General features: G+C 45.7%; 4 protein-coding genes and 4 non-coding genes across 33 annotated transcripts in view; 1 reads left to right on the top strand and 7 right to left on the bottom strand.

The window, feature by feature from the left end:
- Window positions 1–577: 577 nt before the first annotated feature.
- LOC110527400 (mitogen-activated protein kinase kinase kinase kinase 4) lies at window positions 578–50949 on the bottom strand. 20 transcript variants are annotated; one of them, XM_090240283.1, is made up of 32 exons: window positions 50088–50949; window positions 49702–49767; window positions 27343–27399; window positions 22804–22929; window positions 22529–22639; window positions 22255–22345; window positions 21965–22095; window positions 21680–21734; window positions 21459–21537; window positions 20794–20969; window positions 20054–20126; window positions 19636–19846; window positions 18959–19120; window positions 18765–18851; window positions 17370–17978; window positions 15954–16109; window positions 13453–13671; window positions 12506–12612; window positions 12282–12403; window positions 12070–12167; window positions 11131–11309; window positions 10659–10770; window positions 10185–10484; window positions 8250–8367; window positions 7833–8003; window positions 7432–7575; window positions 7178–7312; window positions 6954–7054; window positions 6686–6835; window positions 5633–5792; window positions 3217–3356; window positions 578–3080 (listed from the first exon to the last, which is right to left on the bottom strand). In XM_090240283.1, exons 1-32 carry the CDS (start codon window positions 50142–50144, stop codon window positions 2997–2999), a joined length of 4587 nt encoding a protein of 1528 aa, XP_090096409.1. In that variant the 5' UTR covers window positions 50145–50949; the 3' UTR covers window positions 578–2996. The 20 variants fall into 20 exon arrangements, with proteins under 20 accessions (XP_090096409.1, XP_090096412.1, XP_090096411.1 ...); XM_090240286.1 differs by having other exon boundaries at window positions 8250–8340; XM_090240285.1 differs by having other exon boundaries at window positions 17370–17960.
- Window positions 50950–51252: 303 nt separating this feature from the next.
- Window positions 51253–58754, bottom strand: LOC110527399 (LON peptidase N-terminal domain and RING finger protein 2). 3 transcript variants are annotated; one of them, XM_090240281.1, is made up of 10 exons: window positions 57831–58754; window positions 56351–56469; window positions 56110–56247; window positions 55655–55979; window positions 55358–55475; window positions 55152–55266; window positions 54895–55016; window positions 54588–54746; window positions 53710–54022; window positions 51257–53438 (listed from the first exon to the last, which is right to left on the bottom strand). In XM_090240281.1, the coding sequence occupies exons 1-10, from the start codon at window positions 58528–58530 to the stop codon at window positions 53241–53243; spliced, it is 2307 nt and encodes a 768-aa protein (XP_090096407.1). In that variant the 5' UTR covers window positions 58531–58754; the 3' UTR covers window positions 51257–53240. The 3 variants fall into 3 exon arrangements, with proteins under 3 accessions (XP_021464305.3, XP_090096407.1, XP_090096408.1); XM_090240282.1 differs by having other exon boundaries at window positions 55358–55463; XM_021608630.3 differs by lacking the exons at window positions 56351–56469; window positions 57831–58754 and having other exon boundaries at window positions 51253–53438; window positions 55655–56111.
- Window positions 58755–69042: 10288 nt separating this feature from the next.
- trnak-cuu (transfer RNA lysine (anticodon CUU)) lies at window positions 69043–69115 on the bottom strand. Its single transcript has one exon. It is a non-coding gene; the product is annotated as a tRNA-Lys (tRNA).
- Window positions 69116–69543: 428 nt separating this feature from the next.
- trnam-cau (transfer RNA methionine (anticodon CAU)) lies at window positions 69544–69616 on the bottom strand. Its single transcript has one exon. It is a non-coding gene; the product is annotated as a tRNA-Met (tRNA).
- A 2477-nt stretch (window positions 69617–72093) lies between these two features.
- Window positions 72094–72166, bottom strand: trnak-uuu (transfer RNA lysine (anticodon UUU)). The gene has a single exon. It is a non-coding gene; the product is annotated as a tRNA-Lys (tRNA).
- Window positions 72167–73634: 1468 nt separating this feature from the next.
- Window positions 73635–73707, bottom strand: trnak-uuu (transfer RNA lysine (anticodon UUU)). Its single transcript has one exon. It is a non-coding gene; the product is annotated as a tRNA-Lys (tRNA).
- Window positions 73708–79387: 5680 nt separating this feature from the next.
- LOC110528796 (autophagy-related protein 9A) lies at window positions 79388–93225 on the bottom strand. Of its 4 annotated transcripts, none has more exons than XM_036982811.2 (20): window positions 92993–93225; window positions 92548–92676; window positions 91598–91748; window positions 91452–91495; window positions 91152–91216; window positions 90750–90899; window positions 89606–89747; window positions 89197–89337; window positions 88964–89084; window positions 88310–88485; window positions 88099–88221; window positions 87701–87888; window positions 87469–87622; window positions 87064–87243; window positions 86723–86923; window positions 85999–86219; window positions 85799–85916; window positions 81769–82057; window positions 81509–81651; window positions 79388–81431 (listed from the first exon to the last, which is right to left on the bottom strand). In XM_036982811.2, the coding sequence occupies exons 3-20, from the start codon at window positions 91701–91703 to the stop codon at window positions 81423–81425; spliced, it is 2571 nt and encodes an 856-aa protein (XP_036838706.1). In that variant the 5' UTR covers window positions 91704–91748; window positions 92548–92676; window positions 92993–93225; the 3' UTR covers window positions 79388–81422. The 4 variants fall into 4 exon arrangements, with proteins under 4 accessions (XP_036838706.1, XP_036838704.1, XP_036838705.1 ...); XM_036982809.2 differs by having other exon boundaries at window positions 91598–91745; window positions 92603–92676; window positions 92993–93214; XM_036982810.2 differs by having other exon boundaries at window positions 91598–91745; window positions 92993–93164.
- Window positions 93226–106944: 13719 nt separating this feature from the next.
- Window positions 106945–116845, top strand: part of myo10l1 (myosin X, like 1) — an 81872-nt gene continuing 71971 nt past the window's right edge. For both annotated transcript variants that reach the window (XM_036982808.2, XM_036982807.2), the window contains exon 1: window positions 106945–107407. In XM_036982808.2, the coding sequence (XP_036838703.1) occupies window positions 107387–107407 (21 nt within the window). In that variant the 5' untranslated portion in view covers window positions 106945–107386. The remainder of the gene's footprint in view (window positions 107408–116845) is intronic.

Genomic DNA, 116845 nt, shown 5'->3' with positions numbered 1-116845 from the left:
GCCTGCAGCATTCCTGCTTCCTTTTGAAGTTCGACGTGTAATTCATACCGAAATATTGATAGTCAGAACCACCAGTAACATCGTCCAAGCTAGCTACATACAAACGGCTAGTCAAATTTATGGCACTTGTATATGTGGCCCAAACTTGAAAATGTCTGATCATGAAACGAACCTTTGTCATGATGCAGTTCACCTGCTGATGCTTGACATAAACATCCGGCTCGAGTTGTCTGGGAGGAGGCTAGAGCAGGCAGGCTAGAGCTAGGAGCAGTGCGTGGTACAGGGTCATCTTGTGGTGAGCTGACAGATGTACAAGGAGTCTTTAGTTTAAGATACATTTATTAAAATGGGTTAAATTATCGAAACGTCATGCAACATTTACTTGGGGTTCTTTTACATGGTTTGTATAAATGTTACCATATTTGGAACACTTAAAATACAATATCTCCAGAATGTTTCTTAGGCTCAGATTAATTCAACAGACATTCGATTTGTTTACAGACCCATTTATTTCACACAATAGAGAAGACTGAACGCGTTATGTTAAAGGTTTACAAAACTACCTCACACAATTTAGTAAATTACTTAGGATTTTATTCAATGGAAAAAAGACCTTGAGGAAAATACAACAATTCCCATAATACACAGAGGACATAAATTAGAGTAGCATGGTAGAAACACTTGAGGAAAACATGTCACCTGGGCAGCAGAACACCTTGTCACTGTGTTGCTGCAACGTTGCCACAGCCAAGGGCACACTGCTGTGTTATCCAGGAAAATCAGTGATTTAAACTCAGAATTTGTCATTTTTGAAAAGTGAATGAACAGAGGTCGAGGGTTATTCCTGTACATGAACCTCCAAATGATACAAAAGCTAAAAAAGGGATTATTGCCCTAAAATAAACCATAAATATTTATATTGATGCACATTGGTTTAACAAAACATTGCCTCTGTAAACATTTAACATAATGTGTGCATTAACCTTTATAAACCACTGCAGCCGCATCATTTTAAGGGTAATAAAAATGACAGAAACAAACTAAGGAGTTAAAATTGTAAATCGATACTTTCTGTAGTGGTTTGTAACACTTAAAATGTGTGACTTATGCCATCTTGGCATGGCACTGCGTTTCACAGATTTGCAGAGGAGAAAGCATCTCATTTCTATATTCTTACAGCGTTGCGTTCCTTAGAGGCCTGGAATCATCACACCCAAACAGGATGTGACTGTCCACTGTAAGAGGGTCAAGCTTTGGAGGGACATATGATAGACATTATGATTTCCATTCTTGAAAAAAAGTTTGTCCATACACACATACAAAGAATCTAACCAGGGTGCCAGTCTAGCTCCTTGCTGCTGCTTCAGACTGGCACCCAGGCTAACCAGGAAACATTAGGACAAACAAGTGCAGTCCCATTTTTCACTCGTTGTATCAAGGGGCAAAAGGAAAACAAAACAATTAAAACCAGGAGCTGCTGGGGTTTGGAAAGGCTTCTAGGTTGTTGTCGTGTTGCTTCAATCCATAGCATACTACTGCCTGGACTGGGACAGACTGTACAAAACAAAATGTCCCCTTCTGCCCTCAGAGTCAAGATACTAAAATAATGCAGACAAGCTGAGGGGGTGAAGCTGCCAGGCTATGGTGGTCTGTTGGTATTAAAGAGTCCAACATGGAAATACAACAATTTCACAAATGTATCAAAATGGGGACCATGCGGCTTCATAATAGTTTTTACATGTAATAATTCAATCTCACTCAAATGTCAGATTTTGATACATTTCCTGTAGGAGTTATGAGCAAAACCTAAAGCATTTGTCACAACAGATTGTACAAGTAGCAACAAACGTAAACCTGAATTCAGTGGAGGGGCCCATTAAAATGAAAACAATAAAAAACAAATCGAACCTGTGTTTGCTGATACATTTGGATATGTTGTGGATTTTAAATCTTCATCTACAAATCTTTAAGGTATATTTAATCTTGACACTTGTTCCATTGAATACCCTGGTCATCATGCTACCAAATGGTGGGTCAAAGTCATGACTCATGACCAAGACTGTTCTCTAGAGTCTACTGTACATATCAACCCATTCACAGTTTACCCAACACGACCAAGGAGAGGCAATGTGGCACGTTAAAGTTGAGGGAGGCTGGAAAAGACCCTCAGGAGTATATGGGACTGGAAAGGCCCCTATAAGGTTGCAGTGTCCTATTAAGGGTTAAGTCGACATCTTTGATGAAACTTCTCTCCACACTTTAACCCTGTTTGAACCCTTATCAAGAGGAAGGCCAGAGTGAAAGAGAGACAAAAGTTACATTTTCAATGTCAAGCACGACCCATTTGAAAACGTACCCATGTGGTGGCAACGGCATGTCAGTCAGAGGAACTGATCTAAGAAACGCTCAACACAGAGGTTGACTTGAACATGACCTGGACTAAACACAATAACAAACTACTGTATGACCTTTCACCTGTCTGGTGCTATAAGCTTACCTTCCTCTGCAACAGTCTCTTTCATCCTTTTCCATCCTCCTCTGTCACACATCACATCCCTCTCTTTTCTTCCAATAGACACACATTAACATCTACTAGTGTTTTGAATAAGTCGGGCTCAGATCCCTACTCCCACTGGTGCAGGAGGTAAGGGGAGGCTCTAGTAGGGTTTGGGGGCGAGAACCCAGAAAAGCTGATGACGTCTGTTGTCAGAGCAGAGTGGCCAATGGGCATGATGACAGCACTACCAACTGACAAACAAACACAGTCCCATCAGCCTATAGGGACCCCGTGGCCTCCCCTTCATGATTTCAGTCCGTTTATCGTGCAATTGTCTTTTCTTATTTGAAACCGGTGATATTTAGGTATCGCGCCGCCTCAGAGCTCAGTGAAGCTCGATACTCCAGTTGTACGTCAAGTTCAAGATCGTCATGAGTCATCATTATGGTGGTAATAAACCGAGGGGTGCTGTCTTCATGCTGCTGGGTGTGTGTGTACACTACCAGCTAAGCAGGGAGGTACGGCCCAGGGTCATGAAGTAGACCTGGCTGGAACCTCCAGAGCGCACCGACGCAAAGAACACCTGCAGGACATAGACGGTGTGAGAGCGAGAGTGTGAGAGTGTGAGAGCGAGAGTGTGAGAGAGAGGGATCTTTATCAACATTGATGAACATCTATGCAAGTAACCAAAGTGTGTGTGTGTTGTACGCATAACTCACCTTGTCATTCCTCTCACACAGGAACTTGAGTCTCTGGGCTCTCTTGTGCATGAAGACCCCATCCAGGTGTCCTGTCTCCACAGACCTGATCTCTATGGCCTTCTCCCCCCAGCCCATGATCTGGTTGGACCTAATGTAGGCTACACACACAGATGGACAATCAAGTTATTAAGAAAGTGTGTGTGTGTGTGAGTGTTTATTGAAAACTACTATGTACTTAAATTAAAAGGTATAAAACATAGTTTCACCACAAGCCACTCCTGTGTGTCTTAAACAGGTTTAACATGTGTGTACAGTGCATTCGGAAAGTATTCAGACCCCTTCACTTTTTCAAAATGTTACGTTACAGCCTTATTCAAAAATGTATTAAATAAAATGTTAAACTACACACAATACCCCATAATGAAAAAGCAAAAACAAGTTACACATATTTGCTAATTTATTAAAAAATCAATACGTTATTTACATAATTATTCAGACCCCTTACTATGAGACTCGAAATTGAGCTCAGGTGCATCCTGTTTCCATTTGATCAACCTTGAGATGTTTCTAAAACTTGGAGTCCACCTGTGATAAATTCAATTGTAGGGCATGATTTGGAAAGGCACACACACTAGAGGTCGATCGATTAGGATTTTTCAACACTGATACCGCTTATTGGAGGACCAAAAAAAGCTGATACCGATTAATTGGCTGATTTTATATATGAAATAATGACAATTACAACAATAGTGGGTGAACACTTATTTTAACTTAATATAATACATGAATAAAATCTATTTAGTCTCAAATAAATAATCAAACCTGTTCAATTTGGTTTAAATAATGCAAAAACACTGTTGAAGAAGTAAGTAAAAGTGCAATATGTGCCATGTAAGAAAGCTAACGTTTCAGTTCCTTACTCGGGAACATGAGAACATATGAAAGCTGGCGGTTCCTTTTAACATGAGTCTTCAATATTCCCAAAAAATAAGTTTAAGGTTGTAGTTATTATAGGAATATTTCTCTCTAGAACATTTGTATAATATAATAACACACAGAAATACGAGCTTAGGTCATTAATATGGTCATATCCGGAAACTATCATTTAGAAAACAAAACATTTATTATTTCAGTGAAATACGGAACCGTTCCGTGTGTTATCGAACGGGTGGCATCCATAAGTCTAAATATTGCTGTTACATTGCACAACATTCACTGTTATGTCAAAATTCTGGCAAATTAGGCAGCCCAAACTGTTGCATATACCCCGACTCTGCTTGCACAGAACGCAAGAGAAGTGACACAATTTTCCTAGTTAATATTATATGGATGTCCTTTAACTAAATATGCAGGACAAGCTAGTTAAACTAGTAATATCATCAACCATGTGTAGTTAACTAGTGATTATGTTAAGATTGATTGTTTTTTCTAAGATACGTTTAATGCTAGCTAGCAACTGACCTTGGCTCCTTGCTGCACTCGCTTAACAAGTGGTCAGCCTGCCACGCAGCTTCCTCATGGAGTGCAATGTAATCGGCGACCAAAAAGCACTCTTACCAATCAGGACTTTATGGTACTCCTCAGTAAAAGGCACATGACAGCCCGCTTGGAGTTAGCATAAAGGCACCTAAAGGAGTCATACCATGAGAAACAAGATTCTCTGGTCTGGCGAAACCAAGATTAAACTCTTTGGCCTGAATGCCAAGCGTCACGTCTGGAGGAAACCTGGCACCATCCCTACAGTGAAGCGTGGTGGTGGCAGCATCATGCTGTGGGGATGTTTTTCAGCAGCAGGCACTGGGAGACTAGTCAGGATCGAGGGAAAGATTAACAGAGCAATGTACAGGGAGATCCTTGTTTCAAACTGTTCCAGAGTGCTCGGGACCTCAAACTGGGACGAAGGACAACGACCCTAAGCACACAGCCAAGACAATGCAGGAGTGGCTTCAGGACAAGTCTCAATGTCCTTGAGTGGCCCAGCCAGAGCCCGGACTTGAATAGCTCTGGAGAGACCTGAAAATAGCGGTACAGCAACACTCCCCATCCAACCTGACAGAGCTTTGGAGGATCTGCAGAGAAGAATAGGAGAAACTCCCCAAATACAGGTGTGCCAAGCATGTAGCGTTATACCCAAGAAGACTCGAGGCTGTAATCACTGCCAAAAGGTGCTTCAACAAAGTACTGAGTCCAGGATCTGAATGCTTATGTAAATGTGATATCAGTTTAGTATTTTTAATAAATCTGCAAAAATATCTAAAAACCTGTTTTGCTTTTTCATTGTAGGGTATCGTGTGTAGATTGATGAGGGACTTGACAAATTGTTTTTAACCCATTTGAAAATAAATGCTGTAGCGTAACAAAATGTGGAAAGAGTGAAGGGTCTGAATACTTTCCGAATGCACCGTATGTGCGTCCCAGTGTGAGTGTTACGTACCCACTGAGGTGGGCATCTCGCCCCACTGCAGCACCACGTCTTTGGTGATGCGTCCGTAGGTGTTAACGTAGACACCCTCATCCTCGTAACACACCAGCAGCTCAATACCATCCGTGTTGGGCAGGATGATGATGGCATGGGACTGGATATTGGTCTGGATCTGAAGGGAGAGGAAGGGTAGAGTGGGAGGAAGAGTCGGAGGGAGGAGAGCAAACAGAGACAAAGACAAAAAAGGTTAGTCTCGAGTCGTATTCATAAAGAACTTGGCTGAAGAAAAAAGCGACTGAAACAAGGACTACCTGTACTTGCCCAATAAGAAAGACTTGTTTTCACTTTCCGATTAAAAATGTTTTTGATACAGTGTGACCTAATGAATATGCCCCCACATACATGGGCTGAATCTCAAACCAAAGACTTGGCCCTTACGCTCCTTTATCAAGAGGCCACTTGCGGTTGTGTTCGAGAGTGATCACTCGAGTCGGTCAGTGTTTTGGCCAAAATGAGCATTGAGACGATACACACGCGATGTCCCAACTGCAACTTATCTTAGTCCATTTGCGAGTATTGTCGCCCGCGACCTGTCTTGTAGCATGACTCATGAAACACGGGCACTGGGGATCTTGGGCAGACGGACGCATACTCCGATATACAGTGAGAAAGTAGTAGAAACAAAACGACATCTGCCTGTTCCTGCACAGCGCAGCAGTGACTGGCTCAAACTTCAGAAACACACAAAAAATCCTGTCACTAAGACCTCCTCGGAATTAAACTTCAAATGTGAGGGCGGGGAAGTAGTGACTGTTGTTGCTAGGTAACATGCTAAGATTCGTGGGAAGAAGTTGCTGCAGAGGGCGCTGAGTCATAGGATAAAAGAGGATAAAGAGGCTTCCGAAGGGCGCAGTGGAGCCCTTGACTCGACAATCAGCATTTGAGATTGGCTCGTGAACGCACATATCGAGTGGTGAAAGTGTTGGGTTTCAGATTCAGCCATGGATTGGTGGAACGGGGAAAAACAGGAAGCAGAGGAATGAGACAGATGGGTGGGTCTCTTACGTGTGTGGGCAGGTAGATGTCGTAAACCGCCCCAGAGTCCACGTCCACGGCGTGGAAGCCGTTGCTGGAGCCGTAGATGACCTTTAACCTTTGACCCTCCTCCACCGTCAGGTCAACCAGCAGGGGCTTGTGCACCAGGTCACCAAACGACTGCAGGAGGAAGACGTTAAAATTGACAAAATGCACCTTTAAGGTAATTTGTACTGGGAAAGTGAATGTAAACCAATGCCATGGTGGTCTGACTGCAGCCTGAGCCAGTTTACTGTACCTTGAAGGCCATGAACTTGTGGTACGGCTTGGGGGCCCATGCATACACCTCCACAGAGTTTTTCAAGGCAAGGACCAAGAACTTGATCCTCTCATATTTCACTTAAATCAAGAGAAAAAAAAAGGTTTTATTTTTGCCCGCTCGTCAAGATTGGACTTGGACCTGCTACAGCCTTGTAACAAGAGAAGTGTCATTCCTGATGGTAAATGGGGAGTGGAACGTACCGACTTTGTAGTGTACGCAGCCCTCCAGCTCTCCTACAGTGACCCAGCCCTGCTTCTTCTCCACCTCGGGGTCGTTGTGGAGTATCTTGTTCCTCAGCCAGGACAGGTAGTACACACGCAGCTTATTCTTCTTCCCTGTGTGTGTGTGTGTGTGTGTGTGTGTGGGGGATGGTGAAATAAAAGAACAAGAGAATGAGTTTGAGTATAATTCAGGAGAGTATATTCTTGTGTCCGTGCACCTCCGTGGTCCGTACCTGATATAGTGACCAGGACGTTGAGTCCCTCCAGGACGTCCATCTGCTGGATGCGCCGTCGGCTGATGAGGGGGTAGACCTTTCCCTGACCGCTACGGTCCAGCAGCATCAGACCACTCTCTGTCCCCACCAGCAGGTTGACACCTGGGAGAGGACAGGGACACACACACACGTCAAAACCCAGGGGGAGGATAGGGACACACACACACGCACACATACCAGTCAGAACCCAGGGGGAAGCAGGTCTGCCATGCTTGTCGCGAAACCTATGATGGATTTCCTATAAATTGTATATATCCATTCATCCATCCAATCAGTATATCACACATCCATCTCTCTATTCATCCATCCATCTATCAACTCTATCCTTCCACTCAGCCACCTCTTCCTCAGGTACGTACCCCATAGTGCAGCACACAGGATCTCAGAGTTGAACCTCTTCTTGTACTTGCGGATCTCAGGCGTGTCGCTCTGGGGGCGTGTGTTGACCGGGTTCACATTGACCACGGAGCCCTTACGTGACGGGTCAGCCCTCAGGGCGTCCACCAGCCGCCCGTCGTTCCCGAAGGCCGCTGTGGACGCCAAAGGTCAGAGGGAGAAGGGGCGGGGCTTTGCTTTGTCATTAATAGCCCTTGATGATCATGCTCTGTATTACACTTCCTGTGCCAAGCAGTGACTTTATGTTCTATGTATAGGTCAGGGTATACTAACTCCTAGTTACTGACCCAGAGATGATTCTATTGTTAATGGATAAGATGAGGGAGCTGATCCTAAAAATCAGCATTTTAAAGGGTAGAGGAAAAAAATAAGTGACTCACCCATGTTGTTGAGGGAGCTGCCGCTGGAGGGGGAGACCTGCAGGAGGCGCGGGTCGATGAAGGGGGTGAAGGAGGAGGAAGACTTGTGTTTCTGCATGGTGTTGCTGGCCGAGTGGGTCTGGCGACAAAGGCACGGGAGTGAGAGCAGAACACAGACAAACAGTGGACAGATATAATGTTGGGTGCTTATATTTGTCCTGTTTTAAGTGTGTATTATACGCAGGTGTGAAATGGAGATGTCTTTTCTGCATATCCCAACTCCCCCCGAGACACCTTCAGAGAGTGGGGTCACGGCCAGGGTCAGCCATTATCAGTTGTGACACTGGAGCAATGAGGGTTAAGTGCCTTGCTCAAGTGCACATCAACTGATTCTTTACCATGTAGCCTCTGGGATTCGAACTAGAGACCTTTCGGTTACAGGCTAAGCACCCTAAAAGATCCCCATCTACCTGTAACTCAACCTGGTCTGCTACACTATCAGTATTCCCGGAGCCTATTTCTCCTTGGCTTCATACTGTCAAATATTACAATATTATTTATTGTATAATCTGTTTGCATAGAATAATACTTTTTTCCCCAGCAGGGGGAGCTATGGCAGCTGCAGTGAGTCTGGTTTGAACTCAGCAATGGATCCATTTTACTGCGCTCATGACGTTCTATGGAAGACATGTTTATTGCTGGGCTACAATAACATAAGGCCGAATAGGATGTACAGTAGCCAATTAACAGTACAATAGGAAGGGCCTGCAGGCTTGGCCAATCTAAAACTGAGAATCAATCAGACCTGCTTGAGAAACCATAGGGCTTCATAAAACACTATGTACACACTGGGTTCTGTTACAACACACTGTACATCAGGACATTTCTCATCTAGTAATCAAACGTGACATCTACTCTACGGATGGCAAAAACAAAACACACACAAAACGCATGGGAAGATTTGACATGCATTTGTTGGAAGCAGATATGAAAAACAAGAACGAGAGTAGAACCAACATGGAAGACGAAATAAAGATGGCAGGTTCAGGACAGAAACAGAATTCAGAGAGAAACGGGATGAAATATGAAAAGTCAAATTGCCAGTGTAAAGCACACAGATTTTGATCAAACGCAACCATCAAAATGCAGCAGTTTATCATTAGGCTAAACGGTAGACGCGCTGTTCAGTGTCTTGGTGTCTTCCATGATAGTAGCGTTGTCATGCTAACACACACCTTTAGTTGGGTAGTAAAATCCATACAAGCTAGGTTTGTCCAAAAGCACCACACACCAAGCAAGCTAGCTACCACCCAGGCACAGCCTACTACTAAACTGCTTGACTGAAATGGCATCAAAGCACTAAGGCCATGGAGAGATGGGAGATGAAGTCCAATGAGGTGTTCCACAACCTCTTAACCCCTGACAAGATGGGACTACATAGACTTCACCTCCCAGCTTGCACCTGGGCAAAGTGTTTTACCAACGCTCTCTAGACTAGTAAAGCCGCTTGCTCATTGCTAAGGTCCCACACTAGGTGGCGCTAGTGTTAGAGGCAGTGCTATGAGTAATATTCAGAAGGTGAAGCAGCACAGAGATCATTCGTCAGTTCAGTCAGTCAGCCAACAGGGGACAGGGTAGACAATAACCAGAGTAGCCAGCTTAAGGGACAGGGTAGACTGAATAACCAGAGTAGCCAGCCAACAGGGGACAGAGTAGACTGAACAACCAGAGTAGCCAGCTTAAGGGACAGAGTAGACTGAACAACCAGAGTAGCCAGCTTAAGGGACAGAGTAGACTGAACAACCAGAGTAGCCAGCCAACAGGGGACAGAGTAGACTGAACAACCAGAGTAGCCAGCTTAAGGGACAGAGTAGACTGAACAACCAGAGTAGCCAGCGTAAGGGACAGAGTAGACTGAACAACCAGAGTAGCCAACTTAAGGGACAGGGGACATACCTCGATGGCAGTGAGCTTGTCCAGGGGGGTCTGGGGGGACATGGCTGGGCTGACATGGCTGGAGGAGGGGGAGATGGAGATGGAAGAAGAGGTGGAGGAGGCGGAGGTGGGGGAGTGGTGGCTCTGCTGAATAAGGTCTGGCAGCAGGTGAATGCGGCCGGCAAAGCCGTTTTTCTCCTGGTGACCGTTACCAGGACCAGGAGGAGTAGTATGTGCTTGAACGGCTTGACCGTGAGCCACACTGGGACCGGAGGAGGATGAAGAGACATTGACCGCCAGGCGCTTTTTGTCGCCCGCGCTCTGTAACCAAGAACAACCTCAACGTCTATCTCCTTGTTTTCCACTAGTAACTGTACATGACAGTGTGCTTTACCAGCAAACCAAGACTCAACATAGGAAATGAAACAAGATGATAACTGAAACCAGGGGTGGAAGAGGACATGATAACAACCAGAGGGTCTTCTGCAGTCCTACCTGTCTGATGACCAAGGTGCCATCCTTGGAGGGTGTGGTGAGGTCGTTCTCGGAGTCGTCGTGGGCCAGTAAGGTCTTCAGGGATGCAGTCTCTCCGTTACTCAGACCTCTCCTGGTGGAAACAGTACGTCTCATATTCAAACACCAATTATTAATAATACATGGGACTTATTTAGCAATGATTATTTGCTAATGATTATTTGCTTATTTCAATGAGCCAAATGACTCACCTCATTCAAGTCTTTCTATGCTATATAGTATATATTATCTGATCAACTTTTCATCTGAAAGCCTTTCTTTAGGGCAGTATCACTAAGGCCTTGAGTTCATAAAGGGCCCGTGTGCTGATCTAGGATCAGTTTTGCCTTTCAGATCATAATGAATGAGATTACAAGGACGTGGGGAAACCTGATTGCAGACTAAGACGCTTTGTGAATACGGGTCCAGGTCAGAGGTCAGGGTCGTTACGTACCCGGCCCTGGTATCCTCTGCTCCCGAGGTGGACTCGTCTGCTGCGTCCTGGTCCACTTCTTCATCATCGTCTTCGTCGGTGGTGCCTGACTCCTCGCTGGAGGAGGAGTAGTCCGTCACCTTGTTGGGAGGACGTACATCCTCCACCGCCCGCAGCTCTTTGGCCAGGGCCGTCAGGTCCTAGAGGTCAAATAAGGCTCGGAATATTTTCAATACTCCCTTTCCAAAAGGTTGTCACTGATTTAAACCATGTCAGATTACTGATTACTAGTTTTACAGGGGGAGGATGCATTGTCAAAGGATTGAACTGGGGCGAGGAGGGGAGCATCATGCCCCATACATTAAGGCCATAACATTAACCTCAGTTAAGAGCCAACACAGGCTGCTGAAAACAGTAACTTGTGATGTGCCAGGTGAAGAGCAACTGGATTGGGATGGCGCAGGCAGGAGGCAAGAAGAAGACAGCAGGAGAAAAGAAGACAGCAGGGAGAGGGGCGGGTCAGAGGTGCATCGTCAGCCAATCAAGTGTCAGCCAAGGAGAGGAGGACCAATGACTGGGAGGCAAATGGAATAGCGATGGAATTGGACCCTGAGCTTCTCACAGGACAGCCCTCTTCTGAAACGTTTTAGCATACATGGTGGCCCATGCAGTGGAAATAAGCATAGCATCAGAGCATGACATATTCTTATGCACGCTTGCTTACCACGTCCCCCTATACAATTCCCCCCGTAATCACATTGTTGGAGTAATGGGATGCCACAGGTTGTCGTGTCATGGCCCATAGGGAACACCAAAAGATAAGACAACGGGATAATCAGTCATAGAAACACCACCACACTGTTACTGTAGCAGGCTGCAGTGCTGGCCTGGTTTACAGCCAGATGCAGGGACCACTACTACAGCAGTATGTGGATACAGTCATAAGAGACAGGTTCTTACGGCTGGCCGGTTGGGTCGGGCAAAGTCCTTCTTGTCGTCAGGCTTCTTGGCAGCGTTGTCGGGGCGTTGCAATGGGGAGCCCTCAGACTTAGACGATGCTGGAGGAGAAGATGGTAAACCAACATCAGTGGAAGACCTACAAGATACTAAATGCAGTATTGTACATCCAGTATACTGTGTGTATTCTGTGTGTGTGTGTGTGTGTTACTCACAGCGTGCTCTGAACCTCTCCCCAGAGCCGGCCTGGGAGCTGGAGGAGCCAGAGGAGCTGCCACTGCCGGGCCTGGGAACCAGCTTCTCCACTCGGTCCCACAGCAGACGTGGCTCCGCATTACTGGAAGACAAGCAACACAGGGGATTGAAAACACACACCTCCCCATACCCACCCCGCGAACAATTCAACTCTTTCCAACAACACACAGAGTTGACCACATACCTGCCGGCGTTCCTCTGTACTGCCTGGTTGCTAGGCGGGGCAGAGGCCTGGAGAGGAGAGTCTCTGCGTGACAACACAGGGGACCTGGACGTTGTCCTCACTGGAACCTGTGGTAGACAAGACGGACGCCCTCACACGCCTGGCTACAGGAGCATAAACTACCACCACCACACAGCAGGGCCTGGCACCACTGCATAGCCCCAATCCCTCTTCCCAAATGTGCATTCTACCCTTCAACTACAAATAGATCGCTGGATCATTTTAGTCATCTACAGACAGGACATGGATATTTGTAATAAACTCAGTTTCCCAAACTACTAGGAGCACATTTTGGGTTTTGTCCAAGCACTACACAGCTGATTCAAATAACCAACTCGTCATCAAACTTTGACTATTTGATTCAACTGTGCAGTGCTGGGATAAAAAAATAAATGTGGTTTGGGTGTGGGCAGGACCGAGTTTTGGGAAACACTGGTCTAGGTAATGGTTTTGGTCGGCCCTCCGTTACATTAGTGAACAGAGTGAATATGATGGGCATGCAGGATGTACACGGTGAAGTACTAGAAGAGGAACAACTCATGAAGCCATGCAAGACCATATGGTGTGTAGTTAGCCAGTGGAAGCACAGCACTGAAGATAAGTTACTATAGGGACTCCAGTACTGTACACTGGGACAATTGCAGCTACAACCAGGAGATATTTGTCAAGATAGCTATCAGTCACTGATTATACTAGTGAACCAGACTAAGAGTCTAATCTACCTTATTGTAGCTCTACACTATGCTGTGGAACATAGCCTTATAATGGTGAAGGCAAAAGCCCACAGTGCAATCCCACTGCTGTCGGATGGGACACCCAGAGAAGCTGTAGACATTGCTATCTTGCCCCTCTGAGGGGACCACGGATGGGGGCTGGAAAAGGGGGTCCCTTGGGCTGTCCTTTCTTACCCTGGGGGGCACCTCGTCGCTGGGGCCCGAGGCGGGGGGCTGGGGGTCAGTGCGTGCAGCAGCAGAGGGGTGATGGTGGTGGTTGTGGGGCTCCTGGGAGCGCAGATGGAGATGTGCAAAACTAGGAACCGCGGGTTCACTGAAGGAATGGGAGCGAGACACGACGGGGGGCGGGGCGGCGCTGCTGCTCTTAAGAGCGGCCAGGTGGGACCACTGGACCTTCCAGACAGACACACAGAGGGGAGAGAACAGGGGGGAGGTAGGTGGGAGAAGGTCAAACCACAGAGTGAAGGCACAGAGATGAAGGACATGGCTGAAAACATATGCATATACATGTAACATATGCATATAATAGACATGCATTGCACATACGTCATGCAGTCCGAGACAACAGAAGCGACAACAGAAACAGTCAAACAGGTTCACACACAAACATTTACAGTGAAGACAAATAACAGGACAACAGATAGTTGAATGGCACAGTGAGAGTGGCAAGGAGATGAGTGAAGGGGAACCAAGCAGCCAATCACATGCAGCCTCCTCTGGCATCCTGGGTAAGGTTTATCACACCACTGAAGGGACAAGCTTTTACTCAGGTCAATTAGTGGAAGGTCCCAGAAATCCCACTATAACATCATAACAGATATGAGTAGATCTACTGACATGATGTAGCATGTCAATCTATTGGGACTAGAGGTCGACCGATTACGTTTTTTCAACTCCGATACCGATTATTGGAGGACCAAAAAGGGCCGATACCGATTAATCGGTATGACAATTACAACAATACTGAATGAACACTTATTTTAACTTCATATAATACATCAATAAAATCAATTTAGGCTCAAATAAATAATGAAACATGTTTAATTTGGTTTGCAAAAACAAAGTGTTGGAGAAGAAAGTAAAAGTGCAATATGTGCCATGTAAGAAAGCTAACGTTTCAGTTCCTTGCTCAGAACATGAGAACATATGAAAGCTGGTGGTTCCTTTTAACACGAGTCTTCAATATTCCAAGGTAAGAAGTTTTAGGTTGTGGTTATTATAGGAATATTTCTCTATATACCATTTGTATTCCATATACCTTTGACTATTGGATGTTCTTATAGGCACTTTAGTATTGCCAGTAACAGTATAGCTTCAGTCCCTCGCCTCGCTCCTACCTGGGCTCGAACCAGGAACACATCGACAACAGCCACCCTCGAAGCAGCGTTACCCATGCAGAGCAAGGGGAACAACTACTCCAAGTCTCAGAGCGAGTGACATTTCAAACGCTAATAGCGCGCACCCCGCTAACCATTTCACATCAGTTACACCAGCCTAACCTCGGGAGTTGATATGCTTGAAGTCATTAACAGCTGCTGGAAAACACACAAAAGTGCTACTTGAATGAATGCTTACCAGCCTGCTGCTGCCTAACATCGCTCAGTCAGACTGCTCCATCAAATCATAGACTTAATTATAACATAATAACTCACAGAAATACGAGCCTTTGGTCATTAATATGGTCAAATCCGGAAACGAGACGTTTATTCTTTCAGTGAAATACGGAACCGTTCCGTATTTTATCTAACGGGTGGCATCCATAAGCCTAAATATTCCGGTTACATTGCACAACCTTCACTGTTATGTCAAAATTCTGGCAAATTAGGCAGCCCAAACTGTTGCATATACACTGACTCTGCGTGCAATGAACGCAAGAGAAGTGACACAATTTCACCTGGTTAATATTGCCTGCTAACCTGGATTTCTTTTAGCTAAATATGCAGGTTTAAAAATATATACTTCTGTGTATTGATTTTAAGAAAGGCATTGATGTTTATGGTTAGGTACACATTGGAGCAACGACAGCACCGCATCGATTATATGCAACGCAGGACACCCTAGATAAACTAGTAATATCATCAACCATGTGTAGTTAACTAGTGATTATGATTGATTGATTGTTTTTTATAAGATAAGTTTAATGCTAGCTAGCAACTTACCTTGGCTTACTGCATTCGCGCAACAGGCAGTCTCCTCATGAAGTGCAATGTAATCAGGTGGTTAGAGCGTTGGACTAGTTAACTAAGGTTGCAAGATTGAATCCCCTGAGCTGACAAGGTGAAAATCTGTCGTTCTGCCCCTGAAGAAGGCAGTTAACCCACCGTTCCTAGGCCGTCATTGAAATTAAGAATGTGTTCTTAACTGACTTGCCTAGTTAAATAAAGGTGTAAAAAATAAAATACCTTTTCTTCTTCTTTTTTTTAAATTTAAAATTGGCCAAATCGGTTGCCAAAAAAACTGATTTCCGATTATTATGAAAACTTGAAATCGGCCATTCCGATTAATCAGTCGACCTCTAATTGGGACCTCTACTAGCTCATCCACAGAAATAGACATTGAATTATATGTGTGGGTGCTAGAATGGACAACTCGTGGCACCAATGCCTTGCTGTCAGATAACCTACTGTATGGAGAGCGGTAGATCGAGAGAAGGGAGGGAAGGATGAGGGGTTTACCTGTGGTTCCATGGGCCGGTGCATGGCAGGCGGGACAGACTCGGAGGATGAGCTGCCGTTAGAGAAGGGTTCAGAGCGGGGGGGCACGGGGGGCTGCTTGGTGGGTGGGGCGGTCTGGGGGGAGCCCTGAATGTTCTTTCGGAAGCGCTCGTCGGCCTGGGAGTGCAGGACAGACAGGGTCAGTGAGGATCAGTGGGGTCAAGGTTGAGGCATTAACTCAACGACAAAACACACAAGGAGAAAGACTAGGAGAACGAGGAAGAGTCAACACTGAAGCCGACGCCTTGTTATCGACAGGGAGGGAAAGTCCGCTGACATGCACATGAGCCCACCTCAGACAGTCTTGTTAATGATATCTTACACCTCCAGGGGACTCATCCCAGAGAACAGTCGCTCTCTGGGACCCAGCAGCACACAGTCGCTCTCTGGGACCCAGCAGCACACAGTCGCTCTCTGGGACCCAGCAGCACACATATGTTAGTGTGGGCCTGAGCTGACCACATGCATGACATCCTCTCCAGTCACTTACCTGAACAGTACAAGGCACAGCCGCATTACAAACCATCACGCTTATTTAGTAGGTATGTGAGAGGACGACAAGAGCAGGAACACCTGACTACTTCGTTTTCACCACTGCAGTAGACAGCAATACAACTGGTAATTCACAAGAATGTGTGAAGTACTGACGGCTTCAACTCATCACCGCCTCTGCTGGGTCCCTTTATCAATTCAAGCCCATTGATTTAAATATGTGTTACATTCAGGTATGGCAACTCAACTGTGAATGCATATGAAGGAAAAATAGATGCATTTTCATGAAATTAATTATAGCTGACTAATGGCAAGAGAAAATGTACCGTGTTCTGCGTAGGCACACCATTTGGTCCTGAATGCAAAATGATGTTGACAGAGATCCAGCTTGCAGCGCTTCAGTCTATACTTAGTATTTTTCTTGCTCAGTGTTCTCAAGACTCAGACACGTCCTCCTCAAGACGTTTTAGTAGAGAAGCATCAGATAGTCAAGCAAAGACTAGAGCCAGAAGTGAAGCAGTACAGTTTTAGAGAGGCGGTGGTTGTGAGCGACTGGCTTTCTTTTCTCTGACTGTCCTCGCTCCTCAAACAAAATGGTTGGCTGAGTAGTCTATTCACTAATCATTTAAAAACAGACAACAACGTTATCCTAGTACTGTAACGTTATAGGCTATTTTGTGTTGCATACATTAAACGCAGTGCTACATTGGACTGTGTGAGCTATTAAACACTATTTTAAGACGATAACTGAAAGAAAAAAGACAACCATAGCGCCAGCTCACACCACCAGGGCTAACATAACACGCTGTGTGGAGAGGGGGGCAGGCAGCTAGAATAGAAGTAGCAGCAGGCAGAAGGAGGAAGTGATGTCGTGTTGGGGTTCACCTCTCTGATTGGCTGAGGATCACCGAGAACGTCGCTAGCCTCCGAGCGGTCTGTCTGTGGGGACTTGGGGCCGTCTAGGCCCCCGGTCTGTGAGGGTTTAGTAACGTCTGTGGACTGGGTGGCTAGGGCATCGCTATTGTCAGAGGGGGTCTTTTCTGAGTCTTTATCAACACTGTTTGGGGACAGTTTCTGAGGGGCCTTGGTAGTGTTATCGCAGGACATGGTTTGTGGGGACTTTGTGGTATCCGAGGACATTCTCCGTGGGGCGTTAGCAGTAACATTGTCCAGGAAATGGGCATGTGGGGACCTAGTGTTATCGCAGGACGTTCTCCGTGAAGCAATAGCATTAGAATTATTGAGGACGTGGGGTTGCTGAGCTGGGGCTCTATCGCCCACGGGGCCTGGGGACATTGTCAGAGGGGCTTTGTTAGTACTGTCAGGGGACATTCTCTTGGGGTCGTCAGTCTTTTCGCAGGGCTGCGGTGGTTTATTGTCGTGCTGGAGGGACAGCAGATAGGCCTGCTCCTGCTGCAGACGCTTGTGGAGACGCTCTGCCTTCCGCTGCTCCTCCAGCTCCCGCCACTTGAACTCCTGATGCAGAGTGCGCGGCTGAGTTGAGGCACATTAGACATGGGGGAAAGTGGCTAATGGCATGTGTAGGCTAATGCTACCTTGGGGGGTGAATTGTATTAAATTAAGCACTTGAAGACCGATTCAGCTTAGTTCTATAAAGATGAAGTTTGATAAATTCAAGCCTACAAACATGTTAAATAAAGTCTTCCTTCAAATGCAGATTCTTCCATTTCATTACTCACAAATAAATGTTACAACCTTCTTTAGCGAGTAATAGAACCAAAGTTGAGGATTGGGTGAATAGTGTGGAATGGTTCAATTTATGAGAAGCAAGACAGAATGGTGAATGCTGAGCAATAAAGAAACAAAAAGGTGACTTCATATACACACACATAAATAAATACATCTCAACTCATTTCCTCAGGATGTAAATGTAACCAGAGACACCGGCAGAGAAACATAGGAACTCCATCTTCCTGTAGGGTATTTCCGAATGACTAATCTATACAACAGCTAACGTCAACCATAATTCATGCAATATAGCCATAACACCTTGCCTTGATTACTATCTATGTTCTAGAAAAGAGCTTGCTCCTAAATGTGCGATCCAGTCCTGAAAACAGGGGCTTTCTCAGTGGGGTACAACATTTACAACGTTGTCAATGCAAATGTAATAGAATACAGCTCCAGACACCATTCCCTGTTCAACTTGACAAAGACTCATGGGTGTTCTACATCACCAATTTCTCAACATTCTGTAACATTGCGCCCTCCTGAACGCGCCCCCTGGAGAGTAAGAATGGTAGGATGCAGGCTTCTTACCAGGAGCATGGCCTGTTCATGGAGCAGCTGCTGCTGCAGGATCTCCAGGTGCCTCTGCTCCTCCTCCAGCTGCCGACGAATGTACTCCTGTCAATCAAACACAACAGCCGCCATGATTGGATGAAATACAGGAAGTGACAAAACTGCCCAGCATGTAGGCCAATTAGAGTGCTTCTTGTCATTTAAAGACCTACCTGCTCACGGTCGCTCCTCCTCTTCTCCTCCTCCGCCCTCCGGCGCTCATCATCCTCTTTCCGCCGTCGTTCCATCTCCTCCATGCGCCTTTTCTCCTCCTGCTCGCGGCGGCGCTGCTCACGCTCCTGCTGCCTCCTCATCTCGCGCTCGCGTCGCTGTTGCTGTGAGGCACCAGGAGGGGGCAACAGAGAGAGAACCTCAGGGATACGACACACAGGGAGAGCTGAAATTCTAGTTGGGATTCCCTGTTCAAAGATATTATGAGATGTCACTGCTACTATGGCAATGATTGTCCATAGTAGCAGTGATCTGAATGATTTGAGGAAAACAAGAGAGGATGGGAAGTCAAATACAGGCTTTGGTGAATTGATCAAGCGAGGAGCAGCTGTCTATTGATCTAAAAATATAGGACACCTTTTATCCTTGTAATGGCAGTCTTCTGTGACAGCATGGGCTGCGTCATTGTGGGCTATCCAAGTTCGACCCTCTATGGGGTGATCACAGTTTCGCTCTGTCCAATCGTGGCTGCAGGATCAACCTACACCCCGCCCATTTCTTCACAGACAGCAGAACTAACCAATCGAGTTATTCAGAGCATGCAGCACTGTACTCGCACCCTAAATTCTACATACAAGTTTTACTTTAAAATCAATGAATCAATGTTTATTAACTCTACCTCCTCCAGCCGCCTCCTCTGCTCCTTCTGTTGCTCAATGCGTTTCTGCCTCTCGGCCAATAGTTGGCGCTTGTACTCCTCCTGCTCACGGAGCTGCTGTTCCTGCAGGAGCTGCTGTCGGCGCAGCGCCTCCGAGCGCTCCTTGTTCTCCTGCTGCAGCCGGATGAAGTCCTTACGCAGCGTCGACTCACCCGGCATGTTCACTATGGAGCTGCAGGGAGGACGAGCGGAAACGAGGGAACAGTGAGTTAGTTCAAGGGAACAGTGAGTTAGTTCAAGGGAACAGTGAGTTAGTTCAAGGGAACAGTGAGTTAGTTCACTGTTTGCTACACTGGTAACAGGTGAGCAGAGATATCCACGCTATATTGTGAATTGCAAAATTAACTGTGTACATCAATGTGTAACACTAAGACATTACCTAGGCTCTCCCTCTTGCTCTCCAGCATCCTCCTCTTCCTCCTCACTCCCGCTGTACTCATATTCAGTCTCATCTGAAAAACAATACGTGGACAGTGTGACAAGATGTAGAAACATGGGCTATTCAGTGTAAATGTAAAACACACAAAAGGCCCAATGCAGAGGTTTTTATTTTAATATCAAATCATTTATGGGTAACACTGAAGTACCTTACTGTGATTGTTTTCAATTAAAATTGTCAAAAATACACAAAAATAGCTTCTTATCAAAGACAAATTTCTCAAGCAATAAATTTGCTAGAAGTATCTGGGAGTGGTCTGAGTGGGGAAAATGTGCTGTTCTTAGCAGAGAGGTTTGGAACTCTCTCATTGGCCTATTAACTAATTCACCACCTGGTGATTCCACCACCAGGTGGTGATTCCACCACCAGGTGGTGATTCCACCACCAGGTGGTGATTCCACCACCAGGTGGTGATTCCACCACCAGGTGGTGATTCCACCACCAGGTGGTGATTCCACCACCAGGTGGTGATTCCACCACCTGGTGGTGATTCCACCACCTGGTGGTGATTCCACCACCTGGTGGTGATTCCACCAGGTAGGCAAAAGCTCCATCCCACCAAAACAGGCAGAAATTTCTGCCGGTCTTTTCAAACAGCTCTTACACTAATGGGGCACCGTCATCATGTTCACAGTGTTACTTTAAGACTCTGTCATTAACAGGTAGAGAGGCAGACTCACCTTTCTCCCCCCTCTTCTTCTTGGTGCGGTCGATGTGGTCTTTGAGCTGGATGCGGACCTGCCTCTCGTTGGGCTGGTCCCTGATGAAGGGGTGCTTGAGCAGCTGCTCGGTGGGGGGGCGCTGGTTGTAGTTCTTCACCAGGGAGCCCTCGATGAAGCTGCAAAACTTCTTAGACCTGAAAGAGGAAGGGTTCAAGACAGATGAGGCCGCTAATGAGAGTCATATTACCACCAGTAATCATGTAGCCTGGGGGACTTGTTGTCTGACATAAAATAAATCCATCTTCTACAACCCACTGACAAGACAACAAATGACAGACAAACTAAACTAACTGTCAAAAGAGCCTGAGAAGCTACAAGTCTGAAATAGGAAGATCCTGTTTTATCCATTTAGACAGAAATCCAGTGAACCTTTCATAACTTAAATACAATGAATATTCTGGGAAAAACCCGTCTCAGAAGAAAAGCGGTCATAATCGTAAATGCACCGGTGCCAGAGGAAAGTCTCAGAGGGTTGAGTTTCCCCCCGGAATGAGGGCTGAGGAGCCTCGCCGTGAGCCAACAGGCCTTCCTCCCATGTGCCACAGCTGTTCAGAGAGGAGGAGGAGGGAGGAGAGCGAGAGAGGAGACCTCTAAACCCAGCTGACAGAATCTTGGTAACTTACCACTTCTTGGACTTGAGTCGCGGGGGAGGGTTCCTTGGGATGAGGAAGAGTGCTCGCATCGGATGCATATCACACAGCGCTAAAAGTGAAAACACACACACCAGAGGGAATCAGTAAAAACATGACAGGGAGAAAAGCAAAGACAAAGGCAGAAGGAACCAATAGAGCTGCCATCTACAAGAAACGATAGAGGTGTGATCTGGGGATAGGCAGGTACTTACGAGGAGCTCCTTCGGCCATTTCGATGGCAGTGATTCCAGTTGACCACAAGTCACTCTGGAAGAGGAGAGACACAGCGAGAGATGCATCAGACATAGCAACACACACTCACTACATCAGACACTGAAGAGCAACATACTCTACCAAGCAGACTCGTGCATTCTTCCCCACAATGTAGCAGTAGCTAAAGTTACCAGTAGCTACAGATGTCAAGGAGGACATAAGTGGCAGGTTCAAATCAAGGCTAAAACGTCAGAGTACTGTGTGGAAGAGGGCGAGAGTCTTACTCTGTAGTCGTAGGTGGCCTCAGGGTTCTCGTCACAGGCGATGACCTCGGGCGCCATCCAATAGGGAGTCCCGATGAATGTATTCCTCCTCCCCACCGTCCGGTCCAACTGGGCGCTCACGCCAAAGTCCACTGTAAGACAACCAATCAGAAGTTAAAACTAGTTATATACAACTGCATTGTAGTAAACATCTAGACTAGGTGACTGGATAAAATGGCTGTGATTTTGGAGCTATAGGGTTCAGATTAATCAGGGTTGTTGTCCGTAACGTACAAAACATAGTCACTCACCAAGCTTGACCTCGGCGTTCTCTGTGAGGAGGACGTTCTGTCCCTTGATGTCACGGTGGATGACGTGGTGGGCGTGCAGGTGGGCCAGTCCCTGAAGAAGGAGGAGGAGGAGAGGGAGGTGTGTAGAGATGAGACCACATGTCTAAGACCAGAGCTTTGAAGTGGCGGAGAGTAAAAACTTGTCACCTTTATATTTACATATTATTACACAATGAACAAGGAGACTGAATATAGAAGGAAAGAGGGGATGGAGGGGGCCGGAGGACAGGCTCACCCGGAGGATTTCTCTGGAGATGTAGGCGATCCAGTCCTCCTTGAGCTGGTTTCCTTTAGTGTTCTTCACCAGGTCTGTGATGGAGCCCGCCCCACAGAACTCCATCACCAGCTACAGGACACACACACACAATACTCAGTCAGACACCTACATAAGCACTTCTAAGACTATATGAGAGTCAAAACAGTAGAAGACTTATGGTCTGATTCATGCTGCTGCAGATATACCAGTTCTGATTATTCAGCCATTGGGAAACACGCAGGCTAGATACTCACCCACAGTTGGTCATCATGCCCCGGGGGACTCTTCTTGATAAAAGCACCGTAGTATGTGGCAATGTTCCTGTGATGGGAGTACTTCTTGAGCATATTGATCTCCAGTTTGATTTCCTCCTCCTCGTCCTACAGACACACAGACACCATTAGTCATTAGATAAAGAGAGAAGGCCGGGGGAGGACGACGTTTTAGGAAAACAACTATCGTGTGTGTGTGGACGGTTACAGATGGATAATAGTCAATCATTTCCCACATTCCACAAAGGTCAAGTCTGGCGGGGGTTGATAAGTGCCTTTGTAGGGGGGAAATTAAACCCTCATTCATCGACGGCCCCTAAACAATGTGACATCTCGGCTACGCAGTACACACACTCCTCTAACGACTTCTTTGTTTGGGTATTAATGATGTGTGTATCTCATTGTGTGTGTGTGTGTGTGGGGGGGGGTCCATGGAAGACAGAATCCATTATACTATCTGTATTAGGGGTGTGAACATTTAAACATTAAAATGTTTAAACTAAATTGAGATCCTTAACATTAAGAAAAATCCCAAACAGAAACATTTGCCTTCCACAAAATAAAAATCACAGTGCAGTTATATTATTTTCCATGTTATAGCATAACTAGACGATAGGCTATAAAGGCCTGAGGAAAGGCCTGGGTAATTTAATTCAAATTGCCTGGTGTCCGGCCTACCTATAATGTGCCCCACTCATCTCTCTCCATCCCTCACTATGAAAGATGCGAGTGTTCGTCTTCTCAGAATTACGGCAACTAATCAGTCTCAATTCTAAAAAATACTGAATCTTCGGAGTCAATCTTGACATGGGAGTCGACGTGCAAGGTGTCAAGGAATCAATTATTTTGGAGTCGATTATCCAACATTACGTCATCGTCGTTAACGGTTGGGAAAATGGCAGAGAAAGGCAAGCGACAGCAGCTACGCCCTGTATGGCAATACTTTGAGAAGTTAAATGAGAAGGAAACGCACACTTTGCAAGGTGGAATTGAAGTACAGGTGCCATGCTTAACCATCTGGAAAGGGAGACCCAAACCATTGCTGGCAGTAGCAGGGCAGCATTGTTAATTGACTTGGAATTTTATTAATTTTCATATTGTTTTTACAGAAAACAGATTTTATTTAAAAAGCTAAAATGTATTTCATTTGTCACATCCCTTACACAACTGTACATGTATACATCAAATCCCTTCAGCTAAACAACGAATTCCGTTAGAGCCCACATTTATTTCCAATTACAGGAGAGATATGCATTTTAAAATTGGGCTTTTCAGCAGAAGAACATGATTTTAATGTGATACCCATATCCCCACACAACCCCTCAAATCACTGGGGTTTTACACATACAAAAACATCCTCCCTCCCCCAGCTCACATGAAAACAGTGAGGAAGAAAACAAAAAGGTCACCCCACCATTAGCTTAATCTCTTCCGTTGCAACAACTTGACAATGATTAACAGTGACAGTAACTGACACACAGCAAGTGTTAAACCCCTCGTCTTACAGAAAACCCTGGTGGAAAGGAGGAGTCTGAACAATGGGGACATTAGTGAAGAGCGATGCAGTTACTGTGACAGCGGTGGTGCGTTTAAAGATGCACGTAGGTACAAGCACAGTTTTCTTCCACCAGACCCTTCCAGTGCCAGCAAGTAGAGGCTGTCTGTTGGCTGTGCAGGCAGCCTTATTGCTGCTCTCATTTGCTCCTCCTCTAGCCCTCCCTCTTTCCCATGTTTCCTGCAGCTGTTTGTGAACAGGCGGCTGGCTGAGCATTCCTGACAATCACTGGGACAAAAACGAGGGGGGATTCACTTTTGGTTATGTCAATTTTCTATTTAGACAGAAACGATCATTCAATGATCATTGCCATTATCATTCAAGCGGTTAACGCAGCACCATGTAGGGCAAAGAGTAAAACAATACACAGCATGGCCAGGCACCACTAGGCTACCTGCCGCCCCAGCAGGTAGCCTAGTGGGAGAGCAGAGCAGGCTAATAGTACAGCCCAGGACTGCCATGCCCACCTCTCCCTCTCTCAGCAACAGTAACAGTTTGTAAGGACAACAGAGAGCTGCTGTTGAGATAACAGGTGCTTTTCTACCTGGCAGGGTGAAGCAACAGAGTCATTCATAGCCTATAGTGGTGAAATCTCTACATCTATCCCTCCTATCATAGACGAGAGGCTATATCAGGCCAGGTGTATGACCACGTAACGGGGGGTGGAGTGGGTCGTCACGAGTTACCACAGACAAAGTAATAAACCACCTATTTCTACAATTTCTCTTCTTAATTTTTAAGTATAACCTTAACCACAAAGCTAACCTTATGCCTAACCTTAAATTAAGACCAAAAAAAATCATTTTTGTTTTCATGAATTTTATAGATAGGCCTTTTTGGTTTTGTGGCTGGGGTATAACTAGTGGAAACCAGGTGAGACATGCCCTATGACACCCATGGCAGGAAACAGTTAGGCAACACATCAGAGCCTTACTCATGACAGTCAGCAGGGAGTGGCAGGCAGGGGGCAAGTCAGGGCATAAGAACAGAGAAACTGGTCTAGAACCAGAATGACCACATTGGTATGAAACGGAATTGAGAATTTGACTTAGGCAATGTTTAAGAGTAAATGTTATGTTAAACGACATGGACCACATGGTAGGCCTATACTGCAACAGCTATATCATAAAACTAACCACAAGTCCCTGGGGGGGCGTCATTCGGGTGTGTGTGGGTGGTCCAGCTAGTTCCATATTCACTTGGAGGTCCTATTTCAGTAGATAAAAGCAGAATGCCACAGAGAGAGCAAAGGGCTGCCCTCCTGCCTGCCTCAAAATGACGTAATTTAGCCATAAAACATCCCGCTGGCTTTAGCTGTAATGATCTCTGCTTATTATACTGAGATTTACGAGCGGCTGATTACGGAGAAGTCAAAGTTCTTCCTGAAATGTAGACAGGACCTCAAAGAATTTCCATGTAGACTAGTATATTCTAAATGAGGAGTTGGCTAACTACATTACATGCTTGGCGAACACCTCATTCCAAAATCATGGATGTTAATATGAAGTTGGTCCCCTCTTTTCTGCCCTAACAGCCTCCACTAGATGTTGGAACATTACTGCGGGGACTTGCTTCCATTCAGCCACAAGAGCATTAGTAAGGTGGGGCACTGATGTTGGGCGATTAGGCCTGGCTCGCAGTCGGCGTTCCAATTCCTCCCAAAGGTGTTCGATGGGGTTGAGGTCAAGGCTCTGTGCAGGCCAGTCAAGTTCTTCCACACCGATTGGCAAACCATTTCTGTATGGACCTCGCTTTGTGCACAGTGGCATTGTCATGCTGAAACAGGAAAGTGCCTCCCCCAAACTGGTGCCAAAGTTGGAAGCACAGAATCGTCAGGAATGTCATTGTATGCTGTAGTGTTAAGGTTTCCCTTCACGGGAACTAAAGGACCTAACCAAACCATGAAAAGCAGGCCCAGACCATTATTCCCCCTCCACCAAACTTTACAGTTAGCACTATGCATTGGGGCAGGTCGCATTCTCCTTGCATCTGGGTTTGGCGGATTCGTCCGTTGGAATGCAAGACGGTGAAGCGGGATTCATCACTCCAGAGAATGCATTTCCACTGCTCCAGAGTCCAATGGAGGCGAGCTTTACACCACTCCAGCCGACGATTGGCATTGCGCATGGTGATCTTAGGCTTGTGCGCGGCTGCTCGGCCATGGAAACACATTTCACGAAGCTCCCGACGAACAGTTCTTGTGCTGACGTTGCTTCCAGAGTCAGTTTGGAACTCTGTAGTGAGTGTTGCAACCGAGGACAGATGATTTTTATGCGCTTTAGCACTCCCGTTCTGTGAGCTTGTGTGCTCTACTGCTTCGCGGCTGAGCCGTTGTTGCTCCTAGACGCTTCCACTTCACAATAACAGCACTTACAGTTGACCGGGGCAGCTCTAGCAGGGCAGAAAGTTTGTTGGTGCCACATTGAAAGTCAGAAGTCTTCAGTATGGCCAATCTACTGCCAATTTTTGTCTATGGAGATTGCATGGCTGCATGCTCAATTTTATACACTAATAGCCGAATCCACTGTGTCCACATACTTTTGTATACATAGTGTGTATATATAGTGTGTATCGAAGGCTAAAATACATCAAGAGCTTGTACTTCTCCCAATTAAAGGTATTTTGTCCTCACAGAAATAAAAATGTATATTCATTCTGTTGTTGATTAGGCTAAGACACTTTCAACAACCATGGGTAAGGCCCTTTGCGTCAATCTCACTGTAATAACCCTGCAAAGACACCTGACATTAGGCCATTTATCCTTTAATCTGACGCCCAAATAAGACAATGGTCAGATGATCTGAAAGACCTGGTTGACAAATAAACAGGCATAGTGGGCAGTTTGAAATGTGAAAGGTCATCGCAGCTCAGCTTCAGACTACATCGTTTCACCAATAGACCTGGCCATGTAACATCCTCCTTGAACAACACACACGGGGTGTTCCAGTCAGTTTGAACTTCTTTACCTCTGTGACATCCATGACCTTGATGGCTGCCAGCTGTCCAGTTTTGACATGTCTCCCCTGTAGAGACAAAGAGAAAAGGAGAAGATAGCAGATCAGTCATCACGAGGTCAACCGAGGGTAACAGTAATACACTGATCAGCTGGGTTGAGGTTAATAAGTGTGTGTGTGTGTGTGTGCCACTTGAACTTGCTAAACATGCCTTCTTACAGTAAACCCCATCTTAGCCATGTACATAGTGACCTATAATCTACAGGTGACCAACCGTCAGAGTTCTTTCCATAGACAACCATCACTTCGATTCAGTCCACTGTGTACCGTCATGTGGCTGGTTAAGCCTAGCATAGATACAGAACAATCACTAGCATCCAAACAGACAGACATGGACTGGGGCTATGATCTCTGTGCTGAACAAACATTCCCACAGTCCTCCTCTCTCCCTCTCAGCACCATTCCCTCCTTACATAAACAGAGACAGAAATAGTCTCTTACCCTCCCTCAATCTCAAACCCCTCAAAACCGATAAAAGCTGCTAATAATTATCCGGATAGAAACCAAAATGGGGATTTCCACTGCTGTGGGGCTGCAGTGCGTATGATAACGGCTTAAGCAGTATTGTTTTTGATGATAGAAGCAGCTGTGTATCTGAACAAGACACACACACACACACCCGTCTCTGGACCATCTCCATCTAGATTATTTTGAATGAACATTCCACAATCAATTGAAAATATGCAGGGTTAATGACAAAAGCCAAGCAGCTTATTCTCTCCAGCTATGGATGAGACAAAAACCAAGCAGCTTATTCTCTCCAGCTATGGATGAGACAAAAACCAAGCAGCTTATTCTCTCCAGCTATGGATGAGACAAAAACCAAGCAGCTTATTCTCTCCAGCTATGGATGAGACAAAAACCAAGCAGCTTATTCTCTCCAGCTATGGATGAGACAAAAACCAAGCAGCTTATTCTCTCCAGCTATGGATGAGACAAAAACCAAGCAGCTTATTCTCTCCAGCTATGGATGAGACAAAAACCTTCATGTCTTTACTCTCTGGACTTATAATCCTCTCAACTTTGATCCCGGGGCCACTGTCCATAAAAACATCAGTGACATTACTTATTACTCGAGTCCCCGTCGAGACACACAAGCCTTTGTTCGAGGTGAAAGGTCACAGGTGCATTGGAGAGGTTCAGTTTTCACCCCCTGCGGCCCCCCACTCCTCTGTGAGCCCAGAGAACGCAGTCCTTAAGCATGACGCTTGGGTGACAATCTTTGGAAGAAATGACGGTTTCATCCAGTAAGACAGGAATCACCGTAACATTGTTGGATATGTAGGCCAATTCACTACTCGTGGCGTGAATGTATTTTTGTGCTCACTGATTTCTCATGTCTCAGATTCAGGTCATGGGGAGGGGTGGACTACAAAATAAAGCAGGAAAGAATATAGGCTAAAGACAGGAAGTGGAGGATGATCGCTCAACCAATCAGTGTGAGACAAGGCTTTAGGAGGGCCCCCCATTGCTCCAGCCAGTCCCCTCTCCCATATCAGTCCAAAACCCCTCTCCACTATCACACAACAAACAATCACCTCACCTCAAGCCCCATCCTCCAATCCCAACCTGCTGGAGCTGAGCTACATGGGCCCTGTCCGGAAACAGCAGCCAGGGCAGGAGCTGACTGACTGAGGGGCCCCGAGGCCCCTGGTCTGATACTGTGGCCCTGGAGAGGTTACCTGAAGCAAGGGGTTATCACTGAGCAGGCAGCTCCAGACACTCCATAAAGCCCCTAACCACGGCCAGATGTGCTGGCCTCTCTCCAACTCTCAGACTAGAGCGCAGTAGGCGCACAGACAACCTCCCCACTCCAGACTACAACCAGAGGAAGACAGATCACACTAATAGCTAGTAGGCCATTCAACACAGTCTCTCTAAACATCACTGAAACCCTCTCCGCTGTTCTTCAACATTCATCCAGTCAAACCAGAAGCAAATCGCACTCTTTCCCCAGTCATCCTTCTCAACGATTCCCTGGCAACATAACGCCCACAAGAGGTGGAGCTGCCCAGATGAATGACAGAATGGTGAAATTACATCATCATACATGGTAATAAGATAGCTCACAACAAACTGGCTTGTTCTAACGGATGGTCATCCATCCATCTATGTTGTTACTGCCGTCCATCCATGTAATTATGCTGCACACTGCTAAAGCATATAGCCTACCTAAAATAAAGGTTGGCCCAGCACATCAAAGGTGGTGTAAAGGGGGTTGAGCTGTCTGGTAATGGGGGGCTGATTGCCCCGGGGGGGGGAGGGGTCAGATGAAGATGACATTTGAGCAGGGAGAGAGGGTGGGTAGAGGGGGGGGTACAGGCGTTGGGTGATGAGCTAATCCACCTTAGGGCAGGCAATGTATAGGCTAGGCAGGCAATGTCTCTCTCTCTCTCTCTCACACACACACACACACACACACACACACACACAAAAGAGAAAGCAAAAACACATATCAGGAACGAATATTGATGCCCCTCTTCTCAACACAAACCAGATGAGCAGTGGTGAGAGAGAGATGGTCTAGTGAGCAGCAGCACGAGAAGGCCCAGAGTCTGTACTATACTGTATCTGCTACACATACCAGCCAATTGACCCACTGCTGACCCTACCTCACTAACAGACCGTGTCTGTACTGTACCTACTACGTGTCTGTACTGTACCTACTACACATACCAGCCAGTCACTTTAAGCCAGTGGAGAAGCCAGCCGAAGCTGAGCGGGCTGTGAGAGTAGAGACCAGTCAATAATGCAGCTGATATTGATCACAGTGCAGCTGCTAGAGTACCAGCCTCTGAAGAAACACTACTCAACACAAAACAAGTTGTTTTCCGTCAGCACTAAATGGTCTCAACGGAAGAGGCGACTAAATTCCTAATAGAGTATCAACCATAAAAACTGAGTTGGGTTCAATAGACCCAAAGTGTGGTGCATTTCACCTGCTTGTTTGCGGGTAGAACTGACGAGGTGCTAAGTGAGAAACCTGACACCAAAGGGAAAGTCTGTTGAAGCTCAGACTGAGCTGCAGCCCCGGATAGGAACGCTGCCTTGTTCGCAAGGGGCTTTTGTGTCTCGCCTCTGTATGATAATGAGGTAGCTCAACGGGTCGCTCCTCACGCACACACAAAGCAGAGTTGTGTTCAGGCAGTGGTGTGGACAGCCCAGGGGCTGTGTGGGTCTGCTGACAGCCATTAGAGTGAGGGCCAGTGCAGGGAGGGAGAACAGACGAAAGAGCTTCCCCGGACTGTGTGTGTGTAGGGAACACACACAGTCTGTCCCTACACTGTGGCCTGATGGTGACTACAAGGTACATCAGGTCATGTCTCCACTTACATGCGACTTCTGCTATCAGAACACAAAGATCACATTGAAAAGTCGCTTTGTGGTCTGATTGTGTTCACCTCAGTCTAGACACATTCAGTGTACCAAACGTGCATACAGTGGGCGACGTCATCAGCACTCCCGAAATCTTGAGTTTGGGACTGAGGCACCTTTTCATTATAACGGTGGAGGAAATACATTCCTAGCATGTGAGGACCAGGTTTCCTCATAAAAGCTAGCCACCTATCTAAAAAAAACATTTTGGGCTTGGCTAGAGTTATGCTAATCCATTTGCAATCACTTTAGTGTTGCTTGCTAGCTACAGAGGTTATCTACAGTAGTTAGCTTCTGCCATCAGTTGGGTTATCATATTTTGCCTCACCCACAACGCATTCTGACATTTGAATACAGCGCAGGAAAAGGGAATCCGGATATGGTAGACATATTTAAAATGTAGGTGTAGATGCATGACTCATTGGGAATTGATCAGAACACTAAAGCTGCATGAACTGTCAAGTCTGACACAGCCTCTGTGACACAGGGTAAGACCTTGGCCCTGCCACAGAGTGGGTGACACATTCAACACCAGACCAGCTGATCCCAGAGGGATTGGCTTCAATAGCTTTCCATCACTGGTCTGTGTGCTCAAACGGAATTGAAGGCAAGGTTTCCAGTACCAAATACCTATACGACCTTGCTAGATCAGAGACTAAAGTGGCGATCTGTGATTGGTACATACATTTTTGTACCCGAGAGGGTAATAGGAGCTAGAATATAATCTGTGCAAACACCATGGGGTTAACCCACTGAGACATGCCTACTGCCTATGGCCCTCCACTCCCATTCCCAGCATACTAACCTACAATTGTGCCTCCACCAACTGGGGAAGGCTAGGCTATAAATAGCGGTTAACCCACAGCTAGTACCATAACTGTAAGCAGGACTGTCAGCGTCCTGCTGCATAGCGCACATTAACAGGTCTGTGTACTGGAGCGCAATAGGGCTGCTTGGAGCACCTCACAGAGATGTTTCCAAAGCTACCCACACCTATAGGTGTCACCTAAATATAGATCTGTTTATAGGAGAAATTATGTTCAAGAGGATCTTTCACTTTTCTTCATACTGGTTCCATTTTGGTCCCTCGCCCATACCACTTTGGGGTTAAACAGATCTGACCGACAACTATTAGCAGACTGGGAGGATCTGGGAATACCAAAGGGCGTAGTAGATTAACAAGGAGCCAATATGGACCCCAGGCAAGCATCATCACTGCTGCTTCGCTCTGATACTCCCTCTAACTCCTCCTCCTGGGTTGGCCAGGCAGCCTTTAGTGTGCTAGGTCCTCCCGTATGGGACCAGCATTACACAATTTGTCCTGGGAGGTAGTGCTGTTAACCAAAATGACAATTATTTTTTGCTTTTTAAACAATTAATTGACCGACGTTGGTTCAATTATTTCAGTTTCATTTCAAATAAATTCTGAGCTCAATGCACAGTTTCTCTAGAGATAAATCAGATCAAGCCTGAACTGCGCGATATAGTGAGGGGGGAAATATTCTATATACAGTACCAGTCAAACGTTGACAACTACTCATTCAAGGGTTTCTTTATTTGTACTATTTTCTACACTGTAGAATAATAGAAGATATCAAAACTATGAAATAACACATGGAATCATGTAGTAACCAAAAATAGTGTTAAACAAATCAAAATATAATTTTCTATTTTAGATTCTTCGAAGTAGCCACCCTTTGCCTTGATGACAGTTTTGCACACTTGGCATTCTCTCAACCAGCTTCATGAGGTAGTCACCTGGAATGCATTTACATAAACAAGTGTGCCTTGTTAAAAGTTGGTCATTTGAGCCAATCAGTTGTGTTGTGACATGGTAGGGGTGGTATACAGAAGATAGCCCTATTTGGTAAAAGATCAAGTCCATATGTGAATGACCGCCTTGCTTTTATCCAATGTAAAAAAAAAAATAATAATACACAGACTACACAATTGTATATCATACACTGCATTTGAGGAACAATGGGAAAGTAATTCTGCTTTGAAAGTTGATAACCTTGTAACTTCACTTTCGAGAAAAAGGCCTTTGAATGTTTTGGTACCTACTGGAGAGCTCGTTGTCTACACCTATTCAGCACCGTTCACACCCTCAAGCTTTAGCCCCACCCATCTCTTCAAGTGTTGATCGAAGCGTTCTGTCCTAACAATCAAGCACTCAAGCTATCTGGCTAACGCGAGATAACCGTTCAATGACCATTTTACTCGCCCTAACAGAGCTAGTTAGGCTGTTTTTATGTTATCCAGAACATTGGTTCAGCTGGCAACAATTGAAAACATTTTTTGCCAACGTTTACTGACACTAGCCAAAAAAAAACGAGTGTTAGGCGTTAGTAAATTTCTCAATTATTCTGTGCTCTTGCACAGATGAGAGTGCTCTGAAATATGAGTAGATAGAACTAACGGGTAAATTCCCTCTGGCTATCAACAGTTGTTGCAGTGACATTCTATTGAAATTGTTAATTGTATAGTGGAGTCTTGTTGAGGCATGTAGCTAGCTAGCTAAACAATGAACCATAAACCCAACTCATGACTTTACTACCCTACAGGTAGCTAATCAACCATAATATAAATTGGCTTGCTAACATTAGGCTATAACGAGCAAAGCAAATGGCTCTGAGATACAAATAATAAGATCATACTTGTAACGTTAGTTAGCTCGCTAACAATACACTAACTTAAAATGAGAATTAATTTGTTAAAATCTGAAAAGTGTCATGTCTGAAAATGTAGCTAGCTAGAAAATCATGGATGGACGGCTCTCCCTGTCAAGGATGCCATGGTTGCCGAAGTTTGAAGACAGTTGAGGTTGACTCCAACCTACACTTAGGTTGCAGTCATTAAAACTCATATTCAACCACTCCACACAGCTTGTTAACAAACTATAGTTTTGGCAAGTCAGTTTGGACATCTACTTTGTGCATGACAAGTAATTTTTCCAACAATTGTTTATAAAAAAACAAGTGTGATTCAGAGACAGATCATTTCACATTAATTCTCTGTATCACAATTGCAGTGGGTCAGAAGTTCACATACACTAAGTTGACTGTGCCTTTAAACAGCTTGGAAAATTATGTAATGGCTTCAGAAGCTTCTGATAGGCTAATTGACATCATTTGAGTCAATTGAGGTGTATCTGTGGATGTATTTCAAGGACTACCTTCAAACTCAATGCCTCTTTGCTTGACATCATGGGAAAATCAAAAGAAATCAGCCAAGACCCCAGAAAAAAAATTGTAGACCTCCACAAGTCTGGTTCATCCTTGGGAGCAATTTCCAAACGCCTGAAGGTACCACTTCATCTGTACAAACAATAGTACGCAAGTATAAACACCATGGGACCACACAGCCGTCATACCGCTCAGGAAGGAGACACGTTCTGTCTCCTAGAGATGAATGTACTTTGGTTTTGAAAAGTTCAAATCAATCCCAGAACAGCAGCAAAGGACCTTGTAAAGATGCTGGAGGAAACAGGTACAAAATCATTTATATCCACAGTAAAACGAGTCCTATATCGACACAACCTGAAAGGCCGCTCAGCAAGGAAGAAGCCACTGCTCCAAAACCGCCATAAAAAAGCCAGACTACGGTTTGCAACTGCACATGGGGACAAAGATCATACTGTTTGTAGAAATGTCCTCTGGTCTGATGAAACAAAAATAGACCTGTTTTGCCATTATGACCATTGTTAAGTTTGGAGGAAAAAGTGGGAGGCTTGCAAGCCAAAGAACAACATCCCAACCCTGAAGCACAGGGGTGGCAGCATCATGCTGTGGGGGTGCTTTGCTGCAGGAGGGACTGGTGCACTTCACAAAATAGATGGCATCATGAGGACGGAAAATTATGTGGATATATTGACGCAACATCTAAAAGACATCAGTCAGGAAGTTAAAGCTTGGTCGCAAATGGGTCTTCCAAATGGACAATGACCCCAAGCATACTTCCAAAGTTGTGGAAAAATGGTTTAAGGACAACAAAGTCAATGTATTGGAGTGGCCATCACAAAGCTCTGACCTCCATCCTATAGAAAATTTGTGGGCAGAACTGAAAAAGCTTGTGCGAGCAAGGAGGCCTACAAACCTGACTCAGTTACACCAGCTCTGTCAGGAGGAAAGGGCCAAAATTCACCCAACTTATTGTGGGAAGCTTGTGGAAGGCTACTAGGTTTGACCCAAGTTAAACAATTTAAAAAGGCAATGCTACCAAATAGTAATTGAGTGTATGTGAACTTCTGACCCACTGGGAATGTGATGAAAGAAATAAAAGCGGAAATAAAAGCACTACTATTATACTGACATTTCACATTCTTAAAATAAAGTGGTGATCCTAACTGACCTAAGACGGGGAATTTTTACTAAGATTAAATGTCAGGAATTGTGAAAAACAGAGTTTAAATGTATTTGGCTGAGGTGTATGTAAACTTCCAACTTCAACTGTATAATCCAGAGACCGGTGTTTTCGCCATCGTCGTAGTTACCATACTCTAATTCCACAGATTTCAAAACTCGGTCCTCCAGAAAGCGTAGAGCAACACTTACACAATAATTTGTTTTTAAAGCAGCGTTAGACAGGATTACCTACACATACTGGCTCTGAGGACCACCACAGGAAAGGATGACCCAGTGTTACCTCTGCTGCAGAGGCTAAGTTCAATAGACTTACCAGCCTTACCTGCTTCAGAGTTCAAGTAACAGTCACATCTCAACATGAACTGTTCAGAGGAGACTGCGTGAATCAGGCCTTCATTGTCAAATTACTGCAAAGAAACCACTACTAAAAGGACACCAATAAGAAGAGACTTGCTTGGGCCAAGAAACATGAGTAATGGACATTAGACCGTTGAAAATCTGTCCCTTGGTTTGATCAGTCCAAATTTGAGATTGTTTGTTCCAACTGCTGTGTCTTCGTGAGACGCAGAGTAGGTGAAAGGATGATCTCCGCATGTGTGGTTCCAACCGTGAAGCATGGAGGAGGTGGTGTGATGGTACTTTGCTGATGACACTGTCTGATTTATTTAGAATTCAAGGCACACTTAACCAGCATGGCTTCCACAGCATTCTGCAGCCATACGCCACGCCATCCCATCTGGTTTGTGCTTAGTGGGACTATCATTTGTTTTTCAACAGGACAATGACCCAACACACATCTCCAGGCTGTATAAGGGCTATTTGACCAAGGAGAGTGATGGAGTGCTGCATCAGATGTCCTGGCCTCCACAATCACCCGACCTCAACCCAATTGAGATGGTTTGGTATTGGTTGGACAGCAGAGTGAAGCAAAAGCAGCCAACAAGTGCTCAGCATGTGGGAAATCCTTCAAGACTGTTCATGACTACCTCATGAAATTGGTTGAGAGAATGCCAAGGGCATGCAAAGCTGTCATCAAGGCAAAGAGTGGCTACTTTGAATAATCTCAAATATATTTTGATTTGTTTAACACTATTTTGTTTACTAAAAGATTCCATATGTGTTATTTCATACTTTTGATGTCTTCACTATTATTCTATAAATGTAGAAAATAGCAAAAATATAGAAAAACCCTTAAATGAGTAGGCATGTTGAAACTTTTGACTGGTACTGTAGTTGAGGGAAGAAAATGTGGTTTTTAACTACAATGACCATACTCCATTGCGCTCCTACTAGTCCGGTCTTTGTAGGCACGGAGATGGAGAGAAGAATCTCTACCTGAAAATACATGTATTTATTTAGCCTTTATTTAACCGGGTAGGCCAGTTGAGAACAAGTTCTCATTTACAACTGCGACCTGGCCAGGATAAAGCCAAGCAGTGCGACAAAAACAACAGAGTTAGACATGGGATAAACAAACGGACAGTCAATAACACAAAATAAAAATATGTATACAGTGTGTGCAAATGAAGTAAGCCAATTTACACTGGAGTGATATGTCCAGATGAGGATGTGCAAGTAGAAATACTGGTATGCAAAAGAGCAGAAAACCTTTTTTATATAGGAGGTGTTGGCTTTGGGGATGACCAGTGAGATAAACCTGCAGGAGCGCGTGCTACGGGCGGGTGTTGCTATGGTGACCAGTGAGCTGAGATAAGGCAGGGCTTTACCTAGCAAAGACTTATAAATAACAAGAGCCAGTGGGTTTGGCGATGAATATGTAGCAAGGACCAGCCAATGAGAGCATACAGGTCACAGTGGTGGGTAGTATATGGGGCTTGGTGACAAAACGGATGGCACTGTGATAGACTGCATCCAATTTGCTGAGTGTTATAGGCTATTTTGTAAATTATGTCGCCGAAGTCAAGGATCAGTAGGATAGTCAGTTTTACAAGGGTATGTTTGGCAGCATGAGTGAAGGAGGCTTTTTTCGAGAAATAGGAAGCTGATTCTAGATGAATTTTGGATTGGAGTTGTTCAATATGAGTCTGGAAGGAGAGTTTACAGTCTAACCAGACACCTAGGTATTGTAGTTGTCCACATATTCTAAGTCAGAACCGTCCAGAGTAGTGATGCTAGTCAGGCAGGTGGGTAGCAATCGGTTGAATAGCATGCATTTCGTTTTACTAGTATTTAAGAGCAGCTGGAGGCCACGGAAGGAGAGTTGTATGGCATTGAAGCTTGTTTGGAGGTTTGTTAACACAGTGTCCAAAGAAGTGCCAAATGTATACAGAATGGTGTCGTCTGTGTAGAGGTGGATCAGAGAATCACCAGTAGCAAGAGCAACATATATACAGAGAAAAGAGTCGGCCTGAATTTAACCCTGTGGTACCCCCATAGAGACTGCCAGAGGTCCGGACAACAGGCCCTCCAATTTGACACACCGAGCTCTATCTGAGAAGTAGTTGGTGAACCAGGCGAGACAGTCATTTGAGAAACCAAGGCTGTCGAGTCTGCCGATAAGAAAACGGGGATTCAAACGCCTTGGCCAGGTCAATGAAGACGGCTGCACAGTACTATCGATGGCGGTTATGCTGTCATTTCAGGACCTTGAGCGTGGCTGAGGTGCACCCGTGACCAGCTCTGAAACCAGATTGCATAGCGGAGAAGGTACGGTGAGATTCGAAATGGTCGGTGATCTGTTTGTTCACTTGGCTTTCGAAGACTTTAGAAAGGCAGGGCAGGATGGCTATAGGTCTAACAGTTTGGGTCTAGAGTGTCTCCCCCTTTGAAGAGGGGAACGACCTCGGCCGCGTTCCAATCTTTAGGATCTCAGACGATACGAAAGAGGTTTAACAGACTAGTAATAGGGATTGCAACAATTGCGGTGGATAATTTTAGGAAGGGAGAGTCCAGATTGTCTAGCCCATCTGATTTGTAGGGATCCAGATTTTGCAGCTCTTTCAGAACATCAGCTGTCTGGATTTGGGTGGAGAAATGCTTATTGAAATTCTCAATTATCTTGGATTTATCGGTGGTGACAGTGAATCCTAGCCTCAGTGCAGTCGGCAGCTGGGAGGAGGTGCTCTTATTCTCCATGGACTTTAGTGTCCCAAAACTTTTGGGAATTAGTGCTGCAGGACGCACATTTCTGTTTGAAAAAGCAAGCATTTGCTTTCTTAACTGACTGTGTGCATCAGTTCCTGACTTCCCTGAAAAGTTGCATATCGTGGGGACAGTACGCCACAGGATGTTTTTGTGCTGGTCAATGGCAGTCAAGTCTGGAGTGAAGTAAGGGCTATATCTGTTCTTAGTTCTACATTTTTTTTAAATGGGCATGCTTATAAAGATGATGAGGAAGGCATTTTTAAAGAACAACTAGGCATCCTCTACTGACGGGATGAGGTCAATATCCTTCCAGGAACCCCGGCCAGGTTGATTAGAAAGGCCTGCTTGCAAAAGTGTTTTTGACAGTCGAGGCGTGGTCGTTTGACCGCGGACCCATAACGGACGCAGGCAATGAGGCAGTGATCGCTGAGATACTGGTTGAAAACAGCAGGTGGTGTATTTAGAGGGCAAGTTGGTCAGGATGATATCTATGAGGGTGCCCATGTTTATGGATTTGGGGTTGTACCTGGTAGGTTCTTTGATAATTTGTGTGAGATTGAGGGAATCTAGCTTAGATTGTAGGACGGTTAAGCATATCCCAATTTAGGTCACCTTGCAGTACGAACTCTGACGATAGATGGGGGACAATCAATTCAGCTCTGGGGGGGGGGGGGGGTCTATAACAAGCAGCAGTGAGGGACTTATTTCTGAAGAGATGGATCTTTAAACGTAGAAGCTCCAATTGTTTGGGAATAGACCTGGATAGTATGACAAAACTCTGCAGGCACTCTACAGTAGGTTACAATTCTGCCCCCTCTGGCAGTTCTGTCTTGACGGAAAATGTTGCAATTGGGGATGGAAATTTACGACTAAAGGCTATACGACTAAAGGCTATAAGAACTGGAAGTCTAGTGCTTTGGGAACAGAGAATAAAAGGAGCACATTTCTGGGCGTGGTAGGACAGATTCAGGGCATAGTGTACAGACAAGGGTATTGTAGGGTGCGAGTACAGTGTGTGTAAACCTAAGCATTGAGTGACAATGAGAGAGGTTGCATCTCTGGAGGCACCAGTTAAGATAGGTGTGATCTCGGCATGTGTGGGGGTGGGACAAGGGGGCTATTTGAGGCATTTTGAGCAGAACTAGGGGCTCCACAGTAAAATTAAACAATAAGAGCTGCCCTAAACAACAGTATACAAGGCATATTGACATTAGAGAGAGGCATAAAGCAATCACAGGTGTTGATTGGGAGAGTGAAGACAACAACGTGTAAACAGCTAAGATGACAACAGGTAAATGGCGATGAATGGGCAGAGAGGGTCAGTTAGCTACACACAGGGCCAGAGTTCGAGGCTGGGGCCGACAGATAAACAAAATGAAGTACCGTGTTAATGAACAGTCCAGCAGGCATCAGCTGTGTAGCCGAGTGATCATAGGGTCCAATAAGCAGCAATAGATGAAACAGGGAGCCGTTTGGTAGTCGATTACTACGCTAGGCGAGCGGGAGACAGTTTTCAGGAAGCTTGCGGGCTGGGGCTAGCAGATGGCTCTTCACCACATCCACGATGCAGAGGCCGGTTGAGAACACATCGGCTGAATTACGTCAGCAGACCAGTCGTGATGGATCGGCGGGGCTCCGTGTCAACAAAGGGTCCAGGCCAAATTAGCAAGAGGTATTGTAGTTGGTGTACTTCGTTTGCTAGCCAGGAGATGAGCCTAGCTCGAGGCTAACTGGTGCATGCTTCTGGACAAGGGCATTAGCCACAATAGCCACTCGGGAGCAGCTAGCTAGCTGCGAAGATCCGGTGTAATGGTCCAGAGCTTGGAGCAGGAATCCGGTGACGTAGTGGGAAAAAAATTACGCAGTCCAATATGCTCAGGGCTGAGGGAGTGCAGACTGGTAGATATTATCCAGGCTATTGTGACTGGTGTCTGTGCTAAAAGGTAAAGACCACTAGCAGTGGATAACAATGACTAAATAGCTAATTAGCTGGGTAGCTCCTGATGGAGGTTCCAGTTATAAGGTCTAAAAAAATAGCAGATCCGTACCACATTGGGTGAGGCGGGTTGCAGGAAGGTATATTTAATCCGAAAATTGAAAAAATAAATCTAAAAATAAATATATTGAAAAGTATACAAAAAAAAACAAAAAATACTATTTACACGGGACAAAAACAAATTTGTCTTACTGCTGCGCCATCTTGGGGGGAAAATTAAATAATTGTAAAAAATTATCTAAGACATTGATAGTTAGTATTAAGCAGTCAAAAGTGTCCCTTATTTACTTTGATGAACTACTAAAATAGTGATTTTGTCAGACAGCATAGGCTGCAGCTCTATAGAGATGATGACTTAGAATGAAAGTCAAATAAAACAAATGTCATGAAATTCTATTAATTGTTTTATTCTGTGTTACGTCATTCAACCCACATAATGCAAAGTGCATTTCATGTCCACCCCAAAAATATTATACCGAAAACAGTTGTTCTTTTTAAATAATACCAAAAACTCTCAAAAAGCACTAAATCACTCAGCACTACTTGGGGGATACCCACCTCCATACGGACAGACAGTACCACCACGCCCGGCCTACGCCCTGCCCGGCCCCTCCACTACCCACATGGCAGCCTCGGTAGATGGCCAAGTGGTACAGAGAGGAGAGATGGGGAAGAGGAGAAGGAAAAGACAGGGAGGGGCAGAGACTGGGGATGTCTAGACGATTTGGAGGCAGACCGGTGTGCTTGCGTCTGTGTTGCATCATCCGTCACTGCCGGCAGTTCTCCTTTGTTCAGCACATCTACATCCTTTAAATGGCAGGGTTCCCCAAACTTGCGCCACCCCCCCTCTCTCATCATCATCATCATCATCATCAAGCTTTGATTATTTGAATCAGCTGTGTAGTGCTGAGGCAAAAACCAAAATGTGCAGCAGGGGGGGCCCCAGGACCGAGTTTGGGAAACCGTGCTCTATGGTGAAGTCATGGGTTTAAGTCCTGGGAAGCATCCTCACATAGATTGCCTTTCATTTGTGGAAAAATTAAGCAGTGTTAAATTATCTTCATCCTTAATATTAAAGACAGCTTAAAGTGAGGAATTGAAATCCCAACAAGTTTCCGATGCCATTTTATGACAGACAAAATGTTTAAGCAAAGCCAGTATGAAGGCTATAGCCCAAATACAATATGGAAGCTAGCCCAGTATGGGTCCAATACAGCATTACTGCCACAGAGGATTTGATGCTTCCCATGACTTATGACCTTTCCTCTGTACCTGTGGGTGGGGGGGGGGGGTTTACATATGGCCTCCGTCACGGAGACATGGCACCGTGTCAGAGCGTTGGAACCAGTGACCCTCAGTGTGCACCTTACAATCACAGAACTGGGCCAAGCTATTTAGAGCTGCAGCAGACGTCTCACCCTGTGTTCACACAAACCTGCCAAGTCCTTCCCCTGGCAAAGCAGACATGGGCGAGAGAGCGAAAGAGTGGCGGAGAGATACTGGTAGGGGGATGGTTTAAGGTAGGGGGATGGTTTAAGGTAGGGGGATGGTTTAAGGTTATGAGAAAGCAGGAGAAGTAAAGTGGTTTACACACAGGTACAATGAGAGAAGGGAGAGAGCGGGAAGGAAAGCAATGGAGTGCAAAAGAGTGAGATCACAGGAGCTGCCAGCACCACGGCACTGCGGGTATATTCTCCCTGCATCCCTGTAGAGTGGCCTGATATGGGCTGCAGAGTAGAAGGGAAGAGAAAGAGGCATGATGTTTAAGAGAGGTTGGCACGTCCCAGGGATCAGAGTGCCAGGGCACCACCAGCCCTGCAGGCCTGACAGACAGAGTGTCTGGCTAACTAGGTCTATATATGGCCATTCTGTACAGCCCAGTAGAGGGATTCCTCCCCCACATACCACGCAAAGGCAGAACTTAATGAATTCTTCAGGTTTTGTTTTTATCGCTATCATTCTCTTCTCAGGCGCACTGGAGGGCTCTCCATCCCATCTCTCAGTGCCAGCTGGTCTGGAGCCAAAGAAGAGATCAAACTGATCTGAGAATCCCATTGTGGAGTCAGTCAGTGCAGGAAGAGGCTTTCAGCCTACCACCAACGTGGGACTAGGAGGTCAATGCCTGTGTAGTAGTAGGCGAAATGATTAATAAAATGTACGGTGGTAATATGAAAACACTGCAAATCCAACAACTAACTAACTGTATTGAGACATAGGACCACTAGATACAGTCTGGATCAACCATACAAGGCTGTGCACATCTGAAACCAGCATGGACACTGACGACCGTCTCCTTAAATGAGGCAATTGCCAATTGTTCAGTGGCTAGGGGAGCATCATGAAGACACCGGATGCTGAAGATGGGGTTGGCTGGGGAGGAAGAACCACCGCCACTTTGTGGGTAATGAGAAGACGACAGAGTTCCCACAAACACTACGTCAACGACGTTCAGGGAGATTGAAGTGCTGCAGCAAGCCATTATCATCAAGCATGTCCTTAGCCTCCCTCTTATTTCAATGCTTTTACTGGGATTAGTACCAGGGTTTATCATAAGCAATTCATTAAGAAATGTTGAGAGCCAGGAGGGGGGCGCTGGCAGTAAGATTCGGTATACAACAATGTGATGGGGGAAATAGCCTAAGCCATTGCATCCACAACTAAAGGATCAGCCATTTTGAAATGTTTAGTGTAACATTATAGCAGCACAACATTGCCCGTTTTGAAAAGGGGCCTCATGTAAAAATGTTAGTGAGTACCAGTATCTAATAGCTTTCATTCCAGTGCAAGGTGAGAATTAGGGCTGTTAATGGTTAAGTGCTGTTGAAACTACATTTTACTGGTCTTGTTTTATTTGCATAATTTAGTGGAATTAAATTAGTGCATGTGCATTTTCATTATACGTCATGTATCTTATTTATCACATGCGCACAGCATACAAAGCCTAGTTTGAGGGGCTATTCACCCGTCAGACACCGTAAGAGAACCTCAAAAAGCTGGTACTGAACTGTAACGTGGGGTTTTAGAAGCCCTATCATTGCGCAATAAATTATTCTAAATGCAGTCACGCGCCATTTTTTGTTGTTAAGATGGCCAATATTAAAAATTAGCTGCTATTTTTATTTCTCAATCTCAACTCGTAATTCAAGCTTGTTTGCCATTCGAGTGCATAGGCTATAGTCAACGGTAGGCAGGCTATCAATGCGTCACCTACCACCACGCAACGTGAGCTTCAGGCAGTATAATTGTTTGAAACGAGAGGTTGACCGATTAATTAGGGTAAATTTCAAGTTTTCATAACAATCGGTAATCGGCCTTTTTGGACGCCAATTACATTGCACTCCACGAGGAGACTGCGTTGCAGGCTGACCACCTGTTACACAAGTGCATCGTCAAAAGGAGCCAAGGTAAGTTGCTAGCTAGCATTAAACCTATCTTATAAAAAACAATCACTTAACATAAATCACTAGTTAACTACACATGGTTGATGATATTACTAGTTTAACTAGCTTGTCCTGCGTTGCATATATTCAATACGGTGCCTGTTAATTTATCATCGAATCCCAGCCTACTTCGCCAAATGAGTGATGATTTAACAAAAGCACATTTTCGGGAAAAAAAAAGCACATTCGTTGCACAAATGTACCTAACCATAAACATCAATGCCTTATAATCAATACACAGAAGTATATTTTTTTACGCCTGCAGATTTAGTTCAAATAAATGCATGTCAGCAGGCAATATTAACTAGGAAAATAGTTTTACTTGTCTTGCGTTCAGTGCAAGCAGAGTCAGGGTTTATGCAACAGTTTGAGCCACCTGGCTCGTAGCGAACTGTGTTTCTTCCAAACAAAAAACGTAATTCATTTGCCAGAATTTTACATAATTATGACATGACATTGAAGGTTGTGCAATGTAACAGCAATATTTAGAGACTTAGGGATGCCACCTGTTAGATAACATACGTAATGGTTGCGCATTCCACTGAAAGACAAAACGTTTTGTTTTCGAAATGATAGTTTCCGGTTTCGAACATATTAATCACCTAAGGCTCGTTTCTGTGTGTTATTATTTTATAATTAAGTCTATGATTTGATATTTGATAGAGCAGTCTGACTGAGTGGTGGTGGGCAGCAGGCTTGTAAGCATTCATTCAAACAGCACTTTCCTGCCTTTGCCAGCAGCTCTTCACAATGCTTGAAGCACAGCGCTGTTTATGACTTCAAGCCTATCAACTCCCGAGATTAGGCTGGCAATACTAAAGTGCCTATAAGAACATCCAATAGTCAAAGGTTAATGAAATACAAATGATAGAGAGAGAAATAGTCGACGCGTCATAATTCATAAGGACAGGGATTGGACCACCAGCTTTCATATTCTGAGCAAGTAACTTGATCATTAGCCTCTTTTTTTTTTTATTCTTTTTTTTTTTTAACATGGCACATATTGCACTTTTACTTTCTTCTCCAACACTGTTTTTGCATTATTTAAACCAAATTGAACATGTTTCATTATTTATTGGAGACTAAATTGATTTGATGTATTATATTAAGTTAAAATAAAAGAGTTCATTGTTCATTCAGTATTTTAGTAATTGTCATTATTACAAATATATATAAAGATTGGCCGATTAAATCGGTAGTCGGTCAACCTCTACTTGAAACCTAAATTTTACTTCAAATAATAATAACAACAAGGCATAATTTACCTTGCTTCAATGTAACCTAGCGAAATGTCAAACAAAATTGGAGGCACTTTATTTTTTTAGAAAGACTTCATGCCATTAACCATAATTTCGCTACTGTTCTATTGGTCTTCATAGCAACTTTTTTTGTCCAGACGCCAAAGGCACAATTGTAGTTATATCAGCAACCCATCCTAGTGGTTGCTATTAGATTCCCCATATTTCGAAGGGAGATATCACACAGTTTTGAGCGATAGTTTGAATCAGTATTTGTTCCATTTGGTCCGGTTGGTTCCACATTGCCAAATGAACAGAAATTTAAATTTAAAAAAAAATGTTTGAAAAAAAGCACTTCTCCATGCAAGTCATACGTTTATTGGACAAATATCCTGAGGTTAAATCCATTTCTGAATATCGTGATGCATCACTTGTGTCCAAACCTTCATATTACTTTTGTTTTAGTATTCCAACAACATGTGGGAGAAAATAGCGTAATGGCCACTCTGCTACCTGAATAGTCTATATTCAGCAGCCTAGATCCCCGGTACAGCCCTCATCTCCCCTAACCTGCTACTCATAATGTTTCAGAGATGTCAAGTTATGATGTCAAACAATCAATAATGCTTGACTCTGGTTATTTTTCTGCATTTGGTCGGGACTACGTTCTCACCTGCAGCGAACCACACCACCATACTAATTGAAACAGACCGAAACCACCCTTTTAGAGCGAACCACCATGCGTTGCATAGGACCAATAGAGTTCACACCAGTCCAAATGAACCAAACGAAGTGAGTAAACCCCCCCCCCCTCTCCTCCCTCTATTAAGCACTTAATGAAAAATGTCCGTTCCTTACGGTTTTGAAAAAATTTAACATTTGTTGGCCGGTTAATGAGGGTGGGTCAGTCGGTAGCAATGATTACCGAAATTTGCATCCCTAGTGAGCATATAAAATTGTCATCTTCCCTTGACTGTCACACCCACACTGACAGTTTCAAGTCTTATCGGAGGTCATTCAGCTGGTTGGCCAAGACAATCTAAACCCGAGCTACCACTGAGTTTAACAGTAAGGTCTAAACCTGGCACGAGCCCCAGACAACAATCACTGCCACCTTGCCTCTGCTGCTGTGATTGGCTGCAGGCATTTGAATCCAGAAGAGCCACATCGTGCAGCACGGGGCTGTGATATGGCATTTCAGCTCTTAGAGTGCCTGCAACCCGCGTCTGTCAAAAGCTCCAAATGAAAAGGTCAGTCATTCAGTGGAGGTACCGTATGTCACCTGGGCTAGCTGCATCAAACAGGCTGTGACGACTGGTTCCGAGACAGTGTCACAAAAACATACCTACAAAACAAACCGTTTGAAAATGAAAATATCAAACAGAAGGAAAGGGGACAGATGAGTTAGACAAAAAAAAAAAGTATGCATTTCAAAACTGTAATTCAATGCAAGAAATTGTCCTGGGCCTTCTGAATAGAAGAAATAGACTGTGCTTGATTGTCTTATTGTGAGAGGTTTGAATGGGTGAAAAACTGCTTTGCAAAGAAGAAGAAAAGCCTCACAGAAAGAGATAGAAAGTTATATTTCCGGAACAGGGCTAGTTGATTATTCAGTATTTGAGACCCGACTAATAAACACATCCTTTCTGTGGGTCTGGTGGTGGTTCCCAAATAAAGCCAGACACACGGAGACAAAACCAGCTTTGTAATGAAGCTGCCTGGCCATGCAGGCTCTGTCTGGGGCCCAGGACAGCTGGTCTTCCTCCACCAGTTCCAGATAGCACCCCTCATTCAGACCACACATCTAACTGATAGGTTAACCTAACCATGTTACTGCACTGACCTATCATTGGTGTCAGGCAGCTGATGAGGTAGGGGGGAACAAGTACAAATACACACAGAAGTATGTGGACACCCCTTCAAATTAGTGGATTCGGACATTTCAGCCACACCAGTTGCTGACAGGTGTATAAAATCAAGCACACTGCCATGCAATCTCCATAGACAAACATTGGCAGTAGAATGACCTTACTACAGAGATCAGTGACTTTCAACGTTCCAAGAAGTCAGTTCGTCAAATATCTGCCCGGCTAGAGCTGCCCCGGTCAACTGTAAATGCTGTTATTGTGAAGTGGATATGTCAAAACGCAACAACGGCTTAGCTGCAAAGTGCTAGGCCACACAATCTCAGAAGGGGACCGCCTAGTGCTGAAGTGCGTAAAAACTACTGGCCCTCAGGAGCATCATGAAATGGGTTTCCATTGCCAAGCAGCCACACACAAGCATAAGATAACCATGCGCAATGGCGTAGGCTGGAGTGGTGTAAAGCTTGCCTCCATTGGACTCCGGGGTAGTGATGAATCACGCTTCACCATCTGGCAGTCCGGACAAATCTGGGTTTGGTGGATGCCAGGAGAACGCTACCTGTAAAGTTTGGTGGAAGAGGAAAAACCGCCTGGTGGTGTTTTTCATGGTTTGGTTAGGCCCTTCAGTTCCAGTGAAGGGAAATCTTAACACTACAGCACACAATGGCATTCTAGACAATTATGTGCTTCCAACTTTATGGCACCAGTTTGGGGGAGGCCCTTCCCCGTTTCAGCATGACAAATCGAGGTCCATACAGAAATGGTTTGTTGATCGGTGTGGAAGAACTTGACTGGCCTGCACAGAGCCCTGACCTCAACTCCACCGAACACCTTTGGGATGAATTGAAACGCCGACTGCAAGCCAGGCCTAATCGCCCAACATCAGTGCTCGACATCACTAATGTTCTTGTTGGTGAATGATTGCAAGTCCCCGCAGCAATGTTCCAACATTTAGTGGAAAGCCTTCCCAGAAGAGTGGAGGCAGTCATAGCAGCAAAAGGGGGACCAACTCCATATTAATGCCCATGATTCTGCAATGAGATGTTAAACGAGCAGGTGTCCACATACTTTTGGTCATGTAGTGTACATAACCGGGCTACATATTAGCCTAGTTTATAACGTGCAGTTCACAGTACAGTCTCACTAGAGGAAGGGGAATAATTGATTTAAACAAACTGCCTTTATTTGGCATGACAATTATGTAGGTTAGAGGTTGGCATACAGTAAACCTCTGACATCCAATGGCTTTTCGACTGTCTGTTGTGAAAATGTACAGTAAACCAGAGCATGTAGACCTGTCTGCAGAATAGCATATGAGGACGTATGAATCAGGAACAATCTACAACCCCCTGGTTCTCCATCTTTCAAATCAGCACAGACGAGTTGGCTTTGCTTGGAATCATTTGACCAAGGGATGTCCTCCATTTTGCGTTCCTAAACAGGCACATACACAGCCAGCCCGGGGCCCTCTTGCCCGACGTCCATTCTATTCCGTGCAGTGTGGTAGTGGCTCATGCTCTGCCTGACTATAAATGGCGAAAGATAGCATTTAATAGCTCATAATATGAGCCTTTGATGTAAACATTTTAATGCCTATATGAGCCTTTGAGGTAAACATTTTTACGCACCAATTCCAATAAACTCTGTAGTCTAACATTTGGTGAAATTTAGAAAGAGCAGTAAAGAGAATGAAAGTGAGTGACAAAAGCCTAAAAGTAAATCATTCTCTCCACATAGACCCATGAAGCCATCTGTTCATGGAAGGAAGACGTTTGCTAGCAAGTTTTCCATTACAAACGGGGTCACATGACCAAAAGAAAACAGCATTGGTCTTTAAAGCCCTCTGTTCCACAGGGTTGGATCAGCTGAATGGTTCTGCTTTTACGTTTGAACATCCAGACTACCACTGTTGATTCTCCTCAGTCAGGAGTCCAGACTACCCTGTTAGAGCTAAGAGAATAGACACAGGCAGGAGGGACACCACAGCCCCTGTGAACCACCCTGCTTAACAGACTTTCCAGTTGTTTTCAAGCTGCTCTGCTACAGTGTTGCTAGCCTGACTGTTTGAAAGAAGGGGTTAACACAGGCCAGGTCTTCCAATGGACAGGAGGGTACAGGGAAGAGTGGCAGGTCACCATTGGTGGGTCAGACTCATCCTCAAAATCTGAGAGAAGGAACCCACTAAATTCTCCAAAAAGGTCAAGTTCAACAATCACTTTAAACAGTCACCATGATCATTTTCACAGAGAAACATGACACCAAGAAACAGATGGTTGAGAGAGGGGAAGAGGCCTGCTGTGTAACACATGATATTTTACTTAACCAAATTGTCTATGAAGCAAGGCCTAGTCTGGATCATCAGGCAGCAGTAGTCGATTCCCTTTCCCCCTCTCTCCGCAGCAGGATGTGATGTAGGACATGTGCTGCACTTTAAAAACACTCACAGCAACACTGGTCTGCAAACCCAGTTGCCATTTACTTCTAAACCCATCTATAATATTAATGGAACATAAGATACGTTTTTTTCCCAATTTAGAAACAACAACTGAGCGTACAGGCCTAGCCCGGGTAGAAGATGAGAAACAGGGGAGCTTGGGCTAATGGAGTGGTGCATGGATTGGTGTGGTGCGGTGCATATGTGGTGCATATTTCACCAAATATGTTTTTACAAGCAATAATACACAGAGGGGCATCATCATCTTTACCAATCCAACCAGGGATTATAGGGGTGTAATGACAGAAACATCCTGATGAGACATCTTGACATGAATCTAATCCATCACACAGGCATGAAATCTGGATCACTTCGATGTTCAATGCCAAAACTGCATCAATGTCACGTTAGCTACCTAGTGTCAGAAATAATTATCGAAGATTAGGCCACCGATGAATTAAATATATATACATATATATGATAGAGGAACAAACCTTGTATACTTGTCCATAGGTGCCATTTCCGACCACTTCCACCAATTCAAAAATCCCTGCTGGATCCTGAAACGAGACAAAAATATATTTTTTTAAACAACCATAATATCTTTTTGAAAATGCTTTTGAATAATTGTTGCAAAAATGGGACCTAGATTAACGCAGCTGTTGCGCACTGATCTCCACAACCGTCCAAATGCATTTCGAACAAAGGAAATCCAGGCAGCACGACAGCTTTCTCTCGATCCGAATACTAAATAAATAAGCCTCCCAGCAATGGTAACCCCGAAAATGTTATATAACGTTAACTCACTGTAGTGGAATAGATTACATCTGGGGGTAGCCTAATCTTTAAATAAAAGACACTGCCCTTGTCCACCACTCACCCGCAATGAAGCCAGGTCTATTTCGACCAGACTTTTAGCCGGAGAGTCGTTCGCCATCTTTTAAATATAAACCGATCTTTCCTTCGCGTTGTGGAATCTTTGACGTGGTATCATTTGCGGTGCCTCCTTGTAGAAAAATAACCCCTCGAGTATTCCTCTTTGTGGTCCGCTACTGTTGTCGAGGACACTAGGCTACTCCATGTTGAGGTGGCAGCTCGGCCCTTCACTCGCTCAACTCCCAGTTCTGCTCCTCCTCACTCCCTGGCTAGTGAGAACCGCACAAACACAGGAAGCCGGTCGGAATCAGAGGAGGGGCAGGGGCCTTGATGCAATAACCGGGGAGTGGGTGATTATTCAGTCAAGAAATAGAGATACAAAACTATTTATCTTCTTCTCTGTCTCATCTAGTCAACGGCCCCTCAAAAAATAAGAATAACTTTTTTTTTAATGTGAAACGAAGGATGTCTGTAAAGAATAGGTGCGAGAGAAAAGGCGAGGCAGGCCTCTATCGCACAGAATCATGGACATGCGCACTTGAGCCATCGGTGTCAATATTCGTAATCATGGGTGTGGCAAGGGAACAATCGAACGAGGTTGAGCGGAATGTGCACTGAAACGTCATTATTTGCTATGTACTACCGCATTAGGTTACCTTCAATGAGAGTCGTCCATACATTGTCGCTTGGGCGCCATGTGCTGTCCCCCATAATAAATAATTGTCTATATTTAGTTAATAGGACATGTACACACTGCTGACGGTGTACTGTATTGGGTGAGTCTCGACCCCTCATGCTAAAGCAGAACTTCAGGGTGATATTTCCCCTACCTGCTTCCTTTTTGCTCACTTCCCTTTTTCGTCATTACTGATATGTATGCAGCTGATCCTGTCTCCGTCAGTGGGCATCTGGCCAAAGTACCCCTGATGTTAGCCTCATATTCAGGCAACTTTATATGGTTGCCCCCTGCTTCCTAACATCAGCGTGGTAACTCACACATTTATTTTTTTGTGGTAACTCACATATGGAGCCTGTTCTGTCCTACTATAGATCATGTGATCTGTGTGCATTCTATACAAAATGGCTAGCAACAATGTTCCTTATGAAGGAGCCGGCCTTACCCCATGCACATTAAGGAGTTAAAATAATAACTGGACAGATAAAAATGGTCAGAATTCAATAAATATTTATTAGGCTATAAAACAAGATGGTTCAAGAGACCACGCTGAAGAGTTATTAAAACAACAAAAACCTTTCCCGCATTGCATATGGAATGTCTACTTCTGCACAAAGCATTATTTTCACACTGTTCAAACAGACCCCCTTTCAAGACACAAACCAATTAAGATCAGGTTTGGCCAATTAGTATGCGTGGCCAACACACTCAAATTGAGGAGACAATTGACTGTTGAGGATGAAGTTTATGGTAAATGTGGAATGGTTTTAATAATAAACATGTTGGGCCCAATTTAACAAAATCATACATTTAAAAAGGTAAAAGTTAAGATTAATTGAAAGCAATAAAATGCCAATTTCACATTCTTGTTACCAAAAATGTAGTGAGCAATTTCTGCAAATGTGTCTGGGACACAGATTGGTGGCACCTTAACTGGGGAGGACGAGCTCGTGGTAATGGCTGGAACGGTATCAAATACCTCAAACACATGGTTTGAAGCAATTCCAGCCATTATTATGAGCTGTCCTCCCCTCAGCAGCCTCCACTGGTCTGGGAGAATGAAGGCGTGTGTTTATCGAGAGGGTTTGGCTAATGAATCAATTGGGGGAGACTCCAGATCATTCCAACATGGTGATGACAAAGCACAGAGGTGACTCATTGTCTACAAATATGTGTCGTTTCCGGTTCTGACTTCATAGTATCCCAAATGACTCACCTGACTGCATCTCCTAGATCTGACTGCGTGAGTGAGATACTTTAAGTGTCACAGAAGCTTTTAATGTGGTGACCACACAGTACACCCGTCCTTACAATTTGCAAAATGGCATATTTTGTACCTTTGCCCAGGACTCTTGGCAACCTCTGTTTGTGGGGGGGGAAAGAGACCCACTGTGTGATTTTGGAATAGACTCATGTAGATAACTATGAAGGCGAGTGTCTATGCATGCCTCAGAACAGTGGAAAGAAACACCACTTGGCCTCATTGTTACTGTAAAGTACAGCACATCAAACTCATTCCAGAGTGCCGAATGTCTGCAGCTTTTCGCTCCACCCTTGTACTTGATTGATGAATTAAGGTCACTAATAACGAAGGAGCTCCCCTCACCTGGTTGTGTAGGTCTTAATTGAAAGGGAAAAAAATTAAAATCTGCAGTCACTTGGCCCTCTGTAGAATGAGTTTGACACCCCTGCTGTACAGCATCCAAAGATGAACATTCCCTTAAGGGACTGCCACCCTGTGAATCTTTGGTGCTACTACAATGTCTGTTGTGCTACAATTTCTCTTGCTTGCATCAAGCGTTCCCTCGTGCCATAACTACCCATATACAGTAGAACATATTATTCCAGTAAGGGATGGTGTGCATTAATCTTAATTATGTCCCATAGAAAAATGCTAAATTTCTGTACATGAAAATTGTTTTCACATGACAAATAGTAGAAAAAAAACATATTGCAAAAATAATTTAAGGCCTCATTTGTACACAGGTCAACAATAAAACAAGATTAACCTAATGTACCACACATAAACATGACAAACCTGGACATAATGGAATTGACCCAAAGATATGTGTGCAAACATGACACTCATTTATGTGTTTTGGTTGGGTAGGGCTAGTCCATCGATCCTTTTTGTAAGACTCAAGTAGAAACCCATTCCTGAGATCATGAACAACACTGGTAAATCATTCCCACTGTTAGAACTATTTGAGGCTAGAGCTTCTGAGGAAAATTTAGTTTCTCCCTTCTTCTCCAGGGCCCAGTTTTCCAAAAATGTTCTATCTGGATTTAGTCTATCGGATAGGTTTAAATGCATAGAAATATATTTAATAGAACAGAAAAATAACTGACTTCAACGGGGACTCCTGTTCTATTCATTATATTTATATGCATTTAATCCTAGCTGATAGGCGACATCCAGATTGTCAAAAGTTATCTAACTGGGCCCAGATGATTCTAAACTGATCCCCTCCAGGGGGGCCACTACAGTGATGATGCTGCTGCTGATGAAGATGGTCGCCGTGGTGGCGGGTGTTTGCGTGTGACGAGGCTGAGCACCCGGCGGGTGGTGCTGAGGCGCTCTCGGAGGGTGGTCATGGCCAGGATGCTTAGCTGGGCTCTCTTCTCCAGGGGCAGTACAGCCAGCAGCCACCAACACCATGCAGGACCACTGACACTCCCCTGAGAACACAGAGGCAGAGTGTGGTAGGGTTAGAGAAGATGGGACACAGATAATTATTCCATACTACAATCAACAGTGTCTACTGCCAAGATGCCACTGTTTATTAGTTTAATCAGATTTTATAAAGGTGAATTCTTAGATTAACAGATACTGGGATTCAGATTTAGCTGGGTGGATCTATAGGGTCAGAGTTATTCCTGACCAGGCAATGAAACCAGGAAAAACTCAGAATCCTAGTTCTACTGTATCCATCTGCTGACTGTTTCCTACCTGTATGTCACAGTCTTTTTCAGGCAGCTGTCCAAAGTGGCTGACGATCTGGTTCTTCATGTTGTCTTTGAGGGAGGTGAACCAGGTGCTGGCCTGCTCGTACACACAGTCATGCAGCTTCTGCAGCTCCGCCAGCTCCTCTCCCTCCACCTTCTGGTCCTCCAGGTACTTTATCTTGGCTGTGTTGTAGCCGTCACGGTGGCCGTGGCTCAGCACTCTGAAGCGGGACACTCCGACCGTGTCGACCACCAAGCGCCCGTCTGGTTGGAACTTCACGTCTTTCACCTCCAACATGCAGCCGTAGTCTGCGAAGCTGTGGTCAGGGAAACGCAGGGTATACAAATGTAGGATCTAATTTTGAGCCAGTTTGCCACAGCAGAAAAATTATTCTGCAGCAACTGGAAATGGGAATTATTATGTGGATTATAATTCATGGACATTTTTGTAGGGGTTGATAAAGTTTTTCGTTAGGGCAAATCAAGTCAAATTTACAAACTTTAGAAGCCTTTTTAAAACTCCAAATACACTACAAGTTTGCATTTCCCGCTGTGCAGGGATATTCTCTGCAACAAAAGAGTGATCAAATTAAGATCCTACATCTGTATTAGCCATTTGCTCACATTAATCTGTTGGAGTGAAAGTGTGGGGGTTAGGCTAGTGTAGTGGAGGTAGTTCACAGAGCTACACCTGTGTGGATGAGTAACTATACCAGAAACCTGTTAGCACTCAGATAAAGTGTATAGGGTAGGCTTTAGTTCAGTTGGCTAACATGATCTTGAATTGAGTCGCAAACATAGGTTTACTACCCTTTTGGTTAAACTAGTGTCAAAGTGTTTGTTTTATGGCTGTGTGGGCACAGGTGTAAAACCTCCACTCACCCTTTGATGTCGTCAGCGATGCACATTCCAAACTGCTTGGTTCCCGTCTCCATAGAGCGTCGGATCATCAGCCTATAACACGGCTCGAAGACTTGCAGGGGGCAGGGGATTGTGGGAAATGCCATGGTGCAGATGAAGATGGGCACTTCCTGGGTCAAGCTGCAGAGAGAATAAAACGTGGGTTAAACCACTAAATATGATATTCTGCCCAAATAAGATTGTATCATAATGATGGATTCTAAAACATTGTCAGACATTTTGTTTTGAGAAGGGGTTAGGGGCTGAAATGTGATGAGGCCTGACTCACTTTGACAGCTCTGCCATTTCTTCCTGGTGCACCTTGCTCCTCTCAGCCAGCTCCTCAGACAGGTAGCGCTGCAGCACCTCCTCCATCAGCAGGGTCTTATGGTACCCTCTAGTGGCCAGGTACTGAAATTACAACAGGTTCAATTAGATAACAAGGGAAATTTGGGTCATAACTACTTTCTTAACTCATGTTGTCTTTCAGTAATAGGTATTCATTTCCAATAGTAGTGAAGACTGGTCTGTGTGGTGACTATTTACCTCTGTAATGTTCTCTTTACACAGGGGGCAGTTGGGGTTGTGGTCCAGACAGCGCTCAAGACACTTCATGCAGAAGGTGTGTCCACAGGGGGTGGTGACTGGCTCGTAGAACAGCCTGGAAAAAACGCATGGGGGAGGGATGGTTTTAATAACTACGTAGGGAAAACTAGACCTACAGACAGGGTGTGTGTGTGTGTTTGACTTACCTCATACAAACAGAGCAGTCCATGTCAGAGCTATCCAGGAGCTGAGGGGGCACCTCTCTCCTCTCACTGCAACAAGCAGCAGGCATCTGGGATGAGCTTGACTCATCTGAACACAAGACTCAAACAAATACATTTACATTATATTATTGCTGAGGTTTCTATACGTTTATAATGATTGCATTCACGCAACACTAAGATACTTTGCAAGATTTTTGTTCAGTAGTATTACTTTAAAATTCTACTTTTTGGCAACGATAAATAATTGCCAATTGGAATGGGAGGGGTTGGATTGGGTACCTTTTCTGGGGAGCTTGTTGGAGGGTGCAGAGCCTTGGGGCTCGTCTGAGAACTTCCTCTTTAGGCCAGGGGGGAGAGGTAAGGCAGCCACAACAGAAGCTAGGGTCTTGGAGTCCTCACATGAGGACTTGGTCTCTGCCCCAGTGTCAGACAAACTGTCTCTACGGCCAATAGGGGTTTGGCTCCATCTACGAGGGGTGGAATGGAGAGAGCCGAGGAGAAGGGAGGCTGGTTTGAGGTAGGGAGCGGGGCCTGTTTGGTGGGGGTGGGGTGATGACGTGGGGAGACCGTCCGTCTTGAACACAGAGAACATCTCACTCAGCATCTACAGGGGGAAAGAGACATAAGACAGTGACTGGCCGTTATCGCAGTCAATCGGGCACACAAGTAGTTGTGTAACTGGTTTGGTGAACTAACTAATACAATTTAATACAACTTCAATGCTATAGAAACACAGTGGAGTCGCTTAACTTTTGCGTTTCCAGCTTGACTGAGGTCCAGTCTGGCTTCAGAGCCAGACAGTAGAGGTATTCTTGCAGAGCCTCTTCATTATAACCGGCTTTGTTCAGAGCCAGGGCCTTCACGTAGTGAGCCTGAGAACACAAAACCCAAGTACCACAGCATCTTGAGGTTAACTTACACAAAAACATGTGGGTAAATGTGTTAATGTCAGGAAACAGTTGAGTGTTTCCTTACCTTGGGAGAGAGGGGCATCAGTCGACACATGGCGTCTCCATCCTGTAGGGCCTGTCTGAAGTTGCTCATCTCCATATGCAGCTCTGCCCGTCGGCTCAGCAGCCTACACATAGAAGGGGCTGCGAGGAGAGAACATGATACAAACATTAGTTAAGAGTCCGATTCAGCTTAAGTTATTCACATATCTCCAGCACCCTCCATTGCTCGTGTTCAGTACCTTAAAACCAGTATAAAACCAGGCTGTATGGGTTTGAAGACAGTTAATTATTAGTTTGTCATTGATATGTCATTACTTGACAGCTTTACCTGTATTCATTACCCTTTCAAGGGGATTGTCAAAGGGTTATGTGTTACCTACATATTCAACCTATAAACAGTTACGCAAATGATGACAAGCTGTATGTAGAGCAGAATATTATTTCAGAAGATCCAGGTCATATGGAACTAGTTCTGGGCTAGGTCATGAGTTGAAGCTGTTCCACCATTCCTGCCCTCAGAACGTGGCATACCTCTATCCTATTACCTTGCGCGCTGAGGTCTACATTACTGATGGGTAGAGATTAGAGAAGGAGTGTCACTTCCAGACGCCCTGTCATTCAATGCTGTGTGTGGGTCAAGACAAAAATGTCTGCCTGTGTCTAACACCACAATGCATTTGTCTATGCAACGCCTGACTTATTTGGAAAGCCTACCATTGCTACCTATGCATGAAATAATAAAGTAGAAGCTACCTTCTGCCTACTCTGATCCCCAGACTAGAGTTCCCTCAAACTCCACAGGCATTTCTCTACAAACCAGGTCAGCCCATGATTCTTCTGGCTGTGCTATTATGACAAAAGTGCATGACTTTACTTACACAACTCATGCCTTAGCGGAACTTGTCATCATGGTGTGATGCTAATATATCCCAACCTCTATCTGGTATAGTTTGTGTTATGAACATGGCACATGTGGTAATGCACTTATCCCATAACCACTGTTTCCCCTCACCCAATCGCTACACTGGTGGCAGTGATAGGATTATACCTGCAGACTGGGGCTGTTCCCCTTCAATCAGTGATGTCAATAACATGGCTATGACCTTACGGGTTGACATAACCTATTACAAACCTATGCTTTTCACTGACGTTGCTTACAGGCTTTTATTTCAATGTGCACAGAAAGATCATGAGAATAGAATGATGATGCAATGTTAAAGGGACAATCTTCAGTTGCTACATTCATTTTTGGACTTAACATTTATGTTATGCACCCATTGATTCTTAGAATATAACTTAAAATGGCTCATGACCTTTTTTCAACCGTTATCTATCAGAATCCAAAATGTAAGCTTGTTTAACTGCACTGTTAGTTCTATGAATTGGAGTGGTTACATTTCTTCAACCCCATCCCTCAGCTTTTTACTAAAAATGTCGCTGAATACGCTTAGTCTCAACTGCGGATTTTCCCTTTAATTAAATAGTTTTTTATTTTGCTCTACCTTTTTCAAGAGCGTTGTTGTATTTTTCAAGAGCGTTGATAAAGCCACGTTCGTTCCGCATTCTATCCCCTTCAAGCCAGCATCGTCTTGCTTCACTCTCTGCGCAAAACCATTTACCCAACAGGCCTCCGAGTACTACATTCACTTTAAAACAGATTGGTTTTAATTGTCTACTTGTTTCGTTCAGTTTGTAACGACATAATTCACATTCTTTGACACCGTCATCCTCAATGCATGGTTTGCAGAATGTATGGCCGCATTCCAAAGTTGTTGGCTCGATTAACAAGCACTTGCAAAGCCGACATGAGAACAGGTCCAACGAATGCTCATCCTCGGAAACCCCATCTGAGTCTGTGCATTCTTTTAGGCATTCTTTTACGCGTAAAGTGTGCGCAATACAGTCAACGAAAGACCCTAGTTCATTTGGTCGTAACCTGTCCAAGTTGGCGGCGGTCCAGTATGATTCCAGAGCGTCCGCTACCCGCCCTGCCCGGCTGAGCGCGTCCGCTTTCAGGAGGCAGAGGCTCCGGTCCGGGTGTCGGAGGTCCGCCAACTGGGAGCTGTAGATCTCAGCAAGGAGGTTGAAGTCCCCAGCACCGAAGGCTTCCCGTGCAACTGACAGCATTTCTGGACTCAACCACGCAGCAGCAGTATTGTCGTGGATAAAATAATCTAAGTGGTTTTCCAAACGAACATCCATATCAGCGAAGTCTATAACATCTGTGTAACAAAAAAAAATGAATGAATTGGTCGATAAAGACAGACCGAGAATTGACTTCGTCCAATCACTGGTTGCTTTTTTAATGCAACCTGCTACACTGAAAGTTTGTATAACCTCCCGAATTAGGATACACGCGATTGGAGAGAAATTCTAAATGCATATGGGGCTTCAAATTAATCAACGCATAGTAAATAAATAAACCGTCAACCTAATTTTACTGTGACCTAGGTGAATGCGCTGCGTTTGGTGATGGCACGTGACTTCAAGGGAGCGCCCCCATTGGTGTGTTGTGTTTTTTCCCCCCTTGTGTTATGTGGTTTGTTTTGTAACGGACAGGAGGTTGTGTAAGTGAACATTAATGATGTATGGAAAGGTCCGTTTCTTGAAGATTATGACATGGATACTTATAACTTATAACTAAGATATAAAGTTCCTTTTTTCTAGAGCCGAGGCGTATAATGCAAAGGGTCTATATTCGTCCAAAGTAGCTAACACCGCCTTGATCAAGATGATTTTTAAAAATTATGTAAGCATTTTTTTTTATTACATTTTTTTAACATACACAATAAATAGTGGGTCACTGAAAGATTATAGACTAAACATAATGGTTATTTATTTATCAGACGTCATTATTCATGAAAAAATAGATTTAGCTATTGATAGGCTAATGACAGTTACTGCGTTTGTCAAAGCTTAACTCAAATCAAATGTTATTGGTCACATGCACATATTTAGCATATGTTATTGCGTGTGCAGCGAAATGCTTGTGTTCCTCGCTCCAACAGTGCAGCAGTATCCAACAATTCACACAAATCTAAAAGTAAAAGAACGGAATTCAAAAATATATAGATATTAGGACGAGCAATGTCGGAGTGGCATTGACTAAAATACAGTAGAGCACAGTATATAGATATGAAACGAGTAAAACAGTATGTCAACATTATTCAAGTGACTAGCGTTCCATTATTAAAGTTACCAGTGAGTCTTTGTCTATGTACAAGGTGCAGGGTTGAGTAACCGGGTGGTAGCCGGCTAGTTATGTTAGAACACCAGTGTCTATATATTGGAGGCTGTTATGTTGTTGTTGTTTTCATTAAACTTTTATTCATACTAGTTATTCTCTAAAAATAGATATATTTAAGATGAGGATTACTTTATTGGTCCATTTACTATCTGAGCAAATGCAATTTTTTTGTTGTTGCATATCCCATTCTCCCCGGAAGACAAACACATACTTTTTTGCACTAAATCTTGCACTGACTATGCACACACACACACACACACTAGACTCTACCCACACACAAAACGTACTTATACTGACAAACCAACACACACACAGCACAGCACACATGCATACTGACGCCACACACCCATTCACACTCACCACATACACTGCTGCTACAGTCTTATCTATCCCGTTGCCTAGGCACTTTACCCCTACCTATATGTACATAGCTACCTCAATTACCTCGTACCGCTACACATCGACTCGGTACTGGTACTCCCTGTATATAACCATGTTACTTTTACTCATTATTGTTATTCACTGTGTATTTATTCCTTGTGTCACTATTTCTATATATAGGTATGTTTTTATCTTTATCTTAACTCTGCATTGCTGCATTGCCAGTTGGTCCAAGCATGCTTTGAGTACATGTCTTGGTAATCCGTCTGGCCCCCGAAGCTTTGTGAATATTGACCTGTTTAAAGGTCTTGCTCACATCGGCTATAGAGAGCGTGATCACACAGTCATCCGGAACAGCTGGTGCTCTCATGCATGCTTCAGTGTTGCTTGCCTCGAAGCGAGCATAAAAGGCATTTCGCCCGTCTGGTAGGCTCACGTCACTGGGCAGCTTGCGGCTGGATTTCCCTTTGGAGTCCGTAATATTTTTCAAGCCCTGCCACATCCGACGAGTGTCAGAGCCAGTGTAGTAGGATTCAGTCTTAGTCCTATATTGACCCTTTGCCTGTTTGATGGTTTGTCTGAGGGCATAGAGGGATTTCTTATAAGTGGCCAGGTTAGTGTCCCGCTCCTTGAAAGCGTCAGCTCTAGCCTTTAGCTCAGTGCAAATGTTGCCTGTAATCCATGGCTTCTGGTTAGGGAATGTACGTACGGTCACTGTGGGGACGACGTCGTTGATGCACTTATTGATGAAGCCGGTGACTGAGGTGGTATACTCCTCAATGCCATTGGATGATTTAAACAAAATATATTTAACCTTTATTTAAATTGAATCCCTGAACATATTCCAGTCTGTGCTAGCAAAACAGTCCTGAAGTGTAGCATCCGCGTCATTTAAATGTTTTATTTAACTAGGCAAGTCATCTGCCCACTTCCGTATAGTGCGAGTTACTGGTACATCCTACTTTAGTTTTGGCTTATAAGCAGGAGTCAGGAGGATATTATTATGGTCAGATTTTCCAAATGGAGGGCGAGGGAAAACGTTGTATGGGTCTCTGTGTGTGGAGTAAAGATGTTCGAGAGTTTTTTTCCCTCTGGTTGCACATATGACATGCTGGTAGAAATTAGGTAAGACTTAAATTTAAATTTAAATTTGCCTACATTATAGTCCCCAGCCACTAGGAGTGACGCTACTGGATGAGCATTTTCTTGGTCGCTTATGGCCTTATACTGTCATGTACTGTCATGTTGTGTCTTGTCTCTGTCCTTTCCCTTCACCCTGTCTCCCTCTGCTGGTCGTTGTTAGGTTACCTTTTCTCCCCCGCTTTCCCCCAGCTGTTCCTTGTCTCCTCTAACTACCCATTCACCCCGTTTCCCACCTGTTCCCTTTTTCCCTCTGATTAGGTCCCTATATCTCTCTCTGTTTCTGTTCCTGTCCTTGTCGGATTCTTGTTTGTTGTGTTTCATGCCTGAGCCAGACTATCGTCATGTTTGCTGTAACCTTGTCCTGTCCTGTCGGAATCTGCCGGTCTATCTGAGCCTACCTATGTTTGGTTATTAAAGAAGCTCTGTTTAAGTTAGTTCGCTTTTGGGTCCTCATTCACGCACCGTAACAGAAGAATCCGACCAAGAATGGACCCAGCGACTTCGGATCCTCTCCACTCAGCCGTCGGGATCCAGGGAGCGATGCTAGGCAGACACGAGCAGGAAGTGTCTGCTGCTCGACATGCCGTTGAGACCCTGGCCACCCAAGTCTCCAACCTCACAGAACAGGTTCACCATCTCCGCCTCGATCCACCGGCCACTTCCAGGGCTTTCGAATCTCCGGAGCCCAGAATCAATAACCCGCCGTGTTACTCTGGGGAGCCCACTGAATGCCGCTCGTTCCTCACCCAGTGTGATATTGTGTTTTCTCTCCAGCCCAACACTTACTCCAGGAGCACTGCTCGTGTCGCCTACGTCATATCTCTCCTTATTGGACGGGCTCGTGAGTGGGGCACGGCAATCTGGGAGGCAAGGGCTGAGTGTACTAACCAGTATCAAGACTTTAAGGAGGAGATGATACGGGTTTTTGATCGATCTGTTTTTGGGGAGGAGGCTTCCAGGGCCCTGTCTTCCCTATGTCAAGGCAATCGATCCATAACAGACTACTCTATTGAGTTTCGCACTCTTGCTGTCTCCAGTGGCTGGAACGAGCCGGCCTTGCTCGCTCGTCTTCTGGAGGGTTTCCGCGCAGAGGTAAAGGATGAGAATCTCTCCCGGGAGGTTCCTTCCAGCGTGGATTCCTTGATTGAACTCGCTATTCGCATTGAGCGACGGGTTGATCTTCGTCACCGAGCTCGTGGAAAGGAGCTTGCGCTCTCCGTCGCCTCCCTCTCCGCATCACTACCATCTTCCTCTGCCGGCTCGGGTGCTGAGCCCATGCAGCTGGGAGGTATCCGCATCTCGACTAAGGAGAGGGAACGGAGAATCACCAACCGCCTCTGTCTCTATTGCGGTTCCGCTGGTCATTTTGTCACTTCATGTCCAGTAAAAGGCCAGAGCTCGTCAGTAAGCGGAGGGCTACTGGTGAGCGCTACTACTCCTGTCTCTCCTTCAAGATCCTGCACTACCTTGTCGGTCCATCTACGCTGGACCGGTTCGTCAGCTTCCTGCAGTGCCTTAATAGACTCTGGGGCGGAGGGCTGTTTTATGGACGAGACCTGGGCTCGGGAACATGACATTCCTCTCAGACAGTTAAAGGAGCCCACGGCCTTGTTCGCCCTGGATGGTAGTCCTCTCCCCAGGATTCAGCGTGAGACGCTACCTTTAACCCTCACTGTTTCTGGTAATCATAGTGAAACCATTTATTTTTTAATTTTTCGTTCACCTTTTACACCTGTTGTTTTGGGCCATCCCTGGCTAGTTTGTCATAATCCTTCCATTAATTGGTCTAGTAATTCTATCCTCTCCTGGAACGTCTCTTGTCATGTGAAATGTTTAATGTCTGCTATCCCTCCTGTTTCCTCTGTCTCTTCTTCACAGGAGGAGCCTGGTGATTTGACAGGGGTGCCGGAGGAATATCACGATCTGCGCACGGTGTTCAGTCGGTCCAGGGCCACCTCTCTTCCTCCACACCGGTCGTATGATTGTAGTATTGATCTCCTTCCGGGAACCACCCCCCCCCGGGGTAGACTATACTCTCTGTCGGCTCCCGAACGTAAGGCTCTCGAAGATTATTTGTCTGTAGCTCTTGACGCCGGTACCATAGTCCCCTCCTCCTCTCCCGCCGGAGCGGGGTTTTTTTTTGTCAAGAAGAAGGACGGGTCTCTGCGCCCCTGCATAGATTATCGAGGGCTGAATGACATAACAGTGAAGAATCGTTATCCGCTTCCTCTTATGTCTTCAGCCTTCGAGATCCTGCAGGGAGCCAGGTTTTTCACTAAGTTGGACCTTCGTAACGCTTACCATCTCGTGCGCATCAGGGAGGGGGACGAGTGGAAGACGGCGTTTAACACTCCGTTAGGGCACTTTGAATACCGGGTTCTTCCTTTCGGCCTCGCTAACGCTCCAGCTGTCTTTCAGGCATTAGTCAATGATGTCCTGAGAGACATGCTGAACATCTTTGTTTTCGTTTACCTTGACGATATCCTGATTTTTTCACCGTCACTCCAGATTCATGTTCAGCACGTTCGACGTGTCCTCCAGCGCCTTTTAGAGAATTGTCTTTTTGTGAAGGCTGAGAAGTGCACTTTTCATGCCTCCTCCGTCACATTTCTCGGTTCTGTTATTTCCGCTGAAGGCATTAAGATGGATCCCGCTAAGGTCCAAGCTGTCATTGATTGGCCCGTCCCTAAGTCACGCGTCGAGCTGCAGCGCTTTCTCGGCTTCGCGAACTTCTATCGTCGTTTCATCCGTAATTTCGGTCAGGTGGCAGCTCCTCTCACAGCCCTTACTTCTGTCAAGACGTGCTTTAAGTGGTCCGTTTCCGCCCAGGGAGCTTTTGATCTCCTCAAGAATCGTTTTACATCCGCTCCTATCCTTGTTACACCTGACGTCTCTAGACAGTTCGTTGTCGAGGTTGACGCGTCAGAGGTGGGCGTGGGAGCCATCCTTTCTCAGCGCTCCCTCTCTGACGACAAGGTCCACCCATGCGCGTATTTTTCTCATCGCCTGTCGCCGTCGGAACGTAACTATGATGTGGGTAACCGCGAACTGCTCGCCATCCGGTTAGCCCTAGGCGAATGGCGACAGTGGTTGGAGGGGGCGACCGTTCCTTTTGTCGTTTGGACTGACCATAGGAACCTTGAGTACATCCGTTCTGCCAAACGACTTAATGCGCGTCAGGCGCGTTGGGCGCTGTTTTTCGCTCGTTTCGAGTTTGTGATTTCTTATCGTCCGGGCTCTAAGAACACCAAGCCTGATGCTTTGTCTCGTCTCTTCAGTTCTTCAGTAGCCTCCACTGACCCCGAGGGGATTCTCCCTGAGGGGCGTGTTGTCGGGTTGACTGTCTGGGGAATTGAGAGGCAGGTAAAACAAGCGCTCACTCACACTCCGTCGCCGCGCGCTTGTCCTAGGAACCTTCTTTTCGTTCCCGTTCCTACTCGTCTGGCCGTTCTTCAGTGGGCTCACTCTGCCAAGTTAGCCGGCCACCCTGGCGTTCGGGGTACGCTTGCTTCCATTCGCCAGCGTTTTTGGTGGCCCACCCGGGAGCATGACACGCGTCGTTTCGTGGCTGCTTGTTCGGTCTGCGCGCAGACTAAGTCCGGTAACTCTCCTCCTGCCGGCCGTCTCAGGCCGCTTCCTATTCCCTCTCGACCGTGGTCTCACATCGCCTTAGATTTTGTCACCGGACTGCCTTCGTCAGCGGGTAAGACTGTTATTCTTACGGTTGTCGATAGGTTCTCTAAGGCGGCTCATTTCATTCCCCTTGCTAAGCTTCCTTCTGCTAAAGAGACGGCACAAATCATCATCGAGAATGTTTTCAGAATTCATGGCCTTCCGTCAGACGTCGTTTCGGACAGAGGTCCGCAATTCACGTCTCAATTTTGGAGGGAGTTTTGCCGTTTGATTGGGGCTTCCGTCAGTCTCTCTTCCGGCTTTCACCCCCAGTCTAACGGTCAAGCAGAACGGGCCAATCAGACTATTGGTCGCATCTTACGCAGTCTTTCTTTTCGTAACCCTGCGTCTTGGTCAGAACAGCTCCCCTGGGCAGAATACGCCCACAACTCGCTTCCTTCGTCTGCGACCGGGCTATCTCCTTTTCAGAGTAGCCTCGGGTACCAGCCTCCGCTGTTCTCATCTCAGTTCGCCGAGTCCAGCGTCCCCTCCGCTCAGGCTTTTGTCCAACGTTGCGAGCGCACCTGGAAGAGGGTCAGGTCTGCACTTTGCCGTTATAGGACGCAGACTGTGAGGGCTGCTAATAAGCGTAGAACTAAGAGTCCTAGATATTGTCGCGGTCAGAGAGTTTGGCTCTCCACTCAGAACCTTCCCCTTAAGACGGCTTCTCGCAAGTTGACCCCGCGGTTCATTGGTCCGTTCCGTATTTCTCGGGTCATTAATCCTGTCGCAGTTCGACTTCTTCTTCCGCGATACCTTCGTCGCGTCCACCCGGTCTTCCATGTCTCCTGCATCAAGCCCGTCCTTCGCGCCCCCGCTCGTCTTCCCCCCCCCCCCCCATCCTTGTCGAGGGCGCACCCATCTACAGGGTCCGTAGAATTTTGGACATGCGTCCTCGGGGCCGTGGTCACCAGTACCTCGTAGATTGGGAGGGGTACGGTCCTGAGGAGAGGAGTTGGGTTCCCTCTCGGGACGTGCTGGACCGTGCGCTGATCGAGGATTTCCTCCGTTGCCGCCAGGTTTCCTCCTCGAGTGCGCCAGGAGGCGCTCGGTGAGTGGGGGGGTACTGTCATGTACTGTCATGTTGTGTCTTGTCTCTGTCCTTTCCCTTCACCCTGTCTCCCTCTGCTGGTCGTTGTTAGGTTACCTTTTCTCCCCCGCTTTCCCCCAGCTGTTCCTTGTCTCCTCTAACTACCCATTCACCCCGTTTCCCACCTGTTCCCTTTTTCCCTCTGATTAGGTCCCTATATCTCTCTCTGTTTCTGTTCCTGTCCTTGTCGGATTCTTGTTTGTTGTGTTTCATGCCTGAGCCAGACTATCGTCATGTTTGCTGTAACCTTGTCCTGTCCTGTCGGAATCTGCCGGTCTATCTGAGCCTACCTATGTTTGGTTATTAAAGAAGCTCTGTTTAAGTTAGTTCGCTTTTGGGTCCTCATTCACGCACCGTAACATATACAGCTTGTTGAGTGCAGTTTTAGTGCCAGCATCGGTTTGTGGTGGTAAATAGACAGCTAAGAATAATATAGATTGTAGATAGTGTGGTCTACAGCTTATCATGAGGTATTCTACCTCAGGCGAGCAATACTTTGAGACTTCTTTAATATTAGACAAAGCACACCAGCAGTTATTGACATAAGACACACCGCCACCCCTCGTCTTACAAGACGTAGCTGTTCTGTCCGGCCGATGCGCGGTGAAGCCAGCCAGGTCTATATTATCTGTGTTGTCTTTTAGCCACGTCTCAGTGAAACATTAGATATTACAGTTTCATGTCACAGTCTTAATCGTAGATCGTCCAGTTTGTTTTCCAATGATTGCACGTTGGCCAATAATACAGAGGGTAGTGGTGGTTTACCTACTCGTCGGCAAATTCTTACAAGGCAATCCGCCCACTTTTTAGGGTTTCATCCGTATGTAACAGTATAACTTTAGACCGTCCCCTCGCCCATACCCGGGCACGAACTAGGGACCCTCTGCACACATCAACAACAGTCACCCACGAAGCATCGTTACCCATCGCTCCACAAAAGCCACGGCCCTTGCAGAGCAAGGGGAACCACTACTTCAAGGTCTCAGAGCAAGTGACGTCACCGATTGAAACGCTATTTAGCGCGCACCACCGACTAGCTAGCTGTTTCACATCCGTTACACGTAGACTCTCCGTACTGTTTCAGTACATGATTCTTGCGTAACGTAAACTCACCTAAACTCGTACATCGCCTTGGTCTGTACAATTGCCCTTATTTTAGCGCCCCAAAAACATAATACTTCCAGATCCACTGTTATGTCAATACCATTGAAAAGCAACAATTTCTCCCCTTTCTAACATAATCAATTACATGACCTAAACGCTGCCCGTTTCTGCATAATTCAAGCAGGCAATGAGCCCCGTCTGGTCTTTTTTTTAAATGGCGGGTGGGGAAGCGAAACTAATGCGTGATAGTGAGACGGAGAGATGTTGTGTGGGAAAATGGCTTTTTTTCACTCGATCTGTCCAACTTATCACCTTATCGCCTCTAAAATGTAAATAAAACACTATAAAGAGTTTATATATTGTGTCATTACACACCTCTTTGAAGGTTTGTGTCGAATTTGAATTGGGTTTTTAGGGCAGTGCTAAAGTGATCTTAGAAGTAAACAGCGGCTTTGAGAATTATGATCGCATACAATGATGATGAAAAAAAGGATGATAGAAATGCTACACCTGGTGGAGAGAGATTGTAAGACAGAAATAGTTGCTTTATGCTTGCTGTGAGTTACGACATGACATGTCAAGATGTAACGGAGGGACCGTTTTTTCAACTTTTCTCCAATACTATAGAGCCATTACCATACCATGTAGATCAACGCTTGAATAGAAACCCAGTTCACACCCCCGATTTTGACGTCAACACAGTCGCTCCAGTCCCATTAGTTTTCTTTGTAGCCTCTTTTGAATGTTGCGGTTGCGCACATTTGTACGGAATGGGGTGAGTTTATGTTAGGTAGTAAAAAAAAGAAGGTTAATGGTGTTTGAGCCTGTTGTCGGGACCGGACTGCGGCATATTTTGCAAAGGATGGTTTTCTGGTCAGTGTCAGACTTTTCATACCCAAACCACGTCCATGCGACCGAAGTATCCCCTCTTTTAGGTATGAACTCTGTGTCTCCGTGTGTCACTTTCACTCTCCTCCATGTTTGTTTGTGTTGCAAATTTCCTTCCACGTGGCCACACGACAAGTGTGGAAGAATGCAAAGCGTCGTCCAATTGACTAAAAATATTACGGTAAAGAGTGTGATTTGCGACACAACGAAATAAACGATAGAGCCTAATATGACATGATAGAAAAACGTCTATCGTCACACGATATATATCGTCATATCGCCCAGCCCTATGGATTAGTGCTATCCGGGATCCTTGGGACGTCCCTACCCCCCTAAACCCTTAACTAACCATAACCATTTAAAATGGGGTAAGGATGTCCCAATGCTTCTGGGTTGCAAGGACCTATTTATCAGGTTGCAAAATATAACTTCGTCCCTGGGTGGGCTCGAACCACCAACCTTTAGATTAACAGTCTAACGCGCTAGCCGATTGCGCCACAGAGACGTGTCCACCATGTTTATGTGACCATTATTAAGAATATCACAGTCCCCGTGCTAGACCACTTCATTCCGTTCTGTTGGACTTGGGGTGCTTTTCAATGCTAAGTGACACGCTTTGCAGCTCGGCAGCACCCATAGTAGGCTGAGCTAATGAGAGATCAGTGTCAATATCCTGAGACTAAATGAAATACAAATCACCCCTTACCGGTGCTCTCTAAACTCTAACAAAATTCTGAGTCACCCGATTTCAGACGATGCAGATTTTTAGCATGTTTCATTCTAAGAGGTTTCACCGTCTCTGTGGCGCAATCGGCTAGCGCGTTAGACTGTTAATCTAAAGGTTGGTGGTTCGAGCCCACCCAGGGACGATTTCTTTTAGTTTTCTCCTTGAACGTGTGGTTCCGACAAAATACAACAAAGTTAACTGACAACATGCTGGAGATTCATCAACCCTTTTGCAAACCTCTTTCCCTAAACACATATACTGGTACTTTACTGCCATAACAGAATTAGTGCTGTTCCATCTACCATAATCTCAGCGCCCAGAACAGAGAGAGCCGGGAGACTAACGTCTGCCATAACTCCTGTGAAAAGTACTCTCAATTATACTTTCATTTTAGTAAAATACATTTTACACAAATTTCAAGAACACTTCCTCTCCACTGCTGTCCCTACAAAAAAAGATGTTCGCCCAACGTGGGGCTCGAACCCACGACCCTGAGATTAAGAGTCTCATGCTCTACCGACTGAGCTAGCCGGGCACTGAGAAGCACGGCCTTTCTCAGAGGTTAAAACGTATCAGTGACTCCTACTTCAATAATAAAAGAACAGCATGGATGGAGCCTGGCCACAAAGAAGAGAGAGCTAGTTGGGACAAATGACAGGACACCATAACACGGGATCCCAGCACAAAAGATTGGTGGCACCTTAAATGGGGAGGACGGCTCGTGGTAATGGCTGGAGCGGAATCAGTGGAACGGTATCAAACACATGGTTTCTACGTGTTTGATGCCATTCCATTGGCTCCTCCCATGGTAGCCTTCACTGGATCCCAGTTTCAACTACTCTACCACTGTCAAACACAGAGGCACACACAAAGTGATGATTCTCCATAAACATTATTCAAAATAGAATATTGTAAATTGTTTAAAAATCGCATCTCAACCGTAAAATTACAACAAAAGATGTCTGCCCCGTGTGAGGCTCGAACTCACGACCTTCAGATTATGAGACTGACGCGCTGCCTACTGCGCCAACGAGGCCTGAAGACCATGCCTAATTAACATGATTTTTAATTGCTTCTGTTCGTACAGTACTGTTCACGTGCATTTTACTAAGCTAACAAGGTTGTTAAAACACCCTAAACATAACGCTGTATAGCCCTTCTAAAACGGACGTTCCACTCCCATTCAAGTAAACTAGCCCCCAGTGGTAACACAGAAGCCAGCAAGGATATACCATAGAGAATGATAGAGGACTCATCATTGGGGCTGGCCAACTCCAGTCCTCGGGGGCCTGATTGGTGTCACACTTTTTCTCCATCCCTAGTAAACACAGCTGTTTAATCAAATTGCATTCTAAACTGAAGATCATGATTAGGTGATTATTAGAGTCATGTGTGTTAGCTGGGGCTGGGTCAAAACTGTGACAGCAGTCAGGCCCCAGAGGACTGGAATTGCACAATACAGGGCAGCTCCGTTTATATCTGGGTTGCATCCGGTTTATACAGACCAACATCGCATCATCACGTCGTCCAAAAACATAGCAGACACTGGATGAATATAAAAAAAGAGTTAATATCTTTGGCTGAAAGTGACGGGGGAAAAAACATTTGGCCTCAGCGACAATTATTTTAATAATTCAATGGATGGTTTGTTCACAAAGGTGATGACTAAAGTGTTATTATTCTGAATTTTCAAATCTGACATCTCTATGTGGCCTTCTATGGAATTTGGCTTTCTGGGCCGACAGCGCCATTGCGGCCATCTCCATTTTGAAGTAATCCATTTTCTTATTCTACTACTTCTATGAGCTGGTAAACAAACTAAAAAGGGTTCATTTGCATACTGCCACCTGGAGTGTGCCATTTGAATAGGTATAAAGTCGTGGTTGGCATTTTACTGCCACCTGCAGTTATGGAATGTTTGCTCACGAGTATAACTAATTGGATTATCCCTCCGAATTACCCAAATGGAATTATGTGATCCTTCCTTAACCCATAGGAAGCCCCACCCAGTTGACTACTTCAAAATGATGTAAGTCTCAATGGCACCACCCATGCTAAAACTGGCTTTTGGGCACTAGAGCCCTCTACAATTCTCTATGGGATAGACAATGGAGGGTCAAAACAATGGAAATGAATGGTGCAGTGGTGGGCCACAAAACATATAAACCGCATGGCTTACCATTTATACTGCCTTGAGTGAGAGTTGCTAATGCAGAACAGAACACAGCCTCGACTTCTCTCGCCAAGGCCAAACTGTCAATATGAGCAGAACACAGCCTCGACTTCTCTCGCCAAGGCCAAACTGTCAATATGAGCAGAACACAGCCTCGACTTTTCTCGCCAAGGCCAATCTGTCAATGTGAGCAGAACACAGCCTTGACTTCTCTCGCCAAGGCCAAACTGTCAATATGAGCAGAACACAGCCTCGACTTCTCTCGCCAAGGCCAAACTGTCAATATGAGCAGAACACAGCCTCGACTTCTCTCGCCAAGGCCAAACTGTCAATGTGAGCAGAACACAGCCTCGACTTCTCTCGCCAAGGCCAAACTGTCAATGTGAGCAGAACACAGCCTCGACTTCTCTCGCCAAGGCCAAACTGTCAATGTGAGCAGAACACAGCCTCGACTTCTCTCGCCAAGGCCAAACTGTCAATGTGAGCAGAACACAGCCTCGACTTCTCTCGCCAAGGCCAAACTGTCAATATGAGCAGAAAAAGAGACAGAATACTGTCTGTAATAAACCAAAAACATATCTGAAAATACCAGAATGTGAGCCTAAATAAATATATGCCTACATATTTTACATACAATCCAATGTCCATTTTCATGAGACTCAGAACGAGAAACAGTTGGCCCATGCATGCTTTTTTTGGGCTGCACACATGGAATCCATGTGGACAGCTAAGAGACCCCTGCACCATTTCAAAGAAACAAACATACTCCCCTACTTTTACAAAAACACCTTTTTCTTACTACCAGGAGGCAAATATGCACAAGCCAGCTGTGCTGTTTTTCCTGAATTCTCATATAGCCCTGCAACTCCTTTAATGGCTTTTAATTTCTTGGACATAAATAAAATACTACTACTATATTACTAGTGATGTATCGGTTTATTTTCCGTGTGTAATACCAGATAGTTTAATAACAGTTTGTAGCCGAGCATAGCCGACTCCATTCCATAGGCCCAAGCCAGCAAGGATATACCATAGAGAATGGTTGGCGTTTTACCACTTGGCCTACTCCAACTACTTGCATATTGGACAAGCAACACGTTTAAAAAAAAACTTTGGTAGGCTTCAGGATGCATTTCAAATTTAAAGTATGCAACAAGTGTAAAAACGTTAGAGCCGTAGAATAATTACATCATATTTTTGTCAGTCCACAAATCTCTTTCGCAAGCTTACCTGTTCAACTGACGTCACTCCTCTGAAAATTAAACGGCACGTGATTAGCATAATTGAACTACTATCATGACTCAAGACTCAATCAAACACCCCTGGAGAGAAAATTGTATCGCCCGAACAGGGACTTGAACCCTGGACCCTCAGATTAAAAGTCTGATGCTCTACCGACTGAGCTATCCGGGCTCTATTCTGTTCAAGGGGAACTGCTATGATACATTGTCAGCGCTAGAAACTATGGTCTGTATTTGTCAGAACTGTAACCAATCCAAACATTGGAATTAACTGCTCCTCTCAGCAGATGGGTGGGACTGGAGGACAGGAGTCAGTGTTGAGTGGGAGTGGCCTGTCACCTGGTGGTGTAGGTGGTGTACCTGGTCTGGCTGGTCAGTTACATCTTGTTTTTGTAGCCACCTTTTGCCTTGACAACTTTGCACACTCTTGGCATTCTCTCGACCAGCTTCATGACGTAGTCACCTGGAAATCTGTCCTTTGGTCTGATAAATCCAAATTGGACATTTTTGGTTCCAACCGCGATGTCTTTGTGAGACACAGACTAGGTGAACGGATTATCTCTGATCGTGTGGTTCCCACCATGAAGCACGGAGGAGGAGGTGGGATGGTGTGAGGATGCTTTGCTGGTGACGCTGTCAGTTATTTATTTAGAATTCAAGGCACACTTAACCAGCAGGGCAACCACAGCATTCTGCAGCGTTACGTCATCCCATCTGGTTTGCACTTAGTGGGACTATCATTTGTTTTTCAACAGGACAATGACCCAAAACACACCTCAAAGCTATTTGACCAAGAAGGAGAGTTGAATACCTGGCCTCCACAATCACCCGAACCTCAACCCAATTGCAACTTAATACTAGGAAGGTGTCCTTAATGTTTTGTACACTGTGTATATTTCCGGTCTCTGACATGGCTCGTTCTGATATTTCTTCATTTTTTTATGGACTACATGTGTATTGTTTTTTTACTAAGTATAGCTGCACTGTTGGAGCTAGAAACAAGCATTTCGCTGCACCTGGAATAACATCTGCAAATCTGTGTATGGACCAATGAACTTTGACTTGAAGATTGTTGCAACACCATATGCAGAACAATACAGCCAGTGGTTCTCAATCCTGGTTCTGGGGACCCAAAATGGTGCACATTTTGTGCTGTTTTTCCCCTGCATTCAAGACTGAGCCCTTGCCTAGGCCTGCAACTCAGTTCATTAATTAATTTCTTGTACATAAAAAAAATGTATTGGCTACTATATTATTAGTAATGTATCCGCTTATTATCCATGTGTAATAGCAGATCGCTTAACCATTTGTAGGCGAGCAAAGCCAACTCCGGTTCATAGTCCCAATACGAGGTCAGCCATTGGCCTACTTGCATACCTGTCGTTCATCTGACATGAACCCCCTTGGTATGGGATATACTTCAAATTTAAAGTATGCAAAAGTATGTAACAACAAATGTATAAACTTTAGAACCGAGAACGAAATACATCTTGTTTCTTTTCTGTGCACACATACATACATACATCTCTTTTGCAAGCTTACCTGTTCTCTGAAAATTGTACGGCAGGTGATTTGCATAATTGAACTACCTATTATGCCTTGGTTATACGATTCTAACACACCTGGAGAGAAAACACTATCGCCCGAACAGGGACTTGAACCCTGGACCCTCAGATTAAAAGTCTGATGCTCTACCGACTGAGCTATCCGGGCTCTTATATGCAAAATTGCCATTATATATGAAATCCAACAGTTGAAACTCTCAGAAATTATGACGGACACAAATACTGGAACTGTCTGCTCCTTTTAGCACTTTGATGGGCGGGACAGGAGTCAATGTTGACACTAATGTGTGGGACAGGACAAGAGTCATTGTTGACACTGATGTGTGGGACAGGACAGGAGTCATTGTTGAGGGGAGTAGCCTGCCACCTGGTGGTGTAGTCTTGACTGGTCAATTGTTTTGTGGGATACTTGTGAATAAGGGAAAGTTGTTGACGATAGATTTACCGGTAAACACTATATCGATATCAGACTTTTATTATGATTGCTAAATACTGTTCAATGTAAACACTTTCACCCAAATCCCACCTTCCCCAAAACACTAGTAAACATTGGACTATAAATTGTACCTTCTTTGTTTGTGGGTGGCTTGGGGTTAAACGCCCCGTTCCTGTAATTCTCCAACAAACCACTTTATGTCTCCCAAAAGTGTTCGACCCTTTCCAAAATGCCATCTGTCTCATCTCAACTTTTAAGTCATTCAAACAAAACGATTTTGAGGTGCATTGATCAAATATTTTGTCATTTAGGAAAAGTGATATACCTTTTTATATATACCAGTAGGGGAGCCTAAATATAACTAATCCACTTGATTAGAGATAATCTTTTTTATCCGTTTTTATTTTAAGTGAGTATGTTTGGGACAAAATGCCCCCAAGACAATCGATGCAAGTCAATGGTACCTACTGTATATATTAGCATTTACCAAATCATTTCCAAAACATCTGTAAGTAACTTATTTGAGTGACACAATCAATTTGAGATGTTTTAGGATTACTTGGACAGGAAGGGTGGAAATAAAAAGTACATCAAAACCTCATCATAAAACAGGTTTCCATCCAATTTGGTGATAGATTTTCATGTGAATATTCTAAAACACACATAAAAACAATATGAGCATTTTCCCACCAGAGATGTGTTTCCATGATATTGACTTGTTGCAGATTAAAGGTTCTGCGTGATGACATAGTGCACATAAAATACATGATATTGACTTGTTGCAGATTAAAGGTTCTGCGTGATGACATAGTGCACATAAAATACATGATATTGACTTGTTGCAGATTAAAGGTTCTGCGTGATGACATAGTGCACATAAAATACATGATATTGACTTGTTGCAGATTAAAGGTTCTGCGTGATGACATAGTGCACATAAAATACATGATATTGACTTGTTGCAGATTAAAGGTTCTGCGTGATGACATAGTGCACATAAAATACATGATATTGACTTGTTGCAGATTAAAGGTTCTGCGTGATGACATAGTGCACATAAAATACATGATATTGACTTGTTGCAGATTAAAGGTTCTGTGTGATGACATAGTGCACATAAAATACATGATATTGACTTGTTGCAGATTAAAGGTTCTGCGTGATGACATAGTGCACATAAAATACATGATATTGACTTGTTGCAGATTAAAGGTTCTGCGTGATGACATAGTGCACATAAAATACATGATATTGACTTGTTGCAGATTAAAGGTTCTGTGTGATGACATAGTGCACATAAAATACATGATATTGACTTGTTGCAGATTAAAGGTTCTGTGTGATGACATAGTGCACATAAAATACATGATATTGACTTGTTGCAGATTAAAGGTTCTGCGTGATGACATAGTGCACATAAAATACATGATATTGACTTGTTGCAGATTAAAGGTTCTGTGTGATGACATAGTGCACATAAAATACATGATATTGACTTGTTGCAGATTAAAGGTTCTGCGTGATGACATAGTGCACATAAAATACATGATATTGACTTGTTGCAGATTAAAGGTTCTGTGTGATGACATAGTGCACATAAAATACATGATATTGACTTGTTGCAGATTAAAGGTTCTGTGTGATGACATAGTGCACATAAAATACATGATATTGACTTGTTGCAGATTAAAGGTTCTGTGTGATGACATAGTGCACATAAAATACATGATATTGACTTGTTGCAGATTAAAGGTTCTGTGTGATGACATAGTGCACATAAAATACATGATATTGACTTGTTGCAGATTAAAGGTTCTGCGTGATGACATAGTGCACATAAAATACCCTTTGCTGTTAAATTGCCATGTACCAAATAACAAACACAAGTAAAATGGGCTTCCATTGCATTTTCAATTCTACTGATGTTTTTCTCACACTCTGGCATTGACATGTGTGCAGAGTTTCCCAAACTCTATCCTAGGGCCTCCCCACTCACGGTACAGCTGATTCATATAACCAACTCATCATCAAGCTTTGATTATTTGAATCAGCTGTGTAGTGCTAGGGGAAAAACCAAAACCTGCACCCAGGGGGGGCCCCAGGACCAGTTTGGGAAACCCTGAACTAGGCAACAGTGCTATCAGCCAGCTGTTAGCTAGAGCACATATACGGACTACATCAGGGATGGGCAGCTCCAGTCCTTTTGGGGCACTGTGAAGTCCATGGAGAATAAGAGCACCTCCTCCCAGCTGCCCACTGCACTGAGGCAAGGAAACACTGTTACCACCGATAAATCTACGATAATCGATCATTTCAATAAGCATTTTTCTACGGCTTGCCATGCTTTTCACCTAGCTACCCCTACCCCGGCCAACAGCTCTGCACCCCCCACAGAAACTTGCCCAAGTCCCCCTCACACTTCTCCTTCACCCAAATCCAGACAGCTGATGTTCTGAAAGAGCTGCAAAATCTGGATCCCTACAAATCAGATGGGCTAGACAATCTGGACCCTCTCTTTCTAAAATTATCCTCAGAAATTGTTGCAACCCCTATTACTAGCCTGTTAAACGTCTCTGTCACGCCCTGACCTTAGAGAGATGTTTTATTTCTCTATTTGGTTAGGCCAGGGTGTAATGTGGGGTGGGCATTCTATGTTCTATTTTCTATGTTTTTGTAATTCTTTGTTTTGTCTCTGATTGGGAACCATACTTAGGCAGCCCTTTTTCCCACCTGTCTTTGTGGGTAGTTAACTTTGTTTATGGCACATAGCCCTTAAGCGTCATGGTTGTGTTTGTATTGGTTATTGTTTTTGTCGGCGTCATCCTAATAAAAAGGAATATGTACGCTCACCACGCTGCACTTTGGTCTACTTCTTTCAACGGCCGTGACAGTCTCTTTCGTATCGTCTGAAATCCCCAAAGATTGGAAAGCTGCCGCGGTCATCCCCCTCTTCAAAGGGGGAGACACTCTAGTCCCAAACGGTTATAGACCTACAATTGAAGTCGGAAGTTGACATACTTAGGTTGGAATCATTAAAACTAGTTTTTCAACTACTCCACACATTGTTCTTGTTAAAAAACTATAGGTTTGGTAAGTCAGTTAGGACATATACTTTGTGCATGACACAAGTAACTTATCCAACAATTGTTTGTAGACAGATATTTCACTTATAATTCTCTGTATCACAATTGCAGTGGGTCAGAAGTTGACATACACTAAATTGACTGTGCCTTTAAACAGCTTGGAAAATTACAGAAAATTATGGCATGGCTTTAGAAGCTTCTGATAGACTAATTGACATAATTTGAGTCAATTGGATGTATTTCAATGTATTTCAAGGCCTATCTTCAAACTCAGTGCCTCTTTGCTTGACATCATGGGAAAATCAAAAGAAATCAGCCAAGACCTCTGGAAATAAATTGTAGACCTCCACAAGTCTGGTTCATCCTTGGGAGCAATTTACAAATGCTTGAAGGTACCACGTTCATCTGTACAAACAATAGTACGCAAGTATAAACACCATGGGACCACGCAGCCATTCATACCGCTCAGGAAAAAAATAACAGCAAAGCAGCTTGTGAAGATGCCGGAGGAAACAGGTACAAAAGTATCTATATCCGCAGTAAAACGAGTCCTATATCGACATAAACTAAATGGCTGTTGAGCAAGGAAGAAGCCACTGCTCCAAAACCGCCATAAAAAAGCCAGACTATTTTTGGAGAAATGTCCTCTGGTCTGATGAAACAAAGATAGAACTGTTTGGCCATAATGACCATCGTTATGTTTGGAGGAAAAAGGGGGTGGCTTGCAAGTCGAAGAACTCCATCCCAACCGTGAAGCACGGGGGTGGCAACATCATGTTGTGGGGGTGCTTTGCTGCAAGAGGGACTGGTGCACTTCACAAAATAGATGGCATCATGAGGATGGGGAATTCTGTGGATATATTGAAGCAACATCTCAAGACATCAGTCAGGAAGTTAAAGCTTGGTCGCAAATGGGTCTTCCAAATGGACAATGGACCCCAAGCATGCTTCCAAAGTTGTGTCAAAATGGCTTAAAGACAACATAGGCTGACTATCCTACTGATTCTTGACTTCGGCGATGTCATTTACAAAATAGCCTCCAACACTCTACTCAGCAAATTGGATGTAGTCTATCACAGTGCCATCCATTTCGTCACCAAAGCCCCATATACTATCCACCACTGCAACCTGTATGCTCTAGTCGGCTGGCCCTCGCTACATATTCGTCGCCAAACCCACTGACTCCAGGTCATCTATAAGTCTTTGCCCAGGTACCTGGTTAAATAAAAGTGAAATAAAAAAAATGGATTGGTGTCACACTTTTGCTTAAGCCCCAGCTAACACACCTGACTCCAATAATCAAGTAATCATGATCTTCAGTTTAGAATGCAATTAGTTAAATCAGCTGTGTTTGCTAGGGATGGGGGAAAGTGTGACACCACTATCGGTCCCCAAGGACTGAAGTTTCCCATCCCTGGCTTATATGATTACATGATGATATTATTATTATGGACAAAAGAGCAAGATTATTTTTATTTGTCAAACGGCAGCCAAGCATCGATTATCATCTCACCAGAATAAGATCCTCAATATTTTAGAAAGGAGCATCAATCTCATCACCTTGCACTTTTCACTACCCTGTGAAGTTTATCATAATTTATTTAATCTGTCATTTAAATAAACTGTATGCCTGCCCAATGAGTCGTAGTGGGAGGACCACACATCTCATCGCGTGACTCCAAGTTTACTTAAATATCATGCCTGTTATATCAATAACTGCGAATTAAAGGATTTCCACCGACATTTTTTGCATAATTCATTTTACCGAAAAATATAAAAAGATCTCACCTTGTCAAGCCTATTTTATTTTGTCAACATTTGGAAAGTTGACTGAAAAGTGTTGTTTCAATCAGGCCTGTCATTACATTTATGTACTTTACTAGCATAAAAAGGTTGGATGGAAACCTGGTTATTGTGAGGATATTAATAGTGATATGTGCAAATGCCATTTTGTTTTCCGATATTTGATTCATTTAATTAAAATAAGATACATAGACTTTAGCTTTTAAGAGTCAATTACAAAAAAATGCCACAATAAAACATACATTTGAACACATTCATCTTCACGGGGCATTTTGCCACATAGAGAGGGGTGTTTTGCCCCACTTTCTAAAGTTTCTGTTTTCATTGAATACCCCTCCCCCCCCCCCCCCAAAAAAAAACTGCCATATACTTATGCTAAAATGTTTATTCTATTCTACTGAGCCATTTACTTTATGTTCATATTCTTATATTTTATAATTTATTACAAGTAAGAATTTAATTGGACGGTGTATACCATGTGTATCACCGTACATACAAAACTTTAATTACATAAATAAATACATTTTTATTGATGATTTCCAACTGTACAAAATGGCAATTTACAGCAAATATATAAAAACAAAAACTGACAGGCTGTGTCGGCTCAGGCATTCTACTACCTCGTTGTTAAACTTGTTCCACTGTGTCCCAGGAGACCTTTTCCATTATTCAGATCCCTTCCTCCACGTCTGCCTTCTATTTTCATCCAGGGTCTGATTCAGGTTGGACTCTCTGGCTGGCCACTCAATTACATGAATATATCAATCAATGAAGCGAGCAGCGCTGCAGACCTTTGCCATCTAGAAATTAATACCCAGCGGTAGAGTCTCTGACTGTATCTATTGGAAGCATCTTTAGCCTGGTCCCAGATCTGTTAGTGCTGCATGGTCAACCATATGGGGGCTGGTTATACAGCACTTAAACAGATCTGGGACCAGGCTAGTCTATTTGTGAGTCCAGAGTCGGTGTGAACCACAAAAACAAACAGCTGTAAATCACCATGCATCTCAAGCTCAACTCTCTGACGGTGGCACAAGCCCTGGTTAAAATAAAGTCATACAAATATGAAATGATCAAAACCAATATACTGATAAATGACATGCTTTGGATTCAACAAAAGTCATTAAAGTGCATTATCTTTTTCCCCCAGACAGTTGGGCAGAAATAAACATGCAGTTGGCCTGATGCTGACTAATCTGTCCAGTTGTTAGTGTTGATTGAAGATTCATTGCTGTATAGTTATGAGACGGTTGTGCTTAAAGGGGCAATCTGCAGTTCCTACTTCCATTTTTGGACTTACATCCATTTTGGATATAAACCCATTGATTCTTGGAGAGAAAAACGTATAAATGCCCAATGAGCTTAGTTCCACTGTCATACCTCATCAGAAGCCAAAATACACATTTGTAAAAGTAAACAAACACGGTATAGCCTCAAAACAGGGTTAAAACGAAATGGATGGTAAGTCCTTGCATCCACGGCTCCATCTATGAATTTGAGTGTGGTTCCATTTCTCCAGCCCCATCCTTCAACCTTTTACTGAAACAGTGGTGGGGGGTGCTTTGTAATCATTTCAACTATTGGATTGCCGCTTTAAGAGCATAAATATGGCACTGAAGAGTCTGAAGTTACACGTTCCAACCAGCCTGGTAAGTCTGCTTTGACACAAAATCAATAACTATGATGCGCTTCTTGTATATCCCTATTTATTAACCATCTCCACCTCGATGATATACTGAGAACAGTCCAGCGTCCTGATTTGATTCATACCAGTATGTCTATGCACGCGGTGTATATCGGTTTAGTGCCTGCTTCATGTCTATGAGATCTTTGTACAACACCATCACCAAATCTGCCACCCAAACCCAAAAGGATTCATTGTGCCAGTGCAGTCATACTTTGTTGGAAGTCCGCTCTCCTGTCATGTCACACACACACACACACACACACTTTTTCTCTGTAAGTACAATAAATATAGGCAACACAAAGAGAAAAAACAAAGAATAAAAAAAAAAGAAACTTGTCATTACTAAATGTTATCTTTAAAAAGGTACATTAATGGCAGTTTACACCCACACGTGATTTGCAAATGAATGCAAGAAGAAAAAGTCATCTCTGGATAGAAGTTGCCCTTAGGCACAGAACTCTGATCAGTTAACCCTCCCTAAATCCTAACCTTAACCGTTACGGAGAGAAACCATAAAGCTGACCTTAGATTAGTGTCTAGGAGGCAACTATAAAAGCCGATAAATATGCTACGGGTTCCATGCTGCCAGTTATGATGAAGTCATCAACCACCGTCACTTGATTGGCTGGTGTCATCTACAGAGGGTGTCAAGAAAAAGTCCTTGTCATCTTCACACGGTTACTCGATTGTTTTCTCTAGCCCAGAATGAATAACACGGCATGCTGCTATCCCACAGGTCTGTCTATCTGGGGTCAAAGGTGAAGCCATGGTCGAAAGTTCACAGATGAGCAGGAAGTTCTTCTCTGGTAGGATGAGGATGAGGGTGGGTAGGTAGGTGGGATCTCTCTGGTCAGTTACGTCACCTGAGGAGAGAGGAAAACAATGATATGGAACCCCATACACTGACACAGGGCCTATGTGTGTGTGATTTTGTAAACACCTTGTGTATGTTGGGAGGCATGTCGTCCTCTGAGCCCTCCTCAGGTACAGTGTCGGGGTGTCGGCCTCCACGTCCCTCCTCTGCCCAACCCCCCATGGGCACACGCTCCGACCTCACCACTCTGCCCCCCGGGCCGACAGAGTCTGGAGGAGTGACACACACACACACAGAGTGATATCAGTATGATCCATATCAGTCATCTTCAATATCATTACATATTAGGGAATGAGAGTATCATTTTTCATGGTTGTCATGGTTACCCGTGTTCCCTCCATAGTGACGCTGGCTGTTGCTCTGGAGTGGTGCCACTTCCTGTCCCGGGGTGGTACCTCGGTCAGGGTTAGGGCCCGAGTTAGAGCTGGGGATAGGGCCGGGGGTGGAAATAGGGGTGGAGATGGGGAAGGTGTGTGAGCGGGGGATGGGCTTTCGGGGGTTGGTGTTTCCTCCCCCTGAACCCCCCTCCTCGGTGACGCTGTCACTACTGTCGTCACTGTCCTGCCTGTGCCAGGTGTGCCGGGACAACTCCCCTCCAGACTGCTGCTTATGGAGCTACATAGAGGGAGGAGGAGGGGGAGAGGGGAAGTGGGAGCGAGGGGAGAGGAAGGAGGGAGGGGAGAAGAGAAAGTGGGAGAGAGAGGGGAGAGGAAGGAGGGAGGGGAGAAGAGAAAGTGGGAGAGAGAGGGGAGAGGAAGGAGGGAGGGGAGAAGAGGAAGTGGGAGAGAGAGGGGAGAGGAAGGAGGGAGGGGAGAAGAGGAAGTGGGAGAGAGAGGGGAGAGGAAGGAGGGAGGGGAGAAGAGGAAGTGGGAGAGAGAGGGGAGAGGAAGGAGGGAGGGGAGAAGAGAAAGTGGGAGAGAGAGGGGAGAGGAAGGAGGGAGGGGAGAAGAGGAAGTGGGAGAGAGAGGGGAGAGGAAGGAGGGAGGGGAGAAGAGGAAGTGGGAGAGAGAGGGGAGAGGAAGGAGGGAGAGGAGAAGAGGAAGTGGGAGAGAGAGGGGAGAGGAAGGAGGGAGGGGAGAAGAGAAAGTGGGAGAGAGAGGGGAGAGGAAGGAGGGAGGGGAGAAGAGGGAGTGGGAGAGAGAGGGGAGAGGAAGGAGGGAGGGGAGAAGAGGAAGTGGGAGAGAGGGGAGAGGAAGGAGGGAGGGGAGAAGAGGAAGTGGGAGAGAGAGGGGAGAGGAAGGAGGGAGGGGAGAAGAGGAAGTGGGAGAGAGAGGGGAGAGGAAGGAGGGAGGGGAGAAGAGGAAGTGGGAGAGAGAGGGGAGAGGAAGGAGGGAGGGGAGAAGAGAAAGTGGGAGAGAGAGGGGAGAGGAAGGAGGGAGGGGAGAAGAGGAAGTGGGAGAGAGAGGGGAGAGGAAGGAGGGAGGGGAGAAGAGGAAGTGGGAGAGAGCGGGGAGAGGAAGGAGGGAGGGGAGAAGAGGAAGTGGGAGAGAGAGGGGAGAGGAAGGAGGGAGGGGAGAAGAGGAAGTGGGAGAGAGAGGGGAGAGGAAGGAGGGAGGGGAGAAGAGGAAGTGGGAGAGAGAGGGGAGAGGAAGGAGGGAGGGGAGAAGAGAGGGTGGGAGAGAGAGGGGAGAGGAAGGAGGGAGGGGAGAAGAGGAAGTGGGAGAGAGAGGGGAGAGGAAGGAGGGAGGGGAGAAGAGGAAGTGGGAGAGAGAGGGGAGAGGAAGGAGGGAGGGGAGAAGAGGAAGTGGGAGAGATAGGGGAGAGGAAGGGGGAGGGAGAGGAGGGTGGGAGAGAGAGGGGAGAGGAAGGAGGGAGGGGAGAAGAGGAAGTGGGGAGAGAGGGGAGAGGAAGGAGGGAGGGTGTGATGGGGGTGTGTGAGGGGTGAGGTTGGTGGGTGGGGTGTTGTGATGGGGTGATGTGTGGGGTGTGGATGGTGGGTGGGGTGATGTGTTTGTGGGTGTGAGTGGGGTGTGGTTGGTGGGTGGGGTGTTGTGATGGGGTGTGTGTGGGGTGTGGTTGGTGGGTGGGGTGTTGTGGTTGGGGGTGTGTGTGGGTGTGGTTGGTGGGAGGGGTGTTGTGTTGGGGTGTGTGTGGGGTGTGGTATTGGGTGGGGTGTTGTGTTGGGGGTTGTGTGGGTGTGGTTGGTGGGTGGGTGTTGTGGTTGGGGTGTGTGTGGTGGTGGTTGGTGGGTGGGTGTTGTGTTTGGGGGTGTGTGTGGGGTGTGGTTGTGGGTGGGGTGTTGTGGTTGGGGTGTGTGTGGGTGTGGTTGGTGGGTGGGGTGTTGTGGTTGGGGGTGTGTGGGGTGTGGTTGTTGGTGGGGTGTTGTGTTGGGGGTGTGTGTGGGGTGTGGTGGTGGGTTTGTGTGGGGTGTGTGTGGGGTGTGGTTGTGGGTGGGTGTTGTGTTGGGGTGTGTGTGGGTGTGGTTGTGGGTGGGGTGTTGTGGTTGGGGGTGTGGTGGGGTGTGGTTGTGGGTGGGTGTTGTGTTTGGGGTGTGTGTGGGTGTGGTGGTGTGGGTGTTGGGTTGGGGTGTGTGTTGGGTGTGTTGTGGTGGGGTGTTTGTTTGGGGTGTGTGGGGGTGTGGTGTGGGTGGGGGTGTTGTGTTTGGGGTGTGTGTGGGGTGTGTTTTGGGGTGGGGTGTTGTGTTGGGTTGTGTGGGGTGTGGTTGGTGGTGGGGTGTTGTGGTTGGGGGTGTGTGTGGGGTGTGGTTGGTGGGTGGGTGTTGTGTTTGGGGTGTGTGTGGGTGTGGTTGGTGGTGGGGTGTTGTGTTGGGGTGTGTGGGGGTGTGGTTGGTGGGTGGTTTGTGTTTGGAAGAGAAAGTGGGAGAGAGAGGGGAGAGGAAGGAGGGAGGGGAGAAGAGGAAGTGGGAGAGAGGGGGAAGGAAGGAGGGAGGGGAGAAGAGAAAGTGGGAGAGAGAGGGAGAGGAAGGAGGGAGGGGAGAAGGGAAGTGGAGAGAGAGGGGAGAGGAAGGAGGGAGGGGAGAAGAGGAAGTGGGAGAGAGAGGGGAGAGGAAGGAGGGAGTGGGAGAAGAGGAAGTGGGAGAGAGAGGGGAGAGGAAGGAGGGAGGGGAGAAGAGGAAGTGGGAGAGAGAGGGGAGAGGAAGGAGGGAGGGGAGAAGAGGAAGTGGGAGAGAGAGGGGAGAGGAAGGAGGGAGGGGAGAAGAGGAAGTGGGAGAGAGAGGGGAGAGGAAGGAGGGAGGGGAGAAGAGAGGGTGGGAGAGAGAGGGGAGAGGAAGGAGGGAGGGGAGAAGAGGAAGTGGGAGAGAGAGGGGAGAGGAAGGAGGGAGGGGAGAAGAGGAAGTGGGAGAGAGAGGGGAGAGGAAGGAGGGAGGGGAGAAGAGGAAGTGGGAGAGAGAGGGGAGAGGAAGGAGGGAGGGGAGAAGAGGAAGTGGGAGAGAGAGGGGAGAGGAAGGAGGGAGGGGAGAAGAGAGGGTGGGAGAGAGAGGGGAGAGGAAGGAGGGAGGGGAGAAGAGGAAGTGGGAGAGAGAGGGGAGAGGAAGGAGGGAGGGGAGAAGAGGAAGTGGGAGAGAGAGGGGAGAGGAAGGAGGGAGGGGAGAAGAGGAAGTGGGAGAGAGAGGGGAGAGGAAGGAGGGAGGGGAGAAGAGGAAGTGGGAGAGAGAGGGGAGAGGAAGGAGGGAGGGGAGAAGAGGAAGTGGGAGAGAGAGGGGAGAGGAAGGAGGGAGGGGAGAAGAGGAAGTGGGAGAGAGAGGGGAGAGGAAGGAGGGAGGGGAGAAGAGAGGGTGGGAGAGAGAGGGGAGAGGAAGGAGGGAGGGGAGAAGAGGAAGTGGGAGAGAGAGGGGAGAGGAAGGAGGGAGGGGAGAAGAGGAAGTGGGAGAGAGAGGGGAGAGGAAGGAGGGAGGGGAGAAGAGGAAGTGGGAGAGAGAGGGGAGAGGAAGGAGGGAGGGGAGAAGAGGAAGTGGGAGAGAGAGGGGAGAGGAAGGAGGGAGGGGAGAAGAGGAAGTGGGAGAGAGAGGGGAGAGGAAGGAGGGAGGGGAGAAGAGGAAGTGGGAGAGAGAGGGGAGAGGAAGGAGGGAGGGGAGAAGAGGAAGTGGGAGAGAGAGGGGAGAGGAAGGAGGGAGGGGAGAAGAGGAAGTGGGAGAGAGAGGGGAGAGGAAGGAGGGAGGGGAGAAGAGGAAGTGGGAGAGAGAGGGGAGAGGAAGGAGGGAGGGGAGAAGAGGAAGTGGGAGAGAGAGGGGAGAGGAAGGAGGGAGAGGAGAAGAGGAAGTGGGAGAGAGAGGGGAGAGGAAGGAGGGAGGGGAGAAGAGGAAGTGGGAGAGAGAGGGGAGGGGGAGAGACGCATTTACTTTTGAAGCTCTTTATTGCAAAATGTTTAAAACCATCCATCCAGACACAGACAGACCTCATGTATATAGAGTGCGTGGATGCTCATCTCCGTGGAGGCGTATTCTGATAGGACGAGACTTGTCAGTTGACCTTCCCACACACTACTGCCTGAACTAGCAGTTCGAGCATCAGTACTGGGGGGGGGAGAAAGAGTTTGTTGATTGATGGTTAGTTGATAGATTGCTTGATTAGTTGTGGGAGGAGTGTGGGCTTTACCTTGATCCCGCCATGGCTCTGCTTGCAGAAGAGGCGTGTCCGGCTGACCTATGGGTGGAGCTACAGCTGCCCCTCATGCTGCTGACTGAGAGGGAGCGCAAGGCTGACGCCCCGTCGCTAACACCCACCGGCCCGTGATTGGTCAAGGAGCCGTCCCGCCCCAGATGAAGAGAGGCCAATGAGGGGGGACCTGCCAGGAAGTTAGCTATCAGACTCCTTGGCTGAGAGGGCGAGAGACACACACACACACACACACACACACACACACACACACACACACACACACACACACAGAGAGAGAGAGAGAGAATTCGATTTTGACCTTTAATATCAGTGTAATCAAAAAACTCAGAAATGTTGACAAGTGTCAATGTATCTATTGGCATGTCTGTCCGTCTCCCTACCTCTGACCCGCACAGTGATGTGAGAGTGTGTCTGCCTCCCTACCTCTGACCCATTCAGTGAGGTGAGAGTGTGTCTGTCTCCCTACCTCTGACCCATTCAGTGAGGTGAGAGTGTGTCTGTCTCCCTACCTCTGACCCAGACAGTGATGTGAGAGTGTGTCTGTCTCCCTACCTCTGACAGTGAGGTGAGAGTGTGTCTGTCTCCCTACCTCTGACAGTGAGGTGAGAGTGTGTCTGTCTCCCTACCTCTGACAGTGAGGTGAGAGTGTGTCTGTCTCCCTACCTCTGACAGTGAGGTGAGAGTGTGTCTGTCTCCCTACCTCTGACAGTGAGGTGAGAGTGTGTCTGTCTCCTGTAGTCTCTCTCTGTACTCTCTCCTTCAGCTGGCTGATGAAGTGAGTGGTCTCAGTGGGGGGCTGCCACTGGGGGTTGGTGATGGCAAAATGCATCAGGGACAGCTCAGTCTTCCCATCCTCCGCCTGTTGGTAAATAGATGCCTCTGTCTTCCCCTCAGACATCCACTGGAGGGAGGAAGAGGAAGTAAGAGAAAGGAGAAAAGGAAGGAGTTGGGAGGGGAAAGAGAGTCACTATTTATGCATTGCTCATCTGTGTCTGTGTGTGTGTGTGTGTGTGTGTGTGTGTGTGTGCGAGAGAGTCTCACCGCGGGGTGTCCGTGCTGTCTGATGTCCATCTGAGCGAAGGAGCAGGTGTCTCCCACCCCTACCACCTCCACGGTGAAGTTCCTGAAGAAGTCAATGATCTCCAGAGACTTCCTCCTCAGACTGAAGATCAGGATGAAGGGAGTCACCAGGGGGCTGGTCAGCTCCTCTAGGATAAACACCTGGACAGGCAGAGGAAAGGTTAAAACATCGCCCCTGTACATAATCGTCTTCATTACAACCTTAAAAGGGAACACTGATCCTAGACCAGCACTTCTAATCGGAGACGCTTTGTGAATAAAGGCTCTGGCCAGGTAGAGAGGAATATGCTATGTGCTTCAGAAATGACTCATAAGTTCCTGCTTTATAAAAAGAGTGGAAAAGGTTATGACTATAGTGCTACTCACAGCCTTGTACTGGAAGAGCTGTGAGAACTGGTCTCGTGTCTCGTAGCGATGGGCGTTGCCCTGCCAGTGGTCTGGCATGTAGTGGATGTGAGCCAGGATCAACCTGAGCAGCTGCTCTGGACAGTAGACCAGGTGTTTGTCTGGGATAAAAGACCTGAGGAGAGAGGGAGAATGTACCAAACCCTTCAAAATGACTTAGCACACAGACAGACACACACACACACACACACACCTGCAGACAGTGATACACACTCCCAGCAGGGTGATGGACGACAGGACGTGTTCCACGGCGAGGACGTCTTCGTCGTAGATGGTCAGAGCAATGAGGACAGCCAATAGGGAGCCAGCAAAAAACGCCACGTTCTTAGCCACCACCGTCAGCAACGAGGACAGGAAGCAGTTCATATACCTAGAGGACGCCTGGAGGTGGGACACACGCACAGAAGTGAAGAACATCTGGCATTTAGACACCACTGACAGCAACAGACAAGAATCAGTTCATCAATATCACAATAATTACCTTACACACCTTCTGTGTGTGTGTGTGTGTGTGTGTGTCTTTGTGTGTGTGTGTGTGTGTGTGTGTGTGTGTGTGTGTGTGTGTGTGTGTGTGTGTGTGTTCAGTCCTACTTTGTAGCCCTTGCTGAGCCGTGACATCAGTTCATGGTCCAGCTCATTGAAGTGGCGAAGGTAACATCGACCGTACAGAGACCAACACCTCGCTCCCAAACTACCTGGCTCACGCTTTATCACCTACACACACACACACACAATAAATTAGCTTTACAGCATCTGCTACACCTCCATAACGGAGTACAGCGGTGTGTGTGTGTGTCCCTACCTCTGTATAGCTGAAGAAGGCATACAGTATTTGCCAGACCAGTACGACAGGACAGAGTAAGAGGTTGGCGATGCCGATCCACAGTATACGTGATGCCAGTTTGTCTGCCAGCTCCAACCTGTTACCACCTCTCTTATACTGCGGCTTCAAACTCCACTCACTCTCAAACAGAGAGCCTGGGAAGTGGGGGTGAGAGAGAGAGAGACACAGAGAGAGAGAGAGACACAGAGAGAGAGAGAGAGAGAGACAGAGAGAGAGAGAGAGAGAGAGACAGAGAGAGAGACACAGAGAGAGAGAGAGAGAGAGAGAGAGACAGAGAGAGACACAGAGAGAGAGAGAGACAGAGAGACAGAGAGAGAGAGACACAGAGACAGAGAGAGACACAGAGAGAGGAAGAGAGACAGAGAGAGAGAGAGAGAGAGAGAGAGAGACACAGAGAGAGAGAGAGAGAGAGAGAGAGAGAGAGAGAGAGAGAGAGAAAGACACAGAGAGAGGAAGAGAGAAAGACACAGAGAGAGGAAGAGAGAGAGAGAGAGAGAGAGAGAGAGAGACAGAGAGAGGAAGAGAGAGAGAGAGAGAGAGACACAGAGAGAGAGGTGAAAAGTGTACCAAACAAAGTGTACCGAGTACAAACTCCAAAACACACACACCAACCTGGCCCCCAGAAGAGGATGAGTTCAAAGTTGTACTTGAGGCCGCGGGTGTAAAACACACTCTCCCCGAGCAGTGGCGGGCGGAAACGCACAGGAAGGAGGGACTTATTTACCATGGCAACCTGGAGGAAGAAGAAAGGGGTTTAGGTGGTGTTGTTTTTGATTGACAGGTGGTTCAGTAGTAGGGGTACAAGCGAGGAATGGTAAAGAAGATGTACTCTGACACACACACACCATGTAGTTTTTGAAGCGCAGGATACGGTGGTATATGTCCAGTTCTGTGAGTTCTTTCTTGTGGATACAGATCTGGTGTTCCTTCTGGATCTCAACGATCCGGGCCTGAACCTCCTGCCATGTGAAGTATGGCAGCTCTGCCTAGAGGGGGGAGGGGAGGAGGAGACAAGGAGGAGGAGAGGGGGAGGGGAGAAGGAGACAAGGAGGAGGAGAGGGGGAGAGGAGGAGGAGAGGAGGGGGAGGGGAGGAGGAGACAAGGAGGAGGAGAGGGGGAGAGGAGGAGGAGAGGAGGGGAGGGGAGGAGGAGACAAGGAGGAGGAGAGGGGGAGAGGAGGAGGAGAGGAGGGGAGGAAGATCAGTAGTTAAACCAGTAGGTTGAAGACACGCACAGACACACACACACACTCACCATGCTCATCTTGAGTGCGTTGGTGTAGAAGGAGCGTATCTCCCAGTAGCAGCAGACGTTGTAGATGAACTTGATGAGGCGATGCAGCCAGAACACTCCAGATATCATCAATACAAACATCACTGTCACGTTGTCACGGATACTGGCGGGAAAACAACAAGCAGGTTGTCACAGATACCAGTGGGAAAACAACAAGCAGGTTGTCACAGATACCAGTGGGAAAACAACAAGCAGGTTGTCACAGATACCAGTGGGAAAACAACAAGCAGGTTGTCACAGATACCAGTGGGAAAACAACAAACAGGTTGTCACAGATACCAGTGGGAAAACAACAAGCAGGTTGTCACAGATACCAGTGGGAAAACAACAAGCAGGTTGTCACAGATACCAGCGGGAAAACAACAAGCAGGTTGTCACAGATACCAGTGGGGGAAAAAAAGCAGGTTGTCATGGATACTGGCGGGAAAACAACAAGCAGGTTGTCACAGATACCAGTGGGAAAACAACAAGCAGGTTGTCACAGATACCAGCGGGAAAACAAAAAGCAGGTTGTCATGGATACTGGCGGGAAAACAACAAGCAGGTTGTCACAGATACCAGTGGGAAAACAACAAGCAGGTTGTCACAGATACCAGCGGGAAAACAAAAAGCAGGTTGTCATGGATACTGGCGGGAAAACAACAAGCAGGTTGTCACAGATACCAGTGGGAAAACAACAAGCAGGTTGTCACAGATACCAGTGGGAAAACAACAAGCAGGTTGTCACAGATACCAGTGGGAAAACAACAAGCAGGTTGTCACAGATACCAGTGGGAAAACAACAAGCAGGTTGTCACAGATACCAGTGGGAAAACAACAAGCAGGTTGTCACAGATACCAGTGGGAAAACAACAAGCAGGTTGTCACAGATACCAGTGGGAAAACAACAAGCAGGTTGTCACAGATACCAGTGGGAAAACAACAAGCAGGTTGTCACAGATACCAGTGGGAAAACAACAAGCAGGTTGTCACAGATACCAGTGGGAAAACAACAAGCAGTAAGGACATTTTCCGGCCTTCCTTATTAACTTGAGTGCAAAAGATGTGTTAATAAAGTGTTTATAATGCATTTATAAAACATTTATGAAGTGTTTATAAGCCTTACCTTGCACTGCAGACGTCCACAGGCAGGAAGGCGTCAGGCAGAGTGACTTTGGAGGAGTCGGTGTGGTTGACAAACTTGTTAGCGAACAGAATGTCATAGTCCACACAGTTAGCCAAGAAGACTGTGAACCCCACCACAAACAGCAACTGGCTACAGAGGGGGAGAAAGGGGGAAAGAGGAGAGAGAGGAAAGTTGAAAACGACCCCACAGGACACAGACATGGACCACATAGAAGACACATAGAAGACACATAGAAGACACAGACACACACACACTTACACCAGCTCAAAGACCTCTCCCAGCAGCATACACACACACACACACACACACACACACACACACACACACACACACACACACACACACACACACAGCATACACACACACACACAGTGTACTTACACCAGCTCAAAGACCTCTCCCAGCAGCATACAGGTGAAGCCATTCTTCTGGTGCAGGTTATAGACGTGTCAGGGGTCAAGGATCAGATGATGACATAAAAGTAGCATGTGTCCTCTCATAATGAAAGTCTAGTCAGCTATAGTATTAGGTCACCAGCTCAACATTCCTCCTGGAGAGCTACTGGACGTGCAGGCTTTTATTCCAGCCCTGCTCTTACACACCTGATTCTATTCTTCTCCTGGAAGGTGTTGACCCTCCCGGTCTTAAAATAAACAGAGACACAGAGGGGTAAAAGGATATCCTCTGGAAGAACAGGTCCAGGTTCTCTATGTGGTGCCACGGGGCTGCAGAGAACAGTCAATAACAAAAACAGGTTAGTGTGTGTGTGTGTGTGTGTGTGTGTGTGTGTGTGTGTGTGTGTGTGTGAATCTACTTAAGAACTTTACACTTGTTTCCGTCAGGTACGTGCACCAGTAGGTTCTCCTCTCCTGGTGGAGAGTCGCTGTATGAAGCCTCTAGGCGCTGGTACTCTGTGTCAAAGTGTGCCGCCATGGTAACCACAGCTTCAGTTACCCCCAGCAATCAAGCCCCTAGCTACTGATTGGACCAGTGGACCACAGAAAGGGTGGGAGAGAGAGAGAGAGAGAGAGAAATCAGTGCCATAGATCCACAGATAGTCTGTATTACAATAACCATGTGTCTTTCTCTTCCCTCCTCTGCACTGGATGGAGTAACAGAGGGAACCTCTTTCAGACATCCACCTATCCAGCTCCTCACATGGAAGTAGATAAAGGAGAGGAGGCGAGGAAAGGAAGCCAAACATGTCAATAAGCCATATCACACCTGTGCTCCACCCATCACTGGAACATGGACATGCTTGAAAGACATGAGACAGACAGACAACTGACAGGTGTGGATATAGGCACACAAAAACTATTCTTGCAGCAAATCATATGCCATAATACCACAAAAGTTCCATGACCGTTTGCCTAGTATACAACACCCTACGTTAATCATGTTGGCCAATGTAGACATGTCACTGGCAGAACGCTGCTGACACAATGGACAGTGTTGCGAAATGTGCTCTGCGACTCCAGCGGAATCACAACGACGGATATTGAGACAGAGCGTTTTAAACCACATTATAGCCTACAAATATCCTACTGTTTTACGAATTTACTCATGTGACAATTTGTGAGCGACAAAAACCAAGTCTATACAAGCTTTTTGGCTGAGGTGCGCAGCGTGGCTTTAACTTTTAAACAATAAGCGGTCCTGGAGCTGCTGGCCTTTTGAAAGGCGACAATGACGAGGGACACGCAGCCCCCTCCTATGCTATAATCTACATGTAAGTGGAAATATTGTTGCATCTTGAAGTCTTCAGCAAATAGCTTACCTGGAAAATGATTCGGCTACACGTATTTAGGCCTACACACAAGAAAATAGCCCACCTCTGTTGACCAAGTTTAGATTAGCTCCATTCCAGGATCATTACACGTCAGGGGATTGCCGCTTACATTTCACCCTACAGAAAGAGAACATGGGACATTACAATTCTAAAATCATGAAATTGTAACGATAAACCGATCCCATTGCTTACAATATAGCCGTGATTTAAAAAATAAATACATGTAACGTTAGCTAGGCAGCCCGGGAAAGTGTACCCTAGGAAGAACCGAAACCGTGAAGATGATTTGGTTCTCAGGATATTGGCAAACTGCTATTGTTGAAGAAAGCTGCATGTTCATGACAGATCTACAAAATCATCACAGGGATTTAGCTCTATATTTTACTGCACTAGACTATTATTCTGTTGAAAATGTTATCGGGTCGCAGCCTACCTTTGACGCAGGCGGACTGATCGTCAATGAGAATTGCCGAGCCCTTGTTTATAGAGGACGTCTAGGCTTTGTTTTCCTGTTTATTTTTGAGTCAGAGGCGAAATTTGGTTATACATTATGTACATCAATGCCTGTCATGGTTGATGGATACCTGGTTTAGCCAATCAGAAGATGCGGACTCCCAAAAGAGGCGGACTCCCAAAGCTCCCTGCTTCAGCTTTCTTGACACGCCCTTTGAGCTCATACAGGGTTTATGACATGCAGGTTTTGGTCAATGGTCAATTATGATATTCCTCCATGTTTTGAATTAAATATAAAGCAATCTCAAATATCGTCATCTAAAACTGAAAAGTATCTAGACTACATATCATTCCTGACGACGAGAAAACGTAAATGATGAATTGAATGTACAGTCATTTTTAATTAAAGCCTATACGATATCCATGGGCGCGCCTGAAAATTTAATTAATGGTGTTTTACCGCCCCTTAGTGGATATTTATGGTATTACAACAACATTGACACATTCGGGGGTGCTGCTATACTGAAGCTCACCTCTGGGTTGGGCTATAAACCCAACCTATTGCTAATGTTTGAGTTACATTGGCTGTGCCTTACAGTAATGATGAAGTCGAGTAGACTCACAATTAATTACACGTATCTGCTTTTAACCAAGTTGTTTGTTCTCAAAAAATGCCATATAGACATTGTGGAGTGTGTGGATGAGAATATTCATAATGTGACTGTGGGCCGCTGGAGTGAGAGCTGGCCTTTTGTTCAGTGTGTCTGTTAACTCTAATGGACACCTGTGTGTTGAATATGTAAGAACATTACTTGGCCATCTGTTTCATCCTTTCATTCTCCCCACCTCGCTCTCTGTCTCAACCCTCTACCCCCTTTCTCTCGCTGTCTATCGTTGTATGCGTGTGTGCGCAGGCTTGTGTAATCTAATCATTATTGTGAGTAGGGCTATTACATCTGGTGCGATTGGGATTAGGATTCATTTGGGATAATCTGATAAAGTCTGTCCAAGATAATAATAAAAGTGGTATCTAGAACCTAAAAGGATTCTTCAGCTGTCCCTTTTTGGTTCCAGGTAGAAGAACCCTTTTGGAATCAGGTAGAACTCTTTGGAGGTCCATGTAGAACCCTTCACATGGAACACGAAAAGAGTTCTACCTGGAATCAAAAAGGGTCGTCTTATAGGGACAGCCGAAGAACCCTTTTTTCTAGGAGTGTACAGTCGTGGCCAAAAGTTTTGAGAAGGACACAAATATTAATTTCCACAAAGTTTGCTGCTTCAGTGTCTTTAGATATTTTTGTCAGATGTTACTATGGAATACGGAAGTATAATTACAAGCATTGCATAAGTGTCAAAGGCTTTTATTGACAATTACATGAAGTTGATGCAAAGAGTCAATATTTGCAGTGTTGACCCTTCTTTTTCAAGACCTCTGACCCTGGCATGCTGTCAATTAACTTCTGGGCCACATCCTGACTGATGGCAGCCCATTCTTGCATAATCAATGCTTGGAGTTTGTCAGAATTTGTGTTTTTGTTTGTCCACCAGCCTCTTGAGGATTGACCACAAGTTCTCAATGGGATTAAGGTTTGGGGAGTTTCCTGGCCATGGACCCAAAATATCGATGTTTTGTTCCCTGAGCCACTTAGTTATCACTTTTGCCTTATGGCAAGGTGCTCCATCATACTGGAAAAGGCATTGTTCGTCACCAAACTGTTCCTGGATGGTTGGGAGAAGTTGCTCTCGGAGGATGTGTTGGTACCATTCTTTATTCATGGCTGTGTTCTTAGGCAAAATTGTGAGTGAGCCCACTCCCTTGGCTGAGAAGCAACCCCACACATGAATGGTCTCAGGATGCTTTACTGTTGGCATGACACAGGACTGATGGTAGCCCTCACCTTGTCTTCTCCGGACAAGCTTTTTTCTGGATGCCCCAAAAAATCGGAAAGGGGATTCATCAGAGAAAATGACTTTACCCCAGTCCTCAGCAAGCCAATCCCTGTACCAACCTGCACAATTAGTGGCTGACTAAATACTTTTTTGCTCCTCTGTATGCACGGGTACCAGTACCGAGTTGATGTGCAGGGGTACGAGGTAATTGAGGTAAATATGTACATATAGGTAGGGGTAAAGTGACTAGACAGGAAAGATAGTAAATAGTAACAGCAGTGTATGGTATGAGTCAAAATAGTTAGTGCAAAAAGAGTAAATGAAGATAGTCCAGGTAACTGTTAAACAAACTATTTAGCAGTGTTATGACTTGGGGGTAGAAGCAGTTCAGGGTCCTGTTGATTCCAGACTTGGTGTATCGGTACCGCTTGCCGTGCGGTAGCAGAGAACAGTCTATGACTTGGGTGGCTGGAGTCTGACAATTTCGGGCCTTCCTCTGATGCCGCCTGATATAGAGGTCATGGATGGCAGGGAGCTTGGCCCCAGTGATGTACTGGGCCGTACACACTACCCTCTGTAAGGCCTTGCGGTCAGATGCCAAGCAGTTGCTATACCAAGCGGTGATGTAGCCAGTCAAGATGCTCTCAATGGTGCAGCGGCCCATGCCAAATCTTTTCAGCCTCCTGACAGGGAAGAGGTATTGTCGTGCCCTCTTCACGACTGTGTTGGTGTGGGGGCACCATGATAATCCATTAGTGATGTGGACACCGAGGAACTTAAAGTGCTCGGTGATCAGCGAATTTGTCTTGCTGACATTGAGGGAGAGGTTGTTGTCCTGGAACCACACTGCCAGATCTCGGTGTTGGAGTTGTGTGCAGCCACGCAGTCGTGGGTGAACAGGGAGTACAGGAGGGGACTAAGGGCGCACCTGGAGGGGCCCCACTGTTGAGGGTCAGCATGAGGGATTTGTTGTCTACCCGCAACACCTGGGGTTGGTGCATCAGGAAGACCAGGATCCCATCAGGAAGTCCAGGATTCAGTTGCAGAGGGAGGCGTTTAGTCCCAGAGTCCTTAGTTTAGTGATGAGCTTGGTGGGCACTATGGTGTTTAACACTGAGCTGTAGTCAATGAACAGCATTCTTATGTAGGTGTTCCTTTTGTCCAGGTGGGAAAGGGCAGTGTGGAGTGGGAAAGGGCAGTGTGGAGTGCGAATGAGATTGTGTCATCTGTGGATCTGTTGGGGCGGTATGCGAATTGGAGTGGGTCTAGGGTGTCCGGGAGGATGCTGTTGATGTGAGCCATAACCAGCCTTTCAAAGCACTTCATGGCTACCGACGTGAGTGCCACGGGGCGGTAATCATTTAGGCAGATTACCTTCGCTTCCTTGGGCACAGGGACTTTGGTGGTCTGCTTGAAACATGTAGGTATTACAGACTTGGTCAGAGAGAGGTTGAAAATGTCAGTGGAGACACTTGACATTTGGTTGGGATATGTATGTACGGTCACTGAGGGTCTTTTGGGGAGGTATGCGAATTGGAGTGGGATAGATGTCACCAGGGGTACTCTGCTCCAGTCAGTGAGCAAACATACGGCAGAGACATTGCCTAAGTTTACTTATTTATTTAGGACTGGCGGTTGGACATGGTAAAGGTTGGTGTGTGTGTGGTTCTGTAACAAAAGGAGATGTCAATAGCAGGTTGCATAACATGAAAAGATAAACATGCTCCACTCCACCTCATAGAAACTTAAATTGGGTCCTGGATCTTCGTATATAATCCAAAGAACATAAATAGGACAGCACTCTGGTAAATAAACATGCATTTTTACACGACATAAAAGGAGATAAGGATAAACCTATTAAACCAATACAGCTCAAATATTGAAAATAGAAAAAACAAAAACGACTTTTAACTAGGACACACAACTGGAAATAAACTGATAAATGGCTTGACAGGCTTTAAATACAAACTAGAAGTGTGAATGAGCCAATCGGGGCAGTCCTGATAATTAGTGACAGGTGTGTGATTGCATGAGCGTGTCAACAGGTGAAATCAACTTGCCTAATCAAGTCCATCCATCTGCTGCTCCACTCTGGGTGCTTTTGTACAGTCTCACTGTCATTGTTGGTTACAGATGTATGAATGGGCTGCCTTGGCTAACTAAGCTGTGTCAGTGTGCGTGTGTGTGCACGCACGTGTGCATGCACGGCTGAAGGGGATATAGCTGATTAAATTACCTCTCTGTCTGTAGGGAACCAGGAGGTCGCCACGCCAGATAATTTAGTCAGAAGACATGCTGTCATTGGTGTGTGTGTGTGCGTGTGTGTGTGTTGTGGGGGGGAGTCCCCTGTGGTGATAGGTGGTATCCAGGATGAAGTAATCTCTCATGGGATTCTTAATTAGACCCCCCCCCCTCCCTTCTCCTACTGTATTCCATTAAATTCTCTCTCCCCCTTCCCTCCCCCTCTGCTTCCCTGCAAGACCAGAGCAGACATTAAAGATCCAGACTGACACACATACTCATGTAGATGCATACTGTACATGCACACACTAAAACATGCATAACAGTATACATACAACTGCAAACACTTTACAGTATTCAAGTAGCTTTGTGTCAGAGGGTTTTGAGTAATGTGTTTGTGATAGTAGGGGGGATGGGTTAGTGAAATACATTTTCTGTCCTCTATGTTTGAGTCAGGGGGTAATGAAATAATGAATGGTGGGCAGAGGTGGGATGGATGTCAGTGTTGTGTGTGGGGGGGAGATCAATTTACTGTTACACATACAACTGTCATATCAAGGATGAAGGGCCGAAGCTTATCCTTTCATGATTATTGTAACTTTATCTGGGGTTTGTTTCTAGGAGAGAGAGGAAGCTGAGGAGACAATATAAGAACATGTTTTGACTCAAGATCAGAGCAACCAGGAAATACAACTTCACTGGAATAAAATAAACTAGCATAATGTTATATTGATCTGTTCTCTGACTGAAGCCCAATTGGCTGATTGCATCTTCGTCATGAAATAAATTAATAATCTTTTAAACTTCGTATTTCTTTCTTTGAATAAGCACAAGCATTGAGCAATAAACAGAATTTGTAACTACTTCCGTCAAGACATATCAAATATTCATTCACATTAAGAGAATATTTACAACTTTCAAAGATTTAAAGTCGCTATATAAGTTGCTTTGGAAATACTTTAATGATATTTTTGTGCCTTTTAGAACACATAAAGCTAGCTGCTTTACACAATTCCATTAGCTTTGTTACGCACTGAAATAGTCAATACTAGCCTATAGCTGATAAAAGTAACAAAATAACCTGAATATGCACTTTAAACCTAGTGAATAAGTGAGGGGGAAAAAGCTACAGCAGGGCACTAACCCTTTTACACCTCACTGTCCTTTTCTCTTCACTCTCCTGTTCCACCGTGCTGTGCTGCTGCCCCTGCATCTTGGCTGCAGTCCTTCATGTCACACCCTGATATGTTTCACCTGTCTTTGTGATTGCCCCCCCCCCCCCCTGGTGTCGCCCATCTTCCCCATCATCCCCTGTGTATTTATCTTTGTCTGTGGCCAGTTCGTTTTGTTCGTAAAACCTACCAGAGTTTCCCTGCTCCTGCCTGTTTTCCTGCTCCTGCCTGTTTTCCTGCTCCTTTCTCCGTTGTCCGTGCGAGAGGCTGCTCGCAAGCTGCTCCAGCTACGCCAAGACTCCCGTAGTGTGGCAGACTACACAGTGGATTTCCGCACGTCGGCAGCTGAGGGTGCTTGGAACTCAGAAGCGCTGTTCGACACATTCCTACATGGAGTATCGGAGGAAGTTAAAGATGAGCTTGCAGCCCGGGAACTACCGGTGGATCTCGACTCGCTCATCGCCTTGATCATTCGAATCTACGACTACAGGAATGAAGGAAGGACAGGAGAGTTGATTCTACTTCGCCCCCGGGGTATCCCGGAAGTTCCCGACGGCTCCGTTGCCAAGAGAACCTGAGGCTATCCGAGTTCCCACGAGAGCCTCCGAAGACTGACGATGCACCTCTTCCCGAGCCCATGCAACTAGTCAGAGCTAGACTGTCTCCTGCTGAAGGGCTATACAGGCTTCACACTAAGAGTTGCTTGTATTGCGGGACTACTGGTAATTTAGTATCCACCTGTCCACTAAAAGACCAGGCTCATCGGTAGGAGCAAGTACTCTGGTGGACCATACAGAGAACCTTTCCTCTCCCCTTACTCGCAATCTTTTTCATGCCATCTTGCTGTGGGGTAACCAGTCAAAATCTCTCCGGGTACTCATCGACTCTGGGGCTGAAGAGAGCTTTATGAACGCTACCCTGGCTTCCGAGCTGGATATCCCCACTCAACCCCTCTCCATTCTCATGGATGTTAGCACTGAACGGGCGGTCCATTGGCCGGGTCTCCCACAATACCACCCCTATCAACCAACGTGTGTGAGGGAACCACAGCGAGACGATCCAGTTCCTGCTCATTAAGTCTCCTCAGGTTCCCGTGGTGTTGGGGTTCTCCTGGCTCCAGCGACACAACTCCCTCATTGACTGGTCTGCTGGTGCCATCAGAACCCGTTCTGCCACGCCCACTGCCTGAATTCAGCGCAGCCTGTTCCGGGACGTCTTTCTATCAATTCATGCGGAGTACCAGGACCATCGGGTGGTGTTCAGGAAGGCCCAGGGCTCTTTGCTACCACCGCACCGACCCTATGACTGTGGGATTGATCTTCTCCCAGGCACCACTCCACCCCGGAGACGACTGTACTCTGTCGGGTCCGGAGACCAAGGCTATGGAGACCTACATTGTGGACCCCCTAGCTACTGGGTTCATCCATACCTCTGCCTCCCCCTCCCTGCATCCGTGCATTGACTACCGAGGTCTCAATAACATCACGGTGAAGAACCGCTATCCGAGGTCGGCATACTGTACCTTCTGCTCAGATGTTTGTCCGCTGCTGTCGTTGTACCTGGAGGAGAACCCGATCGCCCCTCCTCAAGACCACCTCCAGATATCGATGACAAGTGGATCGCCACCAGACCCTGGCTCCCCGATATCGTCTCAGGCAGAATGTATGGCTATCCACCCGGGATCTGCCCCTCCGAGTGGAATCCCGCAAACTCTCCCCCCGGTTTATCGGCCCGTTTCCCCATCTCCAAAATGATTAGCCCCTCTGCTGTTCATCTTCTGTTGCCCCATACCCTTCGTATACATCCCACCTTTCATGTATCCAGAGTTAAACCCATGTCTCACAGCCTTTTGTCTCCTGTTTCCAGGGAAATGGCTGTAATCAAGGTATGCACCCAGGTAGGATGCCAGGTGGCGCTGCTAGAGGGGGGTACTGTCAGACCCTGATCTGTTTCACCTGTCTGTGTGATTGCTTCCCTCCCCCTCCAGGTGTTGCTTATCTTCCCCATTACCCCCAGTGTATTTATACCTGTGTTCTCTGTTTGTCTGTTGCCAGTTCGTTTCGTTCGTAAAACCTACCAGCATTTGTTTCCCTGCTCCTGCCTGTTTTCCTGCGCCTGTTTTCTAGGCCCTCCCGGTTTTGACAGTGCTGTGTGCCCTGACCCTGAGACTGCCTGCCGTTCTGGACCCTTTACACCCTTTCTAGATTACTGACTCCTGCCTGCCTTGACCTGTCGTTTGCCTGCCCCGGTGATTGTAATAAACTCTTGTTACTTCTACACTGTCTGCATCTGTGTCTTACCTAAACGTGATACCTTTGGGCCTTCAGAGAAGCCTGGTCTCTTCTCCTGGTCCTCAGGTTCACCGTGACACAGACAATCTCCAGCAGAGCACAGGCCATCAGTGAAGAGTAAACTGCATAGAACGTGGAGTCGATGCCAAAGGGAACCCTCTCCCCGTTGATCAAGAAGGTTGTAGTTATTGATAAACAGTCTGTCTTAGACATGACAGCACACTAGTACTCCCCACTGTCCTCCAGTGAGAGGTTAGAGAGGACCAGAGAGACAGAAAGGGGAGATGCATTAAATCTGCTATCTAAATCTTCATGCATTTGTTTGTACTCATCTCTATATGTAGGTATGTCACTCCTCCCTATCAGAATAACGTTGTCCACTTTAGCAGTCTTTCTATACCACACTATACTCCTTGACATCAGAGTTACAACCTCCCCTAACTCTGAGAAGAACTCAATGAGGGGCTCAGATTTGGGGCACACCAGCAGATTATATATTCTGAAGATTTTTAGTGGGGTGTTTACCCTGAGTGTTTGGGTGTCATTTCCTGACAATGCTCCATTCACAAAATAGTCTGTCTGCTTCTCTTGGTCAGTAAGGATTTTTCCAGGCCTTGAGTGGGTTTGAGATGGTGATACTTTGGTGAGTCTTCCAACTGGGCTTTCCTGGGACCATTCCTCTGTCCCATTGGGAAGTACAGCAGGTCTAATTAGCTCCCTCTGAAATGAGCATACATTATGTAAGACACTGTTCGACCATGTACAGTACTGCAGATGGTGAGGTTGATGCTTTTCTGGAGTGACACCTTGCCAGCTGTCCAGCACTCCACCTTGTATAGTCCAGAGTATGACTGAGACAGGTTCTGGAGCAGGACAGTTCAAATGTTCTGAGATGAGCTTCAGTCGCTTCCATAATTCTGAATCCAGTGTGGATTTCTCAGGTGTAGGGTTAGAAGTGTTCAACAGCAACAGGCTCTCTTCAGCTTTAGAGTTGGATATCAAACAGTTGTCATTTTACTCATCATTGTAAAAGAGATATTCATCACCTTCTATAATCTCATAGGTTTCTTGGACAGCATGGGAGGTTCGGATCAGACCAGCCAGTATGACACTCAGCTTTGTGACTGAAGCCATTGTACACATTCTGTCTCTACTGATGGGAAGCACCGCGAGCTGCCCAGTGACACAAACCTACCGGATGAGTTAAATAACTTCTATGCTAGCTTCGAGGCAAGCAACACTGAAGCATGCATGAGAGCATCAGCTGTTCCGGACGACTGTGTGATCACTCTCTCCGTAACACATGTGAGTAAGACCTTTAAACAGGTCAACATTCAGACGGATTACCAGGACGTGTACTCTGAGCATGTGCTGACCAACTGACAAGTGTCTTCACTGACATTTTCAACCTGTCCCTGACAGAGTCTGTAATACCAACATGCTTCAAGCAGACCACCATAGTCCCTGTGCCCAAGAACACATCTGTAGTCTGTAGCCATGAAGTGCTTTGAAAGGCTGGTCATAGCTCACATCAACACCATTATCCCAGAAACCCTAGACCCACTCCAATTTACATACTGCCCCAACAGATCCATAGATGATGCACTCCACACTGCCCTTTTCCCTACCTGGACAAAAGGAACACCTACCTGAGAATGGTATTTATTGACTACAGCTTAGTGTTCAACACCAGAGTGCCCTCAAAGCTCATCACTAAGCTAAGGACCCTGGGACTAAACACCTCCCTCTAACTGGATCCTGGACTTCCTGACGGGCCGCCCCCAGGTGGTAAGGGTAGGTAACAACACATCCGCCACGCTGATCCTCAACACAGGGGGACCTCTGTGGTGCATGCTCAGTCCCCTCCTGTACTTCCTGTTCACTCATGACTGCATGGTCAAGCATGACTCCAACACCATCATTAAGTTTGCAGACAACACAATAGTGGTAGGCCTGATCATTGACAACGATGAGACAACCGTATGGTGCCAGGACAACAACCTTTCCCTCAATGTGATCAAGACAAAGAAGATGATTGTGGACTACAGGAAAAGGAGGACTGAGCACACCCCATTCTCATCGACGGGGACGTAGTGGAGCAGGTTGAGAGCTTCAAGTTCCTTGTTGTCCACATCACCAATAAACTATCATGGTCCAAACACACCAAGACAGTCGTGAAGCGGGCACGACAACACCTATTCCCCCTCAGGAGACTGAAAAGATTTGTCATGGCTCCTCAGATCCTAAAAAAGTTCTACAGCTGAACCATCAAGAGCATGGTTGCATCACAAGATGGTATGGCAACTGCTCTGCCTTCAAACGCAATTGCACTACAGAGGGTAGTGCGTACGGCCCAGTACATCACTGGGGCCAAGCTTCCTGCCATCCAGGACCTCTATACCAGGCAGTGTCAGAGGAAGGCCCCAAAAATTGCCAAGGACTGTAACGGTTTTCTTCGGGTGAAGGAGAGTCGGACCAAAATGCAGCATGGTTGTTATTCATGGTTCTTTAATGAAGAAACTACACATGAACAAACTAACAAAACAATAAACGTGAGAAAACCTAAACAGCCTATCTGGTGACAACAAAACCAAAGACAGGAACAATCACCCACGAAACACTCAAAGAATATGGCTGCCTAAATATGGTTCCCAATCAGAGACAACGATAAACACCTGATTGAGAACCACTCCAGACAGCCATAGACTATGCTAGAAACCCTTACTATAATACAAACCCAATACCTAACAAAAACCCCAAGACAAAACACACCACATACAAAACCCATGTCACACCCTGGCCTGACCAAATTAATAAAGAACACACAAAATACTAAGACCAGGGCGTGACAAGGACTCAAGCGACCCTAGTCATAGACTGTTCTCTCTGCTACTGCATGGCAAGTGGCTCCGGAGCGCCAAGTCTATGTCAAAAAGGCTTCTTAACAGCTTCTACCTCCAAGCCATAAGACTCTTGAACAGTTAATCAAATGGCTACCCAGACTATTTAGCTTACCCAGACTATTTAGCTACCCAGACTATTTAGCTACCCAGACGATTTAGCTACCCAGACTATTTAGCTACCCAGACTATTTGCACCACCCTGATTCCCAATTGTTATGCTGCTGCTACTCTCTGTTTATTATCCATGCATAGTCACTTTACCTACAAGTACATATTACCTAAATTACCTCGACTAACCGGTGCCCCCGCACATTGACTCTGTACCGGAAGCCCATGTATATAGCCTCGCTACTGTTATTTTATTGTTGTTCCTTATTCATTTATTTATTTAAATTCTTTAAACTGCATTGTTGGTTAAGGGTTAAGTAAGCATTTCACTGTACGGTGAAATACCTGTTGTATTCGGCACATGTGACAAATAACATTTGATTTGATGTGTTGTGGTGAACCAGTCTCCTTATATCTGCTTTTGGTCAGTTATCTTATTCCTCCATGTTGCAATACTGGCGACCCCGTGATGCTGAGCCCAATATCTCCTCATCTTTTCCTCAGAATCGTGGAGGGCCTGACATGTCAGAGCAGAATGCAGTGGTGAAGGTCTCTGATAGGCGAAAACATCTCACTTATTGTTTTAATAACCTGCCCAGGGACTGTGGTTGAAAATGAGCCGGCTGGCTAAAACCAGCACTTTTACCGAAACGTTGATTATTAATGTGCACTGTCCCTGTAAAAAATAATATAAACTCAAACTCAGATTGAACATGCCGATGGGGACAGAACCACATACAACTGGTGCTTCATGAACCCTGGTTGCATCATAGCCTCTTGCTTCTTCTCTACTGTCAACGGAAAGTTTACACTTCTTGAAAATGTGTAACCATATAAGGTTCCAGTCTGAAGATGCTGTTTCTTAGAACTGATCTGATAACAGCTTTACTCTCCACTGGCTAATTCACACCAGTCACAGACAGTTGAGTCATTTAGCAGATGCTCTCATCCAGAGCCTCACAATAAGTAAGCTTTTGTTTTTGCGCATCACAAACACACCTGATTCAAATATTCCACTAATCCAGGTCTTCTCTCTGTCAGGACCATAATTAGTTGAATCAGGTGTGTTTCTGCAGGGCTGGAATGAAACCCTGCACTCCGGGTAGCTTTCCAGAACCACAGTTGGATAGTTTCCCCTCTATCTCTCTCTGTCTCTGTGCTCACTCTCTCAGATGAATAGCCTGTAGGTGTCCTCTCTCTTTTTCTCTCTTATTTCAGACGGTTATAAATGTGTATCTAGACAGAAAAGATCAAGAATGTGGTAGAGAGAGAAAGAGAGAGGTTGATAAAAATATATTTACAGGCATTTCCCCATAAAACTGATTGGCTTTGACATTGTGAGTGATGGGATTTCCCACAGACAACATGTGACATGCCTAAAGGGCATACACATGCAGAGAGACTGAGAGAGACCGATAGAGAGAGGGCATAGTATCACTTTTGGCCCTGAGGGCGGTTTCTGTCCCAGGATCCATCACTCTTGGTCAGTGTGTGCGCATGTGTGCGCTCATATGGTGGCACATGTGCCCTCTTTCTGGAAGTCTGGAGAGAACAAGAGAATACTGCTCACGTGATAGATCCAGTGAAGGGAAGACAGAGGTGTGTATGTGTGTGTGTGTTAGTGATGCGCAGGTTGACTAATAACCTGCAGTCCACGCTATTATATCCGGGAGGCTCTGAAGACTGGGTTTAGGAACGGGCAGAAAAAAGTTAACGTCAATCCACGGAGGCAAAAAGGACATTGTCGAAGTTTAATTCAAAAAGACAAAAGCAGCGAAAGGAGAGTTGAAAATAAACAGAAGGGAGGGACAGAAAAGTAATCTTTGTAAAATATTTGGTGAAGTGGTTAAAAAGGATAATAGTAGTGCCAGCTGTGTTATGTGTGATGATTGTGAGGCGCTATACAAATTCGACAGTCACAAGACGGGACTTCAAATAGGCTTATGGCATGTGAAGAAAACTGTAGCCTTCTGTTTAGATGGGTTAAATGTAAACTGAAATCTGGACACAGACTGTAGGTCTATAACCTCTAACATAGCCTTAATATTAACTCCTGCAGAATTAAGCATTTATTGCCGTAATATTATACACCAAATGTAGGCAAAATTTGGACTTGGGAACAGGTGTGGAGAATGATTTATGATTTATTTATTTCTGCCTCTTGAGACAATGCAATGCTCAGTTAGATACCATCTGTAAAAGGGCTGTCTTCAACATAAAAGCATAATAAAAGGTGATAGTATTTCAACCACATAAAATGTGCATCGAAGCCGAACTGAAATCTTATCAGAAACATGTTGGGTCGTTTTCACAGCTTTCTTTTTCCTTATAACCGGTCAAACTGATGTCATTTGGACATTTTGAACAGAAAATCTTCCCGTTGTTTTCCTTTGTGTTATTGTATGTTATCACAGTCCCTAAACGTATTTGATCCGCGAAAGAAAACTTTACTGATGTCAACTATATACCAACTATATTCACGCGTTCATTCTATCGATCTATTACACTCTTCTGTTGAGCAAGGGTTTATTTAGTCTTCTAGGGCAACATATAATGAATGACAGAAGATAAACTACATGTATCTAATTATAGACAAGTTGACTAACAAATAGCTTGCCAAAATGTCCGAAATTATATGCAGAAACATATCTAAATCAGAAGGAAAAAAATCCTGCACCCACTGTCAAAAAATTGTTCTGCCGTTTTTGACTGTAGCCTATAGTGCATTTTCTGTATTTGCGGGTTAGAGAGAGTGTGTGTGTGTGTGTGTGGGTGGGTGGGGGTATGTGCGTGCGTGCGTGCATGTGTGTGAGTTCTATTTTCTTTCAGCCCAGAGGGAATGTGACTCACCCCAGCTACTGTCACAGCCCAGAGCGCCAGAGCTGCAAAGTTCACATCATTAAATTGAAAGGGGGATACCTAGTCAGTTGTACAACTGAATGCATTCAACTGAAATGTGTCTTCCGCATTTAACCCAACCCCTCTGAATCAGAGAGGTGCGGCGGGGCTGCCATAATCGATATCCACGTCTTCGGCGACCGGGGAACAGTGGGTTAACTGCCTTGTTCAGGGGCAGAACGACAGATTTGTACCTTGTCTGCTCGGGGATTCGATCCAGCAACCTTTCGGTTACTAGCCCAATGATTAACTGGGTGTGTGTGCGCGTGTGGCTCCCAGCTCTGTTCACATCCTGTTATTTTCCTCCTCTTCAGAAACAAACATAGCATTCCTGAGACTCGGGTATCAGGGCCTCTGTTGTGGTGGCGACAAACAGTTTGGATAAAGATGTGCACGCGATGATAACGTTGCTACCTCACTCTGTCTCTCATAATCATTATCCTTACCATTATTCGTTTTCACACAATCACACACTCAGTTGCCGCTCCGTGGAGTCCGTCAGTTCACCGTCAGGACTGAAGAGGGAACCGTTGGCTTCCCTGTTTGGGATGTATCTTACATTTTTATAGCGGCACACACGGAGAAGAGGTGTGTGTCCTCTCTTTCTCTCTCTCTCTCTCTCTCTGATTTCTCTCTGCTCTCTGTTGGCGTTGGGTGGGAACACACATCAGGGATTGTAGCCGTTCGGATTTAAATCGGGACGTTTACAAATGAATGGAAATCACCACCGACCAGGACCAAGGAGCCTATTCCACCTCCACCCACCCCGAGCTTCCCCGGTGCCCGCTGTGATTTAGTTCTCTGTTAACACTGGGACAAGCGTCTGCCCACCGACTGACTTCACGCGCGCCGGGCAGCAACATTGAGAAGAATGGAAGCGTTTTTCGCGGAGGTAAGCTGCGATGGGAGATGGGCTTTTCCCCGGTTTAATATTATATTTCCCCGGTACTGGTTGGCCTAATGATAGAAATATAAATTACGTGTTAGCCTGTCATAAACCCGTGTTGTGAATATCGTTTGGACATTTTTATTTGGTGTAGACTATGATGGTTGTTCAACGAGAATCCATTTATGGCCGACCCTCGACAGACACAAGCATAATACAACTCTCCAAAAATACAGTAGGTGTAGGTTATGTGTCACAATATCGAAACATTTGCTTTCTCGTTCTCGCTCTCTCTCTCTCAAAATGAAGGCCAATGTCATCAACACAAGTGAATGCTAGCCTACCTATCATATTAGACTAAAGTCGACTGACAGGATGTGCTAAAATGGCACCACACCACTCATCATGTAGCCTGCACTGCCATCCTCATCTGTCCATTCTCTCAGAGGAGGAGAGGAGTAGCCTAATTGGCTAAATGCAGGCTGACCAGAAAATAGGCTAGTCTTTCCATAAAGCTGCGTTTCGGATTAAGACCAATCTGTTAATAAGGGAGAAAAGCGTGGTATTGTCAAGCTACTAACCTACTGGGTTATTAGTGGCTATACTAGTATGATCAGTGGGAGGATTCTTTCTACCCTCTCTGGGGTGACTGTGTGGGGCTGTGTCTCGGATAGGGAGGATGGGAGGTGTGGCTATTGCGGGATTTGAGGGGGGGGGGGGGGTGGAGAGAGGAGGAAGATGAAGGCGAAATGGAAGGATACGAATTGACTGTCGGTGAGACAGCGATGGCTATGGTTGTTATTATGGATTATTAACGCCATGTCCTAATCTCTCTCTCAAGTCAATTCAACTGGGTTTTATTGGTTTTGGAAAGACAAGTTTACAATGCCAAAGCAAGTGAAATGAACAAAAGTGAGAAGAAACACAACACAACATCAACAATAATACAATTTAAAAAACGTTACATAGCACTGGATTCCGTCACTGCAGAGAGAGAGAGAGATAAAGGAGAGAGAGAGAGAGAGAGAGAGAGAGATAAAGGAGAGAGAGAGAGAGGTCCTCTCGTCCTGGTGTTTAAATTGCTTTGTTACCGATTCTCCCAGATCAATCAGCTAATTTACGACTTTTCACTCTCTCTTTGCTAGCGGTGCTAACAGATCTCTAGTCCGGCCACCAGTTTGCTAGCCCACTGAGTTTGGCCCAGTAGAAAACATTTTTCTAAAACTACATGTGTTTCCTGCAGTATAATCTATTATATGCTAATATATTGACAGGTTGTTGTGACAACCTAAGCCTAATAGGTTTAGACATGGTTGGTGTGTTCTTTGTTTCTAACACATAAAACAGGACCGCATTCTTCCCCAATTCACCCCACTGGGGATGGTGCCCAACCTCCCCACCTTCTCAGTCCTTCCTCTTCCTCCTCCTCTTCATTCTCCTTTCTTCCCTCCTCTTTTCTCCTCACCTCCATCTCCTCCCTGTTTCTAATTCATTCCATGATGGTCAAAGGCGGCACACATCACACACACACACACACACACACACACACACACACACACACACACACACACACACACACACACACACACACACACAACTTGTATCATCTGTGCATGAATGTGTTATCCTCTAACTGTAGGCTACTTACCTCCATCCTTGTTTATCTCGATCTGATATAAGTTTAACAACCGCCCCTTCTCACTGTGACGTCATTCATTCTGTGTGCGTGTACACTACCAGTCAAAAGTTTTAGAACACCCCCATTTTCCCAGTTTTTATTGACATTTTATTGAAAGTCCAGTGAATAACCTGAAATGGTATAAAGGTAAGAGGTAAACTGCCAGAGGTTAAAAAAATGTTTTTTTTAAAGAAGTTTGGATTACCAAAAACTGAAAAATAAGGTACATTTCAGAGTTATAAAAAAAGCCTTTTCTCGGGGAACAAGTAAAGGGTTAACAACTTACAGCTGTTCTGCAGCAATGGACCTAAATTAAGCCTTGAAAGTTGACGCTAACAATCCCTACAGGTGTCCCAAGTTTGTTGATTATTCTCAAACCCTCTGTCTGTATAAAAGCAGTGTTGGAACAGACTGTTACTACACCCTCTTAAGCATAATTTGGACACTATTGTACTGCAGGAAGTAGTATATTGCTATCATAATGGTGAGAAAAAGGCAATTAACAAAGGAAGACAGACAGACCATTATAACCCTTGAAAGTGTAGGTCTTTCCTTTAGAGAAATTGCAAAGAAACCCAAGGCGTCAGTGAGTACAGTTTCCTACACCATCAAAAGGCACTTGGAAACTGGAGGGAACTCTGACAGGAAGAGGACTGGCAGAGCCAAAGCCACAACAGAATCAGAAGACAAGTTTCTGAGAGTCAACAGCTTGCGTGATAGGTGGCTCATAGAACAACAGCTTCAAGCACAGCTTAACACTGGTCGAAGTCAGCAAGTCTCAGTTTCAGCTGTGAAGAGGAGACTTCGAGCTGCAGGTTTGACAGGTCGAGTAACAGTATGAAGGCCATTGCTAAGATGGCAAAATAAGAAAAAGAGACTTGCCTGGGCCACGAAGCACCGCCAGTGGACTACTGAAGACTGGAAGACGGTCTTATGGACCGATGAAATCTTCGGTTCATCACACAGGGTTTTTGTCCGCCGTCGAGTAGGTGAAAGGATGGTTCCTCAGTGTGTGACAGCAACTGTCAAACATGGAGGAGGAAGCGTGATGGTCAGCGGCTTTTTTGCTGGAACCAGAGTCGACGACTTGCACAGAGTGAGTGGCTCCCTGACCCATAATGGCTACCACAGCATTTTGCAGTGCCTTGCAATACCCTCTGTTGTGCACCTAGTTGGTCAGGTGTTCATCCTACAGCAAGATTATGACCCAGAACCTACCTCCAGGCTATGGGGTTCATCCTACAGCAATATAATGACCCAGGACACACCTCCAGGCTATGGGGTTCATCCTACAGCAAGATAATGACCCAGAACACACCTCCATGCTATGGGGTTCATCCCACAGCAAGATAATGACCCAGAACACACCTCCAGGCTATGGGGTTCATCCCACAGCAAGATAATGACCCAGAACACACCTCCAGGCTATGGGGTTCATCCCACAGCAAGATAATGACCCAGAACACACCTCCAGGCTATGGGGTTCATCCTACAGCAAGATAATGACCCAGAACACACCTCCAGGCTATGGGGTTCATCCTACAGCAAGATAATGACCCAGAACACACCTCCAGGCTATGGGGTTCATCCTACAGCAAGATAATGACCCAGAACACACCTCCAGGCTATGGGGTTCATCCTACAGCAAGATAATGACCCAGAACATACCTCCAGGCTATGGGGTTCATCCTACAGCAAGATAATGACCCAGAACACACCTCCAGGCTATGGGGTTCATCCTACAGCAAGATAATGACCCAGAACACACCTCCAGGCTATGGGGTTCATCCTACAGCAATATAATGACCCAGAACACACCTCCAGGCTATGGGGTTCATCCTACAGCAATATAATGACCCAGAACACACCTCCAGGCTATGGGGTTCATCCTACAGCAAGATAATGACCCAGAACACACCTCCAGGCTATGGGGTTCATCCCACAGCAAGATAATGACCCAGAACACACCTCCAGGCTATGGGGTTCATCCCACAGCAAGATAATGACCCAGGACACACCTCCAGGCTATGGGGTTCATCCTACAGCAAGATAATGACCCAGAACATACCTCCAGGCTATGGGGTTCATCCTACAGCAAGATAATGACCCAGAACACACCTCCAGGCTATGGGGTTCATCCTACAGCAATATAATGACCCAGAACACACCTCCAGGCTATGTCAGAACTACCTTAGAAGAAAATAACAACACGGCAGGCTTCAAATCATGGAATGGCCAGCACAGTCTCCATACTTGGTTTGTGATGAAATGGGCAGAAGGGTGAACGCAAAGCAACCTACAGGTGCAACACATTTGTGGGAACTTCTGCAACAGTGTTGGGAAGAGTTTTCCTAACAATATTTGATTTCCATTGTAGAAAGAATGTGTGTTCGGCTGTTATGTCAGCAAAAGGTGGCTACTTTTATCAAAAAAATGTAGATATAGAGTCAAAGATGTTGATACAATTTTGTTAAACAAAACAATTCCATGATTTCTTTTTTTGTCTCCAATTGTTTAGCTGTTCTATGCTTTAATTTCAGAGTACATTAAGACAATAAACTGTGAATTTCAATAAAAACTGGAAACATTGAGGTGCTAACACTTTTGACCGGTTGTGTGTGTCTCTATAGGCGTTGTTACAGATGTAGTACATTCTCTACACTGTGACATCACACCTCCATATCCCCCGGCAACAGTGGAAGGGGAGGCCTGGCCGATAGGGGTCCACCACAGTCCGCCATGGTGTTTGTTCTTCACTGGTTGCCCTTTTCTTGTGGCAACAGGGCACAAATCTTGCTGCTGTAATTGCACACTGTGGTATTTCACCCAGTAGATATGGGAGTTTATCAAGATCGGGTTTGTTTTCAAATTATTTGTGGATCTGTGTAATCTGAGGGAAATGTGTCTCTAATATCGTACATTAGGCAGGAGGATAAGTGCAACTCAAAATGTTTGTCCCATTTTGTGAATTCTTGGTTGGTGAGCGGACCCCAGACCTCACAACCATAAAGGGCATTGGATTCTATAACTGGTTTAAGTATTTTTAGCCAGATCCTAATTGGTATGTCGAATTTATGTTTATTTTTGATGGCATAAAATGCCCTTCTTGCCTTGTCTCTCAGCTCATTTACAGCTTTGTGGAAGTTACCTGTGGCGCTGATGTTTATGCCGGGGTATGAAAAGTTTTTGTGTGCTCTAGGGCAACAGTGTCAAGATGAAATTTGTATTTGTGGTCCTGGCGACTGGACGTTTTTTGGAACACTGAGGAATACTGTCAGGGCCCAGGTCTGTCAGAATCTGTGCAGAATATCTAGGTGCTGCTGTAGGCCCTCCTTGGTTGGTGACAGAAGCACCAGATCATCAGCAAACAGTAGACATTTGACTACAGATTCTAGTAGGGTGAGGGCGGGTGCTGAAGACTTCTAGTGGCCTCGCCAATTCGTTGATATATATATATATATATATATATATATATATATATATATATATTTGAAGAGGGTTGGGCTTAAGCTGCATCCCTGTCTCACCCCACATCCCTGTGGAAAGAAATGTGTGTTTTTGCCAATTTTAACCGCACACTTTGGTTAAAATTGTTTAAAAAACACCCATTTCTGGGCCTCTCGAGGTGGCACAGTGGTTAAGGGCGCTGTACTACCAGAGACTCTGGGTTCGTGCCCAGGCTCTGTCGTAACCGGCCGTGACCGGGAGGTCCGTGGGGCGACGCACAATTGGCCTAGCGTCGTCCGGGTTAGGGAGGGTTTGGCCAGGAGGGATATCCTTGTCTCAGCGCGCACCAGCGACTCCTGTAGCCAGGGTCGCCAGGTGCACAGTGTTTCCTCCGACACACTGGTGCGGCTGGCTTCCGGGTTGGATGCGCGCTGTGTTAAGATGCAGTGCGGCTTGGTTGGGTTGTGTATCGGAGGACGCATGACTTTCCACCTTCGTCTCTCCCGAGCCCGTACGGGAGTTGTAGCGAGAGACAAGACAGTAGCTACTAAAACAATTGGATACCATGAAATTGGGGAGAAAAAGGGCTTCTTCTTTTTTTAAACACCCATTTCTTTCCACAGGTGTGGGGTGAAACAGGGATGCAGCTCTCTCTCTCTCCCCCCTCTCTCTCAGACCCAGTGGCTGGGGTAAATGCTATACTGTGCCATATTGATTCAATGTAAGCATGAGAGTGGCACATAATGTGTGTGTGTGTGTGTGTATATGTGCATGCGTCCATGCCTGCGGCGTGTGTGTGTTTAAAGTACAGTAGTGTATATGAACTAATATATTCACTCTTATCAAATGGTCTGTTCTGAATGAGTTATGACTTCCAGACCTCCTCTCTTTAAATTAAACAGAGGACACACACACACACAGGACTACTTATTTAGCTGGGTGGAGACCAAACCTCTGGGGGTCCTTTTCATCATCATTTCATTTATTTTCATACCTTCATGATCCCTCCATCTCTCCCTCATACAGTCCCCCCCCCTCTCTCTCTCTCTCTCTCTCTATCATCCCCCTCTTCCTTCCTTCCTTCCTTCCTTCCTTCCTTCCTTCCTTCCTTCCTTCCTTCCTTCCTTCCTTCCTTCCTTCCTTCCTTCCTTCCTTCCTCTCTCTCTCTCTCTCTCTCTCTCTCTCTCTCTCTCTCTCTCTCTCTCTCTCTCTCTCTCTCTCTCTCTCTGTCTGTCTGTCTGTCTGTCTGTCTGTCTGTCTGTCTGTCTGTCTGTCTGTCTGTCTGTCTGTCTGTCTGTCTGTCTGTCTGTCTGTCTGTCATCCCTCTGCAGAGTATCTCTCCCTCTATCCCTTTCCCCTTTCTGTCTGGACAGAGAGAGAGATGGCGATGGGGTCCAAAATCTCAACTGAGGGCGGGATTTCAGCTTTAGTCTCTAAACCTGGCAACCCAGGCAGAAACCCTGACGCCACACTGGCAACCCGAGCATTAAATGTCAGGTGACATTATCCTTCTGTGGCCTGCACAACCCCCCTCATATTTAGATCAGTGGTGTGAAAGTCTGTGTCCTTGTGTGTGTGTCTCTCTTTCTCTCTCTTTCTCTCTCTGTTGACTTATGTGTAATGTGTGGCAGTGCTTCCCCTACAGATGTATAGGCGGTGCCTCTCTCTGCTGGCCCCTGTCTATAAGGATAAGTTGGGCTTCTATTGGTGCAATTGGTCATTTTCATGCCAGAGGATTTAAATGTTGCGTAAGGGGCCTGGGCACCCTGCCTGGATATTAAACTGTGTAGTTTAGTGTTTAGTGTGTAGTGTGTAGTGTTTAGTGTGTAGTGTAAAGCGGGAAGGGTATGTTATAGTCATGCATAGAGTGTATGCTGGTTCATTGGAGAGGAGCGAGAGAGAGCAGTCGCTTGAGATGTATGACCCATTTTCAGCAGAACCAAGCACATTCGTTCTGCTTAGAGCTGCATCAGCTCTGCCTCTCTCCGTCGCTCCGTCTCACTCTTGTTTTCTGCCCTCTCGCTTGTCTCTCTTTTTCCTCCCCCACAATCTCCGATCTCTTCATCCCTGGTACATGTCCCCGGTCGGTCTCTCTCTCTATCTCTCTCTCTCTCTCTCTCTCTCTCTCTCTCTCTCTCTCTCTCTCTCTCTCTCTAGGTGTGGGAGTAGTTCTCTATCTTGGATCTCGATTCCCTTTACAGCATTCTTTCACATCACATTCTTTCATCTCCCAGCGTTCTTAGCTGTTTTCCCCGGGATGGTCTCTCTCTCTCTCTCTCTCTCTCTCTCTCTCTCTCTCTCTCTCTCGCTCTCTCTCTCTCTCTCTCTCTCTCTCTCTCTCCTCTATCCTCTATCCTCTCTCTGTCTATAGGCATGGGAGTAGTTCTCCATCTTTACAGCTATCTTTCACACTCACTAAAAACACCAACTCCCAGCGTCCTTAGCTGTTTTTTCACCAAGAACACCATCTCCCAGCAACCTGAAGATGCTAAAATGTAAAGGGTTAGATATGTTGTTGTTATCCCATATAGTAGGCTATTTTACACCTCCTTTCCTGTGCTGCTTATTTATTATTCTGCTGTTTCCATGGCGCTCTGGTTGCCATGGTGTTTCTGGGGTTTGACTGTAGTTTAATCCAAGATCAGAGAGTATGTGATAATTAGCCAACTGCTCGAAATTAGGCTTGAATACACACACACACACACACACACACACACACACAATACACACCCAGGTTAATCCGCCAGGCTGCTGCCTCTCTGTGTGTGATGGGGTCTAAGTTGCCATGGTGTGTATTAGCTGGTTCAGAACTGTTTCAGATGAATCATTAATGTGTTCTGAGTCACAAGGGACAGAAAGGAGCTCCAGCTTTAAATAACCTGAACTGCACTGAATACGCAAATAGAAGTCATTATACTGATCATAACTAATCTAGTACAATAGCTCAATAGACTCCCCGATGTGTGTGTGTGTGTGTGTGTGTTCACTGCCAGGTGTTTGGTACCAGTGGAACTAACCCTACTGGCCAGATCTGACTTATACGCTGACTGTACAAAACAGTAAGAACACCTGCTCTTTCCTTGACATTGACTGACCAGGTGAATCCAGGTGAAAGCTATGATCCTTTATTGATGTCACTTGTTAAATCCACTTCAATCAGTGTAGATGAAGGGGAGGAGACAGGTTAAAGAAGGATTTTTAATTAAGCCTTAAGACAGCTGAGACACGGATTGTGTATATGTGCCATTCAGAGGGTGAATGGGCAAGACAACATATTTAAGCGCCTTTGAACCGAGTACGGTAGTAGGTCCCAGGCACACTGGTTTGTGTCAAGAACTGTAACGCTGCTGGGTTTTTCACACTCAACAGTTTCCCTTGTGTATCAAGAATGGTCCACCACCCAAAGGACATCCAGCCAACTTGACACAACTGTGGGAAGCATTGGAGTCAACATGGACCAGCATCTCTGTGTAACGCTTTCAACAACTTGTAGAGACCGTGTCCTGATGAATTGAGGCTGTTCTGAGGACATCTCAATATAACGAAGGTGTTCCTAGTGTTTGGTATACTCAGTGTATTGGGCAGGTGTCAGCTCCATGACAGCACAAATGCACGCACGCACGCACGCACGCACACACACACACACACACACACACACACATATACACACCACTCCTGCCAAACACCCATCTGCTGAGTGCATCACCTTGATGATTGTATTATCACCTTTAATGGAATGTTACTGGAGAGAGAGAGGGAGAGAGAGGGAGAAGGAGCGAGAGACAGAGAGGGAGGGGAGAGGGAGCGAGAGAGAGGGAAAGAGAGGACGAGGGAGTGAGAGAGGGAGAGAGAGTGAGCAAGAGAGAGGAAGAGGGAGCGAGAGAGTGAGAGAGAGGGAGCGAGAGAGAGGGAGAAGGAGCGAGAGAGAGGGAGGGAGCGAGAGAGAGAGAGGGAGCGAGAGAGAGGGAGCGAGAGAGAGCGAGAGAGAGGGAGCGAGAGAGAGGGAGCGAGAGAGAGGGAGTGAGAGAGAGCGAGAGAGAGGGAGCGAGGGAGAGAGGGAGAGGGAGAGGGTGAGAGAGAGGGTGAGAGAGAGAGGGAGCGAGACGGAGTGGGAGCGAGAGAGAGAGGGAGCGAGAGAGAGAGGGAGCGAGAGAGAGAGGGAGCGAGAGAGAGAGAGCGAGGGCGCGAGAGAGAGAGAGAGAGGAAGAGGGCGACAGAGAGGGAGCGAGAGAGAGGGAGAGAGAGAGAGGGAGCGAGAGAGAGAGAGGAAGAGAGAGAGAGGGAGCGAGAGAGAGAGAGGGAGCGAGAGAGATAGAGAG

This window comes from Oncorhynchus mykiss, chromosome 7 (assembly GCF_057628025.1).
Source record: "Oncorhynchus mykiss isolate SJ-2025 chromosome 7, ASM5762802v1, whole genome shotgun sequence".
NCBI classification, from domain to species: Eukaryota; Metazoa; Chordata; class Actinopteri; order Salmoniformes; family Salmonidae; genus Oncorhynchus; species Oncorhynchus mykiss.
This window is presented reverse-complemented; position numbering and strand designations above follow the sequence as displayed.

What these genes read in the sequence shown, in the direction of transcription:
- LOC110527400 (XM_090240283.1), bottom strand. Translation starts at nt 50,144, where the DNA reads ATGGCGAACGACTCTCCGGCTAAAAGTCTGGTCGAAATAGACCTGGCT. An exon ending in GAAGAAGAGGGGGGAGAAAG is followed by an intron (nt 20,127 to 20,793) that starts GTGAGTCTGCCT and finishes ATTGTTTTTCAG; the next exon opens with ATGAGACTGAATATGAGTAC. An exon ending in AGAGGAGGCGGCTGGAGGAG is followed by an intron (nt 19,121 to 19,635) that starts GTAGAGTTAATA and finishes GGTGCCTCACAG; the next exon opens with CAACAGCGACGCGAGCGCGA.
- LOC110527399 (XM_090240281.1), bottom strand. Translation starts at nt 58,530, where the DNA reads ATGGATGTTCGTTTGGAAAACCACTTAGATTATTTTATCCACGACAAT. An exon ending in AAAAGTTAAGCGACTCCACT is followed by an intron (nt 55,980 to 56,109) that starts GTGTTTCTATAG and finishes TTCCCCCTGTAG; the next exon opens with ATGCTGAGTGAGATGTTCTC. An exon ending in GACTGCTCTGTTTGTATGAG is followed by an intron (nt 55,267 to 55,357) that starts GTAAGTCAAACA and finishes CGTTTTTTCCAG; the next exon opens with GCTGTTCTACGAGCCAGTCA.
- LOC110528796 (XM_036982811.2), bottom strand. Translation starts at nt 91,703, where the DNA reads ATGGCGGCACACTTTGACACAGAGTACCAGCGCCTAGAGGCTTCATAC. An exon ending in TGGACCTGTTCTTCCAGAGG is followed by an intron (nt 91,217 to 91,451) that starts ATATCCTTTTAC and finishes GACCCCTGACAC; the next exon opens with GTCTATAACCTGCACCAGAA. An exon ending in ACGCACTCTATATACATGAG is followed by an intron (nt 82,058 to 85,798) that starts GTCTGTCTGTGT and finishes CCCTCTATGTAG; the next exon opens with CTCCATAAGCAGCAGTCTGG.